This window comes from Atractosteus spatula, chromosome 8, assembly GCF_055471065.1.
Source record: "Atractosteus spatula isolate fAtrSpa1 chromosome 8, fAtrSpa1.hap1, whole genome shotgun sequence".
NCBI classification, from domain to species: domain Eukaryota; kingdom Metazoa; phylum Chordata; class Actinopteri; order Semionotiformes; family Lepisosteidae; genus Atractosteus; species Atractosteus spatula.
The window spans coordinates 37,919,152-38,063,330 of record NC_142713.1 but is presented as its reverse complement, the minus strand read 5'-3'; the positions used below and the strand labels follow the sequence as shown (position 1 = coordinate 38,063,330).

The 144,179-nt window shown below is 37.0% G+C and overlaps 4 protein-coding genes across 4 annotated transcripts in view; all 4 read left to right on the top strand.

Moving 5' to 3' along the window:
• Window positions 1-12,165: 12,165 nt before the first annotated feature.
• Window positions 12,166-13,939, top strand: LOC148829532 (small integral membrane protein 30). Its single transcript, XM_088923334.1, has one exon. The coding sequence runs from the start codon at window positions 12,194-12,196 to the stop codon at window positions 12,386-12,388; it is 195 nt and encodes a 64-aa protein (XP_088779460.1). The 5' UTR covers window positions 12,166-12,193; the 3' UTR covers window positions 12,389-13,939.
• Window positions 13,940-16,515: 2,576 nt separating this feature from the next.
• gpr85 (G protein-coupled receptor 85) lies at window positions 16,516-19,319 on the top strand. The gene has a single exon (XM_088923333.1). It carries the CDS (start codon window positions 16,659-16,661, stop codon window positions 17,787-17,789), a length of 1,131 nt encoding a protein of 376 aa, XP_088779459.1. The 5' UTR covers window positions 16,516-16,658; the 3' UTR covers window positions 17,790-19,319.
• Window positions 19,320-54,081: 34,762 nt separating this feature from the next.
• On the top strand, window positions 54,082-124,635 carry samtor (S-adenosylmethionine sensor upstream of mTORC1). Its single transcript, XM_088923919.1, has 6 exons — window positions 54,082-54,288; window positions 72,549-72,690; window positions 81,537-81,665; window positions 88,593-88,676; window positions 104,221-104,335; window positions 121,032-124,635. The coding sequence occupies exons 1-6, from the start codon at window positions 54,126-54,128 to the stop codon at window positions 121,659-121,661; spliced, it is 1,263 nt and encodes a 420-aa protein (XP_088780045.1). The 5' UTR covers window positions 54,082-54,125; the 3' UTR covers window positions 121,662-124,635.
• Window positions 124,636-129,282: 4,647 nt separating this feature from the next.
• Window positions 129,283-144,179, top strand: part of LOC148829529 (transmembrane protein 168-like) — a 19,663-nt gene continuing 4,766 nt past the window's right edge. Inside the window, exons 1-4 of the mRNA XM_088923810.1 lie at window positions 129,283-129,457; window positions 130,955-132,224; window positions 138,687-138,829; window positions 141,116-141,390. Coding sequence (XP_088779936.1) covers window positions 131,088-132,224; window positions 138,687-138,829; window positions 141,116-141,390 — 1,555 coding nt within the window. The 5' untranslated portion in view covers window positions 129,283-129,457; window positions 130,955-131,087. The remainder of the gene's footprint in view (window positions 129,458-130,954; window positions 132,225-138,686; window positions 138,830-141,115; window positions 141,391-144,179) is intronic.

The following is a 144,179-nucleotide window of genomic DNA, read 5'->3' as shown; positions in this document are numbered from 1 at the left end:
GGTATAAATGGCCCATGTGCTGTTTTATTTTGGAGTGAAATGAGTTGATTAGAAGAGGGCAGAGTGAGTAACATTGAAGTCAACTTGCCCTAAAATCAGTGGGGCATGCTGCTTTGAAGAGCAATATTTTAATAAATTTGTTTTACTGTACCATTTACAGCATAGGTGTCAAAGGATGTTCGGTTGAGAACGCAACCCTTGTTCTCTTTCATGTCAAAAATAGCCGCCAATGGAATATGATGTTGCTTCCATGCAATTTCACAGAAACAAAAAGCATAATAAAATCAGCTTTCAATTAAAGATCTCTCACTCACAGTTAACATTAACATGGTTTAACAGAAGTTGATTGCATAGTTTTTAAAACCTGAACTACAATCTGCTTTTTCAGGGTTCTTTTTGAGAATGCATTGTAGACCATTTTTATTCTGGAAATAACATAGTCACAAAAAAATATCTTGAATTAAAGTTAACGTTAACATGATTTAAGCTTAGGTTCAGGTAATACAGGTTTACTGAATTTGCAGGACAAAGCTGGTCATAAGCTTCCATGTGAGGTGATGTGACCCCAGGATTCATGTTAACTGCACTGCGAATCACATTTGATTGGCGTGTTGGTGACTCTGTGTCTTTCTGATAACCATGGTTGCATCCCTAAAGTTCCCTTTCCAGTCACAAATAGCCTTTAAACAGAATGGGAACTAAAGCCCCAAGCAATCATGCTGGAGGCTGAAAGGCAGAAGCATAAGGACAGGTCATGTCAGTGTTCATTCTTCAACAACCACTGCACCTGGAATGGAACTCTGTTGGTCAAAACAGAAAGATCTCAAACATTAAGACAAACCTGTACCTATGAACAAGTGAAGCCCAGCTTTTAGCAATTTAAATATTGAGCAAGGCCCCCTTAAATACAATGTTGGTTTAAATGAGGAGGCAGCACATTAAATGTTCATGGGCATGACTCATGTTACACATCCCTCCTCTAGAGGGCACTCCTACTCTTTTCTGTTATCGATTAGGTTCTATTATTTCCCGATGTGTCTAATTTGTATTTTGGTTTAAAAGCCTAGCGTGTCCGCAGTTCCTGGCTCAGCTTTGGAAGATGGACATCTGAAGGCCCATCTACCACCAGGCTTGGAGGAAGCCTGAGGGCATAGGTCTTCATCCCAGATGTCCTGACCTCTGAGCCCGGGGCTAGTAGCGCCTGGTCCCGTTATGCTTTTATCTCTCTGTAATTCTGGTCTTGGTTCCCTGTTCCCCATTCCATGACGGACATCACGGAAGCTGGGTCAGACTCCCATGAAGTGTGTAGTAAAGACCCTATGCATGACGGTATAATCCGGAAGAGTCTGGAGAAGGACATCTGGGGAAGAAACAGCAGGGTTAGGACGGGTTGACAGACAGGGGGCGGTGACTGTAGTAATCCGGTGCACGGGGGAAACGCCAAGGCAACCAAATCCAGGAAAGTCCAAAAGGAGTAGTCAGGGCGCAGTCCATTATCCAAAAGTCGGGAGATCCTTCCAAGACGCAGACGATTAAAACCAGGGAATGGGGAACTAAGACCAGGAACACGGAGATAAAAACATGACGGAACTAGACGCTCCAAGACGGCTCATAGGTCAGGACATTGGGGTGAAGGCCTATGCTATCAGGCTTCTCCTGAAGCCTGATAGTAGGCGGGCCTACGGGTTTCCATCTTCTTAAGCTGAGCCAAGAACTAAAGAGACGCTGGGCTTATATAACAAAAAAGGGAAGAAACACAGCTGAAAGTACTCAAACTAAAATCAATCCAAAAAATGTAGGAGCGCCCTCTAGAAGAGGGATGATGACCATGACATGAACGGGGATTTGGTATAAGGTGTTCTTGCACTATGAATGCAAGGGACCACAGAATACCCATAAGCAGGACCTGCTGCCCTGTCACAAAGTCCAGAAAGCAAGAAATCGGAGTGAACAGTGGAAGACCTCTTCATGTGTCAGTCATCTAAGGCTACAGCATCAAGAGGATTGTGCACCTACTGCACCAAGTGCACAAAACACTAACTACACCAAGTGCAATAAACAGTATGTGGACTAAGTACCTCAAGAACACTAACAGTATTTGGAACCAAATGCACTGTTCAACAAAGGCCAGTTGCACTAACTAAAACACCAAGAGCTTATAAATCACTAATTGCACCTTTCGCACTGAGTTCATGAAGCAACGAGTGCTTGCTGCAGTGAGTGTACCAAGCGTTTACTGACTGAAGCACAACAAGAGGACTTGGGAATCAAGGGGTGAGCTAGAATATGAGGCACTTGTGTGGGCACCAAACTGTATATGGGAACAGTCTGCTGGTGTGGGCATCATGTACAGGAACAGTCTGCCAGTGTGGGCACCATGTACAGAAATATGCTTGTGTGGGCACCGTGTATGAGAACACTATGTTGGTGTGGGCACCATGTACAGGAACAGTCTGCTGGTGTGGGCACCATGTACAGGAACAGTCTGTTGGTGTGGGCACCATGTACAGGAATAGTCTTCTGGTGTGGGCAACATGTACAAGAATAGTCTGCTGGTGTGGGCACCATGTACAGGAATATTCTGTTGGTGTGGGCATCATGTACAGGAACAGTCTGCTGGTGTGGGCATCCTGTACAGGAACAGTCTGCCGGTGTGGGCATCCTGTACAGGAACAGTCTGCTGGTGTGGGCATCCTGTACAGGAACAGTCTGCTGGTGTGGGCATCCTGTACAGGAATAGTCTGCTGGTTTGGGCACCATGTACAGGAATAGTCTGCTGGTATGGGCACCATGTACGGGAACAGTCTGCTGGTGTGGGCATCATGTACAGGAACAGTCTGCTGGTGTGGGCATCATGTATAGGAATAGTCTGCTTGGGTGAACACCATGTGGGAGCAGTCTGAAGACCCAGACAAACCTCATTGCTGCAGGTGATGATTGGAGTGCTGCATGTTGACAGGGTAACTAGCAGTTAAGACAGGCTTGACTATGTTAGATTCCAAGAGGCATATCTGCTGCTTTGTAATGCAAGCTTAGTAAATTTGCGTGTCCAGTGGCAATATCCCAACCCTCCAGAGGTTATTTGTAACTTGAAAGGGAACTGGAGTTCTGTGTTATGAGCAGCACAAAGCTGTAATCTTTACTATTTAGAATCTTGTGTTCCTTTTACAAAGAGGTTCAAAGTTCAACCATCTACCCTTAACTGGCATTAAAGAATAACCTCATAAACCTCACACCGACAGTTTCTACTCGTCCACCTCGATAAATTTCCATATTTCTAAAATGTAAGGAACCAAAAGGTAATTAATGCCAATCAGTTAAGAGATCACTTGTACATTTACCATGCTTCTTTATCTTAATCTTGTTGCTTTTTAATTGTAACAGCAGAAACTCACACATGCCCCCAGGATCTCATCACTAGCACCAGCATTGCTCAGATTAAAGCCCTCTTTTATTTCTTTGGTTGTGGCTATGAAATGAAATACCATGGTGTAAGGTATTCAAAAGAAGATTACATGCAGATAACATTATACAGTTACATTTGGGAGCCCTGTGTCCACGTGATTAGACTGTATTAAATTATCGATATTATTGTCTTCGTCCACCACCATCCCTGACATACAGACCACTTGATTGAATGCAACTACATTTGTCTAGCTCATATATTCTAAATGGATTGAGTGAGAGCTCTAATTCCAAAGTAGCCAATTAATCACATTTACCTACAGGAGAGGTTATACTCAGGAATTCCATTTTGTCAATTTAATGTGCCCAAGGCTGCTTTCAGTGTTTTGGCCATGTATAAATATTTGGTGAGTTGAAAGGATGACTTTTTACTGCTTGGGACCAAGGATTAATTTCACACATGGTTACTTTTCCCAAGGCTCTTTTTTACACTCTCCTGTGATGCCTGACCATTGAGGCAAAGGCTTCAGTAATGATATGTTTATTTGAAACTGCGGGACTAAAGGAAATATGCAAAAGCATACACCTGACAAAATACCACATCTGTTTAGTGGTTCTATGGCAAGGTGCAAGGTTCCAAGTCTTTTAAATTTTAAAGAACCAGAGATGCACATGTTTGGAATATAAAATCAATTTAATTATCTAAAAATTGCCCCACAGGAAAGAGGGTCAAGGTATCACAATTCTGCCACTTCCTGACTTATCACACGCCCATTGAGCATACTGTATGTGGGCTACCCTCAATCCCTGAAAAAGTGTTCCCTTGAATCCACTTCACAGAACTTCTTTACAAAGGTTCTTTACTGGGAATTGGCTATAATCCCTCAGATCAGGATTGCTTATCTCATCCACGATGTGTAAGTGCATCACAGCCTCTCGGAAGGTGAAGGACAGCACCTCAAAGTGGCAATGTCAAAGAGCATTCTGTATGGTACCAGAATAAAAAGCGACATCTGTCAGCTATTTGGCCCAATACTTACAGCATGCTCACCTGAAATGGAGGGAGGGAAAGCAGCAAATTAAATTGTCCCAACATGGCTAGACATGTATGCAAAACAATGGCCAGAAACAAAAGCTGATATTCTATACATTTACGTCATGTCAACCTTTTGATCTGACATACTATATCTCATGACTAAATTTCATTTCGCTGTCCCACTACATATGCTTTTCAGTGTCTGGAATTTCTGTATTTAACAAAAAAGTGATACACGTTAAGAGATAAAAACAGAATTAAGGCTATTAAGCACAATGATTTTTCCCTATAAACAATAGTACTATCATTGGTAAATAGCAAAATTCCATTAACATTTTCTGTTACCATTGTAAGAGGAAAGATTTCTCTAGACTATGTTTCATCTTAAATGATGCATTTTAACTTCTCTCTTTTACAGTGAACCATGTTCTCCTTGTAAAATATTTATAGGAAAAGAATTACACATGACCCTGTAATCTTTCTAATGGGTTTCATATGAATGGCTGTGTGCATCATGGTTCTATTAAAGGTGTTTTTAAAATGTAAAATTTAATAATAGAAATGGTCAGGTGCACTTATTCTAAGTACAAGGCTTACTAAATTGTGACACATGTTAAACATTCTAATTTAAGAAGTACAGACAGATTAATATGTAAGTAATATGTGCTTTGCAACTTAAAGTAAATCAAAAACTTATTGTACAATGCCATTTGTCTGCAGATACCATTTCCCAGTCCATTATTAAAAATGTTAATGCTTGCATTTAATAATGCATGAATATTCCTTTGTTCCAGATAACTTCCAGCTGACTGGAACACACAGACAAGATATGTAAAATGCTCTGCATTGTGACTGGACGACAACCTACAGTACTTGAATCTGCTGATTTTTATTTGACTTTTGGTTTTGACAGAGCCTGTTTAATAGGGCTTAACTTTGGTGCATGCAGGCTGGATGATTTGAATGCCAAAATGACACTTGTTCATACCACTTCAGTGTCTTCTGAAGTATCAGGTTAGAACTAATTTGCATGTACTGCTAGCAAGGAGCAGTCCAACACAGTTTTCATCTGCCAGCAAGCACACATTTATTAGACGTTCGCAGCTTTCATGATGCATAGAAGTGGAAGAATACAATAATTTAAACAGGAACTTACACCAATATGAATTAATGAAATTACTGAGCATATCAATGTGCAATATATTTGAGGATAAGCATATTAGGCTTGAATATCTAAAGAGGAACTGCAGTCCCAGTTTCTCATACTGGTTATTAAACCTCAGTAACAGAATTATTGCAAAATTGAACAAATTCCAAATTAAGCACAAAATCATGAACTTTATTAAAACACTATATAGTCATAATCTTGTCGGAAGCAATATTTTTATTGGATTAAAAGAAATGTATTCACAAGACTGCTTATTTACAATGTAATAGGGCCACTTCACTTCACCAAAAAGTTTAGTTGTCTTGTTCTGAATCACAGAATATGGCGCTGCGCATACCTGGAAATTAGTTTATTTTGTGATAATTGGAGATTTGGAGAATTGGAGATTTTACACATTATTGTGCACTGTACTGTATACTTTACTTTCATTGTGCTTGAAATGCACTCACCAATGGTGATTCTAACCCTGAAACATAAAAACAACATCGCAGTTTCCATTTACTATGCAATTTAGGATATTTAATAATGTTCTTTTTGCACACATCACTACTGAAATTCACACATTTTCTCAAATGCTATATTTGGGTACTTGTGCAACAACAATCACATCATTGTACTCAAAATCAAAATACTGCATAAAGCTGCAAAACTGGACAGACACTTGCACAATTTAGAATATATCAGAACAGGTTCTAAAGGTTAAGAGTAAGGTAAAGAGAAGGCTATGCAGCCCATCTGACTAGTTTGGTAATTAATAAGTAATCACACGGCAGGACAAGGAAGGGAAAACTCAGGGAAAGGAAAGGGAAAGGTTCAGTCTGCCGGAAGTGAAAATACACAAGAGGTACAAGAGAAAAGAAAAAGAACATTAAACAAAGAAAAAATGTGACCTTAGCACTCTCTCCACAATCCTATCCGGGACTGTCGCTGGAATGTTCTCCCCTTGCGGGGGTACCAGGACTGGGATCCTGCTCGGTCCTCCAGGGAGGTACTCAGTGTGCTCTTAAAAGTCCTTCACAACTCTACCTTGTCCAAAATTAGCCAGATCAGCTGTGGTTGCTAAGGCAGCACGTCGCCCTTCATCCAGGGCTCCACCTCCACACTGAACACACCCCACGTAATACCACAGCAGGTATTACCAGAATCTACATCACTGATATAAACTGAGAGTGGTAGTGGTCCTTGTACAGATCCCTGCAGTACCACACCAATTACTAATTATTATCACAAGACTTATAAATCTTAATACACTACATCTTACAGGTATTGCCCTGTATGTGTATGTAAAACTGTTGTTTCTTGTTCACACACCTATTACAATTTGTTTGTTGACATTAACTTTTTTAATTCCATGCTGACTATAAATGTTTTTATTCCCTATGATATTATTTCCATATCGATAATCTACTAGTTCAGTTTTTATAATTGTTTCCATTAACTTATATGTAACAGATTTCTGATTTTTAGTTACATGATTCAGTTTTTTAAATCATTTTATGGATGAATACTACATTCATAATTCTCCAGTACATGGTTTCTGTCCCTGTTGTGTGCAACTGTTGTAAAAGTTATGTCAAGGTCTTCTGAAAAACATTTTTGTTTGTGCACAATTGATAAGGTACCATGGGGCCCTGGAGGCTTATTAATCATGAGGGCTTCTAGTATCCGAAACACGTCTGTCTCTTCTATACTAATACTATCCTATACAGAACTATGTCTTTCCACTGCCTGGGGCATGTTGTTGACTTCTTCCTTCATGAACACCTCAGTGAAATACTAATTTTGTACATCAGTTATTTTCCTTGTATTGTCTAGAAGTTTCCCATTATTTTAAATGGTTCTTTTTCTGTTGTAGTAATGAGAGGAATGTCAAAACTCTTCTACACTATACAATAAGGTACATTAATGTAAAACATTAAATTTATGTGCTCAACTAAAATTTGCATTTCCAATCCTCACTAAAAGTGCAGGGTGTGAATGGCAGCTGTTGACGTGAAAGCTGCATGCAATGACAGGGTGATCAGGCAGTCAAAGCCAGCCCCCAGAATATCAACCCCTATGCTCAGAAATGACATTCCTCTCCTTCCACCCACAAACTCTTTAATTCCCAAAACTTCTGTCTTTTACAAGATAACCCTTTAACTGAAACGTTTTCTCTAGAACAGACCAAACATCTCATACAGTACCACCAACCACTTAGGTTCTATGGGCTTCTTGTCCATTTTTCTGAACTATCAATGACTGCCATCCACAGTAGATCCTTTCTGTTGCAGAACCACTATCTCACCTTCTATATTCCACAGCGCACATTCACTTGGTTCCTTTGTCCACTTCAGGATCACCTAGCAAGCACCACGTTTGTGCATCAATGTCATTGGTTGCTGCTCTTGCAGGAAGAACCCTAATTTTTCCCTGATTGCACTGACCTTTCTCTCTGAATCATTTCACATGGATTCCAAACTAACTCTAGAATGCTATCAGAAGCCACAATTGTCCTTTAACTATGTTCACACATTCCCCCAGCTCTTTCTAAATCTCTCCATTCATTTATAGAATTCAGCCTTCAATTCAATTCAATCTTTATTGTCCCATTAAAAAAATTAGTTTTACAGCACACTCCCAGCATAACAATACAGTGACAAAATTTTACCAACCAAGAAGTCAGTGCAACAGTGTTGCAGCAAGATAAAGGAGGAGATAGTTACGATAAATTGTTTGAAGGAGATATTGCCGTGGGGATAAAAGATTTCCTGTGTCTGTTAGTATTAGATCTGGGGACACAGAGGCACCTCCCAGACAGGAGAAGTGGGAACGCACAACGCAGGGGCTCCATAATGCACTTTACTTTCTTTGCCACTCTCTGTTTGGGTGTTTGCGGCTCTCTTCCCACTTCCCCTGGAATTTATCGCCCAAATCTCCACATATTTGGACCTCCTTTCCTATCCAAGCCCCCCGCCCATTTTGTCTCAAATTCTCATTCTTGTCTCTCTCTCCCCTCATATTTCTGCTTTCACCATTGTAAGGATTTTTCTCCAGAAAGAAGAAAAAGTAATGGGAAATAGCCAAATTCATCAGACCATTACAACACTCACTTAGCATGATGAAAACTAATATTATTCCTACAGTAAAAAGTGCCTGCGGGTTCTCCTCTTTTGCAGCTTTCCTGGTTGTGTGTGTGGGATAGGACAAAAAAAATAAAGAAGCTCCTCTGTATTAGAATATGGATTCAGGCATGAGTAGAGGCCAATAACCCCTCCTGCCTGGGGATATAAATATGTTTAAGATTTCCATTCTCGTTCCCATAATTTTCTGTACCTACAGACGAGTAAAATTATTTGATCATACAGTATTACAATGTAAAGGAAATAAACATTGTACTACTCACAGAATCCTGAATCTTGGATCTACTGTACCACAAGACCATACCAACTAATTTGGTCTCTTCTAGAAATGTCTAAATATTGCAGAATGTAACTGTAATTACAGAATGACATATGTTAGGAACATTTCATATTAATTTAATTTACATCTCGTCTCTCTGAAATGTGTTTAGAAAATGCATGTGCTAGAACATTAACAAATAACATTCTCATATACAATAGATCTTTTGTGTGTACTGCGCTTACTAATTGACAAATGATTTGGATATGATAATAATGATAAAGGTACTAACTGACTTTCTAAATTGACTTGTAAGGCTGTTTTCTTTAAATATATATTGATTTTGTGCATTGTAACAACCCACATTTTGAGAAAGGATCATTCAGATATCATGGATAATGAGGATGTTGATCGCATCTGTGCAATGTCAAAAGGGATAAAAACTGTATTAGCAATACTGTTTCATTAAGGGATCTGAAGAGCTTGTTCAGAGCTTCCCACAGTGTAATGACTGAAATGTGTTACCAGTTTGATAGATGAGTTAATTCACTTGGTGTTTGTATTAACTGGTAACTGATAATAGTTTTAATAATATTGGCAACATTTAATTTAGTCATTGAAAACACACCGTAAGACTGTCTCTCATTATTTCAATTGTCTTTTCGAAAACTGCATAATGTAGAAAAAAATAGAAAGTTTTATGTTTTTTTTTGTTTATAGAAATCCACAGCAAAGGTATTGCTAACAGTGAAAATTCAATAGAATTACAATGCGGCATATCGGGTGAGTGGGTTTTAAGATGACAGTGATTCATTCTAGAGGGTACACAAGGTCAGAGGGTAACATATTACTAATTAACCTTAGGCTCTCTCCTTTTAGTCTTCTGAATAACATGTTCACAATAGGACATAATGGAGTCTTTCTTACTCTAAATGGTGATACACTACATATGAATCCCAGTGTGTCTAATGCAACAATTATTGTTATCCAGAAAATGTTGCATACTCAATGCATATCAAATAAGTTGAGCAATGATTGCAGACTGTAGTAGTTCAGGTGGCTAGCTGCGTCAGCATGCATAGGCTGCAAAGGAACAAGTAATAGGTTTATTCCATGCTGAAAAAAAGAAGAAGGAAAACACAACGTTTCATCTGTGGATCCTTCTTCTGGTGTGAGAAAGACAGGGCAGTAAGCAAAGGAGTGAAGGGTGGGAGCAGGGGACAGAAAGAGAGGCTCTTTCTGATGATTGCAGACGCTCTTTTGTGAGATTATTCTAGAAGGCCAAACATTTCTTACAGCTTGATCAGAATTATGAAGATGGATACAGTATGTGTCCATATAAAGATCTACATATTTTAATACCTATCTTCTTTCTGCTCAGGTGTTTCCCTTTTTAAATCTATAGTTCAGGATTTTTCTACCTACATGTATTTCTCTGTTCTTGTCTACAATAAAATCCATCACCCATATGTTTGCCCAGTCTTAATTCTATCAAAACCTTCCTAATTCTTTTCAGGTTCTACACCATTTGCTAATCCTCCTATTTTATAATGAAATCATATGCAAACTTCACTGTTTTTCTACAGTACCTACAGTATATCTGAATCTAGTGTAACGAACAGTTCTTTCCGGACCCTATGCGGACGACACAATCTGAAGAAGTGAGGGAACACTAGGGAAACGTCATGCAGGAATACGGGGCTGAAGACAGGGGGGTGTGTCCAAGGTGCGCTGGTGCACGGGGGAAGGTGTGGCCGAGGCGAACAATCCGAGAGAGTAGTCCTTAGGGATAATCCAAAACGCAAGGGTAAGTCCAAAACCAGGAGATCCATCAGAACAAGATAAAAACCACGAAGGCCGGGTCGGAACCGGCGGACGGGGAACAGGAACGGGAACAGAGGTTAAAACCTTAACGGGACCAGGCGCTTCCAGGTCCCGGACTCGCACGATATGGAAATCAGATGCAGAGCCCGGATGAGCGTCAGCGCCTGGCTTTTAAGGTGGGCTGGGAATAGGGAACAGGTGCAGAGAATAAAGTCTTAGTGAAAGGGCTGGAGCACCCTTAAGGAGGGGGGACTATAATCGTGACATCTAGATCATTGATATAAATTAGGAAGAGCAGTGGTCCTAATACAGATCCCTGTGTTACTCCACCCATATTTAGAGAATCCACCTCTTATCTGTACTCTCTGTTTTCTATTGACAAACAGGTTCTCAATCCGAATTCATGCATTGCCTTGAAGTCTTTTGCCTCCTCTAGCTATCACTATTCAATATGTTGCCATTCCTTAGCTGGATCCACATGGTTAATTTCTTCATTATTTTCTCAAATCAGTTAAATATTTCACCATCTAGAAGTTTTCAGTTCCTATCCCAGATATTTTTTGTATTTAATATTTTACTGTTCTGTTGTTAAAACTGATTTAAAAAAATTATCCTCCATTGCCATATCCATTTTACCCATGATTTTATTTGGTTCATTACACTCCTTTTCCTTAACAGGGTTCTATATTTTTGGGGGGACCATTGGATCACGGTAATCTTTTTGATAAATTATTTAAATATTGAAGACTTGTCTTTCTGTTAATTTATTTTATGAAAAAAAATCCAAAACAAGTAGGTCAACGGCAATTCTTATTTATTTCATAATAATTTCTCCTTATTTGTTTTCAGGTGGTGTTTGAGCCAGGCCCACAAAGAATATCTGGTTTAGAGGGGTTGAACAGTCTTGAGCATGTATTAAGACACATGCTCCCTAATTCTAAAATCAGCTTGCCAGATATAAATTAATTTTTTGTTAGTTAAATTGCCTCTTAAAATGTTCCACATTCAACGTCAAAAATAATCAAAATAATACACCAAACAATTCTTAACTTATGATGTTATACAGTATCCGTTTACAAAAAAATGTCACCCCAAATAATTAGCTGGTTGATTACAATACAATACTGATTACAATACTATACGATGTCGACGTGATATTTTATTTGAAAACTGAATCTTCATTTGAAAGGATATGTACAAACATAAGAATAGTTTCTAATGCTGACTGAATAAAAGAAGCGCGCTGTGAAAGAAACCATGCAGAATAATTCTGCCCTCCCACTACCGTAGATAGGCAGGTGTTACAACTAACAGTAACAATAAGCCTGTCACGTAGGCAGGAAATGCACGCTGGTCATCTGATCAACTCGTGGAACAACATGGCTTCTGCTTTTACTTCTGACTTCTCTGGCATTTTTGTAGCACTTGGGCTTTTCTTACTGGCCTGTCTGCCGACCGCGGAAGCTTTTGACGGCGGAGATGCTGTTGCTTTGCTTTTGGGAATGACGGTCACCGTCGTCGGGTTCTGTGCGTGCTTGGGATGGTATGCAAGAAAAAGAAATGGGCAGTTGTGAGACCTGATGTGATGTGCTGTTGTCTTGTACCAGGCCTGCAGGCGGAAATTAGATGTGTTCCATCCCTAATCATCGTGGGACTTGCTCGATCCTTTTGTACACCAAATAATAAAATAAGTCATGTAAAGCTTTGATTCTGAAGTAGCTTTGCTCGGGAAAAAAAGGACTTCCTTGAAACCGAATTTAGACATCTCTTTCAGTGGAAAATAAACCCGCCGCCTTCCAAAATGGACACAAACGCGGTATTTGTCAGGACGAAGGGGGGACGAGAAGATAAACGTCGCAGACTTTGTATAAAAGGGAGGAGAATTAATTCCGATTATCCCTGGAAGGAGCCGGGTTGCCTAATGAATTAATCCCATCAAGACATTGGCGTCCGGATTGAAGGAGAGATGCGGAATTCCTCTGGGCCCCTTTGATGAGAAACACAGAAAAGTTATCTACAGCTTTGGGACTTTGACAACTTAAACGATATTGCCTTCTGTATGTTGTCATTTAGGGTTGTTTTCGAAAGTGAGTTAGTTCAGTTTGGACTTGGTGTCCTCAAATGGGAAAATTGTACTGTTCTTGTTCTTTTGTTAGGTTTTTCGTTCGCCTTTCTATTTCACAGCAATTTGAAACAGTAACTGAGTGTGGTCTTCAGCTATTAAGTGTAAATCTCTGTCTGGGATATATACATATTTAACCTTAAACGTACTGCTTTGATTCGCAGTGTTCTACGTGCTCGTTTGCATATTTTGATGGGGAGAGATACGGATATTAAATACTCTACAATAATTAAAAAAAAACAGCCATAAAGTTTAAGATATCGATTTCAACATCAATTACTTTTGTCTAGTTAAGTACAGAATGTAAACTTCATTTTGGCCACTTTTTTGAATGTTTAATTCAGTTTACATGTTTCATTTGTAAATGGGGTTAATCCCTAAATTCTGTTTTAAAAAAGTGTTACCCTGTATATTTGTCGTCTTCTTCCGTTTTCCCTGGTATTGACAAGTAAAAATCCGGTAGTGTACCAGAAAGATAATGCTCTCTGCTCTGGATTTATTTTTGATCGGTCGCATTTCAGGAGCAGCAGTTCACTTTCTCTTAAATTATTAAACATTAAGACAACCTTTTCATTTTTACAAATTGTTTTAAAGAGCACAAGAAGTTTATTAACTTCAAGATTGAGTTGTGGCAAAAGTTGACAAAAAAGCAAAGTCCAGGCGGTATATTTTCTTTTACATGTGAGAGTTGGTTATTTTTAGCTAAAATAACACGGGCCTAACACACGTTTGTGTTTTCATAGTGTTGTACATCCTACAGAAAATATTTTGTTTTGCTTTCGTGATTCAGTACTGTATACCAGTCATCTTACAAACCACATTATAAATGTCCGTAAAAGAGTATAATAATTAAAATAATTAAAGTGATAATTAAACCTAACATCTGCATTTGATGTAGATTTACCCCAAGGAAATGTTAAGCCATACAACCTGCTTTTGTTGCCTTAGTATACTCTAACAATGTATCCAATATATACATTCAAATAAACGTTTTACTTTGCTATGTCAGGTTTGTTTGATTTATTTCCCCTTTTAAAACTCTAAACCCCTTGACTGAAAGTACACATGCGTGCTAAATGTGTCTTTTCTATTTAAATAAAAGAATCATGTTGCAAACATTGAATATAAACAGCAGCCTTTAAAATGCGTACATCCCTGTTTAATTGCTGTATTTTAGAACTGATAAAAGGAGGACTTCTTTATCTTCAGCTTGTCTTCTTAACTTTAGATATTTTATGTTTAAATAGGAAGCACATGTGCTAACATATTTCTGTTTCCTGGTAAATGCGCACTTCCTGAGTGGTGATTCACTAGATTAAGCCTCTTTCGGGGGAACAAAATTGAATATGTGCACCAACTGATTGTATATTTATGAGGTTGGTGAAGGCGTAGCAGTGTATCAGAAGGAAACGTCACGGGGCAACGTTGCTACTCCTTAGTGCATTTTAATATGATCGGACAACCAGGTCACGATGTTCAAGTTTGCTTTGTGCCTTGTTTATGCTTTGTCTTTTGCAGGCAGACCGTGTTTAGTGAAAACCAATTAAAGGATCAGACCGTCTTCTAACATTAGAGGCTAGACAGTCAATCACAAAAGGCGGCATAGTGCTGCAGCAGCTTTTCGCTTTTTTATTCGTTAAATTCTATCTACAAAAGCAGATCTTACATAAAGCAATCTGGAAACAATGACTGCATGGGCAGATTGATTGGCTTACACTTATTGGACTGAAGCAACTCGGTTAAGTTATTTGATCCTCCTGTCTAGCCAGACAACTTCTCGAACTACCCTCGAATTTCGATTAACATAGGTCAGTAATTACCGTTGAAAATGTATCTTTAAATTAGCCACCTTCTCCGTAATGTATTTAAAATGTAAACGCGGTTCAGTGTTGCAACGATTGCCCCCTTTTGTATTCCCGATCTGCTCGTTTTCAGTAATAATGGACGGCGGGCACGCATATAACACGGAAAATAACCACTTTCAGAACCAATACTCCCGTTTTTGGTCGTGGTTATCGTAGTCACAGCTATACAGCTTTAAGAATATCTGCACATTTAATTCTGGGTGGTCTTCTAGCTCAGGAAAAAAAGTGGGCTATAATAAATGACAGAACCTTTGAAACTTATGCACAGCTTCGACTGAAATTAAGTGAGAAGGTAGCACACGCCGGAGTGTATGATTGATGAAGAAAATGTAAGACTATTGATGCTGCCCCCATTGAGCAGATGTTGCCGGGAGAGACCGTGGTGCTGCAACAAGAGACAAGACGCGTCTTGGATCACAAATAGGATCAGTGCGCATGCTCCTTGCATGCCCGTTTACTGTATATTCACTGTGAAAAAAGAGAACAGGCAACAAAACCAAGCTTTTTTACAGCAAAGTGACTTCTGCAATACAAATAACCTCTAGGGAAACAAAGAGGAAAATCAACAGGTATGGTTTTAATTCATTTCTTAGCAATTGTTTCAATTCCGTGTCTTGAAATGTGGTGTAAATAGCAGTCAATACCTATTACTTAAAAATGTTCTGCTTAATGGACGTGCAGTTTACAGTGTATGTGCAATTCAACATTTTACTGTCAAAACTGCAATGGGGGGAAAATCATCATGATGCGTCTTAGAGCGTACTTGTAAACGGAATTTAATATTTTAAATGTTGGTTATCATGAAAGGCACATCTGATGTCCACAGCCGAAGAGCTTCATAGTTTACTCGTTCCAATATCGTATTTTTAAATGCTACTTCAGTGGATCACAACGCGTATCCATTATACAGTATATGGAACAGTCTGTCTTATTATATTTCCTAGTCAAAAATATTGTTAAATTTTATATAAAATGGGAATGGGTGTGATCTCTGACTATTAAAACATCAAGAATAAAAATGTATGAGGTTAAAAATTACATTTCGAAAAGGAATTAGCTCAATTTGAGCATTTTGCCTTATCCGGGATATCAAAGCGCTGCAAAACAATAACCCCCGCTTAAACATATTTCTTAAAGGAGAACCTTATTAACGTGCAGCAAGTAATTGTAACAGCTAAATAGACAAAAACATAGATGCTTAGCGCTGTATGAACCCTCCATTAATTTTCAACAATGCATGAAGAGTGAGCTCAAAGAGGCTGCTGCTAGCTAGATACATAAATTCTGCAGGGTCTTTGGGTGTGATCAACAGCTTTCTGCTGCATTTGTATGAAATGTTTTGCGTTCTCTGGTACTACCAGGCTTCGATTGATTTTAAACCTTTGCTTCTATCCGCTGAAGAAATGTAACCATTAAACAGATTAAAATCCATAGCACAATAAAGATGAAAACTATTTCTTGTTTTCGATGTCACAAACTGACCGTTGGTAGTAGTAGATTAACGTTTATTTTTTTAAGAACAAAAAAAAGGAAAGGATATCTTCTCCTGACTGCTTTTTTATTTGTAGCGTGCAATGATGGAGAAAATAAAAAAATTGCTGGAAGAAAGACAGCTCTACATACAGTTACTGTATTCCCTTTGTAGTCAGATTAATGCAATGAAATCAGTTTGATATAAAAGAAAGCCTGATTGGTGGATAATATTTTTCAGGGCTTTGGGTGTGATGAAACAAAAGAACAAAGGATGCCTTAGAAGAGAGACTGCTTTCAAGCCCAGACTGTATTTTAAAGCACATCAATGGATCTATATCTTCCCTGTGCTTCTAGATCATGATACTTGATTGAAGCTATCTTCTTATGATCCCTCTATCTATGGCGAACTATAGCCATGCAGGTGACCACAACATCTTGCAGAATGTGTCTCCTCTTGCCACTTTCCTCAAACTGACGTCCCTCGGTTTTATCATCGGAGTCGGCGTTGTTGGCAATCTCCTGATCTCTATCCTCCTCGTCAAAGACAAAACCTTACACAGAGCACCTTACTACTTCCTGCTGGATCTTTGTGGCTCCGACATACTCCGATCTGCAATTTGTTTCCCCTTCGTGTTCACTTCAGTGAAAAATGGCTCGACTTGGACATACGGTACACTTACATGCAAAGTAATTGCCTTCCTAGGAGTATTATCTTGCTTTCACACTGCCTTTATGTTATTCTGCATCAGTGTCACCCGGTACCTTGCTATAGCCCACCATCGGTTTTATACAAAAAGGCTGACGTTCTGGACCTGTCTGGCTGTCATCTGCATGGTGTGGACTTTATCAGTGGCTATGGCTTTTCCTCCTGTTTTGGACGTGGGTACCTATTCGTTTATCAGGGAAGAAGATCAATGTACCTTCCAGCACCGATCCTTCCGAGCCAATGATTCCCTGGGATTTATGCTACTCCTCGCCCTCATCCTCCTTGCCACTCAGCTTGTCTACCTCAAGCTAATCTTTTTCGTCCATGACCGCAGAAAGATGAAGCCTGTCCAGTTCGTGCCAGCCGTCAGCCAGAACTGGACATTCCACGGTCCGGGGGCCAGTGGGCAAGCAGCGGCCAACTGGTTAGCTGGCTTTGGAAGAGGCCCAACCCCACCCACCCTGCTAGGAATAAGGCAGAATACCAACACAGCAGGCAGGAGGCGGCTTCTGGTGTTGGATGAGTTTAAAACTGAAAAGAGGATAAGCAGGATGTTCTACATCATGACATTCTTCTTTCTAACCTTGTGGGGCCCCTATCTGGTAGCCTGCTATTGGCGAGTCTTCGCCAGGGGGCCCGTAGTGCCAGGAGGGTACCTGACAGCTGCAGTCTGGATGAGTTTTGCCCAGGCAGGAGTCAATCCATTTATCTGCATTTTCTCCAACAGAGAGCTGAGGCGCTGTTTCAGCACGACACTCCTCTACTGCAGAAAATCCAGGTTACCTAGGGAACCCTACTGTGTTATATGAAGGATTCTTTTTTTCTGATTGATCTCTGGTTTCTCCTGTTGTACAGCTCTCCTCTTCAACAGGCTGAAGTGGACTGTCAATCAATCTCTTCAAAATATGATGAAACAACAATTGGAGTGTTTGCAGAGCATACGAAGAAGTGGAAATTGATAAGAAATGGTGAATCCTGGAGAACCTGTGTTTATGTTCTAGTAAACCGTTGCTGTGGAAATCTGTTTGAAACAACAACAACAAAAAACAAAACAAAAGACTGAATCCCCCTTCACTGGATTTGTGAAGATTATTCTTTGAGGTAGGAGTTATGAATAAAAGAAGCAGAAGGTTATCTCCAATGAATAAGTGAATATTGTTTTACATCTTTTAAAAAAGTTGCACTAAAAGAAGATGCTAAGATGCTGATTTGTTTAACAATTGCATTAAAAGAACTTCTCAGTTTTCTGAAAAAAAAACAAAACAAATGAAAAAGCAACACTTTATTTTACAACAGATTTTTCATTTGTAAAGCAAAGTGTGTCCTGGGTGGCCAACATTGTTGGATTACACCTACACAAGAGGAGTTTGATTTCAATGTAAGTGTTTGTTTTATTTTTTTGGGGGAAGGGTGATATTGTGTGCTTTGAAGTTGCAACTTTATTAGAACATATTTATGGTAGTTTTATTATTCATATTCATATTTCCCTCTTGACTGACATTGTTATTTTTCTCTATATTTTGTTTTCTTTGGAAATAAAATGAAGACGTTTTGGGTGGAAATGCGCTTTTCTAAGCAAACCCCTAATTTCCAGTTGTCAAGGTATTGTTAAGTGTATCACAGTCCTCCCTTCCTGCGTATTGCAGTCTTACTGATGCTACTCAAGGTATTATTGCCTTAATGGTTATAATATAGTTTTGCTATCAAGTAAACTCTAGGCTTTACAGAAGCTGTCTAGAATCATTTTGGAGTGCATGATGATTTAAAAGCTTTTCCACATGCTACCCCTGGACTCCTTCAGAGACCCTACACAGCAACAGTGGCCTAAATTTGGAAAGGTTTGCTCTATTCCTGAGTGTGCTTAAAATCACAGGGAGCTCTTGTGTATTTCTGTATGTTGGACAGTTGTCACGTTGAGACCAGAGCCTTAGTATGAAATCTTGCACAATTTGTAAAAAACAAGAAAAAAAATTGTATTAAAGGCACACTGTCTTGTTTATAATTTCTGCACATTTGCTCTAATGATTGTTTTGAATTACGTTTTACTTTTTCTCTTGTGACAAATTTAATATTTATTCCTTATCATTTTTAGTATTTTAGAGGTAGATGCAGTATAAAGTATGTGAGTCTTTCATTTTCAAGGGTCCGGATGTTGGTATAATTTAGGATTGCGATTTTGCCAAAAGTTACTTGTGTAATCTGTTGCTTAAATTTTGGAAATAAAATTTTACATTTTGCAAATCTGTTTTTTTCCTTCAGCATGTAAAACATAATTTGTGGAGACATTTATTTCATGTTCGATAATGATTATTATGCCAAAATAAAATGTTGATGAAAGGTGTAATTTGCTACAATTTTAAGTCAAACTGGGTCTTTCAAACCAGGCACAGCAATAAAACACTTTCAGCTAAGACAAAGGGTTGTAAAACACTTATATTCATCCATATAAATCACTTCAGACTGTTCATTTCTTTACAGTATTTACAGTTTAGGTGATTTCTCTGCCCACAGTTTTCCAGAGGATTTGCATTTTTTAGTGGGAAATGTTAGCCTTATTAGAAGTGGTATAAGTTACAGACAAGAGGACTTGGTTAGATTTCTTCATTTACTGAGCTATTTCTATTTGTTAAAAATGCAACTACACTTTGTAATGTAAACTATATTTGTACTGTATTTTACCTATATTTTACTTAAAATGTCTGATGCCATTTCATTATTTTTTAATTGATTGGTCAGAACCAAATACTGTAACTTGGCCATAATGTTTAATTTGTCTGTTACAGAGTTTTGCTTAAAATCTTACCTCCAAAATGTTAACACACAAAAATGACTGAAAACAAAATCTAAAACTTGTTTAGAATTAGAGGAGAACAAACATACAGTATGATTAGCCAATTCCAGGAAATTTAAAAAGGCATTTTACATTAAGCAATTAGTGTCTTGAGCAGTGTCATTAATGCTTTACCAACGGGTCTTCAACTGTTTTACGGTTGCCTTGTATCAATTTGCATTTCACAGCCTTCTTGGGCTGCCATAATGTCCCCTTTCATGTTTAATGTGATGCTGTCAGAAACGGATCATTCTGAATCATTTCTAACCCAGTTCCTAATGTACTGTGTGTTTTGTGTGCAGCAGAGGCTTGATTTATTTAAAATTTCATGGAGAAACACCACTGCAGATAAGAAGTAACCAAACAATAAAATGGATGCCTTTGCACTGCTCACTTACTGTTCTGTGTTGTACATTTTTGGCATAACTAGCCAACCAGTAAATGCAATGTTTTTCATTACCAGTAACCTGTGAAGGTGACAGTCACGGGCCCTAGATATGTTTTGAGCTGCACAACTCTTCAGATACGTACCTGGAGGGTGTCCTCCCGGGATATAACTCACTATTATAAAAAAAAGAAGAAAACCTCAAAGAAGAAAACAAAAAGTCTCCTTCACCTTTCAGTGTGTTTTCTGCCTATATTTATGTCTTTTGTTTTCTAAGTGCCAAAAAGCAGCATAACTCTGCTGTAGTTTTAGACGAGCACAGTAAATATTAATAGTGTGATGTGCAGTCAACAAACAATTAAATTTGTCTATGTTGAATCTCAATTTAAATTGCCTTTTTTCTTTATTTTAAATTTACTGTCTTTTTTATCTGATCTTCTAGTCAGTAGCTGGACTAATATATGCTGAGCAGTTAAATGCTTCAATTACTTTCTGTTTCTGTTCTTTTAATGAGTTTTTGTGTACACAACTAACTATTTTTAGTTACAGTGAATAATGTAGATGTCCCTTGGACAATAAATGAAAATAGCTTATTTGGAAAATTCATGAAGATGTCTTTCAACCTTGCCTATGTTCTTAGGCACTTGTAAAGTGATTGTTTTTATTGACAGAGAGATGAGCATGTAATTTTAACACTAACCGGATAAGCCATTTCAACTTACAGTTCAACAAGCCTGTATTGTTTAATCCTTTATTTAACCAGATGAGTTGCATAAATAATTTCTAAATTCTCATTTAGAAAGATGACCTGGAGAAAACTCACGCAGCAGGGCATTTTACAGGAGCAGTCTGATCGAAGTACTTTGCTCGAGGGCACAACAGCAGCACCCTGGACTTGACCTGAAGGAAACCAGCTGCATGAAGCTGCTTAATATGCTTTTGTAACTACATGTTCTATTATTATGACATTTTTGCATTTCCCATATAATGAGACACTTCTGTGCCTTCATTCCTGTTTTCTGCTGCAGGCTGAGTGCAGAGCATTGCTAAAGAGTAGTGCCCTATCCAGAATTTGAACCCACAACTTTACAGCCCTAACTACCACATTATACTGCTTCCTAGTTTCCCTTAGGTTTGCTTTTCATTGACATTAAGAAATGATTTCAGCTGCTTATTATCACACAGGTGAGATTCGCAGTGACAGTAACAGCTATTTTGGACATAGTGTACAGAGTTGTGTAAACAAAACTGTGGGAGGAGGGCAAATTGTAATCTCGCACTTCCTGTCTCTTATATATACATACTCACCTGCTACAGTATGTACTTCTTTTCACACTTTTTCTAGCATTCTCCTCTCCCATCTTCACCCTTGCAGCTGCCTCACTGGTTCATTCCTCATAAGTAAGGGGGGTTGTGACAACTCTGATCTTACAGCCAAGGCTGTTATTTCCTCAGCCGGGCAAGTCAACATCAAACACTAAAGTATTAAGTACATAATTCCTTAATATTTGTTGGGCCTTTTCATTGCAATTAGAATTTGGCCAAGCTATTTAACTACAGGCCTTTTATGAGCAGAACACACAGAAGAACATAGTGATCATTTTACCATATTACTAGTCCACTCAGTCTAGTATTAATATCTCATAATATTCCTCCTAATATTCCTATGTGTTTGTGGAAAATTTGAAGTTCCAGGAGTACAAAACAATTTAAGGGAACTGTGAACACTTCAGCAATTGATGTGAGGGAGTTTCTGACTTTATAAACTTTTTAATAAGGCCAAATGTAACTCTAGTATTTATATCTTTAATTACATAAATCAGATACATATTGTATTTAAAAAAATGATATGGTAAAATGTCCACATTCAGAAATGTTTAATTTAAGATAATTCATTTTCTTACCACCAGGATACAGCATATTCTAAACCACTGTTGGATTTAAAATCAGCAGTGAGCAATTATACAATAATAAGGATAACAGTTTGCTGCGAACGTAATGGAGCTTCTTTCAATCTTGTGATAAAAGCAGATGGATGTTAAAAAGTATTAATCCAGCAAAGCAAAATAATATGGTAAAATATTGTTGCTCAGTTTGTTTACAGTGTAGGAAAAATGGCAGACATAATTGAATTGGATTGAATTTGTATGATATATTTATGACAAATTCCCTATATTGTTATAAAATCAAATTCTTTCAGTTGTCTTAAATTAAGTCTTTCTCCACACATATAACTGTATTCCTCTAATGATACTGAGCATATTTCACGAGGAATAATGACATCTGAGAATCAGGCACTTTGTGAATGTTTATTGAGTATCTTAAGTATAATTAGTTTGCTTTAATCTGCTTGATTAACTTTGGTTTCAAATGTTCAGAAATACCCTGTTCATTTTCTTCACAGTCATCTGTACAGGGATGCGAACAAAATTAATACTGTATATGGGCTAAATCCTTTCCCCCTGACTTGTCTGGATATCACTTCCAATGTTTTGAACAATCCTGTGCATGGCCTCTTCACTCACAGAGTAAGTGAAATCTCAGACTTCTGAAATACTCTAGTTTAAATAAAGAAAAGATTCACTAAAAAACAGTGTTGCTTAACCTTTCATGTTTTAAAATAACTGTGTCACAGTTGAAAATAAATGTGTTATATCTCCCAACAAGCATACCAGAATATGCAAAAGGCAAAAAGCTGTAGCATGAAACTCATAAAAAATAAGATAATTATCAGTCCCTTTAGGTCTCCATAAACAATGTGTTACTGGATTTATCATCAGTCTTGCTTATGCCTATTATGGATGACTAGAGCACCAGAATGCAAATTCTTTGGTAGGTATTTCTAAAACTTAGAAACACAAGAATCAATCAAGAGGGAAACATTCACCCCATATAGCCTGTTTGGTTGATTCCTATTTTTGTGCTAAGACTGCATCCAGCTGTTTCATGAAAGTAGCCATATAAGAAGTACATCTGCTCTGTTTCCAATGCACCTTGTGTCGAGTGATATTCCATGGTTCATTTTTCGGGTTTCATTGCTGATTGTAAAGAAAGTCATTGAGTTGACTTCGTCAGTGCTTTTGAGTATTTTCAATATTTGAATCAGGTCGCTTCTTGTCTTCTGTTTCAATCTAAAAACATTCTCTTTTAGCCTGCCAGATGAGGACTCCATTGAGCTTGGGAATGTGCTTTTTTGGTCTTCGCTGGACTAAGTTCAATGGAGCAAAATCTTTTTGTGTTCTCATCTCCAAAATAAAAAATTGTATTTAAATCTTAGTAGTGTATCATACATCACATCACATCACATCACTTTCAATAACCGCTTATCCAATTCAGAATTATGGCGGACCAGAGCCTAGCCCCAGAAGCTAGTTAGCCTATCAACATTTCTTCTATGAGGAAACCAGAGCACCCAGAGGAAACCCACGTGAACACAGGGAAAACATACAAAACACCACACAGATAGCGCCCCAGAAATCGAACCCAGGCCCCAGTGCTGTGAGTCAGGAATGCTTGCCACTGTGCCAACCGGTTCATCATTCAATTTAACATAATTCATTACATTTAAAATCTTACTTAAATTTAAAATTACACGTCTTAACATTGTTTGCCTGTTTAATGTCTTCCACAGATTGTCTGGAAGATGTAAATTTTGTCAACACAGAGATTTAACCTCTATACAGAAGGAGACTCTTCATATTTCTCATTTAACATCTATAGTTTATATTTCTGCTACCTACTGTACTTGTAACAATCTGCACTTGAGCTCATTCACCAATTTTCTTTCTTGCTAATCCTCTTACTGTATATTAGTATAATCTGTCAATGTAATTGGTTTACTTACTACACCGGAATCTAGATCACTGATATGAATTAGGAAGAATAGTGGTCCTAGCACAGATCCCTGTGGTACTTCACTAGTTACAGCACACCAACATGACCATTCATCCCTTATCTGTGCTGTCTTTTTTGTATCTGACTAGTTCTCAATTAAAAATACATGCATTTGTGTGAACATCTACTGCCAGCCAAGTTTTTTGAGGAAATTTATCATATGTCTTCTGAAAATGTAAATATACAGTACCATGTCATATGCTTTGTAGCCATCACTGCTGTTGCTTGTTCAAAGTATTATAAAAAGTTAGTTAAGAAAGGCCTAATTTTTGTAACTCCTTTCTGGATAATCTTTAAAATGCTGAACACAGATTATTCACTAGTTTAGTTGTAAATATTGTTCCATAATCTGAGTTGGGATAGAAGCAATAATTATTAGCTTACAGTTATCTGAATCAGTTAGTCACCCTATTCATGGGTAGGCGCTGCATTAGAAATATTCCAGTCTTTGACTGTTAAAAGAACTTTGTTAACATGAATTTGTTAACTTTGTTAATACATGTATTAGAATACAGTCAGGCATCAAATTTGTTTATCTGGAACATTCTTGTACCTGCAACACTTCTACAGTTTTTAAAATATAATTTTAGGTTTCATCTTGCTCAGGCTTAGGCATGCTACTGTATTTAGTTTTTCTTTGGGAAAAATCGTGTGTGAAATAGATATTTTATATATTAGTCATTTCCACTTCATCTTGTAAAAGTTTAAATTTTTATCTGTGACACCTTACTTCATCCTCTACTGTTCTTTTGCTGTTGTAATATAATATTACAGCTAAACTTTTATAATTTATTTTAACTTCCCGTGCAATATTAATTTAATATCTATTCTTGGATTTTCCAATAAGGCTGCTTGCCTGTGTTTGGAATTTGTTGTCCTTCCTGTCTATAATTGCATGATGTTCTTTTTCTATCATTTTATAAAGTACTTTCTATGTTCTTTTATTTTTCTTGAAGTGTTTGTTAAATTATTTAGGATACAGCTTTCTAGACTTGGAACAGAATCCCATTGTGGTATCTGTTCTTTGCTTCAGGCAGAATTTCTTTAAAGTCTTGTCATTCATTTTCTGATTATTTCATATCATATCATTTCATTCTACTTCTCTTAAGCTCTGTTTCCTTCCTTTATAATCCATACTTTCTGAACTTTTGTTCTGGACTGTACTTGTAAAATATCAAAATTATTTAAAAACATCCCAAATTCTGATCGTGATTCCCTGATGGTTCTCTCACCTTTGGTTCCTTACTCTAATTTAATTGAAAAAACGGCATCAACACTGGCATTCTGAAATGTAAGAGTTTGAGTTTGAATATGGACGCTATGTCTACAATTTCAATTTGGTTTTCAGACATAACTAATGGCATTCTAATCTGTGTTAATAAAATGAAAAACTCCCACAATGTTCACTTCTTCCTTTGCATTAACTGTACCACCCTGTTTTCATTATACTGTATACAACTGCAATATGATTCACAACTGAATTGCTGAATTTGGTTGTGTGTGATTTATACCTGAAAGCATGTACTTTGAAAGTCCAACCCATATAGTTTCTTAAACACTTAATTCATTTATGCTTATTTATTTAAGATTTCGTGCTACACCCCCTCTTCCATTTTTCCTAACTCTTTGGAAAGATATGTAGCCACTAATGTTGTATGTCAACACTGTATTTCATTGTCATTTTCTGTGAGCTACTGTGTGTTCAAGTGATTCCCATTACCTCGTGGATGCTAATGCACTAAGTACTACTTCTTAGATTTTCTTCCTAATCCTCCTGACATTTAGGTTTAAACATAAAAATATTTGGTTGTTTGACATTTTGTTTTGCCCTGGTTTTCTTGTGTTGACTCTACTGCATCCTGCTTGCAGATTTTCTTAGGATTTTCCCTGATTTCCATTGTAGTGTAAATGTTTTTGAATTTCTTTGCATATCCTGTCTCATTCAGGTGTAATCCATTGCACAATGTGCTGTGTTTCTCTGTTGTTCATCTTTGCATGGTGTGGACAGAATCCACAAGAAGACCACTGATTTGGTCTTGCTGTTCATGTAGAAAGTGTTCAGTTTATGAAAGTGTTATTTGTCCCCATATGAACAGCAGTAACTGGGTCTTCACTAGCTTTTGCTGGGAGCTTTTCTGCTCTATACAGTAGCTTGCTGTTGTTGACTCAGAGTCCTGGACACATATTTCATTTAGACTGTTTTTGAGAATGCAGTCAGCTCCAGTCACCGCTTCTCTTTGTCTTGTGCTTTTAATGGCACCAGCACTTACTGAAGCTGTTGCAACTGTGGTTTCTTTATTTGTAATAGTGCTGTCCTGGGAGCTGCTCCCCCTGCCATTGAGAGTCTTGACTGTCTTTCTCTCGGTCCTAGTCTGGAGAAAACCCATCCGGCGATATGATGTTAGGTTTAAAGGGGCACGTCATGATAGCCAACTATTCCTTTACTTCTATTGACAGGCTGGGACCGGAAAATCTGGATCTCTCTGTCATCTTCTCTGTGTTGTTGGTCTCACTATATGGGGTGTGTACCTCCATAGATGTGGGATTTGACAGTTACTACATGTTTCTGAGTTCCTGTAGCTCCATCTTGGGTGCTTTCACTTTTTCTAAGGAGATTTTGTGGCATTTTTCACGGATGTCGTTAGGAATTTAACATAATTTTCCAGAAGAATTAAACTCTCAATTTATTTCTGTCTTTTGTAACTAAAGCTGTCCTCTAAGTCATTTGTTTCTGGGATTTTTTGCTTGAAATGGGAACTGGGCAAATGTGAAATCGTCACAGGTTGTAATTTAAAGCTGGGTCCTCCAACCCTGGTAATGGAGGGCCCCAGTCCAGTTACTGTGATTTGTGTTCAAAATGATTTCTAAACTACTAAATTGAACATACCATGTTTTGATTGATCATAGTTAAATTGTTCCAGGTCTGATTTAAACTGATTTAAAAGCCATGAAACCTGCAGGACTGGGGCTCTCCGGGAAGAATCCATGGTTTTTATTTAAGCTTTAGAAAGGGGGTGGTGGTGGGCATTATGAGAAATGTTGGATGTATAGGAAAATGTATGTTAATTGAAGATGTTATTCACAATTTGGTGCATGTATTTTCACTTCTGCTACAGTATATAGGGTGAGATCTTATCTATATTATACATTAATCAATTAGAGGCACATAACAGAGAAGTTAAAATAATATAAAGAGCTGACCATCATCAAGGTCATACATTTGGCCCAGATTTTTCATTGCAACAGGTTTACCAGGTGGTATGTACACATGGACTTCAACAGCACCGTAAGGAGTAATGTCATTGTTTTACAGTTTTGTCCCCTATTGCTCTGATTCTGCTATTGAGATCAGTTAGAGAGTTCACAGCATGTGTGGATACAGCTGCCGAGACTTCATGTCAGCTTAGCAGGTTTTAATTTCCCTCATTACTGTTACAGCTTGACAGCCATATACCTAAGAATGTGTGTGTATGTCTATGAGACATAAACATTTCCCCATGTAGTTGTATCTCTCTCAGAAATAAAAGGGTATATCCCCAAACCAGATTAAGTTGTGACTGTGAAATATCCTCCAAATATCTCAATGTTCTCTATAATCTTATCTATGGGATAATATCACTGCAAATGAGTAGAAATGATGCTGAATCAATTTAGTACTTACAAGTTCCTCTAGAAAATAGATACAGGCTATAATATAATGTTGTTCCTTTATACAGATATTAGGTATGAGTTTGGTGTCCCATAACAAATTGTTCATATGTAACCTACTGTGCTGAAAATCAATTCCTTTAGTTCAGTATCACAGAAAAGAAGTGCAGATCAGCCTATTGTATGAACTGATTTATTAGATGCTGTACACAGGAACCAATAAGTGGTCAATCTATATGAATAGATTATATGGGCAAATAGAAAATCCATAGCATCAGTCTTTCTAAGACATTAAAAAATGTGATTTGCAAACACCTATCAGCAGAAATAAAATTGTTTGTCTCACTTAAATATTGAATAGGACCACAATGTCTGGTGGGTTTTCCCCAAAAAGCTTACAAAATCCAATGGGTATTTTCAGCTTCATTGTCAAACTGCTGTCATTATACCCATCATAAAGAATACATACTTACAGATGGTATAGAAATTTCACATGCTTTCGGATTTTTCTTCAGTAATGTTTAAGCTTTAAATCTTCAATTTTTGCCATTTCTTTTGGATGACATGAATTAGAAAAAAGACCTTAGGCTCTGTAAACCAGTGTTGAAAGATGCTCTGCCCACAGACTAAAGTAAAATATGTGCATTATTTATTTATGCAGTACCAATTGCCTCAAGACTGTTTATATTCTTACCGACCTTGGTAGCATAATCACACAGGACAATACATAATATACTGTATATGTTCTGATTTTTTTACATTTTTGCTTTTTAAATTAAGAAAGCTGATTAGCAATCAAAACAAATTATCTCCTTTTGTTTGTAACATTTGTTTTGTTTTTAGCTTCAATATTAATAATCTAAATATTGAATTATTTTCTTAACATTTGTATTTTGCCATTTTTTCCAAGTACAAAAATACACATTTTCAGTTACCCCTTTGACTTGATCAATAATAATAATCTGGGTAGACAACTGTGTGAAGTCAGTTCTCTCAGATTCACTGTTTACTGTATGTTTATTTTAAAGCTGGACTCTCTGAAATTATTTATGTTAAAAATTTTCATTGTGCTTGTTTTGCGAGAAGCAAGAAATATTCATTTTTGTAAAGAATACATTTAAAGAAACACCAAATTCCATAAGTAGCTCCATAATACTGCTGTGAACAAGCAGTCATACAGTATCTTGCAGTGTTTCGGTTTCATGTCCAGCCATGAAACTGCAAAGAGAACTTTATAAAGACTTCTATGCTTTCATAGAATCCATAGTATGATTGATGTTTTATGCATTTCCTTAATTTTTCCAACATCTTTTGAATTTTTTAAATAATAAAATGTAGCCATTTTAAAAGCAACCAAAAATAATTTGTGATGGGAGATTGGAATTCTACTGGTTTTTGTGTCTTTGCAGATTTTGTTTTAAGATTTTACTGTGCCTTGGGTTAGCCTACCGCACCCTGACATCCAAACGAACACCACAATTTTAAAGAACTATGGAAAGACATCAAGTTTTAGTCCTCAAAGCCTTCATTTTGCAGGACTCCTGTATTCATTCGGAACAAGAGAGACTGGATGAACATGGACAAATGATGCCTTAGTGCCATTTTCTAAACTGATTCATCTGCAGTGTCAAAGCAAGGGAGCCAATACAGAAACACAATCCTGTGCTTCTTATGATGAAAGAAACAAGCACAGTGGTTACTGTTTGTAATGCCTCATTAAAAACAGAACTTTGAAGGTGTAAATGAATATTAAAGCTGTCAGATTCATTTTTCATGTACACTACATATGTCTGACCAGGAACATTGATTGTCACCCCCCTTTTTGTCCTTAAACAGCAGGCTGCTGACTAATATTTTTACTTTTCTTTCATAGGACACAATGACGAGTCACTCTAACCTGGTCATTATAGTGTTCATCACAAACACCTTTTCCTAAAAAAAATAATATTTGCGAATTTTAGCTTTGTCTAAAATCTAAATATCTGTATGTGTGGACAAGAGCAAATTAGCATGCAGGGTGGAGGCCCAGGGCTTATTCAGTAATAATAAAGATGACAAACCTAAGTGTGAATGACCAGAATCAGGATCACCACAGGAAGACAGAACAGTGGAAGACCAAAAGAAAATGAATGGCAAGTACATTATCTGTACCCTGCCTCTAGACCAAACTGCCAGACCTCAGTAGCATTAATGCATCTTCATGCTGCACTAGCCCTAATTCCTGTTAATAAATCTCTACAGGCTTTTTTATGTGCTCTTTCATAGCCAACACAAAATCTCTGCAAGCAAATATTCTGCCTTGCTTCCCCAGCACAGTCTGATGCACAGAACCTCAGTGGGATTCTGTAGTTCAGCACAATCCAAATCTATGCCATCAGTGTTAATTTATTGGCATGAGATGTTACATGTTGTCTGGAACTCACAATGCATAAATATTACCTTCTCTGTAGTATTGTAAGGATAAAATGATTGCATTCACAGAACTATTTTACAATGGAGAAGTAGCACTCATATTTTTAAATATACAGTATACTGTAGTCATGTTGAGATATGATGCAGGCAAAATCCTAAGTAGGTTTAGTTGTGGAACCTTCTTCATGTGTGTCAAAAGACACTGGGAGAAATTGCTTTAGGGAAGTAATGAATTGATTTGCCTAGTAACTATAAACACTATATAAAGAGCACTGTAACCAATGACTGGTACAGTACATTTCTTTATAAAAGTAACATCTTCAACACTAGAGCTATTTATACTACCTGTACACAGTACATACTTTGTATACTGTAAGTGTGTGCATATATTGTATTTTTAGATGAGTGCTGGTATTATATACCAGGCATTAAATGTATTTTACTGTAAATTGATTTAAGTGGATTACACATGTTTAAAATAAAAAGCATCCAATAATAGTTCAGATAACCCAAAGTGGTAATGACTGATCTGAAATTAAAGGATTAAACAAAAATAGACATTTCAGGGGTATTTTCTCAAGATGGAGCATATAAAGAAGTCTTACCATCATTAATCTTGTTTTTTAACTTTCTGATTCTTTGTAAGTGGTTGTGTAAAACATGACTTATAAATGCATGTCTTCCACTCTTTTTAATGCATTAACATTATGAGCTGTAGAAAAAATGTAATTTGTAAATGTAACAACAATAGAGTGGTTTGAGTTCAGTGTCCAATAAATTGCAACTTCACTTTCTTCCTATTTTTTGTTATGGGACATTGTTAGACTGCATAAATATTACTGGAAAACAAAAATCTGTTTCTATAGCTACCATTCCTCTCTGTGTGCTGCTTGGTCTGCTCTCTATTATGCAAGTTTACCTATAGTAATATAGTAATAGTAAATCATTTACCTTACTTACCTTTATACCACCTACAGTAAAACATGAAGATGATAACATCAGTGTTTAGGATGGTATTGTTCATGCACAAATGTGATACACAGTAAAAAATATACATTTCTCTTGTAATGGCCCAATATCATTCTATTATTGAGTGTCAATAATACCCTCAGGAAGACAACTGGTGGGTGGAAATTTTGTTTTAACTCAATTAAATCCTATAAGATGGGATGGAAAAAGAATAGCAATACAGTGCTAGAGCCATGTGACAGAGTGTTGAGAGTGTGCATCTGTGATTTCAGTGTGGGGAGGTACAGTATCTGATTCTTCCTTTTCTTAACAACACTAGGAGTCAAGACATGTTTTAATACTGGAGAGGAATGACTGCCTATCAAAGACAATCTTTTTATGCACCTTACAGGAGAGTTAGAACTGAGTGGAGGAGGGGCACATTTCTTCCTAAGGTCACTACAAGCTTGCAGGAACCTGACAAGGCACAGGTGTCTCTATTTCCCCCAAAAAGACCTTATGCCCACTTTACCTTGACTGCACGCTGCAGTTGTATACTGCTCCTTGGGGAATCCCAGTCACAGATGGCATCTGGGTTACAGGGCTCATCTGTACTTCGTGTAGCTACCTTTCCTGTTTGGGCCACTCAAAAATTCCACAAGGGGGGATATTTTACTAACAATATTTGTCACAACATTCCATCAAACCTTACCTTCTGTGGCAGTTTCCAGTTTCCAAAATGTTATTATATTATCACATGACTGAATATTTTGTGCTAGTGTGTCTTCCTTTCTTAGTTTTACTCCGAAAAATGACTCAGCAACATTGGCCTGGCATCCACTGAGCTGCCCTTATTGGATCAGACAGAAAATTAAAAAAGGTGAAATTTAAACAACATGAAACAGCAATGTGAGAAAGTCCTTGATTGTCCTGAAACCAGCCAAGTATGCACAAAAGCATTAAACATTGCTTACAATGGACTTCAAAGGCAAGATGATCAGATGAAAACAATTCTGAGGTTAGTCGATACTGTACATCCAGTAGATGAGGAACAAAGTTTTATTAACCCCATGTTTTAAAAGGCTAACTAATTACAGTAACGGTGCAAGTAAAGGTTCATTCCATGATTGAACGTAGTGACAATAACCAAAAGTGTTATTTTTCTTCAGTTGTGTGGGAGAATGATGGAAGAGTGGGAATATGAGGCTGAGAGATGGGTAGGGAGGACAAGCGTACTGTATGAGTCCTGGAGTTGAGAATGACCCTCAGCAAATCACACTGTGTTTTTCTTGTTTCTTCCTACTATTCAGTTTGGAATTAACCTCTGTTCTTTCTTCTTCCTTTGCAGTTCCTTTGCTGGGTCTCGCGCTGTTTCAGCTTACCACACAAATCTCAATACAACATTACAATTACAGTGCCAGTGCCTTCTACTGCTCACTCCGGGCTTTTAGTTGAGGGTTTTGGGGATGTTGGGGCTCTAGCATTCCGAGGATGAGGGCTAGTCAAATAATCTCAAAACCCTTGTATCCCTATCAAAAAATATCTTAACTTTTCAAGCTCTCCATACCTTCTGAAATATTCCTTCAATTACCTCATACTATTTGCAAGACATCAGATAACACTTGTCAAAAATTATTCCTATAATCAAAATGTCTGAGTATATCAAACACAAATATCAATCAAAACATAATTGAAATTACTATTATTTTGATTTACTGTATGTTGTTTTGATTTATATAGCCAACAGGTGTGGTACTCATTGATTGATTTATAAATAATTCTATTTATGTTATTCCACATTTTACTTATTGTAAAACTCTGTTTTATGACTTCTCATTTTTTCTTTGTTCTAGTTTCTAAACCCTTTCCTGATGTTATTTTGTGAAAGAGTAGACTAATTGTATGTTGTTGAAAGCTTCCAGAAAGATATCTATTGTCTGAATAAAACTAAATGAGATAAAGACTATATATATCATCAGCAATGTATAAGTTTAAGACTATAAGGCATGGGTGGGCTTCAGGGTATCGTGTATTGTTATATTGCTTCCTTTACATGATTATGTGAAGAAAAGGCACAATTTAAGAACACTTTTGCTGGAGCACTTAGAATATTGTTTAACTTAACAACAAAGAATCATAAAGCCCCATATTGTTGAAATTATAAACATGTTTGTGTAAAATATTAAGGCTATTACCGGTTTTATAACAGATTATCATTAATTAATTAGATTTAAACTAACGTGTGTTTGGTTCTTACAGCACACCTACTTTTTCTTCTGTGTTCAGTACTTTCTGTTTTCTGTTGCACTTGGAAACTGTTGACTGGGTGAGTCAGCAATTGCACATTCCAAGGCACAGCTGGCTATTCCTCGTCCATTTTAATCACTTTGATCAGAGGCCTGTCAGTGAAAAACGTCTTTCCTCCAAAAGAAATTATCTCCAAACAATTTAATAATACCCTCATTATGATTGGGCTGTTTTGTTGATTCTTTTATTCTTTTCATGCTTTTTGGGAGTCTGATAGCTCTGCAAATGATCTTTCTTGAAGAATTTAAAGTGTCCTATTGGAAGAAAAACGGAGGAACTTGATACTGGAAATATGTTCCACAGATACTGTATAATGTGCACAAACCAGCATTTGTCAAAAGGCTTAAATGTGATCTTGCACTAAGATTGCAAAGGCTTCAGAGACAGATCCCAACATTCCAAATAGTAAATGTAGAGAAGACAACAGACTGCAATACAAAAAGGATTTGTTGCTGAGATAAGACTTCCTTCGAAACATCTGAAGATGGACAGATGTGGCTGGCTATTCTTTTTTTTAAATGTGCTTTAAAAATTGATCAGGCTCCAGAATAGGCTATTTTTTGAGTTTGTACAAATGTTTTTTTGTCGCGTTCTGTATGCTAAGTATAACTTTTAGTGTAATTATCCTGTGGCTGAAGACTTGTCATGTAATACACACAAAACATAGGTTCAGCAAAACAGAAATCTAAAAATAGAGCATAAAAGAGAATGCTAAATATTAAAAATTAATTACAGTACTTAATGAGATAAAATCTATTGTTGCCTGACAGCAAGGCTACCTGCAGTATATAGGAACTAAAAAGCCCATGACTAAATAAAAGATCAGTACATTAAAAAGAGGACCAGCCACAATTTCTAAGCCAGCAAGAAGACAGAAGGTCTCACAGTTAATTCAAAGGCTAACAGGATTCAGTGCTGTACCTCTACAGTTATTCCCATACGCAAGTTCTCCAAGTTCAGATTTCAGTGGAAAAACTCTGCTTTGTCAGAGCTCACAACCACAAATTCTGTCCAAGCTCAACAATTTTAAATCAGCTGTCCGCAAGTTATTCTGCAATTTGTCACATCTTTTATCTTGGACCTGACAATTTTGTGATTGCCTAAATCCTGAACTTTTGATTTTCTCACATTTATTCCCTGTTTACACACATTTCAACCTCACCAAGAACTTTCTGCTTTGTTTTAACTTCTATACAGTATAAGAACATGTAGAAAAATAACATAATAACTGACATCATTATACAATTTTTGTTCACTCCAGTTGAATAAACCCAGTCCCTTCATGTAGAATGCAAAATGACATTAGTTTTCAAAATGATGATTGGAAATGCCCCACATACTGTATATTATTTTGATTTCACAGTATTTTTTTTGTATTTTCTGTATATGGTACTTTTAATCCCAAAGGATATCCAGATATTTCACATATATAAGAGGACACACTTAACCCAACCCCACCAGGGGGAGAAGTGTGAAATTACTTCTTTGGCTGAATAAAAAGAGACATTTAGATAGGCCAGACTGTGCAAGCCTGGAGGGGAATTCAGCTAATACAGCTGGGTTAACACCTATACTCCTAGGAGAAAAACCACTGGTTGTTTATCAACCAAGAAGTCAGGACCTCAGTTAAATACATCATCTGAAGGTTGACAGCTCACTGTCCCTAACCCCCATACTGGAGCTTTGGTTTGGAAATTCTGGTGCAGCTAGATGCGTGCCACCCTCTGATCTATCAACGTCACCTACAGTACATCTGCAACATGGTTTTCCTTGTAAGTCTCCCAACACACTACTGACCAGGCCAGCCTTGCATAGCTTTTAAACTCAGACTATAAGATGGTAACATCACTATCACCTTTTTGTATCTCAGTACTTCAGCATATAAATATTAGTATATATTTTATTTCGATATTTCAACACAGTCTCTTCTCAGACTTCTTATGCACAGCTGACAGCTCAGTAAAAGAATTACTGATAGAAAAGCACCTGTAAAGAAGGCTGTTCCTTTGGTAATTACAGAGGCCAGTGTGGTTGTGCAAGAGTATGGAAAAGTCAATAAGCAAGATTCTGTAGATTGACACAGAATCAAATGTTCTTGGTCTTTGTGAGAAAAAAAAGCATTTATGTTTAATAAAGCATTTTTTTAATGTGTACTGTGCAGTCCCAGAGAAATAAAAGTAATATGCATGCTGGTAGTTTACAAGAGCTAAGTCACAGATTTTATGTACTGTATTATAAGTATTTACTTTAATTTGCAGGTGATATACTGTAGAGTAGGTGTTTTCTCACTATTTCCTTTCCTTTGTGCACAATCTATAAGCAAGTAACTGTACATGTTGCTTAAATATAGTAAAGCATAGTATATAAATCTTTTAACCACCTTTATCCTATGTATTTATAATAACATTTTACCCAGGATCTTTGTGCATGTACTGTAGTATTGTCCACATTTCAGTGTTCTTACTTGGATGTAACCCAACAACCTAACAAGTTTCAAACAATTTTATCAGAATCACTTTTCAAAATTACACTAAGACAAGGAATAGTGTTAAAATACAAGATGATATGATAGTTTTAAAAATCTATATTATTTGACTGATCACCTTGAAAAATATTACTAGAACAATGAAGATGAATTACGGTGAGTGCACTAGTTAGAAACCAGTGTACAGGTAAACTGATCATTTGAATTTCTGGTTTGATTTTCTCTGTACCTTTTTGGCATTTGTAGACTCCATGTAGTTTCCTTTGTTTAGAGCAAAATATACTTATGTCCTTTACTTTGTTATCCTGATGATTCTTCCTTGAATGTATTGCAGAGCAGTAATGTTCAGCTCGTAACATGGTAACCAAAACTTCACACGGTATTCAAAAAGAGGTCTTACCAATGGATTGTATAATCCTAAAGAAATTTACCTTCATTTACAGTCTAAAATTTGCAACACATGGCCTTTCTTTTGTGGCCTTTTAATCACTTTAACAAGCTGCAATAAACAGGCCAGAAAAACGTAAGAATAAACTACACAAATGCTATATAACTACCTTTCTATAACAGGAGCATTTTACACAATTTAAATATGCTTCTACTAAAAGATGTTAAACCATTAAATGTGTAAATAGATAAGACTGTAAGTACGCCCGACACCCTCCTATGATTATTCTTTTTTGAATGAATACATTTAACACCATTGGTATTTTTGACCTTTTATATGGACATTGTGTTGTCATTGGTTAGTCACTGTAAACACATTCCATTGTTTCTTGGGCACCCTTGTTATTTCTCTTGTATAGCTGTACCAATCAAAGCTTTGAAGCTGAACCCAGTTCTACATAGAATGAACACTGCATGTGACTTCATCTCAGCTAAAAGTAACTGGACTAAGTGTGGATGCTCAATAATCCAGCCACAGCCAAGCTTATCCTGGTTTTCATTATGTTAAACAAACAGAGAGCACAGGATTTCCTCCTTTCCCTCAGATTAGATACCAGTCCATCACAGGACCCAGCAAACACTGGTCCCCATTCACAGAGCTGGGTGGACTGGAGCAATCAGAGTAAATTACCTCACAAGGTACAACAGCCCACAACCCACCAGTTATGAGGCGAGGGACTTACCCACTATGCTACAGTGTCCATTAAATAGCAGTTATATCATTAAAAATCCTGCCAATGGCATTCACATGTGAAAGCTTCAGCCATGCACCTGCTTATCCTTGGTTTACAACATGGTGAGAATGACAATATTACTTCCCATGAGAAATAACACTTTGTGTAGCTAACTCCACAATTTTGGACACTGTAGTAACAATGATTTGAAAAGACACATTGGCTCTAAAAAACTAAACCTATTGCCTTGTTTCATAGTGTTCTTTATTTTTTATACATTATATTATAGGGTTCGACATAACGATGTGGGTAATCCAGAGGGGAGTCATGTGGTCGCTAGTCCGCTTATTGCTATGGAAACCAAGATGAGCTCTGGACTGATGAGATCCTGTGTCTCTTTTTATATATAGATTTACTAATTATATACAATACATAGAAAGTGAACAGTGTAACAATTTTGACAGTGAGTGAAATTTGGCATTTTGATATAAACCTATGCATTTGTATTTCAGATAAAAACTTAATATGAGGCCAGAGTATAACATTTCAGCTTTTGTTTCTAGGTATTGCTTTGCTTACATGTTTAGACATTTTGGAAAAATGTCATTTGTTGTGTTCATTACCCCTGTTTCACATACAGTACAGTACACCTTACATGCATTGACTGCTTGAAGTCTGCAATCTATTGGCATCACCAGACTCTTCATATGTTCCTTTGAGATGCTTTGCCAAACCTTAACTGCAGCAACTTTCAGTTGATTGTGGGGTTATCTCCAACAACTAAAGCATGCAGAATGGATTCAAATCAGGAAATTGACTTGATCAGTTCAAAAGTTGCCACTTCAATTTCCTGATGAACTCTTGTGATATGTTTTAGGTTATTGTCTTGTTGCAGGTTGAATTGCTGCCCAATTTGTTTGGAAGCATTTTTTGGACATGGGAAGATATTTCTGTCTAGTTCAGAATGCATTCTGCTGCTGTCATCCTCAGTTACATCATCAATAAAGACCAATGAGCCAGTTCCAGAGGCAGCCATACATGCCCAAGCCATGACACTACCTCCACCATGTTTCACAGATAAGGTAGAGTATTTGGGATCATCTGCAGTTCCTCTTTCTCCACACTTTTATTTTTCCATCACTATAAGAAAGGTTTATCTTCATCTCCTCTGTACATCAACCAGTTCCAGAACTCTCGTGGCTCAACTCCGTACTTGTTCACAAAATTCAATCTAGCCTTTCTGTTTTTTGTGCTGATGAGAGGTTTGCATCTTGTAGTGTTGCACACTGAATTGAAATACTTTCACCCTGCATCTAGAGATTGCAATCTCTTTTCCTGTTATTTTACAGTTTTCATCACAGTTCCAATGACGTTTCTGTCATTAGCTGCAGCTTGTCATCTTCTGACGACCTGGTCTTTGCTAATTGCTTACTCCTCCAGCAATTGTTCTTTTTCAAGATATTGCATATTGTTGATTTTGAGATACCTGTCTGTCTGAATGAATCTGTCTTAATCTGTCTGAAATGGTTTTAATTGGAATTTCCTTGCCCTCATCTTCACAATTGCTTGCTTTTCAGTCATGGTTCTCTAACTCTCAAAGGTTTCTCTAAGGTGTATGCCTTCTAACTGAAGAGTCCAAACCAAAAAAGTAAACTCCGAAGGATGGAATAAAAAATATACATTCATAGCTCTTTTATGTTTTCACAGTTAATGCACCATGTGTTATGGACAGGGTCTGCAGTCCGTATCGGGTTTTGTAGTAGACCCTATACGATGCGGTAAGAGCAGGAGGAAACAGGAGGTGTGGTATGGGAAAACACACAGGGGTTTAATGGTGCACAAAATAATAGTTACAGTCTGTGAGACAGTGAGTGGGGGAAACAAAGAGTGGCGTCCAAATCCGAGCAGGTCTGAAGGAGGGTCAGGGCACAGTCCAAGAGTCCATTAACAATAGATCCATCCTGAGACATGACAAGGTTAAAATCCCTGGGAATGGAGAAAACACGAACAGACAACCAACATGGAGATCCTAGGATAACGGGGTGAAGTCCTCCAGAACCCAGGCTCAGAACACGGGAGGTGTCAGGGATGAGGCCTATGCCCTCAGGAGATGGACGTAGGGTATCCTGGTGCTAGACGGGCCTTGTGACTTCTGTACCCTAATGTTGAGTCCCAAGGACTGGAGGCGCTAGGCTTTATATAGCAGCAGACATAACAGGCCACACCTGGGGAACATATTAACAATCACGGAACTAATAACAGGAGTAGTGGAGTGCCCTCTAGGGGAGGAATGTTCTCCGTGACACCATGCACCGATATGGGGGGGATTGAATACGCAAAACAACATTTGTCTAATATGGCTAAATGTATGCAAATTAATACAGAGAAGCAAAATCTGAAATTCTACACTTTTGTGTAACAGTAGTCTCATAAAAAATTATTTAGTACACAGAACAAATTTTACTTCACTGTCCCAAAACGTATACTTTTCACCATATTTACAATACAATTGTATTGTGTATTGTCATTGTGTGCTTGTGTACTGTATGTGGATGTCCTGCAATGGACAGTCCTGCCTTGGACTCCAGTTTTTCTGGAATTATCTAAGATCAGAAAAAGTGATTTTCTGTTAATGGGCGGAGTGATGGGTATATGCTATATGCATATTTTACATAAGGTGCTTTTGTTATGTACATATGGAGAAAAACATTCAGCACTCAAATTACTGAGGAAAATTAGTTTTCCACCGGTCATACAATTAGATCTGTAGATGTTCATTTACATTTTTTCTTTGGGATTCACACAATTTATAATGTCAGTGATGGAGAGACAGCCAATAATAGTTAGGAACATGAAAAGTAGGAATTGAAGATTCAACTATAATAACAAACATATTTCATGGACAAGAAAGACTGGTTTAGTAACTCTTCTGAAAGAGGGTAAACAACAGAAGTGGGTGACTTTATTACTGTATGTGCTTAATAGCAGGACAATCCATGCAAACCAGTAACACATACAGTAGATCTAGAATGAACTTGTTTTTTTAACTTAAAAATTAAATCATGCGGTAAGAATTTTCTCTTTTTAAGACGTCCACATATTTTACTGACTTAATTTCCCATCCATAAAGTTAAAAAATATTTCCATTCACATGCATGCATTGTTCATGTTTTTATTACTGAAGATCTAAAAACTGTGATTCTCAGTGTCTGCAGTGTTAAATTGTATCAGTGAATGACAGTTATCACAGAGCATGGTGCAAAACAACATGGTTATTAATGTACAGTGTTTCTCTAAAATGAACAAACCCAGGACAGTCTAAAATTGTGAATGAAGAAAGAGCTGGGAAGACTGCAGCTGCTCCATTTGCAGATGACTCATGTGCTCCAGAGGATACCGTGTGAGGAGGAGGGGACTATAAAAAGACTGTTATATGTTTGGATATACAGTACAAGAGAAAATATTACATCTTAAAAGCTTTATGTAACAAGAACACATGATGAAGCATAAAAATATCTGTGTTACATACAAATCAAACAATTACAAAGCTTCAAAAAAAATATTGCTTTGTTCTAAACTGTCATATCAATTTCAGAAACAGCATTGTGAATACTGTATGTTCAGAATGTACACATTTGACAGGGCAATAGTAAATTTGGTCAACACACCACATTTATTTACTGCAGCAGTAGTATTAATTAAAAAGCTTAAAAATATGGTGGGCCATCAAACTAATTATAAGACCTTTTAAAATATTTTATTTTGTGTTTTAAGTCTATCAGAAGCATTGTTCATAAAACACAGTTCACTGAGAAATTATAGTAAAAAGTACAAGATTGTTAAAATATGTACTTCATTCTCGCAAAGCTCGTAGTAAAATGAATGTGATAAAAATGCACAAATACAACCATATTTAGTTGGTCATGTTTTGGAAGGCGGCATGTAAAAGAAGTAAAGTGGGAGACATATAAGTACCAGCCGCTGGGGAGCCCTCCCTTCCAGAGAGCTGTATTTGATTCTGGCCTCTTTCGGCACCTCCAAACTGTTGTGGTAGAGAACCTCTTCTGTGGAGAGTTCGAATAAATGCATTATATATAACCAAGACTGTTAAAATCAGAAAGGTCTAAAGCCACAATATAAAAAAACTAGAAGCCAAAAATATTTGTCATTCACTTCACTTCCAAAGATGTATTATACTGTATATTATTATTAGATTAATAACAATGTTCAATTAGAATGTAGTTGCATTTTTGCTGTATTTCAATGACAATACTTAACCACTGAGTTAGAATACATTTTGCTGAACAGTTGTTAAAAAGAAAGAATTCAACTTGCACAACCTGCAAAAAGAATAGACTTCATATTTGACAAAAAATATTCTCAAACGTCTAAAAATAATTAAGTAACCACGACTAGAACTACTGTGAATGTATGCGAATGGCAACAAAATTACACTTGAAAATGAGACATTTTTATTTTTTCGTATTTTTTATTTATGGAATTTGAATTTTTCAGATAACCTATTCCATATTTAGTATTACATGGACCTCATGAATAATGATTGAAGAAACTGAAAGAAATGGCTTTTGTTCAACATAAGCCACTTGAAAGGGCATACTGTACATATTGCATACTGACTACACATTAAACTGAAGTTAGCATGGAATAATTTTCAGCGGTATTTCAAAGAGAAATTCAAGGCTCCACCTTTATACAGTATACTGAACCGTCTTATCAGAACATTTCTCCCAAAACACAATTAAGAGCTTTCTTGTGTTGCTGGAGTTTGTCACCAGGCCAATACTACTACATTTATGAAGACTAAGCTGAAGACTGTTCTTCAGTCATGAACTACAATACAATGTGGTGCAGTGGTCTTCATTTACAATACAGTACATGCAATGAATACACTACATACTTGCTGTTAACTAGCTAAGCTAGCTAAGACAAATCTGGTATTTTATATTGCACTGAGGGTTAGCATTTAATTTATTTTTACTAAAATAAATCTCCAGTGATAAAACTGAACATTTATATCCCAACAGCTTTTGGTTTAGGCTTAGCTTAGTTTTCTGTCTCACCTGTTAAGTGAGTGCTTTCTTTGTTTTATTGGCTTTGTTTGCCTATTCATATTTACATATTCATGTTTTTTGGATGAATATGTAAACATGATCGGAAATGATGACAAACCACAGAACAAAAAGGCTATTCTTTTTATTTGGCCCTGATCATTTTTGAGAAGGTTCACTACTACGTTGTTGGAAGTATGTTGTTATTGTCCAGATTATTATTTTTTTTCTTCCAAGATAATTTCTGAAATGACAAAATCCCAAATCCTGTGAAATGACAATCCACAGAAGATAATTCATGAAATTTTGTAGCATTTTATAAAGGCCTATGGGCGGTTCTCAGAATGAGAATCACATGCACGTCTGTCCACCATTTTCGATTTCAGACAACATTTTAGGAATTTTGAAAACTGGGGTTCTCTTTTACTAACTGAACATTGTATAGGTCCAAAAATATGTAGTTCATGTTATGACAAATTCATAAAACAACTGAGTACATGACAAGGTAATTGGCTGAATGATTCGCCACATCTTGATTTAACAGAAAGCACTTGAATGACTTACTGTATCCTCCTAAACCCCAATGAAGCAAAACCTCACATACATAAAGAAGGTTATGCTGTCTGTCACAATTGTTCAATCCATGTAGCTCTTTTCAAAAACACATGTAACAAACCATTCAAATGAAAGATCTGGATACTTTGCATGTATTCCACTATAACTTGGTGTGACTGTGTGTCAGCCTTGTAAAACTTCAGATGGCCCTGAAGCTCCCATGCATCTACAGTAGATGTTCAGTGAACACAGAAATGAAGCTGATTGGTCACATAACGTGGCTCCTTTAAGTGAGTTTTCACTTGCGTGAAGTGAGTTATGTCAGTTTTTTACCATTTTTATATTTCTTCTCTGAAACAAATTAAAGTACAGATCTTAAGCCTAGTGCACAATATCACATCAAGTCCAAGATTTACACTTGTCAAGGACAGGTGAATTGGTGACATGGTTCATACATGGTTACTATACTGCATCTGTGTCTAATAATAGTAATAACAATAATAATTCATTAAAGTTATATTATGCTTTTCTGGAAACTCCAGAAACTCAAAGTGCTTTACAGGTAAAAAAAAAATAATTTTTTTCTCTCAATAGACTAAGCTAATTGGATTGAAATGTGGTACAGTATGTGTAGACTAGGTTGGAAATTATTCAAAACAAATTTCTAAGTTTAAAAGCATGGTCACTTTAAGAAAATAAATCTTCAGGTGTGCTTAATATGTATATCTTTACATATGATGTGATTTATATCAATAATAGAATGTTGTAAACTTGTGCATAATAGCAGATGAATATTAGCCTAAGTGATTGTTTATATGATTTGGCAGCTATATACTGTAAGAATTTTGACCAGTCCTTCTGATCAAATGAGGAATTTGATTGGGAGTTTGATTATAACCCTATAACCCTATAATCAATGACAGGGTCATGGTACCTGTAGAATACAAACTGGAACCCTTATTTTCTCCAGTAACAAATTGCCTTGCCTTTTTTTATAACTGAAGTGCAAAATGCAAAATCTTTTCATAATAAAAGAGGTGAATATTTACTTGGACACCAATATTCACTGCTTGCATGTATATTTCTTGTAATGTTTGCTTAAATACCCATAAATACATTTCTTTAGATACAGATCCAATTTTATGAATTAACAAATCCTCATGTACAGCTAAACCTAAAACCATTCAACTTTTTCTTCATTTTGCTGATGTAGGTATAGGGCAACAACTATACATTTAGATGTTAAGCTTTTTAATTGCATTGGGAGTAGCTAAATTCTTTCCTGTCACACCTCCTTCCTATTTATGCATTGGGCATTGAATCATTATATGTTCCATGAATGGTGCTTGAATTAATAAACCTTACATAATCGATCAGAAATTGCCTTTATTTATGACCTTTCACTTCTTTTAAAGGTCAAATGCAAAACTGTTTTATAACAGAAGCTGTATTCCTCTGACACAGTGGAGAGTGTTTTTGAAACATTTATCTGCCACAGTAGGTGTGGATGCAGATTAGAGTGGTCTGTTGGCTTCAGTGAAGATCAAGGTCTTACGTGAGGTGTTTGTTTGTGACTCCTATGAATTCCATTCACTGTAAAGAAATATATTACTGAAAGTCTCAGTTTAACCCCAATTTCCTGGTTACCTGCATGTCTGTACTGTACATTGCTCTTACTTTACCATGAGGCTGCAATCCTCTCAAGATTCTTGAAATCTGAAGGAAGTCCTTGTCCACCAGTTTCTCAGCTAAAAACCTCCCGAATCACAAAAGAATAGTTGGATGGAAGAACAGGGATTTTTTCAAGAAAACTGCTTCTATTTTCCATCATAAGAGGTGACATTTATGTTTTATACAATTTCTGCAGCAACAGTGACCCCACACAACATCTTTTAGTTATTCAATGATACTTGTCCAGATAAGCTACTTTAATTGAAGCAGAATTGTGTCTTTAAATATCTCACACTGTAATTGGTCTATCTAGGATCTCTGATCTGCGAAACAGCATCCTCTTAAGCAAACATCCAGGAGTTGTTTTTTCAAACTTCTATCAGAAATTCAGGAAATGTCAGTCGCAGAACACCTACACATCTAATTAAGTTTCTTGCCTGTAGGTGTTGCAAGGCTTTTTGGAAAATTAAAAAAGCAATGGGATTCAATACAAAACTACTTTATCAAACCTCTTTATAAAACTTTTATGATAAAGCTCTTTCCATCTTCAGTGTGAATACATTAGAAAGAAGAAGAAATCTTTTTTTTCTGGATTTAGGGTCATTAAAATTTTGAGAAACAAGTGCTTCACCTTCAAGTTATGTTCATGGGGTACTACAGCACTTTGAATAATGAAATAAATTTGGTTATCACCTATCTGTAACTAACAAAACAATCCTATATCTTGCATTTTGTGCTTTGGGCATGATATGGTAGAGTTTATTTAATGAGTTACCACAGCTCCAAGGAAGAAGGTAAAATCTGAGGACCATGAAACAAGGAATCGTGTTCACCCTTCACAGTGAATTGTTTGTACAGGTAACTGTACAAACACAATTTAGCAGTATAAAGTAAACTAAAAGCTAAGTTTAATGAGAAGCAACATTAGTTAATGAAAACTCAAAGGCTGATCATTTCCAGCCTCATTTTGCCATTGATTTCAATTCAATATTAAATTCTCTCCAAGTCTAAGAGAATATGTCAAACCTTTAGTAATAGATATGAGGTAGGAAGATGTCTTTGAAAACCGTTGTTGAATTAAAGTGCTTTAAATGGGCACTTAACATATGAAACATCAAAATTGTTCACCAGCATGCGTAAGAAAGAAAAACATGCAAAACATTGTTAAATTGTACTACAGTGACTACGGTAAAAGGTGAAAGTGGGAAAGTTAAAATGTGAGGTTTGGGAAGTTTCTGCTTGGGTACAATAAAGACGTGCAATAAAGGCACAATATCAATCATCAATTTAAGCAATGCTATTGTTCAACATGCGAATGAACCAAAACACACAGACTGTTTGAATATAATCTACTGTATGTCAATGCAAATGAAGAGTAATACATTTTACAACCAACTGATGTGTGATTCTCAATAATCCTCTGACTTTTGACTGACTGACAGTTAGGAAATGTAAGGTGATCTTGAAATAACAGTGAAAAAGAACTTTTCTGTAAGACATCATTATGATTGAATGGACATCAAATGAAATACATTTACAATGTTATTCATGTGTTCCAACATACATTACTGTATCTATTTGATGTTATCATTGTTGATGCAATGTGTTTTCTTGGAAAAGAAATCAGTGAAATGATTGCAATAGGTCCTCTGTTGCAGAACTATAAATTTTCATTTGAATCGATAGTTTTTCCACCGCAGGGCCTCTCTCCCTGGACAGGATTTCTATCCACTGCAGGGCTTCAGAAAAAGAGACAATTCTAACTTGAGCTAAACCGCATTACCTGGAGCTGTGAGACAGCAATCCTAACTGCCACACCGCAGCGCCACTGGTTTTCATCAGCAGTATATGATAAAAACAAGTAAGCTGATTGTTTTCTCCTTCTTCATATTTAGAATAAAACATTGAGTAAAAAATTAGATACAGCAAAGTGCTAGAGGCTCCAAACTGCAGAAAAAATGGATAATGTTTCATTGTGCTTCCTGTTACTTCAACCACTTCAGGAGCATTTTATTTCTGGATGTGACATCGGCATCTTGTTTTATAGCAGCCAGCCTTCAAATTTTACTCTGCTAGAAGCAGATTGCAGTTTCTCCTCTAGACCTAATGCGTGACAACTAGCACCAAAAACAGAACAAGAGCATCACTGCCAAGAAATACTATAAACTCAGCCTTCCTTAGAGGATACAACCGTAATTTATTTTATAGGACCAGCTGTACTTATTGATAACTGTGGATGATACATTCAAAGTCATTTCATAAAGAAAAAGATACTTTGTTTTCATTTATTACACAATGCATCATTGAATTATTTATTTTAAAACCATTTTATGATGTGATTCATACATAAATATACAAACACAAATCCCCCCAAGCCTAAAAAAAAACAGTAAAAAACACACAATATGAACACAGAACAAATGTAAGGTTGGGTATTCATTAATGAAAAACATCTCATTTATTGGAGCGAGCTACACTATTTTACTGAAAGTAGTCCTTGGAGAGATTCAAATTAGAAGCAGGAAAACTGAATCCAGTTGGTACATTACACTCACTTCAGCAACAATTAATAATATTAACACCCTAGCTCCAGCCCTTAAACATACACCAGTAGGCAATATGAGCTTGGTAAAGCACATTCTGTATACAAATGACTGTTCTAGACAGGATACTGTCACGATCGTCACCCCTCCTCTAGAGGGCGCTCTGACCCTTTTGTAGTTTAGTTTCATTATTACATTCACCTGCCCCTTGTTCCCCATCTATTATTGAAACCTCGTGCCTCTGAAGCTCAGGGCTCTGCATTGGAAGACGGATACCTGGAGGCCCGCCTAGCATCAAGTCGCCCCACGTCTGCACCTTGAGGGCATAGGTTTCCGAACGGCGTCCTGACCAGCTGAGTCCCGGGCTCGAAGCGCCTGGCCTTGTCACTCTGATTTTAACTTCTGTGTTCCCGGTTCCAAGTTCTCTGGCTACTGGATTTTGGACTGCTCCCTGATTTCTCCTGTTTCTGACACGTATGCCTTCGCCACGTCCCCCGAGCACAGGATCACTGCCATCACCGCCCCCCTAATCCTGTCCTGGTCCTGCTGTCTTACCCCCGGTGTCCTACTCCAGTCACTTCCGGATTATACCGTCTGCACAGGGTCCTAAACTACACACTTTATGGGAGTCGGGACTGGCTCCCATTACAGATACTTACTAAAATTTTAACCAAATGCATAATTTTTAAATGCACTTCAGATGTTGTTTACAAAAATAATAACTGGATCCATATATTTAAATTATTTGTAATAAATTAGAATAACTAGTTGCACCTTTGGTTTTTGATTTATGGATGGCTTTGCTCTGTAGTTCTTCAGCATGACGTATGTCATAATTCTTTTGAGATTGTAAGATTATTCTTGTACCACCACTGCTTGTATACATACTGTACATTTTGTCCTTCCTCAAGCCATTTTTAAATAAACAGCATGATATAAAGAAACTGCAAATACTATCACATATTTGCAAAGCTTATATCTGAAATCAAATGAATGCCACTGTTGCTCTCAATTCATCATCTTGAAAAGGCATCCCCAAAATAAAGCAGCTGTAGCAATTATAAATTCTGAGTTAAACTGAAAATATACATTGTTTTAAAATAGTAAAGGCAAAAATAACAGTTTCAAATAGCTATCTCCACTACATTTGTCATGTGGTAGATATTTCCATGTGGTCCATGGGCCAGCTGTGTGACTAGATTAGACTGCTTGATTCCCAGCACAGCCAAGAGGCCTGCTTCTTGTAATAACAGAGCTATTGCTTTTACTGTAAATATGGGGTATGGAGAATAAAGAGACTACAACAAAATTGGGTATGTAGAGCTTGTTTGAACAAAGGTATAGTTTAAAGTCAATGTCAGATAATGTTCTTGATCCAATATAAATGAGACAAAACAAAATTCAGAATCAAATTGAGTGGTGCCATCTTCAATTGTGACTGCAGCTTTTTCAACGAGTTAGTAAGTAGGAATGGACAACAAGAATCATAACATGTTAGAAAACAGAGGCATGGACAACACCTCTACAAAGTGTAGGAAACAGGATATCTCATAAGATATCAAAAAACAAATATGATGAGAGAAATATCATTAAAAGGTAATGTGAGAAACATCAGACTTAGACTTAGTCAGGCTTAGTCAAAGAGAGCTAAAATGAAGGATGCAGCCATTGAGATTGAGAAGTCATTCTACCTAAGAACACTGAAACGTTATAAAGAAAGGTCCATCTAGCTCATTTGGTTCCTCACACCTAGGTAATGCAAGGATCCATCCATTATTTAGTGAAAAAAGTCAGGATATCAGCTTCAATAACATGGATGGGTAGCTTTCATAGACCTACTGTATACACCCCTTTGTGTAAATAAGTACCAAATGTTCTCAGTTTTAAATGTACTCCCACATTGATGTAACATGAGATGTCTATCCATATAGAAGTCCATTGGGCTGACTTTGTCAATGCTTTTGATGTTGTTTTGATGACTTAGGATTGGGTCCCCCTGTAGAGCTTGAAATGGAATTTACAACAGAAACAACTTTCCAGGAAAGTTGACAAGCAGCCAAATTATTCAGCTTTACAGCAACCCCTTGGTCACTCCTTACACTGCATGGGTGGCCCAGCTTTCTTGTCCTATGGTTTGAAGATCAGCCATTAGACAAATGGGTTAAGTTAAATTCACTGTGACAAATACACTTAATTCTTAGTTGTTGTTACTCCTTGTGAACATATTATTTAAGGAAGACCTAATTTAGCTATATTTATATATCTCATAACACCTTATTTACTTCTAGGTAACCCTATAGTTTAGTTCTAATTAATTTTTCCATAACAAATCTCTAAATTATGTCTGTCTGATGTTAAATTGTGTGTGGGTTTTAGAAACTTGACTATGGCTCTCCAGAACCAGGGTTGTAGACCCCAAATCTATAATAACTTGGTCCAGTTTTGTCACCTTTTCCTCCTGTCTTGAGAGACTGTTCAACGAGTTGTGTCAATAGCTTGAGAATAACTTCTTGTGTTTTCTTAGGTACAATTGGTGGGATACCAGCAAATGTATGAATCATGAGTGCTCCTAGTACCCAAAAGACTTGTGCTTCTTCTTCACTAATACTATTTATGACAGAATTATGGCCTTTTGCTGCCTGATTCCTTCCTTTGTGAACACTTGAGTGAAATACTTATTTAATATATCCCTTTCATCGTCTAGACGGTTCCCATTATTGTCTCGGTTAGTGGCGGATTAAAACACAGGGGGCCTGGACACCTGGGGCACCAGGACAAATCTTTTTTAACAAAGGTCAAATCTTTTTACATACTAGACCCATCACTATCACAATAATGCAGAATCATCTAATTAGGTTTGAATGTGATTTTGTGTTTTGCTTTCCCAAATTTTTTTCTCTTTTTTAAATGATATTATTGTAACTGAAATGTTGTTTCTTGTAATAATGAAGTACTTTCTAGACCTATTTGTGTTATTAGTTCATTACTCCCACTCTTGACTATAAACAAAGGACTGTAACTGCTTGGAGTACCATATTATAACTCAGGTATCAATAGCTACAGTATAACATATACAGTAGATGTAACCTCTGTTTTTCAGTACCTATGAAAAGCTTAATTAAACTTTACACAACAACTTATTTACATTGCTTATGGACTGGACTGGGATATTATATTCTGTGAAATGTGAAAGACACGTGCTACAACAAGCAAATGACTTTGGTGTGATTGGTAGAATGCAGACAGCTTCCATTACGATTCAGGCAATGAGCTTCCAGAACACGTTAAAGAGTTAATTTAATGCTCGAATAGTGAAAAGATATGTTTATCAGGCCTTTTTCAGGTGTGTGGAGGCGAGAGGGCGAGAACAGAGACATAAGTGAAAGAGAAGGGGGGTGGAAAACAAAAGTAAGAAAATGTGAGAGTGGGTAGTGTGTAGGAAAAAGGAAGATAAAGAGATGTCAGTCTAGAAGACCAGTACGGGGGGTGGGGGGTGGAAGGCAGCTATCTGTAAATGCAAAGAGTAAAAGGAGATTAGCTGCACATTGAGTGCTGCAGAAATGCTTTCGAGTACTATTGGAAAACAACTTGGACATCACTGACAATCACAAGCACGCCTCTTAGTTTTCTGCAGTTTACCACAGTGACTCAGAACAAAACTCCTCTGAAGAATCCATACAGTTAAGATTCTTTGTACAGGAAAAACCTGAAAAATCATAAACCAGGCAGCTGCAAGTTGTATTGCAAAATGGCTTTCAATTAACATTTCCTGATGTGTTCATCACTCTCAGAGGTTTTCTGACCCTACCAGCTATAAACTGTGAAGGGGAGTTTATGAAGACATGACAAGGGTATGAACTGAACTGTGGTCTTCACTGCATAAAAGGCATGTGAATGTCTTATCTTTAAAGACTTTGATGACATAATCCATGATTTTTTATACCTCTAAACACTGAATTAATGGATTTAAAATGTAAGTAAAATATTCAGTATATTGTTATGATATTTTATGTTGATACAATGGGATGGTATTATTAGGACAAGATGTTGTCACTTAGTTTTTCATCTTCTCCAGTGAAGGACCTGCAGTATCAGCTCCATGTCCTCTGACAAATCTGTTTTTTGTGAGGGTGGGGGGCTTTCTAAGTGGAACATTCTGTGCAGGGATGTATGATTTGCTTCATCACTAATGTGGGTGCATCACATGAATGGACAATCTGCCTTGTCTGCCCAGACGAAAAGCCCAGAAGAGAAGACGGGCAGAAGTCCCAATCTTAATGAACTTAGCAGACCCTAGCCATCATTAATCGTCAGTCATCTGAAAATGTCATCCATCAAGATAATAGCTCTTTGGATGCATTATATCCACATGACTATTATTCAGAATATGATAAAAGAATGGACTTATAATAACACAATAACAAATGGTAACTGAAGAAAGGCCGTGATAAGTTTCTAAATATATGTTTAGAATAAAATAGAAATTGAAACATGAATACCTCTACAATTGTTTTAAATATTTGAACTTAACACTACACAAATACATTCATTTCATTTGTCATAGCAAAAACACTTCCAGTTTTTAACTTCCCTGGTTCCCTGGCTGTTCTTGGTTTCCCTGCCATTACATTTAGATATAATGAATGAAATAATGCGTGTAACAGCAACACATTCACAAAGTTAATATTAGGAAAGTACAAAATCATTTTATGGCAGGTTCACCAACATTTTGTAAAGACATTATATAGCTAAATTAATTATGATAAATAACTTTAATAATTGAATGTATAATCATTCCTTACACTTTTACAGCACTTTTCTGGACAATCCACTCAAAGCACTTTACCAGTAATGGGGACTCCCCTCCATCACCACCAATGTGCAGCCCCACCTGGATGATGGGACGGCAGCTATAGTGCACCAATACGCTCACCACACATCAGCTATCAGTGTAGAAAGAACAAATTAATTAAGTCAATTCATAGACGGGGATTATTAGGAGGCTATGATTGGTAAAGGCCAATGGGAAATTTGGCAAGGATGCTGGGGTAACACCCCTATTCTTTTCAAGAATGCTCTGGGAATTTTAATGACCACAGTAAGTCAGGACCTCAGTTTTACATCTCATCCAAAGGATGGTGCCTTTTTATAGTATAGTGTCCCTGTCATTATACTGGGGCATTAGGACCCAAAAAGCCCACAGGGTGAGCCACCCCTATTGGTCCCACTAAGACCTCTTCCAGCAGCAACCTTAGCTTTCCCAGGAGGTCTCCTATCCAGGTACTGGCCAGGCTCACACCTACTTAGCTTTAGTGGGTTGCCAGTTGTGAGTTGCAGGGTGATATACTGTAGCTGCTGAATAAACATGACAAGAACAAGCTGTACATCTGCAATACTATATAGGTTACATGGATGCCTGAATGACTATGTTGTCTTGTGGGTATCTGTTCCATTCCTCATGTAGACCCTGGACAAGCATGTGTCTGTTCGCTATTCTGAGCCCTAGATGCCACATGTCATTCTAACTCATCCCAAAGGTATTCGAGGGGCTCAAGTCTGGCAAGCTGGGTAACATACTGTAAGTGTCATGTTCGCATTTCACAAGAAAGTCACTGTTTCACAACAGCACGAGGATACACGGTAACCCACTGGAATGTGGTTATGGCAGGACGAGTCCACAGGAGACGCAGAAGGTGAGATCCCAGTTCTTTGCTGTGCTGTCAGGTGGCCATAAATCATGAGACGTTGAGCTCTGCAGCAACTAGACATCCTGCTCACAGTTCACAGTCAGACTATGACCTCCCCAATGATCTTGGAGAGCTGCTGTAATTGTGTTCTCCCAGATGGTGGCCTATCATTGCTGGACTGTGTGTAGCTGCAATGTCTTGCCTGGTAAGAAATTGCTAGCTGATATAACACCATGGACAGTGGATGACAGTGCTCAGAGGAAGTCCAATGGCACTAAAGCATTGCTCTCTTGATAATCGAGGCCTACTTGTTCTTTTATTGTATGTTTTATGTTTTTCTTTTTTAAAATTTTCTGCATTTTCAGCTTGTAAATTTACCTTGTTGCACTCCTCTCTCTAAAGAGGTGATTTAGTGTTTACGTAACAGTTAAACTCACTTAAGTGTATCACGGTTAGTCACAAATTATGAATTAATCACAGTGATCTCTAAATCATTTAATCAATACCCAAAATCTGTGTACCTTTTTTTTTCTAAAAAATATTCATCCATAGAATGCTGTTAATTTTGGTATAGTCTACATCACAACACGTAACGTCAACTGCTACCTCCACAGCAATGACGTGCGATATGCTGTATGTTTTTTTCAGTGTCATTGTGTTCTTTGTTCGCTTTATTCTCTTTTCTCAATGTTTAGCTGAAATGGGTCACACCAGCAACATGTTGAACACAGACAGAACTGCTAGAATGAAGATCGGGGTCAATCTCATTAGCAGCGCGCATCAAATCGGATCCAGTGGAAGTTCTGATTCCCACACTGCAGACCCTCCGACTCAGTGTACCAGGTACTGTTGGAGATGCATATTGTGTACTCGTTTGATGCGTGATACTAGTCGTCTGACAGATCGGATGCAGCGTGCAGAGGCGCCCGTTTAAAGGAGGCACTAGCGTCAGTAAAGAGAGCTTTACTGTATGCTTATACACCAGAGGTCTTCTGCAAGGTTGCATTATTATGGCCATCCAAGTGCTATTAAAATGTCTAATTCCACTAAATAAAAGCTGTATTTTTATTACCGCTGTTAGAGGAACTGTCACTCTCGTACAGTGCTTATAGGCGGGTGACACTACTGATTTCTAAGTGTATTATGCAGCACTCCCAAGAACAGTTTAAATAATCTGCAAAACAATATTGTTAAGTTATAAGGTTTTCAATTTACTCTTTTCAAATGCAGGTTTCAATTTATAATGAATGTGGTGCAAGTCAATGAAAAGGGAAAATATACTGTAACGTCACGCTATCTAAGATCTAAAATTAATAGAATCACGACTGTGAAGTTTATGAAATAAACTTATTAAGATGACAACCCCTAAAAAGTCGTTAAGAATTTGTTTTTGGTTTTGCATGCGCTATTGATGCTCTGAAATTGCTGTGAACCAGCCGTCGACCTCTACAGCTGCCTTCTCGCAACGCGTCTCCGATTGGGTGTCTGGCTGTCAGTCGTGCCTTGTGAGTCAGGAAGACGCAATCAGTTTGCGCTCTGCCTGCCTGCGACCCGGCGTGCCGGTGACTGAAGGAGGAGCTGTGTGCTAGTATGGACCCCCAGGACAATGCTGGGCTTGAAGAAAAAGAGACCGAACCCGGACAGGTCCGCGCAGTTACATCTGGAGAGGGTCAAAGAAAGAAACTGGAACAGGAGAAATTGTCCGGAGTGGTCAAGAACGTCCATAGGAAGTTACGCAAGAAATACAGAGAAGGTATGAGCTTTTGGATAGCAGGAACTCGGCTTTGCAGTGTATTTAGGTAGGCCTCGGGAAATGAGACATTTGTCGTCCCAGTCCTGCTGAACTTAATGTTTGCCGACAGTGACACTTTCTTTAAAGGGAAACGTAAACAGAAACCTTGAGGTTAATTACCTTAAAATTTGGAATTTTGCATTTGTATGCCTGCAGTGGAACCGGAGGTATTTCGTTTTGAAGCCAGTGCATATCTGCGTGTTTACAGAAATGAAAAACAGTTTTCACAGTGGTCCGTTAAACACTGGAACAGATTTTTAACGTTTAAACGGAGAATTAAAATGAATTCAGTGAAAATAGTCATCAGCGGAGCGTGCTTTTACATTTCTTACTAGTTCGTAAGGTGACCGAAATTGGATTGCAAGATTTCATCGAGAGAGCTTTTAGAACTGTACAAGGAAAAGTAATGCCTCAGTGGTATATTCGTGATTTCCTTTTAAAACAAATATAACTAAGTGCAATTTAACCAAAGGTGTCAAAATGTGCGATTGCTGCGCTCTTTTTCTTATGAACTTCAAAACTCTAGTTTTAACAAGGCATCAGCACAAATAGCGCTTTTAAAATTACTTGTACATGTAAGTGAAGTGGAAGTTATTTCAAGAAAGTAACAGGCATGAAAGTTAAAAGGCGAATGGTTACTCAAAGTCCCTATACAAAACGAAATGGTTTGAAAGAAACTGCGCTTTACTGACAAACACAATAAATCTAAACAAACAAGAAACAGCAATTGAACATTCAAAAATATTCAAGAGAGAATGCCCAAATGTTTTATTTCTAGTTAGGAGTTCATCGAAATTAGTTCTGGGTTGATGTCTGGGACAGTGAAAATTTAAAAGGAACTACAAAAGCGACATGCCCGGCAGTGCATTTGCTACACGTGTGCTGTAGGGATTTAAAGTGAAGTTCAAGTGTGTTGTGATGTTAGATAGCTGGCTACATTCTTCAGTACTCATTTTAATATATTGTCTGGTGTTTTATAAGCATATTCACAGTAAGTAAATGCAAGTTGAAATGTGTTTTAGGGTTTTCTGATATCCCGGGGCTTGTTTTAATGTTACTTTAACTTGAAAACAAAGGATGATGACAGAAAAAAAGTGGAAAATAAAAGAAAAAGAAAACAAAAAGCCATTGTAATACTCTAAAACAGCAGTCCACAACCAGGCGGTCTGGACTCCTACAAGCCCTTACAACTTTGTCCAAGGGATCCCTGTAAAACATCCCAGTCTGGAAGTGTGAGAAAATGTTGAAATTTCACGAGATGTTGACAGTTGAGCTGAGCTTTCTTCTGTTTAGTTCATCCATCCATTTTCTAACCTCTTTATCCAGTTCATGGTCACAGGGGATCAGGAGGCTATCCTGGCAAGCAATGGGCGCAAGGCAGGGTACACCCTGGACAGGACACACAAACACACACAAACTCACACCCAGAAGCCAGTTAACCTACCAGTATGTCTTTGGACTGTAGGAGGAAACTGGAGCACCCGGTGAAAACCCACATGAACACAGGGAGAACATACAGACTCCACACAGATAGGACCCCGGGTCTGAATTGAACCCAGGGCCTTAGCACTGTGGGGCAGCAGTGCTAACGACTGCACCATCATGCTGCCCTAATATCTAGTCATGATGGTAAAATTATTGTTATTACCTCAAAATTTCTGTTGTGTTCTGTCTGTCAGCTGGGTGGGTTTGGATTGCAATAGATTTCTTGAAAACCTGTTACCTTGCCAGAAAAGGGTGAAATCTTCTTTAAAGAAAGAAAACATTATTGAGATATGAATTTAATGATCACATTAATTATTTCAGAAATCTACACTTGTATTGCAAAGTGTCATGGGTTAAGCTTTTACATTTGTTCAAGGAAAAAAAAACATCTGAGTGGGGTGTAAGTGCTGCAGTATGAAACAAATATGAATTAAATTGTAAGAAAAACGAGCAAAGCAGGTTCGTGCATTTGCTAAGTTTAGGCTTTTATTCTTCTAACTTTAGCAAACGTTTTTGAGGGAGAATGTGACTTTTTAAGGAGTGAGGTGACAACTCGAAGGGTAAAAAAATACAGTACAAGATGCTGTTATGGTAAGGTTTTTGCAGAAGCAAGCTAAACTGATGTTTCAAAATTCTGAGTTGTGAATGTTAGCACCAAAAATCTGTATGAAATGCGTGACATACTGTATAAATGAAAGGCAGTAGAAATACTGGTACTATTCTAAAACTGATACCTGTTTTATATTAGATTTCTGGACCCTAGCACCGAGGAATCAATTGATTGAGTAATTAATATATAATATAGAGCAACAGTGCGGTTGTAACTGTGATTCTTTATCAGGAATTAGAAACAAATAAGTGAAACAGGCCTTGCATTAGCATAGCACCTCCTTAACAGACACACTACCAAGCTTTTACAGAAATAATGACACATATACAAGTGCAGCACGGTAATGATTGAGGTTACTGTTGTTCTCATGAACTAAGTCTACTTCTTGCTGAGTTTCAGTCAGTAGTAATGTCTTTTTTTAGACAATCTACTGCACCCAAAAACTTTCAATGCAAAATGTCTTGGCGAAAATATATCCTCCTAAAATAGCAATTTGCTTAAATGTAAACAGTTTCACAATTTCTTATATACTTCTTATACTAGTGACAACTAAACCCAGTTAAGATAAAATATTATAGTAGCAATAAGGTCTGAGTGTATAGTGGTTTGACAGTTATTTTAATAACATTAATTCGGACAGCAGTTAATGATTTTATTTCACATACTACAAACAAAGAACCATTATTCTGTCACATTATATGGAAATATTGAATAAATTATAAACAGAGATTTTCTGCAGTGCACATTCTGAAAATGCTCCACACTTTCAGGAATTAAGCAGAAAAGGATGCACAATTGATATGCCTTCCACACAGCCTTTTCAGGGAAGCAAAATAGAAATTTAATTTTAAATAGAAATATTTGTTGTACAATTACCAGATATGAATACTGTGCTCATCTTTGTTCTCCTACTTTCAATACACCTCCACTAAAAATACCCCCTGAAATCTGTGCTCTTGCACTGAAACTAATGGGGGAATGTAAGCGCTCAGTTCCTTGACCGTGGCAGAGAGACTGCAGATGTGTTTCTGGTCTACAGTAAAATGAGGCTATAGAGTAAGCTTGAAGGAAATTGCAGAGAAATAGTTTGGTTCAAAGGAATTCAATATAGTATATATACATACTGTATATGGTGCATTGTATTTCAACATTAGACCAGTTTCAGAGATTTCTTACCAAACATCAAATAGGTTGGCAACCTTTAGTTTTATCAAAACGTATTTCTGATAAGCTGTGTGCCCAAGAAATTTGTCCTTTGTACTTGGATTTTAGATTAAGCAGACACGTGTTGCAGAATCTGAAGAATCAAGGCTAGTCCTTAGTCTCTTATGACCGAAGGCAGGATAAGCATCATTGAATGTATAATAAAAGACTTAAAGGGGTAGTGCTGGTGCAATTTGTGTTGAAAAAGGTATAAATTACATTATTTCAAGCTGTTTCTATTGTATTCTTTATCTTTTTCTGCATCGCTTTGTCTTTTTTGTTCATCATTTTATCTCCCAGTGCAATGTGCAGTTACAACAGGAAGTGCTGCTCTGTGATAAATACCAACGGCCCTGCTGAGGTGTAAGAGATCAAGAAGGCTTTGGAGGAACATAAAGCAGTTAGCTGAGAAGTGAAAAGGTTTTAGATACATGCTTCAACTACAATACCTGTTGTTCCGAAAATACTATTGTATTCATTAAGACAAACTGGTAATGACTTATTTTGTAGCTGTAGACATTGATAGAAACTAGACGCCCTTTGCTTGGAAACAGGCAAACTCCACATGGAAGTCTTCCCAATCCAGAGCTGAACCCAGGTCCCAAGAGCTACAGTGTGTGGCAGCAGTGCTAATCGGCATCCTCCTCCGTGTGAATCAGACTGGTTTATTTTCAAGGTCATCATGATGAAAGTAGGGGCTTAGTTTTAAAGCCACTGATTGGAGTGGAAATTGAACATACCTGGCTTAATTGATTGATTGGTATCCAGTGGGAAAGAAATTGCATAGGTGCAAAAGAGCATATTTGATTGGCGCTGTGGTTGGTTGGCCACTCTCTGGGATCAGTAATCAGGTGAATATTAGCTGCCAGGTGGAGAAGGGCTTGAGGTTTGTGTCTATGCCGTGAGTGAGAGCTCAGAAATAAATGTTGAGGGTCTAAATGGCACAGGTGTAGTCTTTTGGGTCCTGTGCTTTGCTATCAGCAGACAGGCTTGCAGTCTCAGTGTCAGTGAGGATCTAATAGGAGTGAGAGTTATGACTGAAGAACTTCTGAGGATTGAGATTATGGATTTATTTTGATTATTAAAAGAAAGGTCCAGGCTCACTGACAGTTTTATTGCCTGTTTCATTACAGTGGGGTGTGCTAATCATGGAGACAGAGAGAGAAAGTGTAGGCATCTGGTGGACACAGAGGAGGCATTCATGTTATTTATTTCAACTGATCACTATAAGTTTGAGATTTCTATTGTTTTAGTTGATCAATGTTATTTTAATTAACTGAAATCCAGTGCATTAGAACTTAATTTTCATATAAGGGATGGAGTACTTACTGTAAGTTTTTCAGCCATGAATACTAAACACTCTAGTACATTATGTGACATACTGTATAGGGATTGACTTGGTTTTATGCAAATGTGTCTGTTTGCGACAGTTCTCTGCAACTATCGAGACCCTACTGTCCTCATAATACGCCCTCAAATGCAACAAACTGTAATACTACTTTCTCTGGTACTACTCACCCACTGCTACTGAACGCAATAAAAGCATCATGCTGTTTTTTACATTTTTAACTGTACTGTGTAATTGTGCCCTGATTTTATCTCTTAATGGAAATAAAAAGCTCTTTAGTTATACTAGGAATTTTTTTCACACCTGATGTTTCCTGTGGAGACTATATTTATGCGTAGTTTCATTCGAAATGTCCCTTCAGTAGGGTTTTGAAAGAACATTGTTAAACATACATTTTGTAGTAATAGTAACTAAAAATGAGCAAGAGGTGTTTCAGCTGTTCCAGTGCATTTCAGTCTTGGAGGTACTCTTTGGCTTAGAGTCTTAAAACCAGAAATAAGTAAAAATACAATTTGGAGTGGTAGTATTCCATTTATACCCTGGAGGGAGTGTCTTAAAGGGTATTTTCTTAAAGAGGGTTTTGTATGAGATTTTTTGTTTTGTCTAGGCCTTAGATTTCTAATGGTAGGGTAGGTGTGCCCAGAGTAATTAGCTACATAGGAAATTAGTTTTCTGCGTGTGACAACATTTACATTTTCATCAGCATTCATGAGTGTGATGTTGATCACAAATATGGAGATGTGTACAGTAGCTTTCAATCAGTGCAAGCACAGCTGCCATCAGAACATGTCGGGCGGAATTCATATGGCTGTCCAAAACTGATTACTCATCCATGCAAATGAAAGCTTGCCAAAGTCACCCTTTGTACTTGTTTGAAGTGTCAGTTAATGGCAGACTTCATTATTTGCCTTCTGACTTTGTCAGAATTTTCTACATCAAAGCCCTTTTCTTATTTTCCTTATGAAATTATATGGGAATGGGTATTGGTCTCTTGGTATGCTGCAACTTAAACTAATGTACAGTATGTGTAGTTTGAGTTGTACACTATGTTAAAGGTCCAGTAGTTAAAGAAAATAACTTTTGCAATTTACCTCTTGATGCCAGTGAATGTAGGCTGCATTTAGCCTAATGCTAATATAGTTCCTTAAGAAATCTGCAATGGTCTTCTTTCAGATATCTATTAGACCTTCAGAAAAAGTTTATTGTGTTATCAAAGGAGTTCTAGTATTGTGTGTTAGCTGCACCATTCTTTAGTTTGTAAAATTCAATAGATTTAGCAGAAAGGAAGTGTGTTCAGTGCAGTTTATTGCCTTAGTGAATGCTGGACTAAGTATGTCTGTGATGTCTTGAAGGCTAAATCAGAGTATAGAGATATATTGGTGTGTGTCAGGATACAGCATGCATCTAAAAATCATGCAGCTTGTCAGCAGTATATTTGCCCTTCGTACATGTTTCTTCACTGTTGGATCTGAAAGTCATTTTAAAGTTTTTTTCCAAAACTATTGGTTTTGAAAATTTCTTTTTTAATACAGAATCAGACACTGTACAGAACTCAGTTAGGCAATTAATCAATGAGAAATCTAAGAGGAGACTTTACTGATGCTGTAAAGCCATACCAAATATAACACCAGCAATATAGGCAGAGCAGAAAGAATTTGAATAGATGAACATGGATATGACAACTGATAAGTCTTCTCTACTTCATGATCTATAAAGAATAACCTTACAAATACCAACAGGCATGAATTCCAGTGGAAATAAAATGCTGGCTTAGTCTTTGGGGTTTCTCAAACAGAAATGGAAGTGTCTGAGGGGCTTCACTGGTGCTGAAAAGCAAATAGCAAAATCAGTACTTTTCCTTCTTTTAAACCTTCTTTTGCTTTCTTTAAGATACTAACCCTCAGTCTCATTTCATTTGCAAAAGTTTTGTAAACCTTTGTGAACTTGACATAACCTCGCTGAAACTGCTTTAACTTCTCATTTCTTTCCATTTGGCTTTATGTATTGTTTGTCAGTGTCTGCATATTCTGCTAGTGTGCATCTGATGGATCCGATTCCTTCAGTTACCTGATGGCCGTGAGCAGTCTGAGCTGCTCCAGCTGTTATGTTAAAGGCACATATTTCTTATGGGTTTCTGAATGCATGAGGTCAGAGATGTAGAGTTGCTCAGGAGGCCCCTGTGTGGGACTTCCAAAAGCTGGGATCCATGGAGCTGGTGGAGTGACAGCAGAGCCTTGGAGTGCTGCTGATGACCCATTAGTCTCATTGCATGAAGGTCCCATTGTAACTCTGTGACTGTATTGTAGGGCTCCTGGAGCTGAATACCACTAAGGGGAGGATTGTTTTGTGTTAAAAACTATATTTGTGTCTTAGTACTGTACACCTAGCCTGTCATACAAACAAGCGAGAGCACCAGTTATAACATGCTTATATTGTATAGTAATTAATTATTTTTTTAAGTCGTTGTGTTTTCCATGACTAATGTAATACTGACTACAAAAAAGCCCTCCATTGCTTTAAGCCATGTAAGAGCTTTTGTGATGTATATTTCATTGAACCTTTTCAGACCATTTTCTGAGCATCTTGTTCCATTCTGAATATTCATATCTCATTGTGATCTTCTGTGTATTAGGATTATTTTAGCAGAGTCATAGCGGGAAGAGTGGGGCTCCACTGTGCAAGATGTAATCTTCTTCCTGTTGAATCTTTAACAAGGAAGTGCTGTGAGTTGAAACATTAAACCCTGGTTTTTAGAAGTTGTGAAAAGCAGAAAAAAGGGAACAGTCATCTTAATTTTATGTGTTACATAAACTGTGCACTTTAAGGGACTAGAATGCTGACGTTTGAGGCAATTCAGGGAAATTCGGTAATGTCCTTAGATTTAGTATCTATGGAGACTTCTGTATTACAGTTTGTCAGTCTTCTAGCACTTGTAGTGATGGAAAAGGCTAGTACTTTAAACATTAACAACAATGTGTAATGTTTAAACAATATTGTTTCTTAATAAAAAATGGTTAATGATTATGCAGGATCTTAGACTTAATATAGAACAAGTGCTTCAAATTACTGCTCATATTATTATATCCTCATGGCTAAAATGAAAAAAGATGAGAAATTATATTGTTCAGAATAAAAGAAAAATAGGAAAATCGACTTATTAGTCCCCCACTCTAAGTGGTCAGTCCATTAATTTGTTTTTCTTGTGGCCTACAGTAAAGAAGAACACTTGGAGCTTCTGTTGCTTTGAGTTCTTGGAACCTGTGGGAACTACCGCCAGTGAGATAGTATAGCCGAGGTTTCAGTAATGATTTCTTGCATCAGCTCTTGATTTCTCCTGCCTGTAATTGGGCATTAGTTATGCTGGAGAAGCAGGCTGGGACAGCATCTTAACTCTGCAGCCAGTTTCATAATGTGTGTGTGTGGCAGTATCAAATAAGAGCATAGACAGGGGTGTCTTGGAGATGTCACAGGTTTGAATTACTTTTAGGTATTTTGACAAATTATGCAATGTGTCGTGCCTCTCTGAAAAATCAAATTAAACTCGATGCAGGAGAAGTTGTGTTAATCTGCTGGCTGATGTCATGTGAATGCGCTGTCCATGCTGTTGTGGATTTTTAAGGTTTTTAAGCGTTCCTGAAGCACCAGTGGTGTTCCCCTTATTTTTCCCCTTAAATATTTCTCGTCATTTGCAACACTGTGAAATGACACTTCCTGAAATAAACAAATTGTTGTCTTGTCTTGACAAATCCATCTTCGGTGTGAAAGGTGGACTCTGACTACATGCTTTGTGTAAAATGTACAGTTTCTTTATCAGGGTGTCAGTGCACCACAATAAGTTGGACTGAAAAAAATAAACCTACAACTCAGTTTGTGTTGTAGAGAGCTATAGATCAGGAATACAGAGAGTGAACAAGAGGGACAGCAAGCAAAATCTGCACCTTGAGTTCTATTAATTTAAGCACTGAGCACGAGCCTTTGATTTCAAAGTCCTTCTAGTTGACTACCAGAGGAACTCCAGGAATGGTCTAACAAGGTGGTGTTTCATCGATTTTGGTGTTTGCAGCCCTGAACCTTAGTTAGGTTTAAGATGTGATTACAGGACAAATACCAGAGCAACCAAATCTAAGTGATGATGCAAAGAGGTACAAAATTGGGATGTCCAAGACTCAGGTGTATCTCATCTTTAATTTCTGCATTATTTTTTTTTCAAAAAATGCATTAAGAATATTTCTTGTCATCTGCAACACTGTGAAATAACACTTCCTGAAGTAAATTTTGTCTTGACAAATCCATCTTTGGTGTGAATGGTGGACTCTGACTAGAGGCACCAGCATGTAAAGAACAAACATGCATTGACTTTGAGGTTCGCTTCCGAATGAACTCTGTCCATCTCGTGGTATTTCATTTAGGAAGTACTGCTGTGTGACATTCAGCTATAAATCCATGAGTAGTGTTTGTGAGAAAGATGGCGACTACAAGACAAAAATCTAAAATCGAAATGAAAGCTCCTGTTTCTCCGGGTGCTGTTGAGATGCGAATGCATTGCCTGTGTTTCCAATTTGATCTCCCTCCCCACCAACACCCCATGTCTGTGCTTTTCAGCAGGACTTCAATTACCATGCAGTCTATCTTTGTCTGCACAGCTGAATTTTTTCCAACTCCTATTCCTTGCCAAGGAGTTGTAGATGAACATGCAAAGACAAATATAAATGGCCTGTTTGTTTTGATGAAGATTCTGCAATGTTATGGCTTTGAAATTAGTTTGATTTTATTATTCCGCTCATGCTTTTGCTCCAGCTTGGATGAGAAATGCAGGTGGCAATGGCTCTCCTGATTATCACGTTTGACACATTATTAATGTTGCTGTCTCCCGAATCGCTGCATGCGCGAGAGATAAAACAAATGTGACGTTGATCTTTTAATTCCCTTTCCTGGCTCTTTCTTTTGCCAACAGGAGCATCAGTGTTGAGGATGTGTGATCAGTAGGCTTTCAAATGAGCCTCTTATTAAGCCAAAGATCAAAGTGTCAAGAAGTGCAGCACGCTAATCCTGACGCATCCAGTCTCCTCTTGTGTAGGTCGTGCTTCAAAAATGATCTTTTCTAAGGCTACCAGCACCATGCCAAGACCAAAAAAGAAGAATGTCATTCTTTATTCATACTGAATGTTGAATTAAAAAAACTGACACCGTCAAATTAATTAAGTTAAACATTCTAGTATAAGAGCAATTAACCAGACATCAATACCAAGACGTGATGTGTGTGTGTGTTTGTGTGCAAGCACTGATCTTTCTTAAAAAAAACACTTTTGTTTTGGTATGGAAACGGAAACATTATTTTAAGAGATTGCACACTTTCTACACATTGTGGACGTTGCTTTTAGTCCTACCACAAGAAAGACATTTCTTTCTATCTGCTTTCCAAAGAACCCACTGGACCTATTAATAAGAAGTTGTCTTTAAAGCTTTCACAGACAGACAGAAGCTTGAAAGAAGAACAGCAGTTCATGAACAGCAGCAGCTCATTTAAATATTCCCTCTCACTCTGTCATTTGCCCCAGCCACCATCATCAGCCCCTGGTTTAAAAACTGGGAGCTGGATTCTAAAGGCTTTCAGGATTCACCTTCCTGCTGTGCAGGCCTGTGTTGTGGAGGGCTTTTTGAAGGCTTTCCTTAAGTGGCATTGTTGTGCAGCACCCAGACCTAAATGCTCTTGGCCCCAGTTGCTGGGGGGTAGCAGTCCAGCTCTAATGATATTCTCAGGTTGCAAGGTCTTATCTTATCTTTGGGAAAGAAAGTGAGGGGCACATATTTTCCTTGGGCTGTCATGAGATAAAGACGGGATAGATCTGTCTTGCTGACAGCGCAAGACTCGTAAATAAGAATGTTTAAGAAAGTCCACGGTGGAAAAACACATAGCTACTGTACAGTACATGGAGGCAGACCTTGTGTAACGCTAAAAAGGTCTTTTGTAGAAAAAAAAATCATGATTTTTTTTTCTGCTAAGTAGGCCCATGTATTATTTTGTGTGCCGAAATATTGCCTGCTTCCTTTGATGCAGAAAGTCTATTTTTTCCTTATTATTTTAAGTAGGACAGTCATACACTGAAGTGGAAAACACAGGACAAAGAGCTGTCTTTATAGCGCAAATCTGCACTTACGTAACGCTTGTTGCTAACAAATGCCACTTTGAAGCAGGCTCCTAAAAACCAGGGCAATGCAGGAGATCGAACACACACAATTTACATTGTTATGGTTTTCATGTTTTGGAGGGAAACAATAGGCTTTACCTAACTATTTTAAATTCTTCTTGAGAGGAGGGTATCAATTAGACTTTTAGTGCAAAGAAATACATAAATTGATATGCTGACACTGTGTCTTTTAATTATGTAAGTGATAGAATGGATTTCCATATTGATTGGCTCTGTTACTGATAGAAGTAATTCTGGCCTGTCTGCCCAGTATAATGGCACTTTATAACTTTATCTGTAATGGCAGGAAAGACAAACATGGTTTCCTATATGGCAAGCAAAAAACAACAGAGTTTAAAGTCCATAAAAAATTTTTTTCATCATGCCACAGTCCTTTTTATTTGAATAAAGCAAAATATGTAAATGTAAGCTTTGAAAAGCAAACATAAATACAAATATAGAACAAGCATTTTTTCATGACTTTTAATTTTTTTTTTAATTGTGGAAACCAGGTTCTTAGCTCAGTGTTCTTGATGGATGGAGTTAAGAGTTATTAAGAATTATAAGAACTCTAAGAGTGATCAGAAATATATTGTATTTGTTAGAAAAATACAGTATTTACTTTAATTGTTTTAAGGAATTTTGTTTTAGAAATCAGATGGTTTGAGAACATCTCGTCTGTCGTGCGATTTGTTTATTTTACTTTTTGAGACCAATCTGTTTCTACTTTCCCAGTGTACCAGCCTCCTTGCAGCTCGTTGCAGTACGCGAGAGAGGCAGTAGCACTGATAATCAGGAAGCAGGTCGGCTCTGGTTACATGCAATGTGTTGTGTAACTGACTGTCGAACAACAGGCTGTGCTTGTTGGAAACATGTGACACGCAACAGGAAGGAATGAACTTGATGTTTCAGATTATTGTCAATTAAGACATGTAAAAAGATTACACGATTTAAGACAAAAAATGTGAATTTTGCTAAACTATATTCCTCTGTCCTCCCCCCCCCCGTAAGTGGTAATAGTTGGTGGAATGTCACTTTTTGCTACAGAGTATTCTTCAGTGTTTGGACACTGGGGTCAGCTCCTTCTTGCAGGAAATGCTCTGCTATCAGAATCAAAAACTCACCCACGATTCGTTTAATAATTTGATCATTCTTTAGGTGGGCAAATGGGAGTGGGCAGTTAATCACAATATCCCAAACTACAGAAAAAACCTTGGCAAGCAGGGCGCAGCAGAACGTTTTTTTTCTTTCTTTAACAATGTAGTCAATTTTTTATCGTTCAAAATGAACAAACTCTTACAGTTTAATTTTTTTGCAGGTAAATGGTGAAAAGCAAGGGTGTTAACCCCTTCTGTGATTTTCTACAAATACTGTACAGTGTCCAGCATTTACAGCTGGAGGACAAAACAAGGCATTTCACTTCAACTTCAGGACAGCAGCACTAATAACACTAATAAGGCAGTCTTACCTGCCTTACAGTATGTGGTTTTGTGTTTACATGCAAAATTATTAATCTAGGCAATCACATGCAAAGTTTTGCGTACACATGTCCTAATGAAGTGTCGGTCACTGTGTTGGCACATCTCCGCCTGCAGTCTTTCCTGTTCTGTCTTTGCCTTGTGTCTCCTACATTTTCACTGTACTTTGTGATCTCCTTTTCTCAGACACTCTACTTCTAAACCATTAAGTCCAAGGTACTGCTTTTCATTCCCCAGGAGTAGCATCAGCTCACAAGCAGGATGGATTCCTTGTTGCTTTACATACTTGTAGTTGTGGTCTAGTTATATTCAGACTTGAAATGTGCTCTAAAGCTTTCAGCGTGCTGGTTAGCTTGAGCATTTGTGTGACAAAAAGATTAATCAGCCTTTGAGTTACATAACACACTAGGATGCTTTATCAGAGCTTTGAAGAACACTAAACAGAGCTCAGCATGCTCCCTGTGAGAGCTGTTCATAGTGTGGGCATAATGTTTAATGTTATGTCATTAACACTTACACTGATTCTCTTGGGGCATGTTGACAGCATTAGAAATGGTATTTTGTATTTCAGTGTGATGTGTCCCTTTTACACATTTACACCACTTGGTACTGATGGATTTATTCTGTAACATAGCCAAGACAGAACAAAACCATGAGACTTTAGCCGAAGTAGAGTATGGGTGAGGTTACTGGTCTATACACTTGCCACAGCTAATGAAAAGCTGCAACACAGCAGCATGTGTTTTAAATGGCAAAAGAAGCTTTTGTTGGAGTGAAAAACATACTGTATAAAATCTCAAAATAATTTGTTTTATGTTGTGGTAAAGCCTATCACTGTTTTGTATTTATTATTGCTCTTATGATATGCAGTACTGGGCACATGGTCATGCAGGGGTTAGCATTGCTGCTTTGGAGCACTGGGGCCCTGGGTTCAATTCTGGACCTGGGGTGCTATCAGTGTGGAGTTTGTAAGATCTTCCTGTATTGGTCTGGATTTGCTCCCACAGACTGAAAACTAGTCAAATTGTTTCTGGGAAATTAGCCCTGGTCTGTGTGTGCCCTGTGATGGACTGGTGTCCCATGCACATGCATGGTGTACCCTGCTTTGCGCCAGTTGTTTGCTGGGATAGACTCCAGCTCCCCCTGGAAAGAAACAGTTAGAAAATGGATGAGTGTAGGTTACTCAAATAATCCCTACCTAAACAGAGGTCCTTCACAAAAATGTTAGTTCACAAAAGCCTTAGGAATCCAAGGTGATATATGTGCATGGATTAAGAACTGGTTAACAGACAAACAGCATCTTAAGGGCCATCTTACATGTTATTGCAACAATGAGAATAGTAATGTGCCACAGTGATCTGTTATAGGGTCATTCAAAAATCTAGATTTTGATATAGTTTGCAAGACAGCCAGATTTGTTGCTAATCCTAAAATAAGGGGACTGGCAAATGCAGAAACTACAGCAAGAGACTTCATAAGGCTTAGACACTTGGCAAATGAAATTCAAAACTGATAAGTACAAGGTGATCTGCTCTGTTAGTAGAAACATACACTATACGTATAACACTTCACTTCTTATTCTTCAGTTTTACCTGTCTAATTTGGCTTTCAGTTTGAAGTCAGTTAACTTAAGTTTTCAGTTAAGTCTTACTTAACTGGCAATTCCAAGAGTAGACATTTTAATTAATCTTTAGATTATCAAAATAATGTCATATGAAGACAATGTGATAGCTGATCAGGCACCAGTTATCTGATAAATGGCAGTTATAAAATACAGATTTTCACGTATGCAGATCCTTAATGGCAAGAAGCATATTTCAGAACAAGGTGGCTACAACCAAGCCTAAAATGTTATCGTCAATTTGTTTTGAAGTTAAATGACATATTTGGGCCCAGTTTCCTACATACCATTACAATGCTCTGCTCATCTGTAGAGTGGAAGCAGGTATAATCTTCTGCTCTGTTCTTTGCAGAACTGGGTATAACACCCACTCAGCAGAGAAAACAACCTTGAAAGGCTTCAAAATAATGCTCTTTTTATATGTTCTATACAGTACATTTAATAGAGGCAACGCATTATAGGAAAACCTTCAACTGTCATGCTCTTAAAAGAACATGAATCTACAAAAAGTACAACTGGGGCTCTGAACCATGATAAGTCAGAATGTGGCATGCAGTGCAAGCTGTTTGTATCATAAATAGTTTAACTTACTGTATGCTTGCACAGCTGTGATACTGATGAATACAGCAACTGTCACATTTCCAGAATACATATGTGATGAACGTTTTGTATCTTGAGAAACTATTAGCTCCTGCAAGGCAAGCTTTAAGACCAAATTAAATCAACCAAATGGATATGTCTAAACGTCTATGCTTTGCGTCATTTCTTGAATTATCTAGAACTCATAACATTTCATTTTTGCATCTACATTTAATTTAAGGCAGCACTTAGGATCGTTCAAGTGAGAGTCCAAATGAAATTTATTTCTGTACCGTGCAGTGGAGTCCTGTTATTAACACATTGTGCCTTTCAGGCAGAAGACCAACACAATAACTGCTAGTTCAGTAGAAAAAAACAAAAACACAAGTGATTTTCTTGAGTATGGGTTTGTGTTATTATGTAAAAGGCTAGCAAATCAATGGATTGTATTGTATTAATTGTATGTGACATGTCCAGTCATGCAGAAGAAACAGGCTGGAAGACAAACCAGTAGCTGACAGCTTGGAGAAATGGAAATACTTCTTGTTTTCCTCACGTGGAAGAGTATGTGTCACATTTGAAAGGTGGCCTTAGGTCACAAGGTTTTTTTCAGACCTGGAGTCCTCTGCTTCATCATTTAAATTGTGATATTTTTTCTTTATTGCTCAGCTGTAGCTCTTATAAATTTGATTTAATTTAGTGGTGTGACTATTAAATTATCATTTAGATCAGCTTGATGGTTCTCGCTTAGTTTTTTCTTCAATCCTTCATGGCCCGTTGGGCCTGGCAAGTCCCGCCAGTAGAAACTCTGAATGCGGGCTTCTGGCCCGGCGGGACTGCAGACTCACGTCAGAAGAGGGGACTGCAGAATCGAGGTGAACACCGCCCAGAGTTTGCCTCTGAAAGAGCCAGATGTGAGTTGTGTGCTAATAAAAAAAAGTCTAGGCCACATTCGAGGTGTGTTCACTGCAGTCTTCCTTTGCCTGAATGAAAAAAAAACAAACTGCTCTTTTGCGTTTCACCACACATACAGAATATAACATGTTTTTTTCTTTGAACTCTTGAGTCATTGTATTAAAAAGGTAAAAATGATATTTTTAATTTTCGAATAAAACACTTGTATGTACTGTATCTTGTTGATTTGTTGACATGAGTATTTTATGAATCGGAATATTCGACACAGGTGCTCAAAGTCTTGTTGGGACGTCTTAGTCCCGCTACTTGTAAATATTGCTGAACAGCAGGGAAAAGTATTTTAAGATTTTTAACACAAAGACTACAATTCTACCAATAAAGGGTTAAAGCCAAAGTAGTATAATGGTTGGTAACAGTGGGAATTTTAAATGTTTTTGAATGTTTGTTTTATTCCGTACTGTAAAACATGTTGGCATTTGTTGCAAATTGTACTACCAATTTTAAATGATCTTTTTAATCAATTCCTTTTCATTGCACCAAAAAATAGACTACACTGACAACATTCCTTGTAAACTCTAAGTAGGTATTCTGCTTAGCATTGCTAAACACAGCCAGTTACAGACATTATAACACACCACAACTACAGTATGCAGATACTCAGTGAGTGAGACTATAATTTGATTATATTCTGAAGGTCCATCAAGTAGAGTATTGTGTAGGTTAGAAGATGCATATCCTTCCTGATAAAGAACTCGGATTCAAGTCAGGTGATCATTTTTGTCATGAAAGGGTCTTACTGTCAGCTCCTAAAAACTGAGTTTATGCTGACGCATACCTTAAACATGTATAGATTTTAGTCGTATTTATTCTCGCAGTATCTTATATTTCCTTTATTGTTTTTCATGCACGTGGCTGAAAAAGAGGATATGAAATTAACGAAGTCGTGGTCTCACATGCTTCATGGGCTGTAATATCTCTTCCAGGGAAGATCATTTCAGGCTAAATGAGGGAATTTTTCATTGCTGTTGCTTTCTTAGGCTTCTTTAGCAATGTAGATATGTTAAATTGCTTTTAAAAGGCGAGTGTAATGAAGGGTGCTCAATGCTAGTTGTTAAGGAACTTTATACTCACAAAAGTAAGGTGACAAACCATAAAAGTTAAATTTAGGAAATTATTTTTTTTTGCTCTCCCTAGATGTAGAATCTAATCTAGCTCCTGTAAGGTTAGCAATCTCTGAGACACTTATGAATTCAGTTTCTATGCAGCTGCAATTTAACACAACATTTCATATGTCAGAATTTTAAGTAGAAAAAGAATTGTACTTACAAATTAAATAGAAGTAATTAAGAGTTGATCCTCTTCCCTTCGGCAGAATATATTGTATAATCAGAATAAGATTTCAGTGAATTTTGTTAGATCTGTCAAGTGAAGTAAGATCAGTTGCTGAACTGAGTATTATACATGCAAAAGGGGCACTCTCAGGATATTAGGACAAGGCTTTTGTACTTTATACTTTTCAGCCCTTTTCTTTTGCCTTTTTCTTTTCCACCTATTACTTGATTTGTGTAGTAGATAAACCCAGAAGACAATAGAGCTCTTGTTTTTTTTAACTGGCACTGTAAATGTCTCCATGTGTGTTTGTGTAGCAGTTCTTTTGCCAGGTGTTACTAAGTGTGTGAGTTTTGTCTGGCTTGTCACTTTGCATGTCCAGTCTGTTCAGGTTTGCTTTTGTAACACTTGTTAAAGCTGAATGTTGTGTTTTGTCCGGAAAAGGTGTGTCATTTTATTTCTGCAGAGGTCTCATTCCCAATAAATAAAATAAAACCTGGCAGAATTGTCTTTTGTAAGAATACCAGGCTTGCTTCCCCAGTGGGTCTTCCTTGGTCACCCATTACTTGATGAAGTTGTTTTTTTAGCACTTTTATGCTTGGCTTGGGATTTAATTTGGCTTTTTCAGTTTTGATTAGTATTTAAGTGAGAGTCAAGGAAAAGGTTTATTAAATGACCCTTTACACAATCTGATGTCTTAAGAGGTATTGAAGAGAGAAAAAGCTTGAACTTTCTAAACTTATTGATTTAGATATTCTAAGGACAACAATCCTTTAAAAAGCATTTTTAAACTCCAGTAAGAGAGCTTTTCTGAAGCTGTTGTGGGAAAACAGCAGCCAAGGACACTCTCAGTTCAGAGCGAGTTCCAAGTTAATGACATTTATATGAATATTAAATTTACTGTTAGAACATCTTTTTTGCTTTATTGCTTGCCACAGAAAGTTTATATCTTTTTTGAGATGTTGTCTAATGTCGAGATGTGGCCTGTTTTATTAGGAATTAGGCTAGGAAACAATGATTCCAGTTATGCACTGTTCATTTTTTAAAGGAGAAATGGTTTTTGATACTGTGTACCGTTGACTTCACTTTGCACAGGTTTCATTTAAAAGAATCTCAGTCCACTGTCCATGCTTTCTGTTGAGAGCAGCAAATAATTTCGGACTAACAATTTAAATTGTCACTTTTATTTATTTTAATGTACGTTTTGCTGCTACATTGCATATTTTAATGTGATGTAAGTGCTCAAGTTTGGAAATGTGGAAGATGAATAAATTTAGAAAGGGTTTTATATGTTTGCAATACCTGTTTCTGGAAGTTGTGTGTAGACAGGGAATGTGACCTTGTGACACTTCCTGTCCACTCCGGTCATTCTGGACTATCGGGATGAGCTCTCTGGTTCTCCAGATCTGACTGCTTCTTTGTCTTGCTCATGTCTCCCTTTTTTTGCTTTCCTGTGTCTCTCCAGTGGGGGACTTCGATAAGATCTGGCGTGAGCACTGTGAGGATGAGGAGACGCTCTGCGAGTACGCGGTGGCCATGAAGAACCTAGCCGACAACCACTGGGCCAAGAGCAGTGAGGGCGAGGGACGCATCGAGTGGTGCCGGAGGTACGACATTTCTGCTAAATACTCTCCCGAACACAAGGCATATTCTGTTTTTCAGACTGAGAAGTGCAGTCTTTTAGCACAGAAAATATTAAGTAGTTTTAGAGCTTTTTAGGGAAATCAGATTGACCCCCACTTTAATTTCCATCCGTACTAAAGCCTTAGTTGGAAGTTGATGGTGTTAGCAGTAAATAACTTTGATATCCAAAATGGCATTTTACATCTTCACTAAGGAAGATTCAGGAATTGCATTAAACATTCTAGACATTAGCTGAAGATTGCAGGTTAGAGAGGTTAGTGGATTTTTCACTAGTGTGTACAATAGTGGATTTTAAATGAATCTGGAGTTTTTTTTTCTTTTTTGGCTTTGGAGAATAGCTATGAATATTTTCTTCTTATTCTTAAATCCCTTGTATCATGCAGATACTACTGAAAGGATTTGGCACGCTGAGAACCTTTTAAGTGTATGAGTAGGAGAAGGATTTAGCAAGGCTGCTGAGAAGACTGCAGTAAATAAATAAGAACATTTATTCCTTAAACAGATTTTTTTCCCTGCTCCTATAAAGAAAAGGCTTAAAAACAGATCACCATTTTTAAAGATTTCATTAGCTTGCTAGGTCATTTCTCTTCATAAATGAAGCAGTTAAACATTTTCCTGAAATTAAGTTATTTCTTATGTTTTAGGTGAAGTATTAACTGTAGTTCATTTTGTACTTTTTCCCTTTTCCTTACATTTTTTACCATAAAATTATACTGATCCTAACGGGACACTTATCGCTCTGTTTATGCATGCATGATATTAAACATTAAAGTGTATGAATTCTGGATATTAATTAAATGTTCTTTGTTGTCATTTTGAATAATTGATCATTAATGACTGCAATATACTGAAATGACTCTCACTGTTGCTTAAGTATTGAATCTTTTCATTAAGTGCAAGAGCCTGGGGTGCTCTTGTGATGATGCAATTTCACCTGTTGAACAGTATTTGATGATACAGAAAGGAACTAATAAGCTCCACTTATCAAGAAAGCTTTGCCTTCATGCTGATGTTGGGTGCTAGACTAATTCAGGGTACTGTCAATCACCGTCTGGTTGTTCACAGCAAGCAGTTTCTGACTTGGCAAGACACTGCAGTACAACAGTCCATCAATGATATGTCACAATCTGGCATAGTGTGATGGGCTGGGCATGAATGTCTAGTCACTACTGAACTCCACTTGTAGTGATTGATGGCAACCTGAGTACACAGTGCTTCATTGATCAAGTCCTGGGCCCTTACTTGCTGCTTTGCCCACGGGCTCATCCTGATTTGACAGTATTCCGGCAGGACAGTGCGAGATCTCATGCTGCTTGTTCAACTGCTTTTCTGAGATATGAAAATGTGATGGTATTGCTGTGACTAACCAGACCTGAGCCTCGTTGAACATTGATGAGCTAAGATGACATGTGGTGTAGGGCTCGGAGACAAGTGAGCAGGGATGTGGTTGTCCAGGCTATATGAGAGGAATGGGACAGAATCTGCAATCTGGTGCATTGCATGCATCGCGGATGTACAGTTTGTCTTGCTTTTAGTGGTGGCCACACGCCTCACAAGCCTGCAAAGTGTATAGTAGGTTTGTATTGAGTAATCAACACTGTTGATGACAGATGTTAATCGGCATAATGAATGGATTTACCTGTGTTGTTCAATATAATGTTATAGAATACAGCATGCTATGAAAAAGAGTCATTTTTGTATACTGTAAATGCAACAAATTCATAGTTATTAAATAACCGGTTTCTGTTAATGCTCTGTATGTTTTTACCTCTTATATAACATTGTGGGACTCTTCATCTGCTTTGGGGGATATAAGCAAATCATGGACTGTTTCCAGTGATTTTAGATATATAAAAATACAATATCAATATATACTGTACAATGTTTCATCTTTGTAAGAAAACACAAGGATGATTTTTTTGTCTTTCTTTCTCGTCTGATGTACTTTTTCATGTTGCATAACACAAACTACAAACAACCAGAAACGGTTTCATCAGTAAATTTGATCTGGATCACAGTGGACCTTTTGTTATTAATGGAATTTTTGGCCCAGTATCACTAGTGACGTTGAGGCAACATGTGCTTATAGTTAAGCAATAGATAAAACCAGTCAGGAGCTCTGCAGAAGACTGAGATTTCTCTCTTGCATTTTGTTTTTACAGTAAATGTTTATTTCTTCACTAAGTGCAAACTCAGAGTTGGTCAAAACATAGCCTTAATACAGGAAATAGATTTTTCATAGTCACATGTAGCTTATCTGCCCTTGAAGTTAAAATTTATCCTTCAATTATCCTTAGGATAGAATTTACATAATGTGATGTATTACTGTCATACTATGTTAGAACCCAGGTTTTTCATGTCAGAAGTTCAGTAAACTAAAATATCACCACCTCTCCAAACAAACATTTTGAGTATGGGAGAATACCAAACATTTAAACAAAACTGAGTAATTTTCTTTTAACATGGTAGAGATGTTACTAGCACTTTGTACAGTGAGAAAATCAGTCTTGATACACTCATTACAGTTTTGTACCAATTAAAAAATAATGAGAAAGTGCTTCTCATGTTATCACTAATTTGCATAATTTAGATGTTTATACAGTATGTTAGTTATTTCACAATCAATGTTTAAAGAGCAAAGAGTAAAGAGCAAGAAGGAGGCTCACACAACATTTTGAAATGTTGAATAAACTTTTTTTTATACAGTGGTTGAAGCCTCTTGATCACCACACAAACCCATGTAGACATGCTGTCGTAAAGTCTCTTTTTGAACATTTTCGCTAGAATAAATATCCAATTACTAAAGTGAATGTTTTTTAATATTTTCTATGCTTTCCTTAGTATCTCTTTCTGAAGAGCAATAGCAAATTATGGTTTACCAGGATAAAGTAAATAGTATTTAATTTGTAATTAAATGTTGTGTAACGCATCATATTAATTACAACTCACTTTTCCCTACTTATTTGTAATTTTTACCATTGCATAAACATGGACCATAATAAGTGCATTGTATTTTTAAGCTTATAGTAAGCTCCCGAGTTGTTATTTTTACTTTCAGTAAATATACAAGGAATATTGAAGCCAAACAGCATAGAAACTCTAGATAGCCTTTATATCAATAACATTTTAATCTTGAGAAGCTGATTAATGCAAATAACTCTGTAATGACGACAATGAATGTGTGGATAATTAGAGACAGTTGAAATGATTAAAAGTCAAATTACAAAGCAAGACATTTATGGTAATGGTTATTCTACAGCTTCATCTTCTGTAAAGGAGATTTTAGAGATGCAAACAGAGACATGCTTTTCAATATGGAGTAGCCTATTTTGAAAATACTAGTAAGTGGCAATTTGACTTTGATCCAGAATATACAGCTCCTAGTGCAGTTGTATTTTTTTCAATTTACCTAGATTGTTTCATTGTAGGCTGGGATAAAAACCCTACACTATCACAGGCGAACTCATTCAGACAACAGCAAATATAATATTGAGAGTCCCCGCTGTATTATAACTGTTTTATGTAACATGAAGAAAAACATAACCTTTTTGATCTGAGAGTGAGAGAAACAAAGATACTATGTAGATCTTCATCCTTGTTGTGCTATAATATGACTGAGTTACTTTTAACACCTAAGATGTAAGTCATGGTTTCCTTCTCACTTCACTTTAGTCATCCATCATAATCTTGATTATTGAAAGAAAGAAGACCCAAGGTACCATGAACAGTGATCTACAAAAGGATTTAATAGTTTATGGTTAATCTGTAGTAGTGTAATTAACACAATGATAGATCTTTAATCATTAAAGACTTTTAATCACTTTCTCCAAATTATGTAATGTGTGTAAACCCCTATATTTTAGATTTTTAAAAATTATTTAAAATGCTAAACTGCATGTTTTTTAGGCAAAATCTGTAATTGTTTATGCTGAAATAAGTATTCATCAGTCATCAGATCTCTTGTGCAAGACATGGAAAATTAACCATAAGTCACATGCAAGTGTAAATTAGGTTACTGGAACAATGACGTATGAGACATGAAATAGGTCCAGGAATGAGTGATCAGTGTCATCTGTGCTCCAATTACAAGTAAAAACTATACAATTCACAGTACAATCAAGAGATGTACCTGCCTTGTTTCTCAGTTATCGATTTTTGAGCTTTGATTATTAAACCACAGTGTCGAGGAACATCACATGATTTTAAAGCCCTAAATGTTAAACCTAAAATTTTTTGCTTACAACTACAATATGTTCATAAAGTTATCAGGAAGATATTTTTGTAGCCAGCGCTTTAGCATTTTATTGAAGAAACATTACACAGATAAATATGTATTATGCTGATTAACATTTGTCATCAGCAAATAGGTCTACTGTGAAAGTCACAAGCTAATAGCATAGGTGATCACAAGCATCACTAGAAAATAAAGGCTGCAAAGGAGAGAGAGGTATCTAAGCAAGTAAACCACTTTGTCCAGCTATTTCTGAACCTTCATGCTGGGATATCTGTTACAGATATCCCTAGTTTTTGTGTAAAAAACATAATCTCCATCTGAAACAAATTCCATTTCCGTGTCCAGTTGTGACCATGTTTTCTTTGCTTCTCTTCCGAGTGTGAAATAGTACCCTTGATTGACCCATCTACATTGTCGTTTAGAACAAATCTCCTCTTGGTCTCGTTTGTTCTAGGATTAAAAGATTTATCTCTCTTAACCTGTTTTTATGATAATTCTCTGAGATTAGGAATCATTCATGTTGCTCTTGTTGCATTCTCGTTTGAACTTTCTATTTCTATAATATCTTTTTTGCGGTGCACTTATCAGAACTGAACACAATACTGCAGCACAGCACGGCACCTCCTGGATCCTCACTTTGTTGCCCATCTTGCCGGAGATCATCCTGACATGGTGACTTTCTTGCAGAATGACTCGTGTCATTGTGCTGCTCATGATGACTGCTCAAGCATCCATGACACCAGCCTTCTTGGCCTGTTTGCTAGACTTGAGCTCCGTTGATCATTTGCGGGATGAACTGGGATGGAAAGTGGCATCTAGGGCTCAGAGACCAGTTAACAGGCCCACGTTTGTAGTTTTTTAGGAGGAATGAGGGAGAATCCCACAAGACCACATCTGCAACCTGTTGCAAAGCATAAGTTGACCATTAACCTTCACACTAAAAGTCCTGTTGATGACAGTTGTTAATCAGCATAATAAATTTGCCAGTGTTGTGTCTGCTATAAAATGCAAAAATCAGTGTACCTGCTACAAAAAGTTTGTAACTTTTTTCCTGATGATTGTTGAGTAGTTGTTGTATTTGTACAGAAAATTGACTGTTTATCATGTCATTTGCCAAACTACTTTATACCATGCTGTGTCTTGCGAAGCCGGAGCCTACCCGGCAAGGAACAAGCGCAAGGCAAGTGCAAGCCAGTCATACATGGGGACAATCTAGACTTATCTCTTATACTCTTATACTTATACTCTTATCGAGACATGCCCAGGGATCTTTAATGACCACTCACGAGTCAGGACCTCGGTTTAAGATCTCATCTGAAAGACGGTGCCCACTACAGTTTAGTGTCCCCGCCACTATGCTGGGGCATTAGGACCCACACAGACCTCAGGGTGGACGCCCCCCTGCTTCCCAGGAGGTCTCCATCCAGGTACTGACCAGGCTCAACCCTGCTTAGCTTCAGTGGGCAGCCCGTTGAGAGCTACAGGGTGATATGGATGCTGACTTTGACTGTTTGTATGTTTAGCCTATATTCAAAGATTAATATGGATGTATTGTACCAAAAATTATTTTTTGCCCATATCTGATAATGATCATAAACAATCAAACTGCTCTGGTTAGAGAACACATAGAGACATTGTTTTTAAGTTTGTTTTTGTTAAATTTTACATTGTTTAAAAGCATATTGTATGTGCTACAGATATGTTCTTAAGTTCTGTGTATGAAATCTGTGATATCACATGTTTAACTCAAGCTTTCATTTTTGAATAAAAGCAATGAATGAACACTTATGGGTTTATAATGCTTATATTTCTTTGCAGCTTTTGTTATGTTTCTGGAGAATCATATGCTGTGTTTCTCCTGACTGGCAAGATGAATCTCAAAATAGAAGTTGTCCCTTCTGGGCAAATCACCTAGATTAATCAAAAACAAACTCATCAAGCAGTGTTGCCAAGCGTGTGCTGGCTATTGTAGTCGCTAGAAATGTCTGACAAGTTTTCTTAAAGAATAGGGGTGTGCATATTAGTAAACTGGCTGCAGCTGCTCTAGGTACTTCTAAATTTTCAAGGCAATTAATGATGAAGTTTATTAGAAATAAGAGTACTGCAGCGGCTGCAGTTAAAATGTTTTTATTTTTCCTTTCAAGATTGCTCATAATTTACTACAAAAGGAACATAACCAACTGTAATGTAAATTGTGGAGAACATGGACTGAGCGGAAGTGTTTGTGCTGTTAATTTTGTATTCAGCCATTTATTTATATCTTAGCAATTTTAAACTTGATAAGATGAGTCATAATTAGTGTGGGGACAAAAATTGTATTTTTACATTTCAATATTTGTCCTAGATTAAGCCATTCATTTGGATATTAGTTTATAAAAGTGACTGAAAAACATTAGATAATCTGTTACATATGTCACATATGTCATTTTGTGTGGACAGTAACATTTTGTTTCGGATTTAGATTAGTTAGATGACACAATTATAGCCTTCCAAGTGCAGTGCTACTTATCTGCAAGTGGTGGAGAATTTCAGTCTGAACCTCAGTAAGACAAGCATATCTTTTGTTCAGCTAGCATGAATATTTTGTGTTGGTTATATTGTAGGTAAAAGTTCTTTTGGATATTGGTATATGTTTCTCAGTACTGCTTAATATCCCATGACATTTTACATAAAGGCTGAAATAATGTAGAGACAAAGGCAATGGTAGTTTCCATTTTTGTGCAGGGTTACCCATTGCAGTTTTGTCTGCCTCTGCCTAAAGTATTTTACCAATTAAATTATGTTCATCTTTTTACATAGAGTTCTAATACTTAGCCTACATTTTCACAACAGCAGCTGCTATTGTGTATGTTTTTAACATGGATTCAGTACCTCAGCCAAGGGATGAACTGGAGTCATTGCAGCCATTTGAGAATGCTGTATTTGTGTCGGTGCAGTTATATAAAATTTCCCCTTACTAGCAATCACACATTGCAAGGATCGTTTGCTGAACTTTTAATTTCCTGTCTTGACTTTTATTGAGTCCTGTGGTTTCCAAACTTTCCACTAAAGGAAAATGGCCTTGAATATATCTGCAGATAACTGTTCATTATAAACTCCTGCTGTTCTGCTTTACAGTAGGGTATACTAATACTTAGAGGGAGAAGAACCAAACCTGGTGAAGTCCATTTTCTGCTTGGTTAAGAATTTGATAATTTATTTGTTTACATTTAAACAAAAGTAAAATATCATTCGTTTGATTAACTGATGGTCCTTTGACTGGTTTGCAAATGAGTGCTGTGGGAGTGTCTGGAGAACTGTAATTGTAGGCAGGAAGGCTGAATGCATTGCATCCATTGTGGGGAAACGGCACACCCGTTTCTCATATCCAAAACCGTTTTCTGCCTCAAGTGTGCTACACATTTAATACTTTAAAATATTGTTTAAACCAGTAATCTGCACCAGTAATCTGTGGTGTACAGCATACTGGAACAATCCCTACAGACCAGCTTTGTGAGAAAATCCACAAAATCCAGATCCTGAAAGAAAAGGTTCACCTTCCGGACACTGTAGAATGAATTTAATGGAGAATTCAAGACACTCTGAGGGCTCCAAGAAATACACACATTGACAATACCTACATTCAGGGAATTGTGGTCCCTAGAGAGTTAAAGTAACAACATGGAGAAATGAGCTTGGAGACGATCATCTTAGGTGGTGAAAAGAAATAACATCAACCAGCCCGTTCAAGCAGTGGATTTGTTTTCCTACCCTGTTTGCTTGAACACTTGCGAGAGGAAATTCTTGTATAGATCTTACAGAGTGAGGTAAACAGAAATGAGATGACAATTATGGTACTGTGATCATAATACTGTATAGTGTGCTTTGAAAAATATTTTTCAAAACTAAAGTTCGCCATTTATGGAAATGGCGAAGGAATGAGATGCAAGTTAAGAAAACCAAAATGGGATGTGATATGAAATCAGTGGAAATGGATGGCAACAGTTTAAACAGATTCTACTTGGAGCACACAGATAATTTATCCCAGAAGTAAACAAATCAAAAGCGGAATTTAAAATGGATACTAAACTACTGATTTATACTGTGCTGTAAATTTTCTGAATTATAATCTAAAGGATTATACTGTACTCTTTATATAATTCAACAGCCTAACATGGTAAAGTGTTTGTTTTGTAAAGGATAAGGTAAGTGTGTTTGATTTGTGTGGCTAATACTCTAATATCGTCAGACTGAATCAGTTCATAACGATACATGGTTTTATCTGAAAGCTAAAACCAAAACTTGGGGTAGAGAGTAATCAGGTGCAAATGATGGAGGACACCATTAAGAAACTGAGAGCTGACAAGGACTTTCTGCAGCTCTGACAGTAGTTCTGGTATGCTGATGTGAAATTTTAGTTTGATATGTTGTTTTTATGCCTGTGATTTTATTGTGTGGTGTAGTATCTATGAAGGAGTAATGACCATGTTTTTAGTCTAATTTAGGTAAAGCTTAGATGTTTAATATTGTAATGCTAATAAAGGCTATTGGTCTGTTATCCATATCTGTAACGTATGTGCTTCTTTGTTCTTGTAGTGTTTGCCAGGAGTACTTTCTAGATGGTGGAATGAAGAAAATGTTGGAGAAGGATGAGAAAAGAGCTCGTCTTGCAATTGCTATGAGTGCTACTCCTCTTAATGCACACTGGAACAGTGCACCACAGAAGTAAGTGCTCTTCAAATGATTCCCCGCCTTTCACTTTTGTTTCTTATGCAGTTTATCGTTGCGTAATTCAACCCATATATATTCATTGGCAGTAATAAAAGCCAGTATTAGCTCTTTAAAGCGTGGTCTAAATTAAGGGTCTTCAACCCAGGTTTTGGAGGGTCCAACCCAGCAGGTTTTGTAGGTCTCCATTAAATCACCCAGTTATACAGATCCGGGACACTTTCATTGTAAATAAGCAGGTGATTTGTTAAAATATGCAATTTATGAACCGTTTGGGCCTGCAGTCTTAAGTACTGTTCAGCCTTCTAGTTCTCAAGGATCTTCTTTTCATTTTTAATTGAACAGATTACTTGATTCAATCAAAGAGGACTTGCGGGTGTTCAGGTGTAAATACAAGATTAACCAGATTGTGGTTCCAGGACCAGGGCTGGAGATTTTATTGAAATTGAAAATTGAAATTAAATTGCTGAAAGAATTAATTTATATTTTTTTTTATTCAAGAAAAAAAACACAAATGTATTGTTTACCCGAACAACCTGTAAAATGTAGACATATGTAATGTTTCTTATTTTATGTAGTAGCTTATTTTTTTTTACTTTTGGATACCTAAAGTCAAAATTAATAAGGCTACTTTTAATGGACAGACTGCTTGTCTGCATTAGACTTAAAATATTTAGAAATTCAACATCAACAAACAAAACCAGTTGAGCTGAGTCTTAGCAAGTACAGTTTGTCATGGAATGCAGACCTTGAGTAATGTGGGAAATACAGACACATCAGTACTGAAATTAAGAAACAGAGTGTGTAAGCATGCCAGTAATGCTTTTGAGTTGTTTTTGCATATTTGTCTTCATCATTACATGATGCCACTCAGACGCTTTTGAGTTACAGTTTAATAATTACTTTCAGCATGCATTGGAACATTTCCTTTGAGTTACTCTTCTCGTCTTTGAAATATGATGACAAGATGTCATTTTTTTCAGATGGATTTATTCTGAGCCTCACTTATGATCTCCATGCACAAAGAAATCAAACAATTAAAGCATCACTGTATACAGAAGCTGTTTGATTATACTAATCATGGACTATAATTAGCCTCTGTGGCAGTGGACTGTGTTGATGCCTCTGTGTATTTAAGTTAAAACTCTTTCAAACCAGCCTTGGTCATATGTAAAGTTGTGGAAATCCAAAAGCATGATTTACTTGTCTGCTTCACGCATACTAATAGTTAACACGTTTTAGAAACTCCTCTATAAATAGCATTGTCTAATTGAAAGTAACTGTCAGGTTTCTCACATTTGGTTTAGGACAAAATGACTTCTTTCATAGAAATATTTTGATCTTGGGTAACTTTTAAAGATGAAATTGGTTTTAAGACAGAAACCTGTTCATTCAAAATGTTTTCTGAAATGAAACTGAGAGACCTGTCCAGGTGCCGAGTATACAAGCACACGCACACATCTGTACTGTACATCAAGATGGACAGTCGTTCAGGCCCTTCCCCCAAGGCTAGTACAATACTGATTCCATTTCATATGTCTCTTCATTTTTGGTTTACTTTTTTACTTTTTTCTCTGCTTTTGCAAGAAGACAAGGTGTTAATCTTGGCTCATAATTAAAATCTGTCAGCTGCCTGTATTTGCAATTTTTATTGGTCCATCAACTGTTATTCACTCAAGCAACCTGAACTGATTACTGAGTAAATTTGCTCTGTATATTGATAAATAAACAGTAGTTCTCCTTTGTTTGATTTGGAGGGGTTTTGAACTTGGATGAAGTCCACTGTGTAGAAATGGCTGGATCTGTAAATACATGGATAGATATGCTCAATTGTGTGAAGTGCAAAAGAGGATTTCTGTTCAAAGCCTTGAAGAAGTTTCACATAGACTAAAGTCTCTGATGGCTGGTGTTGAAGAAGCACAATCTCCTCAAAAGCCAAAAAATAAAAAGTCCTTTTTGACTGCTTCCAAGTGTGTAATTTGGCAGTAGGTTCAGACAAGATGGCAATTATTGTCTGAACTACATTCCCCAGAAAGCTGTGGGAATGACCAGTTGAAGGAAGACAATTGGTTATGTGCCATTTTAAAATGGGTAAGAGGCTTCCCGCATTTGAATGGGATGTCTGGGAAAGAGGTCTGTTATGAGCTGCATCAGAGGGAAAGAGAGAAGGAAGTGTCCATCCTACAGACCGTTTGTGGATCTGTGATTTTGTGGAAGTTGTGTTTTTGGGATGTGTGTTTTGGGATTTTTGCGTAGGTATACACTTTGCTACCTGGCTATTTATAGAGAATGGCAAACACATGTAGTATTGTAGGTGGAGCTCAAAGATGATCCTGGGATTTTGATTTGTGTCTCGGAGTATAATAAACGTGTTGTACTGAATGACTAAAAAGCACTATTTTTTACCTTACGTCTTTGTATGGGTGTCTGTGTCCTGGGACGTTGGTTTCTCTTCAGATGATACTTTTTGCCTGTTGAAATATCACTACTACGTCACCCCATCCCTTGGTGTGCCACAGACATCAGGTGTTCTCATCTTTCCTGAACTCCTACTAGTGAGCACCAGTTCTGATGTCCACCCACTCTTGGGTTTGAGCTCAAGCTCGGGTTGCTTGATATCTCCCAGAGGTAAAGTTAAGACCTCCAGAGTGATGTGTCTAACAGTCAGAACAGGATAAGTCCAGCAGAAATGTAGAGTTGGTGATTTCCCCCATAACACTGTTTTATCCTCATTGGTTGTATTATCTTAATGAAGCATGATAACATGCTTTTCTGCAAAATATGGTATATATGCCATAATTCCCTTTGCCAGTTTTTTTCCTATATTAAATTCTGTGCTTGATTTTTTAAATGGAATCTGTGCTTCCCTTTATAATGTAGTGATGAAGTGTAGAAATAAAGGAAAGTGATTAATTTTAATAACCACACAATAGTTTCAGTGCTTAAACATTTATTCCAGTATTCCGACTGATTGTTTTCTGATTTCTATTTATGACAAATGTTACATTTTGTCACTATTGAGTGTATAGCTGTTATTGCAAATTTTTTTTATCACTTCACTATTGATTTCAGTACCTGAGGGTCTTGTATCTCATAATTGCTCCTCTTGTGAACCACTACAGTTCAATTTCATGGCCTGCTGTTATGCTTGAGGAAAAAGCAGACTAATATGAACCAATGATAGGTCATTTATATTGCACATCATACACTCTGATACAAAGGGACATCAAAATACAGTAAATGCTGCTATTATGAGAGAATGTGAAGTCCAGCCCTGATACAGTATTTGCAATTTTTGCTGTGGCAAATTAAAAAGCTGAATTTTCTTACAATGTCCTGCTGTATTCAGTAGGTAAAGAATATTTTCATTTATGCTTAAAAAAGATGTTAAATTTAGCTGCCCAGTAGTTATTAGCTGGAAGTAAGGGGTACTTGGAATTGTGCCAGGTTTCTGTAGCGCACTCTATCCAGCATCACATGAACAAACTGAGCTACATAGTGCATCAAGCTGGACGACTGCTTGAATCTCCTCATGCAGAATTCAAGGAAGAGATTTAAAATGACACTGCCAGAATATAAAGAAAGGCATTTAAGGTGGAACTGGGGCAGCTCAGTGTTTGGTTAACAAAATTTTAAACCTGGAACGGTGAAGGGCCTTTAATTTGCAAAAGCCCTCAAGAAACTCAGAAAACAGTACAGAAGAGTCCCTGATGTAGGCCTGCAGTGCAGACTAAAGTCAGCTCGTACAGTACCTCCCTGTCAGTCACCCCCTGTCTGCCCCTGAGCTCATGTAGTAACCTTAGAGTAATCAGTGCTTGTATTGATGGGAAACGGCTTTCCTTTTGTTGTAAGAAGCAAACTCTATTGTAAAGTGAAGCATTTTCTTCTTGAAAGAAATACAAATAAATTGATCCCCTCATAAAAACACATTGAAATATGAAAAAAATCTCATCCCTGCCCACTCTTCTCCAGAAGCATGAATCTTTCAAAGGGGCTCCCTGGGGCTTTTTATACTTTTACAGCTAGAATGTTGGGAATACCTACAGTATACGTAAGTACACTTCTTTCAGATTGTATGTTTCATTGTGCAGTATTTCTCAGACATGAAGGGGTTTTGAATTCATATACTTATGAGGTTAGAAATTCAAAAGTAATTCACTCTTGTGGCTGCTTGGCGACATGGTTCACTCTGCTGCCTCACAGCGCTTGGGTCCTGACCCTTGTGTCAGGGTTGCAAGGTCTCCCCAGGTCTGCTAGAGGTCTTCTACCCGACCCGAGCCCGATGGGGCGCGACAAAGTATTGGGTTTTGGGCCGGGTTCGGGTCAGTTTTTCACATAAAACTTAAGGCTCGGGCCAGGTTCAGGTTTGTTTTCTAATAAGTGAAACTCATTTAATAAATTACTCATTTTGCGTGCTTGCTCGCTCGTTCTCTCTCATACTGTATTTGTGTTATAGAGCCTACCTAGCTAACTGTTAGCAATGGATGAAATAAAAAGGAAACGCACAAACTTTGCTTATAGCATTAGCTTTTTTAGTAGGTTTATTACGGTTCCCCACTTTCAAAAGCATTACAGATTTAGAAAATACCAGTTTTTCTCAGCGCACAGCATTTTCTATCAACTGAAACGCATAGCAGCCGAGCAAAGCATTGTAAAACCTCGTCTGTGAGAACCCGTCTCCGTGTGTGTGCATGCGTGTCTAATCGCTCTGAGAGGAAAAGAGTGACCGATTTCAGGTTCAGGTTTCAAATTTGACAGTACCATTCGGGCTCGGTCGGGTCTCAAGGTCTCTGGTACAGGCCGGGTTCGGGCTTCAATTTCATGCCCGTGCAGACCTTTACTCCCCATGTCTGTATGGGATTTCTCCAGGACCCATGCTTTCCTTTCAGTCTAAAGACATCCTCTCCTGTATGTATGAGTCAGAGAATGCTTATGTATCTGTCCATTAAGAATCGGGTGTTCCCTGCCCTGACTCTCTAAGAGCAAAATATTTGATATAGGAGGAAGGGTGAATGGATTTTAATGTTGTTTAAATACTTTAATACTTTTTTAAAATTGAAGTCTTCCAGCAAGAAGTCTTCCAGTGAAAATCCATGTTCTTGCTGCTTCTGTCGACAGTACAATATATACCAAATCAGTATCCATGTGTCAAAGTACTATTGTACCAGCTGTTCAGTTTAACTTTAGGTGAATTAAACTTTTATCTCAAGGTCTTTTTCATTGAAACCTTTTACCTAGCAGTGACAAATTGTCTGTCCATAGGGGTTTAAGAACTGCTGTTTAGCGATGTGAGCCCCCATGTGAATGTTAATACTGTTGGTTTATGTATGCACTTGTGTATTCTAATGGTACTGATCCTTCTCTGCAGCTTCAGTGTGTGCTGTCTCCAAGGACACCTCTGAAGCTATTATAGTTTCCTCTTAACTCTCCCTGTATTTTTCTTCTAAATGACAGAAGTGTTGAAGTGCTAAATTTATTTATTTTCTAGTGGTATTGAAATTCTGAAGTGATAGTTTACATAAGTGACTAACTTATGCATCACTGCATTGGAGGTTTTCAGTCTCGAGAAGTCTGATTGTCACTCCATCATTGTACAGAAAAGCAGTCCATCAATAAAGAATCGTAAAATTGTTTCTGCGACAATGTGTTAATCTTTGATGAAATTTGCAGTGGGGAGTTGTTCAGGCATACATAGGGAAAATTAATATCAGATAGTTCAATTCTGGGTGGCATGGTGGTTAGTATTGCTGCCTCACAGCACGTGGGCCCTGGGTTTATCCCTGACCCAAGGTCTACATGGAATTTGTAGGTTATCACCGTGTTCACGTGGGTCTCCTCCTACAGTCCAAACAAATACTGTACAGTAAGTTAATTGGCTTCTGGGAAAATAATTGACCCTAGGTGTGAGTGTGTGCTTGTGTGTGTGTGCGTGTGTGCTCTGTGATGGACTGGTGTCCCACCCAGGATGTACTTTGCCTTGTGCCCATTGCTTGCCAGGGGTAGCCTTCAGCTTACCCACGACCCTAAATTGGAAGAACCGATTAGAAAATGGATAGTTCTGTTCTAAATTCCACTCACTACAATAAGCAAAGATTGGAAATTAAAATCTATATAAGAGGGGTTTAAGTATTTTTCTGACCTAAGTGAATATTATGGCTGTGCTACTTTCATGCATTTTTTGTTAGCTCATTCTGTGAATTAATACATTGTGTTCTGGATTTGCTGCTTGTGTCCCCATAGACTACTTTTAACAAAACTTCTGCTAGATTCCTGAATCCTAGAGCACTAATACTGGAGATGCAGACCCAGACTTATTAAAAGGGAGTATAAATTGTACTGTGGGATAAACTGCACAGCAAGTCATAACTCAAACCTGTAATGACTCTGCTGCAACTGAAGTAGTCAGTGGAGCCCAGTTAGTACCCCTCCTAGACTTTTTGAAGTATGCTTAAAATGTACAGGTCTAATGAGATGCGTAAATATATATATATAATTTCTTTTAATGTAATAGCTCACTGTAGTGATGAATGAAAACAAGGACCATGCTTTTATGGTTGATGTCTAAGAGATGATAAGAGTTTTCTGTGCTGAAGCTAAATATTAGTTATTTAAGTTATGTACTGCGTTTAAAATAAAAGCCATGTGAATAGTGAATAGTTACAGTTACAGTAAAAAAGTTTAATGCCTCAGTGTTCTAAACATTAGATTATTTAAACAAAGCAGCACACATCTCTTAAGTTTTAAAGAGGAAAGAGAGCCTCTCACGTCTGCTCTTCTGCTGACTTGCTTTGCCTATCAGTTATGTCAAAGGTGCTGCACAACCGAAAATATCACAGATTCTAAAATATCTAGTGTGATAGCAACTTACTTTTCTGTGTGATTGCACTGCTTTTTGTAACATTGTTAATCTGATTTTTTTTTTAGCCATTGCAAAGATGAAGACAGAAACCACTGTGGCACTATCCTTGACGAAGAAGGAATCTTGCTGGAGACATCGGAACCATCATGGTAAAAGCCGATTTCATTGACTCCCGATCTAACATGCTTCATAGTCCCAAACACGGGCAATTAATGTCTCACTAAAGGAAAAAAGACTATTAGTGTAATAAAAATGTGCGGCCATATCTGTAAATTAATTATATCACTAATTACACCATTAATTTGAGTTAGAGGTGTTTTATCAATAGATGTCTTTGGAAAATACTGGTGGTCTGCTGTATGTCATCATTTGCAACACATCATGCTCATTTCGCATGCAACAGCGACTGATGGTCGTTTGAAATGCTGGACAGTTTTGTATTGTTTCAGCAGTCTTTCAAAATCCCACAGGTCAGGCAATGATCTTGCATGTGCCAGGTAAAAGGTACTTAAAGACCAGATTCTAGTTAAGTATTAGAGATTGTCATTCTTGTTCTTAGGAAATCTGATTTTCTGTATAGAGATTCCCTAGGTTAAAATTATCTCCCCTGGTTAGTGGGTACATTTTTAGAATAGGGAAATAGGTTTCCATTCTCTTTGTAACATCCATATTTATTGAGAGATTTAATTGTAGGTTGTATTCTGTTTAGAACGAGATTGTATCTCTCTTGTTGGCCTGTGTAGGTGTTATAATATAGGATCAGTGAATACTTGGTAGCAGTTTAGAGTTTTTCTGGTTGGTCAGAACATAGACTTCTGGGATACCTTGTTTATAAATGGAGAGCTTGTATGTTTTTTATGTGTTGTTTAGTGTGCCATTGTCATTATTAATAAATATTTGTTTAACCCAGTGTTATCCCTGACTTGTTACTTTTTCACCAAAGATACCCATTCCCTCTAATCATACCAACCAGTTGGATGTATATTTGTCATAATCTTTACAATTTGGGGGTTATGATTATTTTTCCTATTGATTATCGGTCTATTTCTGTAATTCCCTGTCTTAACCCTCTTTTTGTAGGGGGTTAAGACTTCAGAACATCACTTCTAAAATATGGCCAAAGTCTGTTCAATATTGTAGACTTAGGTATGTTTTCATGGGAATTAAAATGAGGTATCAAGCACAGAAAGTTGGCCAGAATAATTAATGCTGTAATTTAGGGAATATTAAGATAATTGTTAGAGGTTGTTGTTGCACTGTATCCATTAAAATCGGAAAACAGAGTGGTTTGTTTTCGTAATCAGATATGACTGCTGCTGAACATGCATATAAATGATAAAAAAGTGATTGTTGAGTGTTCCACAACTATGTGTGACTCAATATCAATTTCAAAAAGATTAACTTGATTCGAATGAACAAAAACAATTTAAATTGGTATGCATTTCTATCATCGTAATCCAGCTAAGAAATGTACATAACATTAAGCAAAGCTTTTGTATTATACAGGAGTATCTAGAAAATCACATTTGCTGTATTTAATGAAACGCCATCAAAGATGAAAAGAAAATGGCACAGTGCTATACAGGTCAATCCAAAACTGGGTCATTGTTTAATTAATGCACAATACTTGTAAATGAAATGTTATTTTCTCGTAAATTCACATATATAAATGTTTTGAGTGGAAAAAGACTATACAAGAGGAGATCTAGGGAGAATGTATAAATGAGTATTTCTGGGAGTACAATGGTCAAAAGTAGCAAGTAACAGGAAAGCATGTACTAGGGAAAAATATTTCACTGATAAAAATGAGGTAAATGGACGGAGAAAACATTTATTTGAAATGTATTGTAGCAGGGCACCTTTTGGATACAATAAAAATAACTGGAACTGCAAATTGAAAAGATTGGAGAAAACAGCCCCAAGAATATAGTCAAGACACGGCTACATTGCACTGATGAACTTCTGTTAGAGTGAAACCACTCTTTAGTTCCTACATGTATTGACTAATTTTTATCTGTAACTCTGCTGGAAAAGCAATGAAGAAAATCTTTGTGTTATGTCCTACATCTCTCACTTGTTTACCATTGCACTATTTAGAATAGGGGAAAAGGCTGACATTCACTTGGCACCTGTTTTCTGTAGTGAGTTCTGAATAGAATCTTCTATGTGATTCCTCTTTTTCCTTTACAGTATGTGTTCCTCACTTACAGGATACAGGAGTTTTTTTTCCATGTCTGTAGGCAGGGTACTGCAACCTACTGTTTTGTGCCAGGACCTGGTTTGATACTGTTTTGAGTGATATTTCTTTTTTATCAGTTTATTCACACTTATTCAATTATTCCCTCCACCCCATATTACAGTAATAATACCTCAAGAGAAAATAAACATAGTAACCTATTTGTGCATCTACAATATGATTATGCAAAAATGTTTTGGCTTCATTTTGATAAATTAATAATTAATGGCTATGATATACTCAAGTGCCTTTGTTGTATAAGCACTACATCACCTCATAGGAAAAGGTGTTTGGACACATTTACTGCCTAAGAATACTTCTTAAGACGTTAGGACATTTTTATCACATAGATTATTTTTTGTGGGGTTCCTCATGGCATATTGATAATTTAGTGATAATTCAGATAATTTGCTTACAGTATATACAGAAGAGGGGTTATTTTACCTCAGGTTTTGTGGGCATTGTTCTGTAATATTTTTGTGTTGTAACAGTTTTTGAAAATGCTACTGCAATTGTTGTTAAGCTTATTTCTTCTGACTTTAAAAGTTGCATGAAGTCATGGATAGGTCACGAAGGAATTTTCACACACAGCCTTGGTCCTAGTGAATATGAGATGGTTGCTATACATATGATATTCTCCAGCAAAAACCTCAGATGGCTCTTTGAGGTTTTTCCAGCTTGAATGACATCTTTTGAGACCATACTGAACGTGAGATTGAACAGATTTTAAGAAAACATCTGTGAAAACACCACTAAAAAAACTACTAATAAGCTTTAGGTGTTTTTTTGTTTTGGGGGAGTTATGGTTAATTTTATTTTGTGGTAACATTAATTACAAGTTTAAATTGGATTTTTTTTAATACGTCTCACCTAGTTTATATTTGACAGATCACACCAGAACTTGGTGAACAGCTTTTTGTGATTTGTATCACATTCACATGATAACCAAATCATGGAATCAGTCATAGATGCAGCAAATGGCCTGTTTTAATAGACTGATTAGCAAACAGTTACAGTATGAACCAGTGTTATAATAAAATAATCAACCAAAACTGCTTATAAGGCGAAGGAACCTTATGTAGTGTTAACCAAAATAACAAAATTGACTTTGCTGTTTACGTTTTATTATAGAAGAAGTATTACAGACTAAAGATTAACTGGCTACAGACTATAATTTAATTGAGTATAAAGCAATCCAATACACATATGTACTGTCATTCACACTGTTTTTAGTACTGAAATAAAATAATTTACGTAGTCTGCAGCAAGTGGGAAGATTATTAAGATTAGGTTTAAATAAATGCATCGGTGCTTTGTGTAGGAATGATTGAAAAGACTTCTCAATCTTGTGAATTATGCCTTTCATAAGATTAATTTAAATCATTGATTGTCATCATCTCATGTATAGTTTGCTTAAAGATGGACATAAAGATATGCTTCAGACTGAAAGTTCCCTTTATTGAGTACTAAATCAAAGCTTGATTCTTTTCATGTTCTGATGGGGCTTTGTGTGCTTAGGAATTATATGTGTTTACAGTATCTTCAGGCCGAATGTCTGAACATCATAAAATGTTACAAATGAGACAAGGCCAATTGACACATTTAGCTGATTTATTTGGTTGCTAGGAGTTGATTGATCTGAGGATCTCAACCAGCTGTTTCTCGAAAGATTCCAAGCTATCAGATAACTGGGCAGTTTGCACTTAAGCAGAATAGGCTAGTATTCAATATTTGAAGTGTAATCACATTAAAACAGCTTTTCTTAACAACTATTTGTCTCGTGAGAGACTGTATTTTTTTTACTTTTAATAATGGGCACTGGATCCATTATCAGTTACGTGCCATAACATTAAATCATGTGGTCATAAATTAAGTTTCATTATATTGTATGTTTCTTCTGTTTGTTACCTCAGATTTCAGAATTCAGAGGTGGTACAACTTCATGCCTAAATAATGCCAGTCCCAGTAACACATAGGAATGCTGTTAACTTCAGCAATATTTTTGAGAAGGGAGTGTTTTTCTTCCAAGACTGGATTCGGAGTGGCCTGTAAACAGCAGGGCCTGCGGTCTCTAATGCGCCACAGAATGTAATGAATGTCACCGTGGCAATTCTCAAAAGGTCACTTCTGCAGGCTCGGCTGAACATTGTGAAATTCAGTCAAATATTGCAATTAAACGTTCACGGATTCTTGCTTGTATTGTGGCAAAAAGTTTATTTTCCTTTATCTAACGGTCAAAAAATATTTCTGAGGAAATCTCCATATTTCTTTAAAACGCGAAACTATATATGCCTCTTAATTCAGACTGTCTTACAAGCAGCTGCAGAACAAAAAATGGTTTTAGTGTTGCTGATAGCTTTATTTTTTTTTTAATTGAGTCGTCATCTGGTGTTTTTTTTTTCTAAAAAACGCCTCCTCCAGCAAAATCCATCCTTATCTCGCTCACCAGGCTGCGGAGACTGTGACACATGCTTTTGTTTCATCCCACGTCCGCGGCTGCTGTGCCGCCCCCCTCCCTGCATTCACTTCAGCTGTCACAGAAAGAAGATGCCAGAGCAGGGGATAAATGACTCTGAGATCGCCCGTTTGTTTAGGCTATCTGCGTCTTGCTCGTGCCAGTCTTGATTAAAAGCTACATGGTGTGTAAATCTATAAAAAATGCACATTATTACAATCATGGGTTGGTAGATATTTCATGAAGATAAAAATGATCCTTTTTGTTCAACACTGCCTCATCTTTCTTGGGGGCAAGATGCGCCTCACATTATATGTAGTAATGTGCCTTGGATTTTAAGAACTTTGGAAGCAAAAAAAACACCAGAGGTCATTTGCTCTAGTGAGTTTGTATTAAAAAAACATTAATTGACAATGGGTGTTAACTTTTTTTTCCAATTGGTATCATTTAAGTCCATTCCTTTTTAATGCGATTTAAAGCTGATCTCTTTAGGGGCTTGAAAAGCCTGAAGATGGTATGTTAACACCCAACAGAGCAATGAAAAGTGAGGAAGGCAGCTAGATTGCATTTCATGATCCGGAGTCACTTAACACACCATCCACAGATAGTATATCAATCATTGCATCTAAAGGAATGCTTTTTCTGTATTTTTTTCCTTTCTTGTTCCAAGAAGTAGGCATGGATACATGACCTCAGTGTTGTCACTGATACACTCTATATGAAACTGTATGGCCATTTGTTGGATTCACTTGTAGGTCTTAATATGTCATTTAATGAAGGGCAGAAACTTATTAGGTGTTTGAAAAATCAGCTAATTTTAAGATAAAGGTTTTGCATTGCTATGTTTGTGGAGATATTTTCTTCTTGTAGTAGGCCATGTGAAACTGTGTTTTGATGCAATATTTGGTGGAGATTGAGATATTTCCTCCAGTTTAGCATCGGTTTAGAGACAGATATAACATTTTTGCTCATGGCATGTTAGAAGAACAGTTTACATTTCTTCTAGTGAATTTCTCTCTTGTTAAGAAGCTGTTGGGGTCTGTTTGTCATTGAGGCTCATGTGGCTAAGTCTTGGTTCTGATTCTGTAAAAGGCTTGACCCAGATACTTAGATTTAAAATGAATAAGCCATGGCACATTGACATTCCCTGGTGACAGGGGATTTTTCAATAAATTAGATATCTTCTATTAATTTGCTTGGACTGAAGTTAGTGTCAGGGCCTGATTCAAGAAGTAAAAAAAGATCCAAGTAAGCTGAACGGAGGCTTCACGAGTAAAACCTGTTAAGTTCAAGGTTTAAGGTAGAACATCACCCATCTTCTGTGAAACATGAAAAATTATCATTAGAAAATGGTTTCATGCTTCGAAAATGGCCTTTGTTACAGCTCTTCAATATTTTATTGATATGATCTTGATTGGTGTTCAATATGGTGAAAGCACATGACAATACAAGAAATCTCTCAAACCTCATGGAGTTCAAGCAGATCTGTAGGGAAGAGTGGGCCCGAATTCCTCCTGGGTTATCTGAGAGGTGACTGACTCTTATAGGAAACAAGTTATTGCTGTCAAAGGAACTGCTGCAAGTTACTGAATCTTACTTTTTCACACAAAATTATTGAATGCTGGCTTATTATTTATTTTTAATAAATAATGACAAAGTATAGTTTAATCTGTGTAATTTGTCAAATGAGGTTAGTTTTATCTACTAGTTGGACTTAGTCAGGACCAGATAAAGGAGAAGTATGTCTAAATATGTAAAACCATCAACTCTTGAGGGGATGTACCTTACTTTGTCGCCTCACAGGTTCATTTGATCTGCTGACCTTTGAGATTCTCCAGCACCCTTGTGGCATTATGCAGGGGCGTGCCCAGTGTGGAGGCGGAGCCCTGGCAGAAGGGTGACGCCTCGCCTTTGTAGTCCCAGTGCACACACGCACTTTTTTTACGCACTAAGTTCTTGTTTTGTTTTTGCCTTACACGCCGTGCTTTACCAGACTGGACCCCTCTATATAGGGTAAGTACAGTCTGGTCACCGCTGTGCTAATGGTTCTTCTTTCTCCTAGGCTGAACCCTGTTAAATAGGGTAAACCCAGCCTGGAGGTTACGAGGCACAGTGGTACACCTTTCTTTTTGCCTTTTTGTTTATTTTTCCACTCTTTTTGTATTATTTTTGGTCCCTGCTAACCTCACACCGGTGCTTCCGCCCCCTCACCCGGGGCGTTGACTTTATACTGCTGCTCGCTGCGGTGCCTCCCCCACACACTCTCACACCCTTAACGTAAGTCTTAAATATTCACCCTGTGATTTGCTGGACAGTAGACTTGGGAGAAGTGGATTAGTGCTTTCCTGGACGGGCATTTTTATCTCCTGTCACAGAGGCTCCTAACAGACTTGTAATCTGTAATCTGCTACCAGTCATTCTCAGCGCATCCTGTGATCACCGGCGGTACTGGTCCTGTTTGATGCTGTCTGCAGTTGTCATGGTTGGGTTATCTGTTTCATGTTGCTGTGTTGTTGGCAGCTTCCCTGAATTACTGTTACATGAACCAATCTTATTAACAAGGTGCTTATGTGTGGGGATACTTTTTCCCCTGCTGCGTTTACTTTCCTAAAGATTATGAGCAAAAGTGGGTCTTAAAACCATGTGATGTTCATGATTCAGTGATCCTGCATTTTTTTTATAATGGGAAGTCTGTTTGGTTTAGAAGAATTCTGTCTTCTTTTGCAAAATATGAAAGATATCCATAAAAATAGTTACAGATGAGTATGCAGTCTGCAAAATTGAAGTTTTAAGAAGAGATACAATGGAAAAGTTTATGGCTTTTTTCAGCACTACACATTAGATATCAGAAGTTGTGATTGGCGTTACCATCCCATCAGTTTTTGTAACCTGACGTATCTGCTGCAACTATATCTTGTCGAGCAGTTTAGATTTGTCCACTAAATACTCAAGAATGCTGATTGATAATTCATTTGCAGCTAGCAATGGGGGTTCATCTGTCATCCAAAGTTAGGCTGTATAGTTTTTGTGTGCATGTCTCCTTTTTCTATGTGCATAATTATAAGGAACATTTCTCCATTTCTCCTCATTGCCCTGTTTGGTCAACAGAACTATTTTTCCCCAAAGAGAGGGCACTGTGTCTTTAGGATGCACATTGTTTTTTTCAAACTGCATTAGGAAAAAAATGCATTTCTGGGAAAATTCAGTCAAAACCAATACAATGTTTTATCAATGTTCCTTACACTCGACTAATTACGTGTGTTCAGTATATAAAACACATTACACTTTGACTTGTCTGGTAGAACACATTTTCCTTCCTGAATGGAAAATTACCCATGTTTTTGCATGTCCTGTTTCTTATGAATGCAGGTCTTCTGATGAAAGTAAAATAAAGAAAGGATCTCTTTAGATATAGATGTATAGGTGTTTAAAAACATTTTAATTCATAAAATATATTTTGTGAGATTGAAAGTGAGAGAACTGCATTTCTCGTCTGGATAAGTGGATTAAAAATGGAAGGATGAAATTGATATAACTAAAAGTGACAATTTATAGCGTTCATTTATCATGTTAAAATCTGAAAGCATAAGTCCGTCTTTTTGAGCCATCAGCAAGTTAAGAGTCTGATAAAATCATATACTTGATCACTTTTGTTCTAAGTGTGCTTTGGTGTATATTATGTATAGGTGACATTTTTTCTCACATGTACATAACAATAAATTGCAGCTTTTTTAAACTGGGTTAATCAATTTACAGTATGTTTGATGTGCCCTACTTAGACAATGCCAGTTTGGAAAGATGTGTTTTTGTACTTTTAATGTTTTTGTACCACTGAATTTCATGTGTGAAATGCTATTAGCAAGGAAAGCCTGTGGCAGTTTGAAGTTACAAGGTTCTCAGAATCTCAGAATGCTCTAATTTGTCTTACTTTTCACTTCAACTTTGACCGGTTTCTTTGCTGTCCTTTTACCCTAACATGACTCTTCAATTGCAACCACAAGTCCCTGTTGGCAAGGAATGGCATTTTCCTCTACAAAGCATAAAGCATCTTTTAGCCAAATTGGCTTGATGAAAAAGGATTTTAATCGTTGCAAGAAGCATACATAAGTAGGTTTTAATATTGACAGTTCACAATTTTGTGTTTCATAGTTCTTACAAATTACCATTATTCTTTTGAACTGAGGCAAGAGGCTTCTGCTTTTAAATGTTAGTGGCAGCAGATCTAAGCAGCACCAGATCTGTATATTGCAGTGAGATTATGAAAAACATCTAATCCATGTCAGGATCCCAAACAAACAGTAAGTTGTTTCAGCACCATTTTCTGATTTGTACACACGTTACATGGCAATTTTCAGGTCAGTGAAAATGGTGGCACCCATGACAATTTGCTGAAGTTGTATTTTTGTGGATTTCGTTGGTGTCTGTCAACCAAAAGTGTGGTAGCAAAGGATATAGCTAGGCTGATTTTAAGTTTTGTCTTGGCAAGGAGTCATCCTGCTACATCAGAAGTACTGTTATTTGTGTAGGTTTACATCATAAGACTGATACAGTATGTCAACTGTGTCTCTAACTTGATGAGTATTGCTGTTTCTATTACAATTGTACTGTTAGTCTTCTTTAATTCAAAGCCTGATGCTGATCTGAAGTTCTGTTTTCCAGAACCGGGCACAGAGATAACTGTTTAATTTGCTGGTACTTCTGGCTCTGGCCTCTCTTAACTTCAGATGTTTTTTGCATTACTGAGAAGGTGTCCCTCATGGACATCCACTTTATGTTTACGGTACACAATTGCATGGTGTAGCTTGTTAGAGTATTCGCTTTGTAGCAAGGTAAAGAAAGTTCCCAAACTAGAGATGTCTGTGCATATGTTTTCTCTTTAAAGTACATGCTAAGACATCATCTGTGTCAAGTGTGTGCATAGAATCAAATAAAGTATTAGTCATTTTGCTTGTTTTTAATCAAACCTGAATTGTTTCAGTATCTTAAAAATGAATAGGCAATCTGTTTGAGTCATCACGGCTTCTGATTAAATAAGTGGTTGCTGTGTTTTCCAGGTGGAACCTCATAAAGTTTCTTGATACCTGTTGTGTAAAAGAAAGGAAGTGGGGAAATAAGAGGAGACTAGAAAATTCCTACCTTATTTTTTACGGGTTATTCTGCAGATTACTATACATTTCAAGGACTACCTGTAACCCTGGAAGTTTAATTTCTGGCGAATATAGTGTTGTTTGTTTCTAATTAATTAATGTGATGGTGAAAAAACAATGACATTAAACTAATTGCAATTTTTTGGTAAAATAATGATTGAATTATTTTGATTTAATACTGTATAATGCTGCAGGCACTGACCTGGAGTTTAATTTCTGAGGTGTTCTCCCTGTGTTGGCGTTGGTTTACTCTGAATTTGCTGGTTTTCTCCCACAGTCCAAAGATGTACTGGTAAAGTTTTTTGATTTCTGGGAAGATTGGCCCTGGTGTGAGTGTGTGTGTTGTGTCTGCGTGTACACTGTGATGCACTTGGCGTCCCATCCAGGATGTACCTGGCTTTGTGCCTGCTGCTTGCCTGGATAGGCTCCATCTCCCCTGCAACCCTGTATTGGATTAAGCAGCTAGAAAATGGATGGATGATACAATAGAGTTAATTGAAATTTACATTTTACTCCTATTTTTATTGCAGTTTCTAACAAGTTAAATCAGTATTATAAACCAGTTGTGTAGACAGGATAACTCTAGTTATCTAAACTTCCAGGTCCAAAATTGGAATATGTAGAACTTTTTTCAAAACACATTGATTTATGAAGACCATAAACATCTGTCTCATAATATTTTAATTACTTTTCCAAAGGAAGCCCATAATTGTGATTATTTTGTGACATCTGTGTGGATTATTAGTATTCAGTGGAGAGAAGATGATAAAAAAAAATACAAAACCAAGTGCCAGAAGTAGAACAGCTGCTCTGTTCTGTGTAACAGTCCCATAGGAAAGAGACCCGGGGTGTTTGTCTTACGTCAGAACTATTCATTTGGGTTTAAAGGCAGTCCAAACCTTAGAAGAGACGTCTCAAGCTCTATTCCTGGAGGGTTTAGTGTCTTCTGCTTTCTCTCAGTTACGTGGTTGCTCTGCTTAATCCATCATCAGAAAGCCTCTTACATCTAGTAAGGGTTCAACACCTGGATTTCAGAAGCACAGGGCTCCAGGCAGAAGTGCACCTGGACAAAAAGCCCATCCATTGCCAAGCATGCACATGGGCAAAATAAAGACATCAATAAACCTGACCCATGTGTCTATGGAAGATGGGAGAAAACCTACACGTATCTGGGAAGATCATGAAAATTCCACACTGGGGTCCAGATTAGAGTCAAACCCAGAACCCAAGAGCTGTGATGCAGTTAACCACCAAGCCACTATGACACCCCTCAATTACTGAATTAACTGAACAATTTTAATACATCTATTCAGGCTCCAAGGTGTGTTACAGGTTTACCATTAAGAAAATTGATTTAAGTAATCATCTTTAAAGAATCTGAAGAAAAGTCCTGTATACAGTATGTCTAAGAAAATAATAAGGTTAAATGTTTTATTGCCTACTCAGTTTGGGGGGGGGGGGGAAATACTAAGGCCTCCAGGAACTGAATTTGAGACCTATGCTGTAGAATGAGTTGCAGCTGTGTTGCACAGCTGTTACAGTCATTAACCATGCATAATATTATTTATTATACCTGCATTGTATGTTGCATGTAAATGGGCTAATATGACTAATTCACTAATATGTTTATATGTCAAGATGATAAATTAGATATTATTCACACATTTGTTCTCACAGTTTATTTGTATTTTATAACTGGAGTAGGCAGTTGTCAACATGGTTTTCTTCTACAACTCCTAAGCCAGGAGCAGTAAACGAGCAACTGTGGATGAAGTACTTTGGTGTTCCCACCTGTCATCTGTAACAACCAGCCAGACATCATTGGAGAAGGGCTGAGTGACCTTTCCAGGAGATTGAAGGAGTTTGGAGGAAGCTGGCTCAAGGAGTAATGCATCTCTAATAGAGATCAGTGAAAATTTGTCAAAAATGAGTCCGCACCAGTACCACTTGAGCAGTAAGGCACAGCCACTTGGGAATGATCTCGAATCAGTAATGTCTGGACTGCATGGCTTCTGTTCCAAGGTAGCATCTTCCCCTATGCTTGACATGGAACTGGTAGTGGCAACTGCTGTGAAGGACATGCCTCCCACTGTACTAGCATCTAAATAACGCTGTCCTCGGGCTCAATGCCATCATTTTCATCCACAGTGATCTTTGCCTGGCATGTCATCCACTCCTGGCCTTGCCCAGCATCCCTTATTGTTGACAAAATAGCATGTGACCATTGTCAGATTTGTGTGCCCAATGCCCTGGAAACAGTAGTAATTCCTCAGGTTGAGAGACATTCACGCAAATGAATTGTACTAGAAGGCTTAGTATGTCAAACCAAAGTTTATGGTTGTTTTCATTATCTTCCTTGAACGGGTTCGTGTCTCGTTCTCCCCTGTTTCCAGAGACTCATGTGAGTAGCATCCAAGTGAACTGAGTGCCACGCGTGCCTGGCTTAGATACAGCAGTCCCTCCTGCTGTACCAGGCCCATTCAAAAGTAACAAAAGATGAATGGACCCTGTCCTTCATTCTTTGAAGCTTCATGCAAGAATGTGCTTAAACCTTTGCCCTTCAAAAAGAATAATGTTAGATTTAGGCATTTTGTTAGACTGTTAGGTTTTAGATTGTGAATGATGCATTTGGGGGTTAAAATTGAAATTGCCCTAATAATGGGTATGCAAAACATAAAGAGTTTATGTTAGGAGATGTCTCTTTATCTGAAACATGGAGACCTGAACAATAAAAAAAGTTTGCTATTAAAGAGCCACCTTCAAGATGTTTATTTGACCTGCTACAGCAATAGCTATAGAGAAAAAAATGCAATTCTTGAAAAATGTTAAAACTGTTGATTGTTACTAATATAAAAAGACTTCTCTTTTATATTATGTTTTTTGAATGTTTTCTATAGAATGTGCTGGGGTGTCAGATGTAGCCCTCAATAAACCCTTAATCAAATCTTATTTTATTAATAGGAAAATGACTCTAAGGGAAAATTCTGCTGTTGTATTGACATTGGCAAGACATTGGTCATCTGGGTAAACTATAACATCCATCTATATTGATTTGATTAATGCAAATTGCTGTTTTGCCTACCTTTTCTTCCATTGTCTTGGATATGGAGAATCTAATATAATGTTGTTTTGCCAGTCTACTAAGATTGTTAGATTGCCTGAATCCTGGTTTCATTAAGGGAAGCAATAGTCATGTACAATACTTCACTGGCTCCAGTCTTGTAGACCGCTGTGTCTGCTAGTTTACATTCCAACTCACTTCATAAATCACCTGTGCTGATGCCTCATCCACTTGCTGTTTAGCTATTTCTACAAGGTTTTGGGTTTCAGGAATACTTTTTTTCTAGTGTATTGTTTTCCACAACTTCAGCATGCTTCAGCAACTTCAGTAGGCGGTCTTTCCTCAACTTGATTGTAAGAGTTTTCTCCCTTAATTCTAATTATGCAGATATTAATGGGTGATGAACTTAAGATAAACAGGTGCAGGTGGGAGTAACCATGTAAAATGATGATTCCTGTTTTTATCTCGAATAATCTCAAAGCACTTTACATATAGCATGGAACTCGCATCAGCCACTACCGAAGTACAACACCAGCCTGGGATGGTGGGTCAGCGGATGAGGCAGAGAAGTGAGAGATCACTTCGCCACTTGAATTAAGAGAGAACTTGAGGAAGGCCACAAGCCCAAGCTGTACACTACAAGTCCAGAGTGAAATTTAGCTAAGACACATAGCTATTCTTTTATCTTTAATAACCAAATAGTCCCTAGCTCAATGTAAGACAGGGAGTGAGAACACTACAACCTTACAGCCATATCTGGCCATGTGTGATCTTTTCCTTCCTCCTGTGTAATTTGGAGTTCTAGTAGTTATGCAAATACCCTGTTTCTAAAAACAGCACATGATAACAATGCAATAAATCAATCTTTATTGCATTCACTGTATTATTAAAAAATTCATGATTAAAAATTATTACAAGTCACACTGCTTTACATAGGATGCAGCATGTACAGTATGGGATGTGTTCCTTCCTTTCTGATTTTCACTTAATGACATTAATACTTATCAAGTACATGCAATCTTATCAAACTGAGATTGAAATAACACCAGCTGGTGATCACAGTATCAAAGATAGGAGATAATAATGGTAATTAAAGTTTTTTTTTCACAAATATGCACATGAAGGTTATATGATTTGTCAGGATAATATTGGTCTGTTAAAATAGTACAACAGGAATGGCCATTTTGCAGCAAACTGTAATTGTGGCAGCATCTGAACTGCTGAGGAAAAGGCAGGGAAAGCCACAAAACTCACTTCTGAATTAAAACCTCAGTAAAATGTTATTGTGAGACAAGCTGCAGTTCCAGAAGCAACTAACAGACAGGTTTGATTTGGTGCTTAAGATGGCTAAACAAAATATGCTATTTGCCTGAGGCAGATGCTTGAAACTATTGCATGGTTGATGCTGCTTGCCATGAACACCAAAAACATCTGAAATCGTTTATACTACATTTCTAGGGGTCTGAGAAATACACGGATGTTTAAACAGTGAAACCTTTTGAGCATTTCTGAGCATTGCTATTTCTTTGTTGTCATTTCAAGAGACCCTGACAGTTAAATATTTAAGCCTTTTTATCCCATAAGTGGTTAAACATATTGTGTGTAAATATAAATCCATCTAATAGTTTATTTCCTTCGATCAATTATTAGAAGTGAGTACATTTCTAATAATGTGGCAACTTTAAAGCAATTAAGAGTTTTTTGCCGAATCTTTTCATTTATCTTTAAATAAAGCCAGATAAGTCCCAGATGTTTTCAGTTATCTAGTCATTCTCGGAATGGCATTCACTAGTAAGAAAGCTCACCATTGGTCCATGTTCCCAATCATACTTAAGTCAGTTCTGTTTTCTTTTCATTTTCATATTCCTAAGTTAATCATTCCACTTTTTAATGAGCTTTTTAGGTTAGTTTGACATGTATGTCTTAAACAATTACAGAAACAGGTTGTGAAATATTAGGTTAATGTAGCCTTTGTATAAAAATGCTAAAAACATTCAAAGCATTTTTCTTAGTTCTATAGCCTGTATGCTTGACCGATGAATACAGAAAATATATGCAACTAAATGTTGCACCTGGTTGGTAGATGGGTGAAATAGGTTTTTCATTTTTAAAAATTCTCCATTTTAAAAAAATGAAAGTCAGTAAAAAAAAATGTCTTATACAATTCAGTGTTTGAATGCTTCTTACTGGATACTGCTGGAATGCTTAGAAAGTATTGCCTCAATTGATTTGATTGACAATTTTTTAAAAGAATTACTATTGTTAAAATTGCAAAAGACACAAATTGCTATGCATAAGACAATACTGTTAGAAGATTTGCTTAGAAGGCCTGGAATTAATTTCTCAGAAATTAGGCTCTTAATTGTTTCTGTTCTGTGTTTCTGTTCAGCTGGAACTTGAGATAAATGTTATTATATTGTGACAAAGCTGTACAATAAAAACTGTCTGCAGATTACAAACGGAAGGTTGCTGATGAATTGGTTCGGAACTGTAATGAGTTTGTCTAGCAGGAAAGGCTATCTCCAGCTAGCGAACTAATAAAGAATTGTGGTTTTGTATTGTTATGATGTCAAGCAAACTCACAGTTACCTACCAAGCACAGCAGTTGGTTACTAGGAATACATCCATGTGCAATGGAATTAAAATCACTTCAGTGCATTTAATACAGTGTGAATACTTCATCCTTGTATAAAGTGTATGAAATACCCTTTTCTTTCTTTTAATTTAATTTAAAATGCATCTTAAAAAGTTTAATAATGTTCTACAACTGTTGTGCTGTCATTCTGTTTTCTAGGTTGGGTTACCAATCAGGAAAAATTCGTTTGCTGGATGTGGGCAGCTGCTTTAACCCATTTCTGAAGTTTGATGAATTCCTGACTGTGGGCATTGATATTGTGCCTGCTGTTGAGGTACGTGGTTCTCACAGGATTTACTCTCTCTAGTATAAATTAAGAGAAAAGATTTTACTCTGACCCAGAACATTAATCTTGTGCACTGTAATGGACAAAGTGGAGATAAATAAGGAGATCACTGGGTCTTAAAGATCTATATATTTAATCCTTAAACAGACAAACCTAGGCAAATACCAAAAAGCTAATGAAAACCGTTATTGGTGCTGCTCTTGCTAATCATCAAATGTAATCAGGATCAGCAGGTTTGTGAAACCATCCAGAGATATTAGTGTAAGGGTTGTAGTTCTTAACTGTAGGTAATCGGTCTTGTTTTACTGTCTTTATATTCATTAATACTTTGCATATGTATTTGAGTATACTCAAATACACAACACTCAAATACATATGCACACTGGTACTCAACATGATAGATATTCCTGTGCAGTTTTACAAAAACACAGTTTGAAAAGGAAAAGCAGCTGCAAAAAAGAATTAAATAAAAGTGTTAATTCCATCAAAGGGAAATGCTTTTTTCCCTTTCAATCACAAAGGATGTGATTTTCCAGTTATTTTAGATACATGTTTCATATCAAAATGCCCACTGGTTATTAAACATCAGACATATTCTGGCCAGTCTGTAATACAATAGTCTTTCAGTCCATAAATTTCCTGAACATATTTGTATTTGTTGCAAAAATTAATTGATTTTATTTTATTTGAATTAATGCCAGCCTTTACTGTAGACTTCCTGTGAAACTTACATCACCCCTTTCATTAACACTAAATTAGAAAATAAAACTGCGTGACTGAAGCAGTCATCCATATCCTTTTGTTGTTTAACTCTTGATTAATTGGAGGCTACAGAACACTGTTGCTTATCATACAACTTTTTTAAATATTAAAAATAACATTTCCATATTGCTTTTTGGACAGGGAAGGTAAGATGTAAAAATGTTCTGAGCAGCATCCTGAATAACGAGAATAAGGCATGATGACCAAGATACATGTTCTTTCTCCAGGCTTTGGATAATTTTATTTCTTGATCATTAAAATTTGAACTTCAGAATGCTGGAAAAGCTTGGGACATTAATAAGGAAATGCAGTGGGTCATGTTAAAATTTAAAATTGTATTAGTGTTCAGTAGATCTTTAAACATAATACAGTAATAAAAAAATCCTAGCATAATAAAATGATGTATCACAAAGCCTCATTTGCAGTGTATTCCTTGCCTATATATCTGCTTTTAAAACCAAAGGTGTCTATATTTCTTGTGTAACAGCCTAATTATTTTTTTAAACCATAGCAGAATTTGTTATACTTTTTCTTTGCATTTCAATGCTAAGAGCCTCTTAATTATATCATGTAGCTACAAGAATGGAACCCATAGCTCTCATTCTCGCATGATAATTAAAAAGCAGACTATTAAAAGGCAAAATGAGGGGACTTGGAATATGTTGTTGCATTTGCAAGTTCTGAGAATAATTTTGTGGCAGGCATTTTAGTTAGTAAACAGTGCTGCTATTTTAATTGTCTGCTTCACACAGTTCTGTCCCACAATTTGTCTCTCCTACCTGATAACATTTCTCTCTACGTTGAGAGACACATACTGTATAAAAACTAATGGGGGCATCTGATATCAACTGAAACAGACTAAAAGCCTTTTTAGAGTTTTAGTCTTGTTCATTGCAAGAAAAGATTCCCTACCTTTTCCTTGATTGTCATTTAGCTTTCAGAATAAGCTAGTAAGAATGAGAGAGCTACAGTAGGATATATGTGCTTGTATGTCAAGAAATGCTGTTTATCTGTACTTTGGGTAATGAGAATGAGTGTTTGTATAATTTGTACATGTACAGTATGGTGCTGCAGCATATCTGCTAATAAATTATCACATGTAGTCAGTCATAAAGAAGGTGAAAAAATAAACATAAAAATAAGACATTGAGTTCTAAGATTCAGAAAATGCTTCTCTCTTCATTACTGATAATGAAACAAGGTGAAGGTTGACAGTGAAGGAACCGTTTTAGCATGTTCCTCTTTGTATTTTTTGACATGTGAAATCTCAAAACAAGTTTAAAGGGAGATTAAACTCCTTTAAAATAGTTTGCTCACTTAATAAGCTGTCAAGGCTACAGACCTGACCTTTCAGTTGTTTTGTATCGCAAGACCAGTTACAACAAAAAAGAGGAGGCCATGTGGCCTAAGTAGTTTGTTAGGTTGCTAGTATCTGATTGATCTGAGGATCACATTCAGACATTTCTTGAAGGAAGCCAAGGTATCTGTTTCTACAGTATAACTGATTAGCTTACTACAGACATCCAAAACTCCTTGTGTAAAAATGCCTTGTTTTGAATATACTCTTCATAGTCTCCAATTAAGTCCTCTAGTTCATGTGTCTCTGTTGATTCTGAAGAAGGCCACTGTAACTGCATTATCCTGTCAGTGTAGGACATTCATTTAAAACCAGGAGTGGATCTGGCTGGCTTTCTCTGACCAACAACAGCCAACTTTTACATAGTATTCTGAGTGAGGTCATCATAGCGCCTTGGTTTAAATTCTGCGCTTTGAGCTTTGTATCTTAGCATTCTGTTCACCTTTTATTGCTCCATCACCTTGATTGGAAGATGAAAATGTCAGCATAAACACCAAAGTTCATTTTAAGTAGTTTCTTTAGTAGCTCAGAGATCCCCCATCTTATTTCTGTAGTTAATATTTTTTCTATCTGCATGTGACATTTTGCACTTATCTGCATTAAATGTTATCCAAAATGCCCAGAATTTGTCTAAATTTTTTTTTAGAAGTTCCTTTGTTGCTTTGGTAGCGTTTACTAATCTTATTTTGCCATAATCTGGAAAATGTCATCACTCTAGTGACTATACGACAATCTGTAACATTGATGTAGATCAGGAAGAACAGCAGTCATCATACATATACAGTGCCTTTCAGCTCGATGGCATCCTCATTTCTTTATTAAGTGAAAACTCTTGATTTCTGATTAAAGTGACACAGTATTCTTCCTCTGCCAAAGTCTCACCTTTTGGTACAAATTGCCTGCTGGTGGATGATACAGTGATAGTTCAAGAAATGTGAGGAAGCATGGGTCTGCTTTGCTGTTTGCAATATTTGCAGTGAAACCTGCAGCTATTCATGGCTGTTGTTGGTTTTCACTGATACCAACTTCTTGATCTGCACATTCTTTTTAACAAAATAGTTATTCACGTTGTGGATAGCAGCAAATCTGTTTGTTGACTTCAGAGACAATAATGTCAAAAAGCACCTCCAACTGGGCAGCATCACCATGTCCCACAACAACTTCCTGCTTACATTGTCCAACAGCACAAAAACTCCTCTTGCTGTGATATTTGTTCCCCTCTGCTAATCTAATATCAGGACAGTTTCTGTAAACCTTGAATGCAGAAGTGGCCATCACAATTATTGTATCTTCAACAATTTCACTTTCTGTGGATGACTTATTGTTCCTTGTCTTGTCCTTCCTTTGAAATGCAGCTTTTTTCTTGTTTACCTTTTTAGACCGCAGACTACTTCCATTCTGTAAAATTCTGCTCAAATTTCTTTGTAGTGACCAGTAGTGAAGTATCTCCCACATTCCCCCAACAACAATGCACACACTGCAAGTTGAACACTTGATTTCAATGCTTGTGAGCAAACCATTATTCTCAAACTCCAGATGGAGAAAGTAGGTCTTTTCCATTTTCTTTAATGAACCTGCCTTCTGTGTTCATCATGATTCAAACAGGTATAACTTTGGCTCCTCCCAACAGACCAAATAATAGTATTATCGTTTAGAAATTCCTACAATATTTCAAACTTTGACCTTGTTTAATATTCGCTGAAACATAATTGGTTATATTTCTGCATTCAGATGCTTAGTTTCATAATTCTTCGGCCAATCAGGAAAAAACCTGTATGGATTTGCCCTTAATATTAATAGTAATAAACCCTACTATCTTAAATCTCATTATTAAATTGTTTTTTTAACTATTTTCGTATACTTGTCCACAATGGAGTAACTAAACCAAATTCTAAAAGACCCACACTGGTACTGCGCACAAGAAGAAAGATGTCCTGACAGTTTAAATCTATTTTTGTTATCACTGTTTAGTTTATCACTAAAACTTAGCGATATGCCCTGCTTTCTTGTTTTCACCCTTACAAACACTGGGAGACCCCTGTTGCTTGCTTTCAAGTCAGGTAAATGCCTGAAATAGATAAATGGGATAATTTTGGGATCGTGTGGTGAAGTCATTTTGCTGTGCCTTTTTGCAAGACAAATTATCAGTCATGTCTGCTGAGTTTCAAATGGCAGAGCAGATGCTCAGTTTTGCTACCTCTGTGATTACAGGGGCTTTTGGCAGAGTATCTTATTTATGAATGCAGAATATGGCGTACACCTACCTAAATTAAAGTGTAAAGAGATTAACTGGCCATTTTTTTCCCTGCAGTGCAAGTAAAACACACATTTTTGCCAGCTTCATCGAGATGAGATTTGAAAAATCTGGGAACCTTTAGGCATTATACATTTTATGCATGTTGAAGATAGAGCAATGCACTCAACTTCTCGTTTCCCACAGGACGTTTTGAAAGTCATTAATGCCACATGAGGCAAAACATCAGCTAAAATGTTCACTCAGTTAGCAGGTTTCTTTAGGCTCTACTAGAATACTGATTTTTTTTTTCCAATGCAAATATGGTTGTTGAAATAACATGCCCAGCTGTTGTATATTGGTAGCAAGCCACACTTTTTAATTCACAGTGAAGGTTTTTTGGCCTCTAGATAAGTTAGCAGATGAGGACTTGTTGAATCCCTACCCCCCAAAAAACATAGTACGACATAGCAATCCTCAAATTTAGCTTAGTAGTTACAAAATATATATCTTTTTGTACAAACTTTGCAGCAGAAATATATAGAAAATAGTACATTATAGTTCTACATTGTGACACCTCACAATTAGCAGTTATTTCTTTCAGTGTTGTATTGTCATTATTAAGAAATCCATGAAAAATGTGAAAGCTATTTTTGTTCATTTACCTTGAGGGACTATACTACTTATAGTATAACAGTTTATTAAGGTATAATAAGCTTCAAAAGGCTAGTACAGATTTGTTTCAATATGTGCACAGAACTTCTCCATAAGTATTTTCCTCATTGTTTTCTTATGGTATTTATTAATTTGAAGTTAATGTTGAGCCTAAATGCTGCCCATTTTATTTTTAATACTATGCAGTGTATTTGTGAATTTAAACTCATTCTGTACAAAATTACAGTAAGATTCCTCACACATCGCTAATTCAACAGTGCCCTGGCAGAATAAAACAATCAAGAGTTCTTTTAAGTGTGTTATGGCTTTCTCATGAAATGTGTCATCCCTGCCTGAAGGAGTAAGAGATGTTTCATAACATACTGAGGTTATGTGCCAGAGAGGTGGGTAAATTGGGCAGAAAGGGTTGGTATAGTTTTGCCATCCATGTAAAATATTTTAAGAGAAAGTTATATAACACTTGCACCAACAATCCAAACAGGCTATCTGTACTGCAGGAATTGGCCCGCCATTTGCAATGACAAAACGGGTAGAAGACTGCCTGAAACTGACTGTTTTGGGAAACATGTCAGAGCAGTGAAGATCAAAGCCAATAGCTCCCAGTTGTACCTTACTCAGACATGGACACTTTCTATCTGCATCCTTTCACAGGCATTCCAGGACATGTATGCCAAAAAGACACCAGAAGGCAAACCGAGTTCATTTTTAATGCTCATTTACCAGTTTTAGCTTTTCAAACTTCCGAGATTCAGCTCAGTCACTTTCTCACCTGCGTGCCCATTCTCTCCTGTTCTTCCTTTCACTCTCCTAACCCACCTCTTTACTTCATCTTCCTGCTTCCTTCCTCCTCCTCCCTCACTTCAGAAAAAATACTTTAGTAAAAAAATACTTTTTTACTTCCTTCTGCTTCACAACACAGAATTAGGTGCTTTTTGGTTTGATTTTCATGATGCTGTAGTACTGTTCAAGAAAGGAAAACTTAAATGCAGAAAAGGAGTTGTTCTCAACAATTAAATGCTCTGGATTTAGCTGTGGATTTAACTAGTTTAAATTTGCTCTGAACAGGGAAGAAAGCTAAAACAACAGCAAGCACATACTTTTACTAAATTGCAGTAAAGCAGGGTTGTATGTTGGGGTGGTAAGTAATGCTGTTACCTCCCAGATCCAGAGTTGTGGGTTCCAGTCTGGCCTCCATTGTCTGCTGAGTGGTATATAGATAGGATCTCTTTGTTTTCATTGGATATTGGATTCATTTTACAATGCTCTGGGACATTGTCCAGGGGGGAATCAGTCACTTGCAACCAGTCCCTCCCTGGGTCCTGTGCTTCCAGGATAGGCTTTGACCTGGGGACACCTTGGGGTTTTGCTGGTCGCAGCAGCTGTGTGCTTACTGGTTTATCCTCTTGGTACAAAATGAAGGTCCTCCTGCTTCCTTGTGGCCAAAAATAAATTGCTCTTTGTTTGGAAACTTAATTTTTACTTTACTCAAACTTAAAGCAATGAAAAATATCTTCTGTCCTCCAAAACCAAAAGCTATTTGTTTCCTCAACTTTTATTTTGTCAAAAACACCTAATTTCCAACACAGATATCTGGTCTTAAAACAGACCGCAACCTCAGTCTGCCACACCCATCCATCCTTTTTCTAACTGCTTGTCTGCAAGACCCTTATTTCCTAATTAAGCATGATCAGCACTTCTTTTTTTACCAACACAAAATGGGCTACAGCCACATGGGATAGAGAATATGCCACATCCTAGGCCCATAATACTCCTCATGTAACTTTACCACTTATTCTGTCATATCTGCTATTACCCTCACCACTGTAGTTACTGTACAGTACCTTTTCGGTCAGGGCAGAATTGGATATTTTACTATACCTTTTTTTCAAATTAACTTTAATGAAAATCACTGTGCAGTCTAAACATGATATTAAGTAATTTGATTACTATAAGGGCCTTTTTTCATATCTATGAAAATGTATTAAAATTAATTTATATTTTAATTTATTCTGTATATTTATTTACCATGTATATATTACATTATGTATATGAAAAAAATATTTTCTATCTTCTATCCTCCATCTATATTATCCTCCATATGTACATCTGTATATATTATATACAGTAAATGTTTCTTTGTTTCAAGACAGTTGCTGATATTAACTACATTTCTCCCTGCTGTATCTTGAGAAAGACAGGTGGCTAATATAATTAAAAATAAAATACAAAATAGGATTTCTCTGTTAAAAATTTCCTTAACAAAACTTAGAAAATAAAAGTCTCCTGTTATTCCTTTTTTCTGTATTTTGTTTAAAACAGGTTAAGAAATACTAAATTAACAATTTGATGGACAGGGCTTATTTTACCCTATAGTTAAACTATGAGCAACAGTTTGATGCTCATAGTTTAAAATAAAGAGATTGATATATTTGGTAAATTCCTAGTTCATCGATGGTAGGAATAAATCTGAAGGCTATTGGAGTCTCCTATAATTCATTTGTATAATTGACAAAATATACAACATCAAATATTTTCAGTTTTTAAAACTGTGTAATAGCACAAAATGGCCCTTTGGTAAGTTGTGTTAAGGCAATGCACCTTGTGGTTTGAGCATCATCCCTGGTCTTTAGTTTTATTGCATCCATGATCACAATGGTTTCCTCCCCCGAGTGTGAGTGACTGAGGAAAAACAACAATTTAAAAAGATGACAGGTATGTGTAGTAGAAGGATTGACTGTGTCGCTAAAAGTGATCACACCATCAATTTCTTCTTTTTTTATTTATTTTTATTTTGAACTTTGAAACCGTCAAATACTCTGTCTTCATAACAAATGGTAAGGAAAGTGAAGGACAGGTACAGTACCTGCAGCAGGGGTAATGACCATAGTTCTTAAGATGATTCCATACCCTCTTACCTGGCATTGTGCTGTGCAGAGTTTGCCTTTCTACCATGTGAGTTTCCAGATCATCAGTTTCATTTGTCTTGAAACCTTATTAGAGTTCATTTAAAATAACATGATTATTGATTTGTTAATCACATACTTTTGTAGCTATATTGAATTGGTTCAGGATGAAAGCCATTTCATTGTGTGTTGCAAATTAGTCTGAGTGAAGGTATGGTTATTATACATAAAGAATACAGTTGTAAGTAACATGTCAGTGGATTATGTACTCCTTTTGTGTTGACATTGCCATTATATTTTAAGAGTTTAAGCTATCAAGAAGAAAGTTGAATTACTTCTGAAAAATCTGATAGGAGAAATTATTCAACTGTTCTTGGAGTTAGACAGTGAATACTAACCTGATGTGATAGCACTATTGTTATGTACTGTGTAGCGGCGAGGCTTAATAATAAGGCAGAATTAAGTGTTTCTGAGCTTCCCAAATGAGGCCCCATTTCTCTGTTCATCTCTGTGGTGCAGCCACAGAGAGACCATTAGTGCAGGGTGATTTAAGGTTTCCTAGGACAGCTCCCAAAGGGGGATGCACTTAGCTAAGTCTGGCTATCATGATCAATGGTCATCCACTGGCGCCTATCAGTCTAGGGAGTGCCGGATGGACATCTGGACTGCATTACTAAGTGTCAGGACTAAGTGACTCATATCTCACCTTGATCAACCAATCAGGGACTGGTAGGGCCGAGTAACCCACATGGGACTCTGATGCCCATGGAACTTTCAGCCAATCAACGAGCTGAAGTTCCTCCAGGTAAAAACAGGCAACACAGAGAGCCTGAAAGATTCAACGAGATTCAGATTCAGAGATTCAGTAAGATTCTGGAGAGGATTCTGTGGACTGTTCTAAAGGGAATTCAAAGGAGAATTCCAGGGCAGGACGGCCCAGGAGCAGAAGGCTCCCAAGGGCAGGACATTCTCGCAGCGCGCCTCCTGACCATCCTGAGACTCAGCCCGGACAACCACGGAACGGCCAGTGTGTCCGAGTGCCAGAACTTTCCTTTGTTCTGAGAGTCTAGAGTGGAGGTTGCCAGAGAGTAACCAGCAGCAGGCCTCGTGAACAGGTCAGAACTGTGGACAGCTGAATCACTATTCAGAACTAGCTCTTCATCAGGAACGAACCAGTCCTCTTCCTGACTTGCTGGGACCCACAGTCATCTTTTCTCCTGTGCGCAAACTTTGCTAGTTAAAGCCAATACTAACTAGCAGGCCAGTGAGCATCTGCAGCGCACCGTCGCAAGCCGCACAGCACAGCCTGGCACCAAGCCAGACAGCGCGGATTGGACAGCAACAGCCTGCAACTGTTTCTTTGTGCCCGCAGGAGATCTGAATCCCCAGAAATTGGATGAGTATTCAACTTCAATGCATTACAGCTCGAGAATTCAATTGCTATCCCAACCAGTTGATATCAATTTAATTCCTAAGAGTTATGTACTTGTTTTGAGTATCTAATGTAGAAGTTATAACCAAGTTCATTTATGAAACGGTCTTAATGAATGATATACTGAACGTATGTCCTCTTGATATGTGTAACACTTCGTAACTGATTGAATATATACCTTTTGTATTCTGATAACCCTCTCGATAAGATCTGTTAGGTTTATATGCATATTCTATGTATTAATAAATGTATCCTCGTGTATTAGTACCTGTGTGTGTGCGTTGTTTGAGTTATGTCGCATGGTTGGATTCTAAAGCCATCAAAAGAATCAACTTTGTGATTTACTGCTACAATTATTGTCTCAGTAAATGCCCAAACCCTACAGAACTGGTGCCTTCAGAGAGCCACTACATTTACATATTTGGCGTCCCTGAATGGCTATGAAACATTACAACTGTATATAGTGATAGCTTTTCAATGTATTTATTGAGCTGGTTACAATAATAACATTTGCCTTATGTTAAGGCTTTTGAGCTTGTAACTGTGGAAATATGACTGCTGGTTTTATGATTCATGGCTTTCCTTTGTTCTGGAGAGACTAATGAGTCTTTGAATAATGACTAAGAGGTGTCTTTTCAAAAAAGATTTGTAGTTCAAAATAGTTTCTCCTTGCTTAGTCATGGTACAGTCCAAAGGTGACAAGTTATTAATTCTGTACTTAAAAGGTTGTTTAACATTTACATTAACTCCCAAAACCAAGGTCTCTAAGTATCATTCTAAAGGCTATGTACTGTCTTATGTTTTATAGCAGAAGTTCATTGAGCTACTGTGATGATATTCCTTAACAAAGTATAACATAATACTGATTCCTATCACGTGATTTCTCGCAAGCGCCAGTGCTCAGTGTTTGGCTTATGATTTGTTAAATTTGCCAAAATGCAATGATTGATAATCTGTATAAAGAGCTATTGAAAAAGACTATTTTAATTAATGCAAGAAGGTCAAGGAGGCCCCACTTGAAAAATGATGATTTCTAGGTGGGATGATTGAAGGCAGCCTGCCTGCATTGTAGTTGCCTATAAGATGATTCTCTTTTAACAATTGGACAGAATAGTCCAGAGACACAAGGAACTAACTTTGTGAGAGACAGGCCATATCCTGGAAAGTAGAATATCAGCTCATGTCAGGACCATCAATTTGAATATCTGTATAATCATATAATGCTGCTTTAACTACAGCATGAGAAGTTTCAGGAAGAAATAACCCACATATCAACAGAATGATTAAAGCTCACCATCTTCATGAAAACTATCTGCAATTTTGGAGATTGTTTAGGAATAACATGTTGACAACTGAGAAAGGAAATCTATAGACTGACATCAAGCTGAGTTGCTGTGTTTTAGTCACCCATGAGTACAAGGCATTAGTGAAAACATTTTTGCTTTTGTTCATGCCAACTGATGATACATGAATGGGGATAGAAGAATGGCTTTGGTATTGATTGAGGGCAACTTTAAAATGCTACATTGCTTAATGATATATTGAAAAGATCCTGTCCCATTATGAATCTGCAAAACTATGGAGAACTAGGAATACAATGGCTCAACCTCCACATAACAATGCAAAAGGTTTGACATGACTAGATAAGTCCAATAAAACATGTGGGAAGCAGATCACCAGTGCCTTCAAAAGGATATAACCATTATCATCCAGCCTTCCCTAGCTGGGCACAGGCTTACAGGGGGAATGGCAGGACATCCTACAGCAGTCTTCCAGACCTTCCAGCACAGACAGGGTTATTGGCAACTAATCGGAGTAATAAAGAGACTGGAAGAACCGCAGACACTTTCTCACAGTTGAATATCGGAAATGTAGAATTTAGTGTAAAACAGAAGGAATGTAGAATTTAGATGTATGAGATCTGACAGAAGTACCTCTGTGCTGATCTACCAGCAATGATGTCTGCAAAACATTACTACAAAGTGTCACCGTTGATTACTGGGTTGACTGCTACTAAATTAATTGTAACATTTAGAGAAGTTTTAACTGGTTATAACTTTTCTAACAAGATTGATTTCCAGTGCAGTAGGCTCAGAAAAGATAAGCTGCTAACTGCTCTAGAAAGGCCATCAGTTTCCAGTTAAGTACTTTTCCTGAGGTGAGATTTATGCCATTGTGATGTAAATGCAATATAATAGTTTTTAATGAATCCTTTGATTCCATCCCAAAGAATTGAAAGCTTTTTGAACAAGCCAGAGTTAAAATCAAGAAACATATCCAGTTATGCATTGAAGTGTTTACAAAGTGCCTGATTTTGAAGTAATGCTATATATAAAAATGTAAAATATATCAGTTAACATGAATCTACAGAATATTGTGTGGTAATCTGAAAGCAACATAGGTAGTATCTCCATATTGTGCACAGCACAAAAAGGACACAAAAATATAACCTGTTGTGATTAATGATTTATGTCTAGCCAAGAAAAATCTTCTAGCTGAGGTGTAAAAATGTATGCCATATATCTACCACATCCATATCAGACATAATTTCTCCATGCTGTAGATGTCTGAGACTGGGCATTTGTCTCCTCTGAATTTGATCTGTCAAATATGTGATTCATGACCACATTTCTATCCGTGCCCAGAATACCAAAGTCAACAAGTTCGAACAGGGATCTAGACAAGAGGTTATACCAGTCTGGTTGGAATGTCATAAGGGCATAAACTGAAACAATATTTTGGCTTGAAATATTAGGTTTCAAGCATGTCAGGCTCCCTAGGCTATCACAGCATGACTTTAATATAAAAGTTTAAATATTGCTTTTGCAGTAAAATTACCGTCTTTATTCTTTAAAACAGAGTCCGCCTTCCTCTTGTTATACTGTTATACTAATGTTGCTCCACTCCAAGCCAAATCAAAGGGCTTTCCCTCCCACAATCCAGTCAGCAAGCATTAGCAAAATAATTCCCTTGTAGGAGATAACTGAGAACGTTCAGAGTGGAAAACCCATCTAAAAACGTAAACGATAATCCCAAAATTGCAAGGAATAGGTGCTGCTGTTGGTGAACAGAGGTAGTCAATAGGATCTCAGTTCTCAATCATTTTCAGTAGCTGCAACAAACTCTAAGCTGACACTCTCCATGAATCAAAAATCTATCGCTCGTATAGATATTACCCTTGAAAATCAACAAAAAAGTTTCCCCTCTTTTCCATCCACAACATCCATGACAACAGGACAGTCCTAGCAAAACCTTCAGCCTTCTGTAAACAGAAGCACCTGTGTGGAGGGCCTTAAGTACCACTGACTTCTTTCAGTTATGCACTCTTGTGTCTTAGCTGTCCTGTCATCTTGAGTAGAAGCTGATACCTACACCAAATGAGCAGGGCCTGCTTTCTTTCAGAAGGAACTGTCTGTGTACTAGAAAAAAAGCTTTAAAATAAGATCCCTGGTCTTGTAACATCCTTCAGAAGAACAGTCTCTATATGTCCTATGGAAACTCCCCACAATTACATCTCACATTAAAAAAATAGATAACATTCATGAATTGCTTCATTAATGCACCTTTAAAGAATTTCTCATCATTCCATTAGTCCTCCACTGGCAGTCCTGTTATCAACATGTTTTTTTTTTACACAAGCATGCCTCCATCTTGCTTACCTTATTCTGCAAAATGTTCAGCTTTGTTGTGTAAGCATTCAACATTTTTTGTTTGCCTGCAACAAAGTAGTTTAGAGACTGTCTGCTGAGTCTTTGAGCATGCACAATCTCCTGTCTGTTGCCAGTAGCTTCACCTGGGGCACACCAGCACCACATTAGCCAGGTCTGGATACTCGAATCCCTTTGTTTTCTATTTAGCTGGGGAAGAAGTAGGACACAACCTCATTTTTTGGGTGGGTGGAGGAGAAATAAACAATAGAATAAAGAAAGTGAGCCAGGAATGGGTGCTTTTTTGTTAAGGTCTTAAAATGAATTGGCAAGGGTAAAAGTATACACTTGAGAAAATATAAATCATGTTGTACAACTACATTAATAGCACATCTGCTGCATAGCAGGATTCCTTGTGAAATTCTGGAAGAGCTAAAAATGCAGTTAATTTAACACTGATAGATATCAGCAATTAGGGTCAATCAGCAGGAGGCTTCAGATCTCTGCTTTGCGATGGCAGAGACACCAGGTCTCGGGGCTTGCCTTAGAAAAAGAGTTTCGGACAAAACCTCACACTTTCACAGCAGTATCTCCTGAGGCACAGAAAAGGTGACAGCAATATGAAATAAGTTCACAAAGCCTGGAAATACCAGCAGAATGTGCTAAGTAGACCTGTTAGGATTAGTTTTGATTGCACTTTCTTGTGGAAATCGGGCTTAACTGTGCATACTGTTGTAGTTGCTGACCAATGGAATGGGAATGAGAGTTACAGTATGATATGTACAATCTTCTGTTGCTAGTCTGAGGTGTTTTGATGTACTGTATGTAGGCGTTGACGTGGTTTAAATGTTACCTCAATTTAAGTTGTGTAACCTTGCTGAACTTTTTGTAGAGTGTCATCAGAAAAGACTGTTGAATCTCCACGGTGAGACACATTTCTATTTAAGTATTGTGTTTGATTCAACTAAATCCTGCTCTGCTGAGGGCTGTGGGAGTGCTCTGTAATGTATCCTGAATTTGATGACGCATGCTGTAGGAGGGATGGCAAAAGAAGATCTCCTATTTTATTCTGTGGAAACCTGATGCCTTCTCTTATTTAAAATACAGTATTTGCTTACATGACTCAGGTTGCTTTTCACATTGCTAAAACCTGCATACTGCAATATTTATACATGGTGCATTACATTTGTGTTTTGCAGTAGATCTTTCCAGCTGTGTAAAATACTGTAAGTGCATGCATCTAGATTGCTCTGCATTTCTAAATGTTCTCATAGTTAATGGAGTACCCTATTACAGCGACTCCAATTTAATTTATTTTTGCAATGAATTACCCTTCTTATCCTCATTTTCATTTATTGTGATCTCACATCTTATTCCCCTCAGTGCTAATAGCTCTTTTGTTTTCCATCTGACTCATCTTGATTTGTGTCTTTCTGGTCACAGGCCTGTTTTCTTTGATCTGGACTTTCCTGTCTCTTCCATTTCCAACTTTACAGTCAATACACCTTCAAAGTCGTCAGCCTTTAGGTTTATTTATTCTGTTCTTTCTGTACTTTATTGTTTTCTTGTCTCTGACTATTGGAAGGTAAGGTGTAACTCTTCAGTAATTCAAAAAAGGAATTACTTAACACCTTGGCTACTGTGAAAGCTTACACACTATGAAGACTATGCAGTTTCTCACTGGAGTGTTGGTAGCACATTTCTGGATTGAATGTACATCTTTACTCATATGTTCTGGCAACAGTTAGAATGATTTTTGACTCATACCCGATGCTTTGTTGAATGCAAATAGTCATCTTGTTTTTCCATCTTAAAAATATTGCCAAAATGGTTCCCATGCCGCTGTGACGAAAGCGGGAAAACTAGTTTGTGATTTTTTTTCAGAGATTGGTAATTCTTCTTACTCAAAGGGGATTACTATGGTTAGAATACTGTATTTCTACAGTAGGTCTGTAGGACAAAGGCCATTGAATCATGTTTTTGTATATAGTGTAACTTGTGTTTATGTGTTTTGCTTAGTGTTTTGTAGTTTTTATTGTTAATAGATGTTTGTCAAGTTTTGACTGCTTTATTACTTTTTTTGCTAGAGCTGTGCCAGAAAATTAAGAGCTGTACCTCAAATTATACATACTGCTCGGGTACATTTTATTTAACCGCGCTATTTTCCTGAACCTCTAGTTTGTAACAATATGTTTGGAATTTGGCCCTTACAATCCTTACTTGACTATAATTAAGTAATTACATCACTCCTGTCATGGAGTCCTTGCACTGGCTTCCTGTCAGGTTACATTCAGGGTCTGTCTGGTACAACGTCTCACTATCTAGGCACTATGCTGTAATTTAGTATTTTGATGTTTTCTTTAAGTAATATTACTTTCATTGAATTCAGTTGGTATTGAAGTTTCTTTTTTTTTGTATTTTTCTTAACATTAATTGTCCTCAAAATTGTCCAAAAATGTACTTATGTTATAGGTTCATAATAGGTTACAAGGTTTTCAAACTTTACAATTGTTTTGTTATAATAAAAGTTTCTATACTAGGTACTGTACCTTATCGCACTTTCCAATGGTGTGAAAATCTCAGTTTGATCAATATATTTACTGTAACAGTAACAGTGGTAAGATAGTAATTAGGAGGCCAGATTAGAGTTTGACTTAACGGTGGTACATTAGCCTTGTGCAAAGTGAAAGAATTAGATTAAAGAATTATGATGAGCGCAAAGTCTGGTACATTTGTGTTTTTGATGTTCTCAGTTGTAGTCAAGATGTGAATTGGGAACAAGATAGAGTTAGGGTTATAGTAGAGGATGTTGCACACTTTAGTGCTTATTAGTATTAATCTTCAAACTTTACATAATGCTGCCTCTAATCCCTTAAATAATATTTTGACAACCTTAGTCTTGCACCATTTTTAGACCTAACAGTACAACAGCCATGAATCTGTCTCAGTAAACTAACTGCTATATAATAATTAAGGTTAGGCCTCTTTTCAACTTAAATACAATGGACCACAATTGACCCAAACACTACTCTCCAAACATCAGCATACATATAACATTAATGCCAGTCATGTCATTTGCCAAACCGCTTTATACCATACGGTGTCGTGGGAAGCCGGAACCTACCCAGCAAGCAACGAGCGGAAGGCAGGGTACAGCCTGTACAGTGCACCAGTCCATTGCAGGGCAAGTGCAAGCCAATCATACATGGGGACAATTTGGAGGCCACGGTAAAGGCAAAGGGGGGAAATTTGGCCCGGACAACAGGATAACTCCCTTCTTTTTTCAAGAAATGCCCAGGGATCTTTAAACCTTGGTTTAACGTCTCATCCGAAGCTTAGCTTCAGTGGGTAGCTAGTTGAGAGCTGCAGGGTGATGTGGCTTTGGCTATTACTACTTTCAACAGATTGGTTTATCCTTTTTATGCAGTCAAGTCAAAATCTATTTAAAAATTAAAATAAAGCATTTACCTATTACTCATTCTAATTAAATTCAACATATTAAAATGAAGACTCTGCGTCACAGGTAAAAAATTGTTATAGAAAACATGGAAGCAAAAACCTGAATATGCCCAGAATTGATATTGTAAAGGTTTCAATGGAACTATGGTTAAAGTATTTCTAGAATACAGTCCTTTGATGATGAAAGGCTCTTTTTCTTACTCTCCTTTCTCCCAGAGTGTGTACAAGTGTGACTTCCTTAACCTCCAGCTCCAGCAGCCACTCCAGCTGGCGCGGGACGCCGTTGATGCCTTTCTCAAGCAGCTCCGCAACCCCATTGATGCCCTTCCCGGAGAGCTCTTCAACGTGGTGGTATTCTCTCTGCTTCTCTCCTACTTCCCTTCCCCCTATCAGCGCTGGATCTGCTGCAAAAAGGCCCACGAGCTGCTGACTCTGAACGGCTTGCTTCTCATCATCACTCCTGACTCCTCCCATCAGAACCGTCACACCCTGATGATGAAGAGCTGGAAGATTGCCGTGGAGTCACTGGGTTTTAAAAGGTACAAGTATGTCAAGTTTTCTCACATGCATCTCATGGCCTTCAGGAAAGTCTCCTTAAAGACCACCAGCGATCTTGTCAGCAGGAACTACCCAGAGATGCTGTACATCCCTCAGGATTTTAATTATCTCGAGGAGGAGGAGTTTTCGGATGTTCTTATCCCTGCACGCTCTGAGTTCGAGGAGGACCAGCTGGTCTGCAGTTTTATGGAGCTCCCTGACGCACCTTACGATTCTGACTCGGGAGAGAGCCAGACTGGCTCTGTTCCAGTTCAAGAGCTGGAGGACCCTATATTACTCCAGACCTGATGGAAATACTAACTAACCTTAAGGAGATAATGACAACAAAAAAAAAAACTTGCCTTTTATTGTCTGAGCTGCTGTGTTGCCAAAATAATTCTGCTGTATTTTCATGCTCTTTGTGTAACAAAAATGTACAGTTTGCACAGTAAAAAAAAAAGTTTACAGAAGTTGATTACAATGGTTCTTCTGCATCTGGTATGGAAAAACAGCACATTGGTGTGGGGGCTTTTTTTAACAGAAAAAACAAGGCAGGTAGTTGAAAGCATTTTGGGAGGGAGAATTAGCCTTATACTTCCTATTCTGTCCTTAAGTTGATCATGTGAGGTCAGCAGATAAAACCATCTATTATAAACCTTTTAAAATGATCCATGTTTTTTCGATGCACTATATTTCTTTTTGTGGCAGATGGAAAAGCCAAATAGTAAAGCAACATGAGGACGTGTCTTGGCTCTTTCGTGTTAGCCTTTGAATTTAATGGGGGGGGGGGGGAGAGGGGAACAAGGTGTTGTTAATGAAAAATGAAACTTCTTTAAGAAGTTTTGCTTTCTGCCTAGAGTTGGGCTGTAATTTGCACCACTTCTGTTTTGTATTTGTGCATTTAGTCTGATAGTTAAATTTTCTTGACGAACAATGTGGTCTGTTCACTTTTGAACAAACTGGTGTTGGCCATTTTTTAAAGGCAGCAATACCAATTTAACTTAGCATCTTTTGGCTGCTGACACTGGGAACCTCTTAATCATTTTAAGCTTCTCCAGCACTCGCAGATGTGCTTTTATATTTTACTGTTGTGAATCTGTGAAAACAAATGGTTTTCTTTGATAAACTTAGAGTATAATTACTTGGTACTTGTAAAGCAAGCCATTCAGACTGTGATTGACTTTGTTCTGTGCTTCTTCACAAGACAAATGTAAGTTTACTATTTGTCTCGCAGGTACTGGCCTTTTTACTCAGTTTAAAAATGTTCCAAACACAAATCACATTGAAAGCTCATGTAAATGTAAAGCTTGATATTTTTCAGTATCCGTTGTTTAACTTAACAAATATCCTGCCTTTTGGAATATAGAAAGAGCATTGCATTAGAAAACAAAATTGAAATTCATAACTTCTTCCTATGATAATCTCTAGCTGTATTTTTTATGTTTGTTGTTCTCCTCTCTAGGGGATCCTTCAGATTTGAATCTAGTTATATTGTAGACAGTTTCAAGCAGCTGTTCCTTTCATCAGCCAAAAGTAATTTGACACAAAAGACATTTATCCAAATGCCTTTGTGTTGAGCTGTCAGTGTCTCATAGTTCTTTAAAATAATTTACCTCATAATGAGGGTTTTTTGCACTAATATCCTCTCTGGTCTTAGACAAAGTTACTTTTGCTTTGAGTGCATTTCTGCAATAGCTTGGCGTGACCTTAAAGGAGTACTGTATTTTACAATATTGTAGGGGTGTTCTGTTATGGTTCTTATTAACACTAGCAAAATGGCTGATAACATGTTGCACTTATGATATTGTTTTGGGTTGCTGAACCTTATAAGCAGTATACATTTCTGTCACTCTTTTCAATGTATTTTGTTATCCCCCAAGTGTGCCAAAACCTGTAAATGTAACAAAATCAGTTCTTGTTCCATGTTACAGGTAGATGTGATAAAATAATGTGAAAGGGGAAATGTTCTACAAATTCTTTAGCCTTTTAAGCTTTAAGATACAGAAGAGGTTACTGTTAGCCAAACATACAAGTTATCTTTCAGTAGTAGCTCAAGGCCGTTCATTAGGGTGCCTTCTTAGCCATATATATATTTTTCAATAAGTGTTCTGTTCATGCTCTACAAGCTGTGTGGTTTAAGTTTCATGACATGTACACAGTAACTTCCCAATAAGTATATTTCAGCAGTGTGTCTTCAGTTATTCCCCAAATATTCCCATAATTTGGCATAATTGATTTATAACTTCAGGAAACACTCATTTCAATGTATAAATAATTGGTGTTATTTTTTATTACTAGTGGTCCTTGTAGTAATTAATTTACATACTGAAATTTAATGTTCCCCCCTCATTTTTATATTCAGCTTTCAAGAGCAGTCCATCACTACTTTTACTGAAACATTTTTGTTTTGCTAATTAACGCTAGCCTTGTTTCATAAATCCTACTTCTTTACCTTTCTGTAAACATAAAATGTATGTTTACATTGTTTTTTTTCTCTCTGTGAACTTGAAGCCTTGATGCATGATACTTCAGCCTAACTTTACATTTACATAACTGTAGATGCCAAGATCGTGCATTGATGGTTTCAAATCTTTTTGAATGCACAGAAGTATAACAAACTTTTGTCATCTGTGTTCTTTATTTTTGTAAGACTTTCGATCCAGTTACTTAAGAAAGGGAGGCGAGCTGTTTGAAGATTACAAATAGTCCAACTTAAGAGCATCTCTCTCCAGTGCATAAAACTAATGGTCTCACATTGTTACAGCCCTGGGAAGCATGCTACTGCTGATGGTTTGCAAAGACCTTGAAAATTAAATTTGGGATTGAGAGAGAAAAAGAGAAAACAAAATAGAAAACCTTTCAGATTTTTTAGAAAACATGGTGAAACAAATATTTTCAAGTCTATTATCCTTTAAATGCTGTGTATGTTTCATCTGGTTTCAGTAAGTTGTTCCTCTTTCAGGGACCCTGGAACCATGAATTGAAAGTCTAGAACTTGCATGTCTCTTTTAGACTTGCACAGATCTTTGTGAGTAAAACAGTGCCTCTTGTCCTGGTGGAGATTTGAAAGGAGAGCAAAGCATGTGGTTAAAATTTTGGAAAACTGTAAAAGCAGTTTGACTAAAACGGATTGTTTTTTTATTTTGTTGTTGTTTTTGTATTCCACTGTCCTTCTGCATGACCTACTTTGGTTTCCTTGTACAAGAAATATATTTTGACTATCACAGAGCACAAACATGCTTGTATTGTTCAATGTCTGTTCCTTTTATAAATGAATGTGAATGCACTCCTGTTGTGTGGTTTATTGACTCTGTTTATAATCTAGATTTTAAAGCATGGTAAAACAGAAATAATGTGAAAATAAGACATAATGGCTAAAATCTGATCTTAGTACCTGGACTATGATACAGTATATTGACTATGTATTCATGTCAGAAAATAGAAAGTGCTACTACATTAGATTTATATGGTTTTTAGAAAAATATATTCCAGTAAATCATGATACATGTAGGTCTAGTTCAAATACATTAATCAGAAGTATATTATTGAGTAAAGGTTTAGATACTGCCTTTAATTTAGAGGTATTTAAATGATTTAGATAAAAGGTACTGTTGTTTAGCTATAGAAATATATTGCTTTAAATATATTTCCATTTAGGACAAAAGTTAATCATAAGCTACAGTGAATAGAGGAGACATTTTTGGCGCATTAAAAGCATTAATTGTATTGCAACTTCCAGCTGTGGTGCTGAATGATAAAAAAATACAAATTTGGTTTATAATAAAAACATATATGCATTCAATAAAAATAACATGAAAAATGTTTTATACTTTTGTTATGTATAGACGAACATTGTTGGGCATGTTTAGTATTTTGTATTTAAATGTTATTTTAGTGTTGTATGCTTCTTTTAAACCCTGTGGTCTTGTGCATATTGAAAGAAGTTTCTGGCATATGTCCAGAAATGGTTCTGAGCTTTCCTCAATAGAGTTTCCAATAGATAGTGGTTTTGTCTTTGCAACAGCATCCTTCAGGTACAGTACATCCACAGCTCCTTGGCAGGGTTCAAGTCTGCAGACTGACTGCCAATCCAGAACTGCAATCTGTACTGTACGTCTTGCAAAAATTCCTTTGCAGGAGTCAGATTGCTTGTAGTTATTATCTTGGTGAATTACTGTACAAACATCCATCCAATAGATCTTCTAGTACTGTCTAACATACTGTAAATGTGAAAAGCTGCAAAATGACTGAGTTTTCATACATCCTGTCCTTCAATACAGATGTCACCAGGATCTGAGAGAAATAAGCTTATAGCATCACAACCCCCAATGTGTTTTCCTTTTACCTTCTACCACCAAAAATATTTTTTTTGTAAAAAGAGGATCTGTTTTGAGTTTTACAGTAAAATTTGGTTGAGGAAACTGGGCTTGTTCAAGTACTGATGAAACATTCCTTTTTCTTGTGTGCATTGATTATATTATTAACAGGTTTGAATCTGTTTTTTACCTTTTAACAATTAACTTTAGATTTTGTTGTCATTCTCAAATTTCTAGACTGCTTCATTTGCTTTCTTCTAAATGCCTTTTTTTCAAAATGGGAAAGTAGTTTTTATAGTTCAGGTGAGTAGCTGCATCAGCATGAATAGTCTGCAAAGGAACAAGTAATAGGTTTATTCCATGGTGAAAAGAGAAGAGAGAAAACAACGTTTCGGCTGTGAAGCCTTCTTCAGGTGTGAGAAAGACAGGGCAGACAGCAAAGATTAAATAGCACAGAAGAACAAAAGCTGGATAGGGGAGGAGGCAGAGAGGCCACTCATGAAGTACAAAGTGGAGAGGGGTGAGGAAAGGTGTGAAGTCAAAACCTGCATGAGAATAGAGAAGATTAAACAAAAAGTCCATCATTGAGAGAAGGGGGAAGGTGAGAACCTAGTTTCAGGATGAGTTTTGTTTCTGTTATCTTTCTATGGGAGATGAGAAACCCTTCTTTGAGATCAGTGTGATCATGGTCATCTGAGGTGAAATGAGAAACTGTTGGCTTGGAGAAATCCTTAATCTTCACAGCCCGAACATATTCTCTGAAGCAGTCTTCTAGTCTCCTTCCGGTTTCCAACATAGATAGCTGGGCATTTTTTTGCAGGAGATGCAGTAAATGAGGTTACTGGAGGTACAGGATGTCGTCTGGGTGAACCGGAATTGACCTGAGGGACCCTGAATGAGCGCGTTGCTAAATATGTATTTGCAGGTGATGCAGCGAGTTCTGTTGCAGGTGAAGGTGCCTGGTGGGGATGATTGCCAAGTGCGGTCAAGGGAGCTGTGAACCAGAAGTTTCCATAGATTGGGTATTGGGTATGAGATTGGGCGGTCGGAAAAAAGGGTACTGATGCAGGGATCGCCATGTAAAATGGAGTAGTTGTTAATAATGGTCCTGGGGATAGAAAGTGTGTTAGAATGGTAGGGAAGCACCAAAGAAATGCAGTTGTGAGACTAGGAGTTCCTGGTCGACTTGATGATCCTGGGGCTGTTTTTGGCCGGGGTGATGGCCCTATCAATAACATGGGAAGGGGTATCCTCTGTTGATGAAAAAAGAATGCATTTTGAGTGCTCGGTTCTGGAAATCCATGAAAAAGGGAGAGACTTTTGGTGTGAGTGGGATGAAAAGAGCTGTACAGGAGATAGCTGTGTGAATCTGTGGATTTGTAATAGACCGAGGGGGAGAGTCGTGGATGGTTAATAGATAAATGTATGTATAGAAACGGAAGAGTGGTGGAAGATATGTTATCTGTGTATTTGAGGGACAGGTGAGAGTGAATTGATGCAGGAAGTGCTTTAGCTGTCATTAGAGCGTGTAGCAGCATCGACGCAGTCATCGATGCCTCGCTTGTAGAGGTCGGGGACAAAGCCAGTATAGGAAGCAAAGAAGCATTCTTCTGCCCAGCTGACAAAAATATTGGCATAGCTAGGTCCATGGAATAGCAAGTATTTTTTTATGTTTTCTTTCACTCATGCAGATTATAGTACAAATTTAATTTACTATAAAACTGATTATCTAATTTAAATATTTAATCAAATAATCCATAAGGACAGGACAGGCTCTGTAACTCATGAAGTATTGGTTGACAAGCCAGATACTTTCATGCAGCACAGGATGTGGTGGCAGTCTGTAGTCATTTGCCAGCATAGACGAAAATGAAGTAAATATGGTTGAAATGTTTTTGTTACCAGCCTGTATTTTAAAACTAAATGTAAACAATTTATGTCCGTGTATTGTAGAAATAGACAATATACTGTAAAAGGTATACATTCTCTGTAGCCCTCTCAACCAATGCTTATGGATTGTTTTGTTGTGATTCTAGGGGTCTTTGAAGGTTTCTTCATTTGAACGAAAGTCACTGGAACTCACCAGTATGGATGATTATCCATACATGTGCTACATGATACATGTGTTATATCCATCAATCCATTTTCTCACGTCTTTATCCAATCCAGGGAGCCAGAGTCTGTCCCGGCAAGCAATGGGCTCAAGGCAGGGTACACTCCGGATGAGATGGTGACATGGACGCTGGCATTTACATGGTTGCACTAGGGCCAGATTTCCCTGAAATCCTACCAGTCTTTGGATTGTGGGAGGAAACCCCAGCACACATGGAGAGACCATGCGTACTCCACCCAGATAGTACCCCAGTGCCCGAGCACTGCAGGGCAGCAGTGCTAACAAGTGCACCACCATATCACAGTACTTTATGTTTTGAAAACAAAGATTTGATGCAGAATGAAGTTCAGGAATATGATGAACTCCAAATTTGAAGCATTTAACCATGAGGTTTCTCATTTTAAAATTTCTCTTTTTGGCTTCAGCAAGTTATACAATATAACCATTTTCTGAATCTCTAAACTATAGCCTTCACCCTAGTATCCCAAACAATGATTCATACTTGCCATTTATCTTAAAGAACACCTTCATGTGTTTACAAAAACTATTTCAGGTTCTACCTTGGAACAGTGTTAATTCACTTGCTGTATCCTCCTATGCTGTTCTTCACACAATAAACAGTACACCTTTATAACTTGTGTACACTGGCATGGCCTGGTAGCCTCAGCTGCCATCTTTGTCAGAAATGTAAAAATTTAAAAGGTAAAACAGACATGCACTCTTATTGCACTATGATCATCATAATATGTTCTCACACTTGCTCAGTTTCAAGATGCCCAATGACGCATAATCAATTTTGTTTTGTTTTACTCTTTTTTCCTTTACTCACTTCAGTCTTAATGTCTTTTAATGGTAAATGTTGCATCATCCATTATGGTGTATATTATTAACCATTTACTCTAAATATTACCCGACACAGATCTGGCAGTTGGCTGAAAGTATTTTAATGCGTTGACTCCTGCATGTGTGATGAATGCATCTCTCCCTTCCAGCATTCGATCTTGGTAGATCATGGGCCTCAGACACGCACAACACCTCTTACAGGCCTGCTGTACTGTGGTAGAGTTTTGCACTGGATATCAGAGGGGGTGACATCGCTCCTTAACTGCATCAGCACACAGAGCCCTGCTACACGTGACTCAGAGGGTACTGGGACACAGTGTCTGCAGAGTTTGTAATCTTCTTTTGTCACTGTTGACAAATATCTCATTTTCATCTCATCAAATTAGATGAAAATATATGATATGATATGACCCTGAAATCTAAATCATCAAAAGTCATTTCCTTTTCTGTATTGGAGTGTTCAAACAGTTTCTTTCACTAAATCGTGATCCAACTGCTATCTTTGTTTTTGTATGCTTAAGTGTCTTCACAGCAGCACACTGTCAGGATGCCCGTGTAACCACGATCTACTGCATTTCCAGTGCGACCCCGTTTGACTGCATTGGTGCTTTAGCGATAAGAGTCCCATGGAGGCAGGGATTGGTCTTCGCTGCTCTCCGTAGTTGACATGGAGAAAGTATGGCGGATGTGAGGCAGGGAAAGTTTTCAAACTGAAATCAAAATAAATTAAACAACGAAGTTTAAATAACCATATGGGATTAAAACAGAGAGAAACGACGATAGGATTTATTTTTCCTGTGTTCATGGTTAATCGTTGAAAATCTACTGAACTGGTGCGTAGTTAACAAAATAAATTTAAACGCAAGAACTTCATTCACTGCGCACTGCAGGAAGTGGTGATAGTTTGCTATCGGATAGAAATATGTTTTAACGTCTTGAGAAGAGACTGTTCACTTTTAGTAAACGGATAGACATCTATCTGGTCTTAGAGTTTGATATGGTTGAATAAAATATGCAACTATGTAATCTTGGTAGATGAAACGTTTAACGCGTGACAGTACGTTTTATTTAAAGTATCTAAGCATGTACTATTATGTCTTTCGGTACCAAAAAATAAAATATAAACAGTGCAAATGTAATGATAAAATAGCTTATTTAGGAAAGTTATTTGTTCATCTTAAATAATTGATGCATTTTAGCATGGTCGCTAACAAGGTGGAATTTGGGAAATTGCCGTCAGTTCGTATTTGTTTTTTTCGTGTTTACTATCCTGTTTAATAAATGTGTTGTCCCAGAAAGTATAAAGAAATGCATTTTCTAATATCTATGGCAAGCCAAGAAAATAAGGCGGAAGAGGAACTTTCTTTCTCTTGCGCTTACGCTTAAGTTACTTTTCAAGTGTAAACTGTGTTAATGTGAATCTAGTTTGGTTACACATGAGACGCAATCAGAAAATGACACATTGCGCAATGGAAGTTATTTTTTTTTCAGATGTGCACAAGATATTAATGTAAAAATTGTGTTTGGCATGAAATTCCTTAATAACTTCTGCTGCAACAAGAAGTGCTTTCGTTGTACCGCTTTGTTTTGACTTCTCTATGATTTTGTAGAAAGGTGACGTGCTCTACATTGACGTTTAAAAGGAATTAGACCTTGTGAGAAGCAAATGGTACATTGTAAGTTCTCACACGGAAAAATCTAAATACTGATATTTTTGAATTGCTAGAGTATAGTGTGATAGATGAATCCCTTGTTTTTATGATTTATTTCGGCGTGAAAGAAGAAATTTAACAAGCATTCATCAAACGGTCATCAAACATAAAGAACTTAAGTTTTCTGTAAGGTTTGTTTGGAGTACTCATATACTGTATATGAATATACTTAACATACCTAATTGTGATTTCTTACATTGACTCTTAAAAAGAGTTTTCATGGTGAGATATATATTAAGGGCAAAATCTGGTGGTTTGATAAATCTAGTTTTGCCCAGGGCTTGTAGGAAAGCTGAAGTTGTCTTTTTCATGAGGAGAATGCTTTGGATACAAACAGGTGCTGAAAAGAGTATTAACTGTCGGTTTCACCCAGAAACCCGTAGTGAAACTGGATTTACCAGGACCCCAGCATTTGCTCTTAAAATTTATTTCCCTTTAAAAATTGTTTGCTTCAGACGTCATCATGTAAGAATGTCGTGTAATGAGCTGTGCAGCCTGTTTATTGATATTGGTACGCTTTGACATTGCAGATTTTGTGTATTTGGGAGGATGTGATTATTGACTTAACAGCACACAAGCATTTATTTAATTTGCTTTTGGTGTTTTTTTTTATTACAGTTGGTGAACACTTTTGCTATTACAGCATTTGGAGAACATCTCCTCAGATATCAAATATGTCAAATATCCCGGATGAGCCTTCCGAGGTCAACATTTTGCTGGTGTGAGCAGGAGCCTGTCCCCATCCACTTACATGTGCAGGTCATTGCGCTACTGTGTCAGTCACTGTCTGTATGCAGCAATGACTAGACTGGAGGAGTTGAATAAGGAGGTTGGCATGCGGTCTTCTGTGCGCTATCTTGGTCATTTGGCCAGTCTCAACTTGCTGGTGGCCGTATGCTTAGGTCTCTATGTACGATGGGAGAAGACGGACGATTCTCTAATTCTGGTGATTTTCATCTTGGGCCTGTTTGTCCTAGGAATTGCCAGCATTTTGTATTATTACTTCTCCATGGAAACTGCAAGCCTGAGCCTGTCCCATCTATGGTTTGGGTTTCTGCTAGGTCTCCTGTGTTTCTTGAACAGCTCCTCCTTAAAGACTGATGTTAAAGAGGAAGTCACCAATTACCTGCTCCTGACTAGCATCATCATAAGGACGTTGTCAGCTCTCGTGGAAAGAATTTGCGGTTGTGTGCGTTACCGGCCGGCTCTCTTGACCTCCACCGAGTTTTTGGAGCTTGTTGGCTTTGCTATAGCTAGCACCGCAATGCTGCTTCACAAGGCTATCAGCATCATTCTCTTGGTGGTGGCTTTGGCCACTCTGATGGTCGATCTGCGGATGAAGTCCTTCATGGCGATTCCAAACTTGGTCCTGTTCGCAGTGATATCCTCGGTGTTGTTTTTCCCGTCGCTGAAGATCTCCATAAACCCCTTTGCTCTGGCATGCTACTTTAGCCGCCTGATGTGCAACCCCTTGTTTGATGTCTACTTCAGCAGCCTGTCCGTCACAGAACGCTGGCTGCCGTTCCTTACTCACGGCAGGCTGTGGCGGAGACTGTCTGTTCTCCCACTCGGACTTCTAGAGCTCAGTTTCTTTATCCTCGCGGCGTTCAAGCTCAGGGATTTACAGATGTGGTATTTTGTGATACCGGGCTTCTCCATTTTTGGGATCTTCTGGATGATCTGCCACATCATCTTCATCATCACCATTTGGGGGTTCCACACCAAGCTGAATGACTGCCAGAAGGTGTACTACACTCAGCGTTTTGAAAACAGAAGCCTGGACAGGGTGATGGCATCCAAGGGGATGCGCCATTTCTGCTTGATCTCAGAGCGCCTGGTGTTCTTCAGTCTCGTGTCAACAGCTATCCTGGGTGCAGTGTCATGGCAGGTGGGTTAAAATTCATGCATAGCTGCCTCTCTTGTAATTTCATACACAACAAAGCAAAATAATGGTCTCAGTCATTCATTTTAAAGTCAGCAAAGTTAAATCGCCTTTTGAGCCATAAAAACCGTAAGCTAATTTTTTTTTATTTTGAAGAGGTTTACCTCTGTAAAGCAGGTATTATTGGGTTTCTACTAGAAGGTATCATTGGTTATTACAAAGACATGGTGCCAGAAAGGGAAAAAAAGCATCAATCTACAATCATATATTTTTTAAAACCTCTGAATTAGCAAAAAATAAGTCTGTTGAGTTTTGCTGAATCCACATGCTAAATGATTGTACTCAGATAAGTTAAAATGTAATAGATACGGTTGTCTTAAGGGAGCCATGTTAGAATGAAGCAGACAGCACAATGAAGAATGGAAGAATTCAAAATATGTTTTAATTTATTTCAGTCATTTAATGTCCATACTGCCTACAAAATTCCTGGCTGAATATAAAACATAATTTTCACTACCAAACAATACATTTATTGTTTTGCATGTAAAAAGTAAAAAAAAACACTCTTATTTACTCTAAAAAATTTAGCTCTATAACATTCATTGTATATATTTCCAAATTGGACACATAGGAATTTGCTTTTGTAACTAATTAATGCTGTAGGAGCAAAAAAGAAAGTACAGGTTCAACAGTTTGATCTATAACTGTTTCTTTGCAAAACCTAGCCTGAAATAACATTTTTTTGTTGTATTTTATGACAAGTCTTAATTTATATGACCTTCTTTAACTACAGCATTTCTCCAAAGGCAACACATCAGCTTAATTGTACTTTAAGTTGTTATCTGCAAAATCAAGTATAAGACAGGACTAATTAGCAGCAATCACTCTTGATTAACGACAGGATTTTGTAGCTAGCCAGACAAGTGACTTCTGAAAGCTCTGTTTGAAGTACAGGACCTGTCAAAATGACTAAATTACTGAAGACTTCCCAGACTTTAATCTCATGGTTTTGGAAAATCTTTCACGTTTTCAAAATATCAGAAATGGTTAATGTAGTTCCACATTTTCATCATGGTAGAGTTAAAAATAACTGTTCCTCAGAATTTATTTGAATATACAAAGCTGTGAGTATGATATTCACACAAAGTGTGCATAATATATAGCAGTAATTTTTCTTACCCGAAGGTTAGACTGCCCAAGGCTTCTAAAATGATTGTTCTGTGAATCTAATATAAGACCCAGCAGGCGGTAACATTGATGAGTTTCAAGATGCTAAATATGTTTTCTAAAGATTGTTGGCAGTTAATGGTAAAAGCAAAAAAAAATGGTTCCTAGTACCATAATGGTTATTCATTTTTGGGCATTAAGGCTTCACCTCAAGAAAGTAGTTCAAACTGAATCATCTTTATTGATCTAATCTACAATTTCCAAGTTGTTATATATGATGCTTTTTTATATCATTTTATGTTCTCTGGTTATTTGTAGTACCTCAGATCACTCTGAGAAACTGTCAGGGTTTAAAGAGGTGTGTTGTGGGGAACAAGCCTATAGGCAGCAGTGAGGAATAGTGGTCAGGGCTGTGGACTCTGGGCTTCCTAGTGGGTCTCTGCTCTTATACCCCAGAGCAAGGTACTTTGCTCACATTTCTCGAGTGCCATGCAGGATAATAGGGTGGTGTCCAGCTCATCGATGTAAATGATAATTTATTCTCATTTTAATGTATCTGGTTAAATACAACATGCTATAGATGGGACAATGTACAGTCTTCATAATGAGCTTTAAAGAATTGAGTGTTTGAAATGCATGTCCTCAGAACTGCCCTTTCTGAGTTCTCCCTCTCTCTCATTCTGTCCCCTCTTAATGGACTTCACACATGAAAGATTCTACATTGTATTCAAAATGGGCAGAAAGTGATAAATGATAGCTTAACTCTTTGCACTGTAGTGTTTAATGTGAGTGTTTACCATACTTAAAATTAATTTAATTGTTCCTTTGGTGATGTTTCTTTAGAACCTGTTAAAACTTGAATATCTCTGTTTTAAGGATTTTGCTGTAAGAGTTTGGAAGATGTTTTTGCATTTGAGTATAAAGCATCAAGAAAACCCAGATAACAGAAACACACATAACCTGTTGTATGTAACAATTGGAGATCACATAGCAAAAGAGAAGTACTGAATCTGTTTTATTAATGACTGCCGTGTCAGAGGAGATCTCACACCACCTGTGAAGCTCATAACAAAATCACAACAATAAGCTCTTGCTGGTAGGAAAGAGAATAACTTTAAATTAACATCAGAACTAAAGAGTAATTAAATATGTGCCGGCTGCATGCATCATTAGGTAGACAGGATGTGAAATTAATTTGCACATACCTGCTGATTTAGCAGATTACTGTCCTATAAAATGCTGATTTTTTTATTCAGATGGTTTACAAAGCACTTTTGTTGCCATGATTTATTGTTTGCAGTGTTTTTAACCGCCATTTCAGATTTGTGTACTTCATGTCAGGCCTAATAAAAGGAAATAAAAGCAATTACCTTAATCAATGAACCTATAAGAATGTATGCTTTAGCATTGTTACTGCACCTCGGTTTGATCTGGTCAGGTGTATTTGTTGCATGTAATCGGACATATTTTGAAGGTGTAAGACAGGTTGCAAACGAGGCCATTTGGCCTATGTAGCCCATGTAGTAGTTTGTAGTTTATTGATTTCAGGATCTCACCTAACTATTTATCGAAAGAAGACAGGCTACTGGCTTCAACAACATGGCAGCCATGTTGTCCTTCAACTCTTTGGGTAAAAAGTGCCTCCTGTCATTGCCTTTGAGGATTTTGAGTGCTTGTATCAAGTCCCCTCATAGTCTTTTCTGTTTAAGACTAAAAAACATGAACAGCGATTCAGCCTGTTAGGACAAAACATTCCCTTCAATCCTGGAATGTATTGGAATTGAGTCCAGGGCAAGTAGCAAGTAGCATATTGTAGCTCAGGGTGACGTATTTTGTATTTATAGTTTGTTTTTACTGTGTGCAGTCAAAATAATGTGTACATTAACCATAATTTTAAATCCTGATTTTGGTGCTCTCTCGTGGTTTCAGTCTCAGCTGCACTCTGTGAATTAGGCTTACATCTCTTGCTGAACCGCCTCCAACCAAGTTAGAGTTGAAATATTTAAAAAAGGTCTCATTAAGCAAATTATTAGTTCACTTCAAGTAATTGCTCAAATGCATATGCTCTGTGGGAGAATCTCTGCTTTATAATCTTTGCTGCTGAAATTCCTCTGATTTTATTCTAACAGGAGGTTGGCAGTTCAAATTAGTTTAGACCTTTTAAGACAAATTGTTGTATAGGGCTTTCTTAAGCCAATATCATTGACCATCCTGTTGTACAGGTGTCCACAGTAAATACAGCTGTCCATTGTAAATCTCTGCCTGTTCAGTGACTTGTCTGTCAGCTCATGCTGTTCCTGAAGAGTCATTTCCAGAGGGATGACAGTCTTTTCATGTAATGGGCTGGTTATGTCTTTTAGAGGAAGACATTCTCTGCAGTGATACCAGGTGGTTAGGACAGTATTGTCAACCCTTAACAGAAAGTTGTTTTTACGAATTTGTACTATTTTAATTTATGAAATGAAGAAAAATATTTTAAGTCTGGAGGGTTTCCAAATTGGCTTTTTAAGCTCTCTGTCCAACTGGTTAGGGTGTGTATAGTGCCTGAAAAATTAACTTGCATTTTTCATTTAGAGAATGAAATTCTCAATTCTAAGATGTTTAGCAATTGTTAGAAAATATGTTTTTGATACTGCAGTAGAATACAGTGTAAAATTATGTCAGCTTGTGTTGTTACAAATGCTGGTGTCATTTTTTAGTTGTTGTTTTCAGTCCAGTTAAGCATTTTTCATGTCATTCTTTTTATTTATGTGTTTTATTTATAAATGTTATTATTTTTTCATAATTTTTCCAACATATCATTCCCATCTCCCAAACCCTTTACATTTCTTGGTTGGTTGTCCATCTACATTGTACATATTTGTTTCCAGTGTACAATATAACACAAGCTCATTCCATCATTCCCTACAAAGGGTGCAATGTCTGTTTTCTAATATTTCAGTATACATAGCTGCAGTTAATGCCAAAAGTATGTTTTTTTTGCCGTTATTTTCAAAATTCTACAATAGATGTTTATAACCCAAAAAATAAATGTTGGTCTGTTTTTCCATTTTTCAGTTCTTTTGATAAATAATAAGTAGCATTTCCAATTTTTTTAAATGTATAACAATTTCATAACATACATCATATCATCATTTCGGATTTACAACATGGGCACTCAGATAAAACAGTAAATTAACTTTAAATTTAGCTGTCCTTAATGGCATATTCGATGGATTACATATAATATTACATAATTACATGATATAATATATAATTCCATAACAATATCTGCTGTTCTTCTACTGAAATCTCATGTTGCAAATCATTTTCCCATTTTACCTTTTTTTGTATAAAATTAAATTAAAGACGTATTCACTGTTGCTCCAATATTAACCAAGAAGACATAGCTACATATGGTTAAACCAGTTATAAGTGGCAGCTCTCAGCTGAGCAGCCAACTAAAATGAAAATTTGGAAGATTCAAACGACCTATTTCAAATGGAGCATACAACACTAAAGTTTTTATCGGTACTTCTTTTTGACCCAAATAAATTTAGAAATCAATTTATTAATCAGTGTAAACATTTATTAAACATTTTACTGGTAAAGATTGAAATAAATATGTCACCTCATAAATAAAACAGACATTTTAATCACATTCACTCCCTATATTGATAAAGGTAGGGTGGACCCATCTCTCTAAATCCAGTATAATATTATCAGTGGTCCATAATTCAATTCATATACATTAATTTTTTTCTAACCTGATGTTACATTAATACCTATATATCTAAGTCCCTCAAGCCTCTATTTAAATAGTTTTATTAAATAATTTACATTTATCCTTGCGTTTTTATTATGGCACTATATTGATTTAAACTATGAAAGGATATTGGTAGAAATCTGCCTGGGTTTCTTACATATAACTATAACTCATCTGTATGCAGGAACACCATTCCACTTTCCCAACATAAGCACCTGTATTATCTCTATCACTTAATATTGCAACAGCTAAAGATTCACTAGCTAAAGCAAATAAAAATGGAAACAATGGGCATCCATGTATTGTGCTTCTTCCCAGTGTAAAGGGACTAAAATATTAATTATATTAGTAAGTATCTGTGCTTTGGGTGATTTGTACAAAGGTCTAATGAAATTCACAAATATATCTCCAAACGTCACGTTAATTAATGTTTGAAATAAAAAATCCGACTCAGTCATATCAATGGCCTTTTCTGTACCCATAGCTAACACACATTGGGGATTGACTTCATTCCTTGAAGTTACAGTCACATACAGGAGCTTTCTGATGTTTTCTGACCCCTATATCTGCTGAATGAACTCAGTGTAATCAGTATGAATCAGCATTAGTATGACAGGATCCAGTCTTAATGCAAGCGATTTTGAAAGGTTTTAAAAATCTACATTTAGAAGAGACAGTGGTCTGCAAGACCTACATAACTTTGTCCTTTCTTGGTTTTAAAAAGACATTGATTATAGCTATCTCTAGTGTATGTGGTATCAATATACATGTCTGTTTTTCAGGTAAGTCTAAAAGGACTTTTTTAGCTGTTATTTTAGTGTAATAGTTTATGCATTGTAAGATCAATAGTTCACATATTACACAGTTCTCTGTAATCAGTTCTCCATAAGTGCAAAAAAGAAACTTCTTCAAAAAACAGTGTTGAATATGCTCTGTCTCAATTCTGACGGATAGTAATTTATTTTAATGGTCCTTGGTAGAACCAGTCTTTGCAGTGATAGAGAGTCAGTCAGTATCCCCAGAATGAGCATTAAGAATTAACAGTCAGAATGAACTTCTGGTTGGATGGACAATCTGCAGAACCCAGGCAGCTCACCTCTGCTTTAGCTGACGTACAAGGAAGAATACCCCAACTCATTGTATGCATTCAGAAACATTACATTCAGTGCTCAAGGGGCATTTTCCCCTTCACCATCCTTAAAGGAATTTAAGCGGACCTAGTGATCTGCTCATGGATGTGATGGTATACTGTAATTGAATTAATCTAGCAAAAAGAATAAGCAGGATTTCCCATTTTACAGCACATTACTTGTTGATTCTAAACTTTTGGCACATGAGAAATATTTTTTTAAAATTGAGATAATATTGAAAATTTTTATAATTCACCATATCCTACATCCTTAGCTGAGGGACCTCTTTTTTGTGAGGATGTAGTACATGTTGCTAAGAAAGAGAAACTTGTTTTATCAGGTTAGTACTGAGTGAGCAACTGTATTATACAGTATATAACTTAAGTGTAGCTTCACATTCTGGTTTTAATTTGTACTTTATTTCAGGTCACTAATGGGATCTTCATGAGTGTGTTCCTCGTTGTTCTGCCTCTGGAGTCCTTGGCTCATGGTTTGTTTCATGAACTTGGAAATTGTTTGGGAGGAACATGTGTGGGATATGCTGTCATTGTCCCCACCAACTATTGCAGGTACAGAACACTGCAGACCATCGTTATACATTTTAAGATTTAAGATTTTTACATTTTCGGATTTTTCATTTATGGCAACACTGTAAAACATTTATAGATGTCTGATGCACGCAACTGAGATCAAAAGCTGAACTGCATTTTATATTTTGCTTTTCCTATCAGTTATGGAGAAATTTAGAGATCAGAGTACCCAAATCGGTTAAACATGGGTTAAAGTTATCCCTTTACCTTAAAGAATTAATCAAATTTGGGATACCATTGTATTTGTGTGACTAATACCAGTTGCCTTATGCCTCCTTGCGTACTTCAGTCCAGCTTTAACTGAGGTAACATTAAAACAGTTTGCAAAAAATACATTAAAAAAAATCAGAAGAAATTTCACCATCAAATTCTAACATTAGTTGAAAATGATAGGTGCCCAGCTTTCCAGTTTTATTGTATATGAGGTTCATAACAGATATCATGTTTATATGTCATGTAAAGTGTAGATCAAGTTTACTTGATAAGGAAAAGCAGTCTTCCAACAAGATATTTTTATGGACGCAGGTCATTACAAGCAAAATATAATTCATTATACATCAACAGATGCGTTTTTGACAGTATTTTCCCTGCTTAATGAGAAGTCTTGTTGTTTCATGTCTCTTCTGCATACAGATTGAATGGCACCTTTTATCTGTGCATATTAACAAAATGTTTCCAGTTTTCTCTTTAATGGCTGATCACACTTAAGCACTGTGCTGTAGTTATCACCTTCCAGTGTTCCAGTGTGAGTGTGAGTTTGAAGCCCAGCAGGGGGGTGAGACACGTGATGAGAATGTAGCAGTTTTATCATTCGGATTTTAATGGGTTCACATCCTGTTTTTTTCAATGATGAGGAGAGTGCCAGCCTCCCCTGGGGAGAGGAGAAGCTAGCAGGCCAGGCTCATACAAATGAGCAGGCTGAACCGTGGCTATGAGACAGCGGAGCTGTTTCTTCATCCTCAGTGAAGAATCAAGCCTGTATAATGCTTAACAGTTCTAATTTTAGAATAATGTAGTAGGTTCTAAGTATGCAGTTTCAATCAAGTATGCTTTTGGGAAGGATGTCTTGTGAGCAAAGTAAGAAAATTACATTTTTTCACTCAAATCACATAGTCAAAACACTACAGGTCTGTGCTTGCATGTCACTGAAAAATTTAAGTTTATTATTTGCAACCCAAAGCAAAAATGTACAAACCAAGACAGCTCCTGTTTGTTTCCTATAATTTACAGCTAATGCATGTGTTACTTATTCAGTCACTTTATATAGTTAAATAGGCAGCTTTGTGGAGATGTGGATTCCTAACTAGAAGGTTTTGGGTTCAAATCCCATGTGAAACACTGCTGTTGTATGCTGGAACAAGGTACTTCACCTAAATTGAAATATAATTGGAAAAATGGATAAAACCATCAGATATACATATAAACAAATTTATATTTGAGTAGGAAATAATATATTTCAGCAGAACATTCACAGGTGAAATATTAATCAATGCACAATCCATGTCTCAATTGTTATAAGTCCTGGTCTGGTCCTAGGGATCTCTTGAGTCTTCTAGTATATAGGGTAATTAATTTCAATGTTATAAGAAAGGCCTTTTGTAAAATTTGCCTTCAGTTCTTAAAATATTGAAAGTTACCAGTTGGTATGAAACCTTTACTAATTAGTGATTGTCAGAGCTATCCCATATGTAAGTGTTAGGTGATTTGGGAGAAATTGGTCTTGAACAGAAAACATTCACTCACTGTGGGAGTGTCTGATATAGTGTCTTTCCCAGCTGTGTTTGTTCTTCTTAAATTGATCACCTGTAAGGAACTTCTTAGTCGTAAAGCAGAAAAAGCTTAATTAGCAAATTGGGGAGAGAGTGCATGAAGTTTTATATAGTGAAGTTTTTGGACAAAATAAACTTTAGCTTAGGTATTTTTGAAACCAAGGTCTGAGCATGTTTAAGGCACTAATTAGAACAAAAAAGATTTAAGAGCCCAGCTGGAAAGACAACCATCAGCAGAGTGGTTGGTCAGACTCAGGATTGAGAGCCACAGCTCTAGGTTGTGGACAGAGTGAGGTTTTAATGGTACTCAGAGACATCCACCCACAGGACTGTCTGAATGTAGGAAGAATGAGTCACTGGGGCAGCCTTGACAGGTAAATCTTTGGAAGTTTGTTTGTTTTTTTTTAACAGTGTTGACTAGCTAATGGATGGGAGACACTGTAGAGGGCTGGTGAGACAGAGGCGTGTCTCCTATATTCTTGTCTTTCTCCTACAGTGTTGATGGCCAGCCTACTTTGCTCCCTCCTCACCACGTGGAGGATTTAAACCTGAGGTCGACGGGCATGCTGAACTCCATCCAGAGATTCTTTGCCTACCATATGATTGAGACGTACGGCTGTGACTACTCCACCAGCGGCTTGTCCTTGGACACCCTGCAGTCCAAACTGAAGTCTTTCCTGGACCTGCGGACCCCGGACGGACCCAGACACGATACCTACATCGTTTATTACAGTGGCCACTCCCATGGCTCCGGAGAGTGGGCACTGGCAGGTAATGTGTTTTTCATGTGGTGAATCAAATCAATACCAGCAAGCAGTTCTACATCAATTACACACCCATGAACTCTTAGCTGTGGAACTGTGAAACCTTGCCTGAAAGTTAACCCTGGCAGCTTTGCAAATGCTTTTGCCAAGATACTTGATCATTTTTATTGTAAAGTGATTAGTGCAAGCAAATGATTTATTGATAACAGCTGGACCTGAGGAAGCCTTTTATTGAGGATTTAATGTAGGAAAGGCTACAAAATATCCCACAGCATCTATTATATTTAATTTTTCTCAGCAGCGATTATGTTTAGAAATTGGCAGGATTTAAGAGGCTGGAATAGTTTTCAATCAAACACTTGGCTTTTACCCACTAGACAGTAAATTGGGAAAAATATGATATGCTGTACCTATTATAAAAAAGTTTGTCTTATAGGTTGTATTATATTTCCAAACATAATTGTCCAAATGCAGTTCGTATGGAGTGCACAATATAGTAGGATACATTCTTTTAATTTTATAATCCAAGTCTTAATTATCACATCAAAATTATTTGCATGCTTAATGAAAGATAATTATGGTAAATTACTAGGTAATTGATTTTTTCATGCTGAGACTTAAATAGTGTCTGGAATTTAAAATACTAAAACTTAAGTTTCTTTATAAAACTATAAAGAGCACAATGAAGAAAGTATGCTGATCCTTATTTTAAACGTAATCTGCTTCGAGAGCATCTGGCACCTTTAAAAACACGATTCTATTAAAATACTTGGCATAATTACAACATTGGATTTGAAGGAGTTGTTTTCTCCATTTCGAATTATGGACATTTTACTAAATTTAATTCATGTTTATAGATAGATTTTTCTGAAAAGTGTTGGATATTCTAGTAGAGTATTTTAGGACTATGGGATGTTTCAGTAGAGTCAGGTTTTCTCAGGACTAGGAAAATAAGACATAAAGATACTGTATTTCCAGTAGTTGTCATAAACTCTTCACCTCGTAATTTTTGGAAAGAAACGAAAATGCAGTGTTCATGATAGATGAAAGGATTTTGATTACAATATATTAGTAATTTCATGTGCAGTTAACTAGTACTTCTCATCATTTAATTCATAAGCAAGTAGCAAAAAACATTAACCAGAAATACTAAACTCCCTTTCCTATCTCTTTTGAGCCCTAGAAAATTGTATTGTTTGTATTATTTGTTTTTTTTCTGTATCTTCACGTGAAAAGTGCCTCTTTTTCAGAAACACCTTTTAGTTATCTTTAGCAAAACATACAAAAATGCATAACATTAATTTTATGTAGCACTTTAAACAATCCAGATGCCTGAAGAGGGTTTATATATTTGTTACCCTGTAAAAGAAGTATCTTGGCAGGGTTTCAGTGTGATCTCTCTGTATTTTATCTTCCAATCCTTTTGTGGGACACAGTATATGTTGCAGTATTTGAGTGAAGCTAGTATTAAAAAAAACCCTGTTGCAGTTTTTTAAGTGGTTTCAGGTGAAACAGCAGGGAAGTCAAAGAGATTCAAAGTGCCAATGATGTTTCTTGGCAGATGGACCACACTGAACGGAGCTGCTGTAATGTATTTCCCCTCACAGCCTATAAAGCGGATTAACAAAGACTGCGGCCATCAGCCATGTGCCTGCAGCTGTTAATCGCTAAGAAGTGAAAATTAATGGAACTCAGTCCTGCACTGTATCGTTGTGGTGTTGACATTTTTCATATTTATCTTCTTCGAGGATGCTGTGTGAGGAGGGATGCACCTTAGCATTGGAGAAGCCAAAAGAAAAACAAAGAAACATAACAGTAGAAATGAAAAGATTTATCAAGGGATCAAGTACAAAATACAAGAAACTTCACAGCCTTCCATAGGGTTAGATTTCTTCTTTTAACAGAAAAAAAGATTATACCAAAAAAAAATGATTTAGTACTGCTTTATTTAGTCTTAGTTAATAGGCACAGAGGAAAGGAGCACTTGAGCCTCATAGGAATTTAATGCATTGAATCGCAGGAATACCCATTGACATCTGATGGGGAAAAAAAACCTTTTTTTTCAATAATCATTCCAGGCTGTCAATTGCAGTGAGCTTCTGGACCAGTAAGCAAGCAGTATGTTGCCTCTGGCATTTTCATGTCGATCTGTCAATCACAGCGGTGTTATGGACTAATGAGCAAGCAGCATTTCGCCTCTGGCATTTCTGTATCAGGTATCCTTTGTCAGAATGAGGCCATCTTGTCCCACATACAAACAATTGTGAACCATGAAATGCAAATACAAAATGTTTCACAGTGTTCTAATTAGAGGCTTTTCTGATTCTTCTTCTGCCTATGTACAGCTAGTTGTTCTCACCAGAAATCCCCCAAGGAAAAAGCTGTTGACAGTTACTATTTAAATAAAAAATGCACATGTAATTATATAAGAAAGGCTTCAAAGTAGAGGAGGCAATTGAGTCCATATTTCAATTAAGTTTCAGAGTAATAGTTAATATATATCAATAGCTAATAATAAAATTGTTAATTATATCTTACATGATTTTTTCTTTTCATTAGCAATCTTCTTTATACATTTGGCATCTGCTGCAAAGCATACGTCTTTGTGCTATTATCATTATTTCTACTTATGTTGTATTAAATTGCCAGTATGTCTTCACCCTTATTGTTTTCAACATTACACCTTTCAAATTTTTAGTTTTTCTTTCTGTTGTACCAGAGATAAATATTTTACAGATTTCTTTACAAATTGCAAATACATTCTCTAAATCCAGTGATCCTAACAACACCCTTGCT

Bases quoted from the DNA above. Each gene is read 5' to 3' on its own strand.
- samtor (XM_088923919.1), top strand. From the start codon at position 54,126: ATGGACCCCCAGGACAATGCTGGGCTTGAAGAAAAAGAGACCGAACCC. The intron at 72,691-81,536 runs GTACGACATTTC...TTGTTCTTGTAG, and splicing joins CGCATCGAGTGGTGCCGGAG to TGTTTGCCAGGAGTACTTTC. The intron at 104,336-121,031 runs GTACGTGGTTCT...CCTTTCTCCCAG, and splicing joins ATATTGTGCCTGCTGTTGAG to AGTGTGTACAAGTGTGACTT.
- LOC148829532 (XM_088923334.1), top strand. From the start codon at position 12,194: ATGGCTTCTGCTTTTACTTCTGACTTCTCTGGCATTTTTGTAGCACTT.
- gpr85 (XM_088923333.1), top strand. From the start codon at position 16,659: ATGATCCCTCTATCTATGGCGAACTATAGCCATGCAGGTGACCACAAC.